General features: G+C 38.3%; 1 long non-coding RNA gene across 1 annotated transcript; it reads left to right on the top strand.

Moving 5' to 3' along the window:
• Window positions 1-19,289: 19,289 nt before the first annotated feature.
• Window positions 19,290-20,581, top strand: LOC127104754 (uncharacterized). Its single transcript, XR_007794856.1, has 2 exons — window positions 19,290-20,057; window positions 20,388-20,581. It is a non-coding gene; the product is annotated as an uncharacterized LOC127104754 (long non-coding RNA).
• The last annotated feature ends 123,598 nt before the right edge of the window (window positions 20,582-144,179 follow it).

The following is a 144,179-nucleotide window of genomic DNA, read 5'->3' as shown; positions in this document are numbered from 1 at the left end:
AGGATACCTGAACGGATCAACCATGAATCAAGGGTTTGTTGCAAGTCACGGGCATGGAGTTTAGGTTAAGAACCACCCAAAGGGAGTGTACTAAGGTTTAAACCTGCCAAACATGTTCTACAAAAGGTTCCCATAGTCATAATCCCATCTTTCGGATATTATCGGAGGAACGACTACTCGTATTCCAAAAATATTCTCAAGAGAGACTCTTATGAGTGTAGTATCGCGTAACAATCATATCAAATCTTACACTTGAACGACTTTTACACTACGTCCTACGAATAGGCCAAGATGGGTTTGGTAAACTAAGGTCCTTGGCTTCTAAGGTCTATATTGGAAAAAGTAATGTCTAACCACAACTTACTTGTGTGACATTATTGATCCCAACATGACCTCCACCAAGTGAATGGGCTTGCAAGTCAACTTGCTAAGGAGTAACTCCATACAAGTCAACAAGACTATGCCATTCTCCTATCCTAAGTGCACTCGAGTTCGGGTATAGAACTCATCTGACAAACAGAACCAGCAGATACGGCAGTCATATGTACACAATGCAATAAAGCAGGTAAATGCTGAAAGATAAATAATTGTACAAAAGAATAAACACCCAATAAACAAACAACCTACCAAAGCTAGGAGGGACTCGCTTAGGGAAACCGGGTCCCCAGCAGAGTCGCCAGCTGTCGCAACCTGAAAAATGGAATGCGAAAAAAAACAACCGGCGAAGAAAGACAGGAGAGTCGCCACCGTGCGTTATTTATCCCAAAGGAGGGAAAGGAAACACTCGAAGTAAACCTGGAAAAAGGAAAGGACAAGACAGGGTCTCGCAACCAAATCTTGGGTTCGGGAGTCGATTATGCGAAGGGAAGGTATTAGCACCCCTACGCATCCGTAGTACTCTACGGGATCCACTTTTGTAGTTCTTGTCTAAAGGGTGTGGGTTTATCTAATGTGTTACTTACTAAAAAAAAGGGGTCAAAAGAAAATGACTCGCACGGATGTCGCATCCACTGCATACGTATCTCATCTGAATATGAGAATCAGAGTCTTCGTATCTCGGCTACCTAGGGGTTAAGGGTAATTGTGCTCGCTAAGACATCGCGTCTTATGCCTACGTATCTCATCTGCAATGAGAATCAGAGCAAGCCGTAGTTCGGCTAACTACGGGATTATGGATTGGGTTTTGGACGAACGACGTTACTACGCAATCTACCGGATGCTCGACCTTTGGAGACTTACTCGCATGTAGTAGAAGGAGTTAACGTGTTCTTAGAAGAAGAAAAATCAATGAGTTGGTAGGGTTAGGGATGCTCATGCAAAAAGGCAGTCCTTGACGAAGGAACCGCGCTACTTGTGGGGATACGAACACATACAAAACAAACATGTATAAAGTAAACGTGCCAACAAGGCAATCAGAATAAATCTCCCAAATGGTATCCCACAAGCAAAGTGGAATATCCAACGAGCTATCCCTGCAAAAGTCATGTGAGCCTTCACAAAAACTCAACAAAAGGGTTAGTGAAACACGATAAGGATTAGGAGAAAACATGTTATGACAAACGTAAGTCAGATTAGAGCAAAACAGAAAAAAGAAAATGCTACTGTCGCGATCGCTACTGTCTCGCCTAGCGAAGGCTTGGCGAAGCGTCGCTGCGTGCTCGCCTAGCGAAGGTACTAGCGAGCGCCTGCGGGTTTTGGATTTTTCATGGATAACAGTATGGTTTCAGAAACCTCAAACCCTGTGGCATACACTTCAGAAATTAAACGATTAAGCATTCAAGGCATTATTTATACATTCATACATGATTATGAACCCGTGGGCAAAAACCTAATGAAATTCATCCATCATACCTCAAACATTCAGAGTATTCAACTTCAAAGCACAAAGGTAATGGGAATAAGGGCAAACCTGATTGGAGAGATCGGTTGAAATCAAATGGCACGGCTGGATTTGCAAACCAATGTTAGGGTTTGCTTGAGCTGAAAGTGTGTGAGTCAGAATGAACCTTTCAGAGTTGCCTGGAGGTTGCTGCAGATTAATTCTCACTCTCTCTGTCTAGGTTTCTCTCCAGGTTTTGTCCAGGGTTTTGTTTCAATGAAAACTCTAGTATTTATAGCCTAATATTGGTAGCTTAGTGGGCTTTTGAGAGAGGTCCAAGTCTGAGATTTTTTTTTGTTTTTTTTATTTTATTTTATTTATTTATTTAAAAAAAATATATTTTTTTTTCGTTTTTTTATTTTTTTTTGCATAACACGTGGGCTTCGCCTAGCGAGCATGACAGCTCATGAACAAACCTTTGCTCCTTCAAGATTAACGTTTTGACTGACGAATAGACCCCTGTTGGAAGTAACTCAAGTCTTTCCCTTGTGTTGACTGATCATCTAAATAGAACCCACAAAGTGTCCTGGATGATGTTCAAGCTTCTTGGAGCTAATCCCGATTGATATGATGAAATGCAATGTATCTAATGTTAAATGACCTAAAAATGAATGCGTGAATAAGGAGGGAAAATTTTGGGGTGTTACAGCAATCAAGGTCGATCCTGCTAATAAGCCCTGGTTCTATGACATAAAGACATTTCTGGAGAAACAGTAGTACCCCGAGGGTATATCCATTACTGATAAGAAGGCTCTGAGAAGACTCTCTTCCAAGTTTTTATTAAGCGGTACTATGTTATACAAGTGAAATTATGATTACGTACTGCTCAGATGCATGGATAGACACGAAGCTAGTACGATCATAAAATCCATACATGAAGGTTGCGAGGGTGTACATGTGAAAGGTTCTGCTATGGCCAAGAAGATTCTTCGGGTTGGATATTACTGGACGACGATGGAGGTTGGTTGTTACAACTTTGTTAGAAGATGTCACAAATGTGAGATATGTGGTGATAAGATCTTTGTGCCACCGACTCCTGTTGAACGTTTTGACGTCTCAGTGGCCTTTTTCTATGTGGGGTATCGATATGATTGGGATGATAGAGCCTAAAGATTCCAACGATCATCGATTCATCTTAGTTTCCATTGATTACTTCACGAAATGGGTCGAGGCTGCTTCATACACCAATGTCACCCGACAGGTGGTTACTCGGTTTATCAAGAAAGAGATAATATGCCGCTATGGAATTCGTAGAAAGATCATCACTGACAACGCCAATAATCTTAACAACAACATGATGAAAGAGTTGTGCGAAGAGTTTAAGATCGATCACCACAATTCCTAACCGTACCGGCCCAAGATGAATGGCGTCGTAGAAACAGCTAATAAGAACATCAAAAGAATCGTCCAGAAAATGGTCAAGACATACAAGGACTGGCACGAGATATTACCATTTGCTCTACATGGTTACAGAACCTCGGTCCATACATCCACTGGGGCAACTCCATACTCATTGGTGTTTGGGATGGAGGATGTCATGCCAATCGAAGTTGATATCCCTTCACTCATGGTCATCATGGAGGCTGACCTCGAAGAAGTTGAATGGGTTCAATCACGATATGACCAGTTGAATCTGATTGAAGAAAAGCATTTGACGGCTGTTTATCATGGTCAATTGTACCAAAGCCGCCTCAAACGAGCTTTTGATAAGAAAGTTCTTCCTCGTGAGTACTGTGCAGGGGAACTCGTGCTCAAAAGGTATTCTGTTATTCACTCAAATCCTCGGGGAAAATAGACTCCCAACTACGAAGGACCTTCCGTCATCAAGAAGGCCTTCTCAGGTGGAGCTCTAATCCTCACAACAATGGATGGGGAAGATTTGCCATCGCCGGTGAATGCAGACATAGTCAAAAAATATTATGCCTAAAAGGAAATGATAATAGAAGCCCGCTAGATTAATCCTCACAAAATTAATCTAGAAAAAAATGGCTATCTCGATGGACCAAAAAAAATGAATTGTCCATGCAAAGGTTAGGGATCAAATGAAATATAAAGCTCGCTAAGTCGAAAACCCGAAAGGGCGACTTAAGCAAAAAGGAGCATCCCGATGGACGAAAAGAATAGAAAATGTCTAGGAAAAAGTTAGGCATAAAGGCATTGACTATGATCCTTGAGCCCATTACTCTACTAGCTAGATATCAAACGGTCAAAGATCAATCCAATCATCGTCAGTCAAAGCAAGGTGTCGGAATTCAAATTCTCCAGTGGACAATGACCAATGTTATAATCAATGGAAAAATACAAAAAAAAATTATTTCCCATTTCCATTTCATTTATTTTTTCAATTTTTATGACATCCTCCTTAAGGGTGCTCGCATATTTGTACACACCATATGTACAGTTCTATATCAATAAAATTCAGTTTTCTTTTATCAGTTGTTTTTCTTCTTCTACATTCGGTTTGCAAAAAAATAATTGATTTACCTTACTCACATAATGCTTTAAAACCTCGGAGAATAATAAAAGCTACGCTAAAGGAAAACTTTGTGCATTACTATAAAATCCTGATAAACTTAAAAAGATGACCGGTAGTTTGAAAGTTTTGCTTGAACACCAGTGACATCTAAATGACTGCCCTGGTGGGTCATGTATCCCGGTATTCTTCAGTAGATAGATGGATCCTTGACAACAATGTTAACACCTGGACTTCACAATATTAGCCTTTTGATAATTGATGACGAGTCATAGTTCCCTCCATATCAGAGAACCATACCCCGCGAATAACATCCGTCTCACCGAATAAACCTTCATGCATCATGAAAATAAAGCATACACCATGCAACATGCCTACCATGCTCTCCATCCACGATATCAAAAGACATGTATGACCATCCTCAACAGGCACATTTTTGGATACGTTGGTATTTAATCCTCTTCTACCTTGAATGCTTGAAAAGCTTCCGCAATTCATGCATTCAGGTTCAAGAAGATTAAATAGGGGCAGTTGTTGTACCCTAAAATTTGTCCTCCTCTCTTTTCATCATTTCATTCAACCACCTCACTTAAGGACCATCTACATACCCTCATGCTTCATACATACGCATAAATCATTCATGACTGATTCAAAGTTGTCGGCTTGCAAGGTCAGGGTTTTGAGTTGATGAAACCCTAGGGGTTTAATTTTCCGATTTGACAATTGAAGTTGTGAGTTCAACAAGGATCCATCATTGATCTTAACTGCATTTGGATGATTCTAACTCCAACTGAACTTTGAAGCTGATTTGACCGAAATTTGGAATGATCTTAGTTAAATTTAATTTAATTTAAATTTTGGATTCGATTTTAGTTCAATTTCATCAGAATTAGGGAAGCAGTTGAGTGTTGAACTCGATTTTAAATTTTGAAATTGATCTTAATTAATTTTAATTCCAATTGAATGTTGGAATTTTGGTTCAACTTAATTCCATTTGAATTTTGAAAATGATTGAACTTTGAAATTGAGTTTAAACTTTGGAATCGATATTGATTAATTTTAATTCCAATTTAATTTTGGAATTTATTTTAATCAGTCCCGATTGAATTTTTAAAATTGGTTTGATTTTGAAATTTGATATTAATTGATCTGAATTTCAATTAATTTTGAAATTTGTTTGATTTTTATCTCAATTAATTTTGAAGATTGGTTTTTTATTAAATTTTGGAAAGTTAATTTTATTCGAGATCATTTGAATGTTGTAATTTCAATTGGAATTGGATTTTGCTAGTGAAATCTTAAAACTTTGTTTAGAAGCCCATTAACCCATTAAATCCAATGTCATACCCATTTCCAAACCAACCAATTCAAATACCCATTTCCAATCCAACCAATTCAAATATCCATTTCCAAAACCATATCCATAATTACATAATCATACCCATGTCAGCATTCAAATAAAACAAAAGAGAAATTGAAACGCAGTGCAGCAAGACCATGCGCAAGTGAAACGCAGAAGCGGAAATGAATTGAAACGCATTGCAAAACGTAAATCCAAAAGCAGCATGACTCAAAACGGCAAAGTGTAAACAGCAGCAACAAGCATAAACGACAGAAACAACTTGAAACGCAAACAACTTGAAACGCAAATAACCTTCACGACTTCCTCCTAATTCACTTCCTTTTAGCTCCAATAGATTCTAACCAAAGTTAACAGAAATTTGGATAACGATGCCCGGATTCGTAACTACCTGCCCGAATCCTACTGCCCGAATCGGTTACATTCTCACCCTATAAATCCTGCTTCACCCTAAACCAACATGATTTTTGGAGAGATCGAAAAATATTGATTCCTTTCGCTCATCCAGAACAGAAGTTGAGAAGAGAAGTGAGATTGCAGAAACACACACAGTTTGTAACAAGCAGAAGAAGGAGATTGGAGAAGAATCGTTACCACAGAAGATAACAATGAGCATACCGGAAGATCGAGGGAGAAGAGGAACATAACAACACCTTCTGCGTGCCGCGTCGGAGCCGGATTCGGTAAGCTACTCTTCATCTCATTCCACCCGTGATTGCACCACGTTTCTGCATTTCCCTTCGATACAAATGAACTGAAGGTTTCGACTTCGGTTAGGGATGAGGAATAGGATTTCTACGGTTAAACCGTATGTAGATTCGATTATGCTCAGGCGCTTTCGAAATGAAGCCATTAAATCGAATCAAAACGCCGTGTTCAATTGCCAAGAACCGCACATCTGAGCAATCAATCCCTCCATCAGGAGAAAAAGCTTTCCGGATGAAACATGACTTCTGAGGGATCTCTGTCAAATCTACGGTAATTCTTGGCTCATTTTATTGTCGATCTTGTTCTTTTCTATTTTTCCAAGTGTTGAACTGAGAAGGATGCGCATCCGTCAAAAGAGATTAGAAGAACGTGTTTCCAGAAATATTAATGGAGTTTGCGGTCGTGTTGTCGTTCATCGCGGCCGAGGATGGATTTGGATTTGGTAAGCCTTTGTTCGAACAAGTGGAGTTCATCGAGAGTGTGAAAGAAGGTGAGACACAGTGATGGAAGAATGCGATTCCAGGAGAGGATTGTTTTCACGTTTGTTATAGCTCAAAGTAATGACACTTGGGTGTTTGGGGTAGGAGCCGGTTTGGGCCAAAGGCCCAAACGTGTTGTATGCGTTACACCCCCAGTCTGGGTTATTTTTCTCCTCCTTTAGTTTTTCGGGCCTTAGAGCTCCGGGCCCAGGAACCTTCTCCTTTTCATTTGCTGTAAATCTACACCTCCCTGGAGTGACATAGGCCTTGGTCAAACCAGAGGCCCATTCTGGATCCCTCACTGAATCTCAGTTCAGGGCCTACACCCCCTGTTCTGTCCACAATTGCGACTGGGCCTCTCTTGAGGCCCATGAGGACCAAACCACTTGATTCATGGACCTATTTCCTGCACCCCACTGATTAAGCCCATATTCAGTTTTTTACTTTGCTTTGGTAAGTGGTTTTTTTAATTATAAATAATTGGAATTAGGGATTTAGATTTTAATTAGGCTTTAGAATATTTGTTTAATTAGGGTTTAATTAGGTTAATTCGATTAGGTTTTAGAATATTAAAATCTATTTAGGACTATAATAGAATTGATTAGAAATAATAGATTGTGGAATATTATATTCTAATTAGGTTTTAGAATAATTAGGATTTAATTAGTTTAATTAGAATAGATTTTAGAATAATAGAAATATTAGAAAAATTATATTTTTAGAACATTAGAATTTAATTAGAATATTAGAAATAACTAGAATTAGACTAGAATTTTAGAAATATTAACCTTTAGTTTTAATTAGGTTGTAAAATGGATTAAGTTTAGTTAGATCCTTGAGAATTAGATTTAATCAATTTGGTTTAGGATTTTGATTTAGCGTTTTAATTGATTGTTGCTTTGTTAGAAATTTGATATCAATATTTTGTGATGGACTATTTTACCCTTTAGGGGTTATTTGGCCATTTTTACCATACAATTGCATGTTTCCTTAGAATTTTTAATATAGAATTTTAATCAAATTGTACCACATATTAATATGCTCCCTTAGGTTAGTTTAATCATTTCTAACCCTTAGACTATAATTAACCTTAGTTGTTTCAGACCCACAATTCAAATTGATCAAAAGCAATTTTGATCAATTAAATCCTTTGAACTTGTATAATCTCACGGTCTAAATTTAGTGACCAAAAGACCATTGGTCACTTGATAAGACTTTTCTTTCTTCCAAGTTGTGGAGCTCAAGATTTCAAGTCAGATCTTCAATCATGGCATCCTCAGTCACACTAAGCAGCGGATTATACAAAACAAGTCAAAGGTCAACATTTGGTAAATACGATTCAAATTGTAAGAAACGGGCCTTAAGTAATAGGGAATGATGAGACAGAGTTTCTCCTATCCTTGTCTAGAGCAACTTTGCGTACGGTAGGGATATTCATGGTTCATAAACTGCACTGAACCAAACCACATTTATAGTTCAGTTCAGTTTATAATAACCATTTCAAAAAAAATGCAGTTAACTGCTAAAATGGTTTCAATTCAGTTTAAAACTAGTTTATAATCGGTTTCTATTTATAAACTAATTTATAATCAGTTTGCAATTATAAACCAATTTATAATTTGAACTCTTTTAAGATCAAGTTTTTTAATTTCATAAAAAATAATTAATTTAAAAAATATATATAATATTTGAAAATATTTATTGTTAAAAAAAACTTTTATTTATAAAAATTAAATTAAATTTTATATTTTTAAGAAAAAAAATATAAAAAATCTGAATAAATTTTTTTAAAATTTCATGCAAAAAATAATTAAAAAAAAATCATTTTAAGTTTAATTTTTTGGGAAGAAAATCCATAATAAATTTTTTTAGAATTTTTTTTTTTGGAAAAGTAAAAAATTTATATTTTTTTCTATATAAAAAGTTTTAGAATAATAAATTTTAAATATTTGTGGAAAAAATTCACTACAAAAAATTTTTTATTCTTAAATTTTTATTTTTCAAAAAAAAAATATTTTTTCAGAATTTTTTTATTTCAAAAAACAATAATTTTTTATTTTTCTAAAAAAATATTTTTTTTTATTTCAAATTAAATTATATTTTTAAAGGAATAAAAATATTTATTTTCAGAAAAAAAATATTTTTTATTTTATGGAATACAAAATATTTTATTTTTAGATTTTTTTTCTAAAAAATTATATATATTTTTTATAATTTTATTTTTAATTTTCAATAAAATATTTTTTATTTTTCATAATTATAAATATTTTTATTTTTTATTTTTTTTGTTTTCACTCTCAATAATTCTTCTTCTTTTTTTATAAAAAAAAAAATTATAATTAAAGCAGTTTATAAAAGAAAACTGGTTATGAACCGGTTTTAAACTGAATTATAATTGTTTAATTTAAATGGTTCAGTTCATTAACCATTCAAGTGGTTCAATTATTTTACGGTGCAATGCAATTCAGTTTAGTAATATAGTTTGGTTAACCATATTTTTGCACACCCCTAGCGTACGGGGCGTAGGCCCCAGTTATTCAAAGTGTTTTCCCTTATTCATAGGCTTTAGTACAATACGAATCGATTAAACTACCAAGTTTCTCCACACAATACAACATCGACACAAGGAGCAACAATGAAGATTCTCCTCCAACAACTTGTCAGTTAAGAGAAGTATCATGCCCCATGAGCCTTAAGTAGTAAGGAATGATGAGATGGAGTTTGTCTTATCCTTGTCTAGAGCGACTTTGCATACAGGGCATAGGCCCTAGCTTTTCAAAGTGTTCGCCCTTATTCATAGACTTTAGTGTAATTCCTATCAATCAACTATAAAGTCTCTTATTAATTCATCCTCCATTCTAAGCATTCCATTTAATCATTCGATCATTCTTTTGCCTCCTCAATCACATTGCTTTCAGCCGTAGTAGGCTGAACTATGAAAGCTCTGATTTCCTTATCGCACTATAAGGATACATAGGCAGGAGAATTCAGATTCTTCGTGAGCTACCCTATTTATTAATTAATCATTCTCCATTCATCAATCAATACCATTTTTTTGAGATCGAGTACTACTTTTCCTTGGTTTCCATGTTCATCCTTTTAGGACGCCTAATGAATAGTTTGCCTTGTGAACCAAGAGTTGTTTGGCTTGTACCTAGACATTTATTTCCTTTGTTTTTGGTTATTCCATTATAGTGATACCATGCATCGGGCCCCTCACTTGTTGGTTTACCTTTGCTCTTCGGTTCAGAGTTTACTCCTTCATAGATCCAAGATATCATTCTCTTTGATCTCGAATTGTCTATTCCCTAGCGAGTGATATATCTTACCCTTGTACCAATTGATACTTCCTTTTGGCCCCTCACTTGTCGGTCTGTCTGTTTACTCTTGGATTCAAATCCATTTGCCTTTCTGGATTCCCATGTTACCATGTTGTTGGTATAAGTTATAATTTTTATCACTATCAATCTTTCTCTTTGTTTTCTTAGTTCCACGAACTACGATTGCTCTGACTTTCTCCTTGCACAATGAGAATACGTAGGCACGAGGATATGAATCCTTGGTGAGCATACTCCTAATTATTCCTCCTCCACCTTAGGGCACCACCCATATCTTTCATGATCCATTACCTACCTTCTATCATAAACTTTTCACTCCCAGTGACATACTGTTTTCTTTGAAATCAGATACACTTTCTTTGGATACCCATATATACCCTTTTAGGACACCTAATGAAAAATCCACATTTGTGCCTAGAGTTGTTTGGATTGTCCCCAGACATTTAATTCCTTCTTTTTTGGCCAACCATATAGTGATACCATGTCTTAGACCCCTCACTTGTGGTTTGTGCCACCTTTGCCTCTGGCACAAATTCCATTTCTCCTATGGATTCCAAGACACCTTTACCTTTGGTTTCAAAGTATACCATTTCAATCACTATTACCAAATCCTTCGATTCTGTGACTTTGGTCACTTCATTCTATTCATCTTCATGATACATTCATTATTCTACCTTCATTCACTTCACGTGATATACCTACTCTCTGAGCCAAATACACTATCCTTTGTACTCTATCTTATACCCCTTTGTGAACCAAGAGATGTTTGTGTTGTGAAACTAAACACTTAATTCATTCTTTTTTCGGTTATTCCAATACAGTGATACCATGTCTTAGACCCCTAACTTGTTGGTTCATACTAGTTTTACTCTTGGGTTCATATGTCACCCCTTGTTGGAGTTCAAATCACATTATCCTTTGGTTCAGACCATACCTTGATCACACTTCTTTTCATCTCCCACCACTAGTTTCTTGAACTACGGAGCTCTGAATTCCTCATTGCACTATAAGGATACGTTGGCATGAGGGCCCCAATCCTCACCGAGCACCTTATCTATTTCTTTCCTTTCCCATTCTTTTGCGAGTAATCTTAGATATCACACCCATTCGAGCGAGAATAATCAAAACGGTTCCCATGGAGTACCATGGATGTTTAGGGTGATAATACCCTCCCCTTGGATAACCAACTTCCTTACCCAACATATCTCTTTTCCCTGGGTTTTATCGATGTTTTCTCTTTCCTTCGGAAATAAATAAAGTTCGATGGCGACTCTGTTGTATGTTCGAGCGTGCGATACCTTCGGGTATATTTTCGCTAGCTTTTGTCATCTTTTGACTTTGTGCTTTGGCCTTGCTCTTGGAAACCCTAATATCCAAACTTTGATCATGCATAAACCTTGTGAATTACTCCAAGACACCTCTTGTACCCCAAACCCTATTTTTGTTTGATCTTGACCTCTAAGAAACCATGTGACCCAAGAAACCCTAATTTGTTCCCCTTTGCTTATATGTCAGACCTTTCTTAACCACCTCATCATCCCTTTGTCCATTAACATGTAGTTAAATCAAATTTCAATCACAATCCATCAAATTTATATCCATTTCATCCATGGTACAGGTGAAGGTTTGGTTTTGAACTTTGAGCTTGTGAACCATTGATTTCATCCATGACCGTGACCTATAATCATCTCACCAAGCATCAAGACTTGTTTTCTATCAATATATAATCGTTTAAACTTCATTTAGTCATCATTGTGCCTTAAAACTCAAGAAACGCCAAAATTACATTTTTAGGGCATGTTGGTTGGTCATGTTTTGGCAAGTTTGGCCTACTATTTCGTCCAAACCCCATAACTTTTTCATCTTTCAACATTTTGAGGATATTCTTTGAGTTAAATGTCCTAATTGAATACCTTTATAACTTTGTTTCAAGGCCTAAGATCTAATTCATTGAGTAAGAACATCAAATTATGGATTGGCCAAGCTGGTCAAGTTGCCTAGTCAGGCCTAGAGACATATGTCCATGACCTCCACTTTACATCAATGTCATTTCCACAAAACAACTCCTTTTGACCTGGTTATTTTTGCAAATTTGTTAAGGATATGACAAAGTTAAATTGGCCTAAGTTTCATTCAAAAGGCATAAGCCAACTTTAATTGGCCCAAGTGCAAAGATAAGGTTTTATCATAATGCATACAACCAAACCACACCAGCCAGATTATGCATATTCATGTTTCAAGTCCCCAACCTTGTTTGTTTCAATCCCATTTTACCTAAGACACATGCTGTAATATATCAAGACATAGAAATGCAAGCCAATTGAAAGAAACAAGGTCACATGTTATAAAACCGAGCCAAAGTCAAAAAGTGAAAAATTCCCAAAATGGATAAAAGCCAAAACCACATCAGCATATGTTGGGACCACCATGGTCTCACCAAAAGAGTGCCAACTTCGGAGAAAAGGGGAAGGGAGTGGAATTACATGCTAAAAGGGGACAACACTTAGCAAGCAAGGTTTGGTTTTTGCCATTTTTCGGGCTCAACCATTTTCTGAATCCCCCCCTAAACCTTCAAGCAAACCACTCCATCACCTTCCCTATAAATAGGGGATTATGTTCCACTCATTCCCTAAACTTGAAAGCCAATGAGGCGCTGCTGTAAACTTACTCTTTTCTCTCTAGAAACAGAGTATCGAGTTTAAACTTTCAAGCAATCTCAACACCATTAGAACACTCAAACACCTTCACCCAACATCCCTGAAGCTACCTGAATCCCTGGAACCACCAGAAACCACCTCGCCTGAGCTCTCCATACTCATCAGAACCTCAATCTAAAACCGATTCCGACCAGGTAGTTAACACCTCTATTTCACTTCAAACAAGTTACCATCCCACTCCATTTCATTCACTGATGCTAAGCCCAATGGTTTGAGCTTCGATTACTCAGTAACCACCATTTAATTTTATTTGTAGGTTTACATTTTCGTCTAAGTTTATATGAAATACTCCATACTCAGAGCCAATCAATGGCTCATGAGTATGGAGAAGGCAACGAGTACCTTTGGTAGAGTAGAATCCATGGTTGATTTCACATGAATATGAGAGTTGCAGAGTTTCAATTTTTGAAGTTCCAAGGATGAAGACGATGTTTTGGTCATTGCTTCGCGTGTGTTCTTGTTGTTCAAATTTAAAAAATATTGATGGCGTGTTTTCATTGGTTGATAGGGGTGACATGTCTCTAGAGTGTGTGTGTGTGTGTGTGTGTGCTTCTTCTTAGTCAACGCGCGTTGGTGCGCCTCATGATCAGAGCCCTTCATTTGGTTTACTTTCAGTAAATGAATTGTTGACGCGTTTTATTTTTAATTAATTTTTATTATTTATTATATCAGCCGTGCTAGTTAACATCCAAGGGCGCTTGGCCCAGTGGAAAGGGGGTTGACCCATGACCCCAAGGTCAGGGGTCAATCCCTAGTGCCCTTTTCTTTCCTTTTCCATTTTAATGCCTTTTTTCTTCATTTTAATTTCACTTATTTTTCTTTTCTTTTCCATTTTATTTTTTGTCATTTATTTCTCTTTAATAAAATATTTTTGTAAATTACACTTGAATATTTCCCATCCATATGTTATCCTCACATTATTTATTTTTCCCATTTAATCATTTTATGTTTACCATTTACTTGACATTTATACCTTTGTTCTTAATGATGGTTGATGATATTCTATTTGGTCATCATCATTGGTTTTTTAGGGTTGATAAAATCTTCAATACTTCAAACATGTCAATGAATGATCAATGGATCATTCATGACACTTTGGGGTGTTGATAGATTGCCCATATTCAACCATGTTTAAACCATTTGATGCATAGATGAGACATCACTTGTTGATACTTACTTGGTGATTATATTTGACTATGTTGTATCCATTGACCATTAATCTTGACACTTGGACTTGAATTCTCAACTTTCATATTATTTAACCATTTAACTTGTAATTATTTGGGTGATATAATCTTCCATTTGTCAAATCATTGATAGGTGGACTTGGGATTGTATAACTTTCTTTGGTTTAAATCTATTTTGAGAAGATCATGTATCACCTTTAATACTTCACATTAATGATAAGTTATCCCTTGATGCATCATATTTTGAGTCCTTTGACTTATGGGTAGATAATCACTGGGTAGTTACCTTGTTTACTAACCACTAACTATTCATTGCTAACTATTGTTATTGTTGACCTAATTTGTTTATCTTGTGATTTATTTTCTTGTCAACTTATTATTATTGTGATTTACTTTCAAGCACCCATCATCACACATAATATCATTTTACATATACCTCTCATGCATATTTACCAATTGTCATTTATTTAATGTCATTACATAACCAAAACAACAAAAACATGATAAAATTAAAATACCAAAGAAAGAAGCATTCATCTTTGACAATTATGGACTTAGAGGATTTCATTAAGACCCTTGCATGTGGACCTTCCCCTAATCTCTTGATTGAAGGAGAATTGCGGTCCAAAATGCAGCGGAAATTAAAATTTTCTCCTTTAGAGATCCTTACGAATGGTCATGATCAGTGATAGAATATTTACCTCTTGTGACGATTGAAACCTTTGGTGCAGATCTCTTGTGACGATCAAAACCTTTGATGCAGATCCACGGAGCGATCACGAACGTTGAACGATGACAACGTCTCTACTCAGTCCACACGAACGGATTCCTTCAATCTCAGTGCTAGCTGGTACGAATGAAGGCTTTGAGTGAGAGAGAGAGAGAGAGAGAGAGAGAGAGAGAGAGAGAGAGAAAACGAAAATAATGCAACCGCAATGAATGCTTCTGCACAAGGGTTCTATTTATAGAACCACTTGTGTGGGCTTCAAGCTAAAAGCCCACTTAAGTGTATTTTGGCCCATATCTTATAATATGCCCAAAATCACTTAAGCCCATGGTACCTTACCATATTTCGTATTCTACTCAAGTACACCGTACCTTACGATGTTCTATAATTCACTTAAGGGCACCGTACCTTACGGTATTCCTTAGTTACTCTATCTCTCATCAATCCGTCCTTTGTGTGTGACCCTGTAGGTTTTCGCGGCATTGGCAATTATATTAAATCATGTATTTAACATAATAAACAGTGAGCGGTATCTAGCAACACATCACTGCTATCCAAGACACGAAAATGTCAAGTGATCTGACAATTCCTTCTATGATAATACTTATGCGTATAATTACCCTTTTGCCCTTATGTCTATATTGAACACAAGGCATAGACCGTGTCATCCTTGTCCAGTTCAATATTGGGCCCATAGATATTTATCCTGTTATGCAGGATGGGCAAATTCCATCTAGGTCACTCATGTCCCTCAACATGCTTCGTGGAGTACCCATCAACTGTCTTTATGGTTATCCAGTTACGGACAACGTTTGATCAGCAATAAAGCACTCGACTATACATCTAGGGTCCATAGTGGTTTCAGGTCGAAGAGTGGTATACACCATTATCACCATGAGAATAACTTATGACACTTTGCATAACTTTTTATATAGTATTCTCATAGCGGGTCAATCCGGTATAAATATTACTCCTAATATTCATACCTGTGTTTAAGACTTGATAACTCTTTATCCATGATCCATGAGATGTGATCATCAGTCTACGAACATAATAGTCTTAATGCTTTAATGTTATCCCACTTCACACTAAAGCTCGACTACAGATACTTTAAGAATAATGTCCTTATGTTTAATGTGATCTCATGATTAAGTCATACTTGATACATTAAACAGACTAGCTATTCTAGGGACTTTATTAAACAAACGTAATAAAGAAAAAGCCTTTTATTATTAATAAATAATTCGATACAAGTACCAAAAGTATTGGCCTCTAGGGCTTACACCAACATTGATCATATTCCCTAACTTGGATTTTCATTTGTAACTTGCAATCTTTTATTGTAAGAATGGAATGCATGCCACTACCCTAGGGAGACATGACCTTAAGACCACTATCCACTTGTTAGCATATATCACTTTGCACACACAAGACTTTCTCTTTGGATACCTTACTATGAGACTCTTTATTTCTTTCTTTGTTATCTTGTGTATATATCCATTGTATCACCATTTCATAATCAAAAGCAATAAAACCTTAATCCAACGTCAAGTGGCATTTTCTCAATCAAACTCAAAAATACCTTAAAAATACAATTAGAATTGTGCGCCACGAGCCTTAAGTGGTCGGGAATGAGTAAGGATGAAGCTTTCCTACTCTTACTCTGAGTATTTTGGACACAAGGCGCTTGACTTGATAGTCTGAAATATTCACCTCCGCCCATAGTCTTTAGTGCAATTCTAATCAGAAACATTCTTTTCAAAAACTATAAAAACAACATCAACTCATCAAACCATTTTTTGCGCCTTAGGGCATCACTCCGAAAACCCTTTTTCAAGGTAAAATCAACCAACACACAAACATTTTCTTCTCCAAACTACGGAGCTCTGACTCTTTCTTATCCGATGAAAGATACGTAGGCACAAGGGCCACAATCCTTGGCGAACACAATAATAAAAAAAACCCAAAATCTCATTCTTTTTCCCACTATTAATAATAAAGATAAAACTAAAATATAAATACCCACGCACGCTGACAACTTAAATGGTTACCATTGGAGTACCATGGACGTGAGGGATGTTAATACCTTCCCCTTGCATAATTTACTTCCGAACCCATTATTTGGTTGCGAGACCAATCCTCGTCTTTTTATCCTTATTTCTTGTAAGGAGAGTTTTATCGACTATTTTCCCTTTCCATCTTTAGGAACAAATAAAATTTGGTGGCGACTCTGTGTCATTTTCTTTTTTGACGCTTTCGGTCAGTCAACTCTTTTTTCGCGGTAGCGACTTTATCCACCATCCTTGGTGTCCTTAGTTTAACACCCAACAAGTGCAATTATTTCCCAATATTTTAATTGTTCAAAAATATATATAGAAAAAACAACAACACCAAGACTTGAACCTAAGACATCCACAATGTCACCTTCTATTTCAACCACTATGCCATTTTATTCCTCATTAATTAACTTATCAAAAAATATATAAATATATATTTAGGATATTTTGGAAATTCTTCAACAATCCCCCACAATTTTCAAAATATATCTAAATCCATTATTCGGGAAATTTTATGGTTTCAGATAAAGGTATCTTACGATTTAAACCATTACTTGGAAAATTAAGTTTTCCCTTATCCCCGAATAGATTGGTAGATAAGCTATGAACCAATTATTCATTAGAATGAATGTGCATAACTCACGTGTGAAATCTCTGTATCATTGATTGAATTATCAGTATGACATATTTAGTAAAGCCTTGTGTCTCATATCCTTTTCATGAGAATTAAGAGTCAAACCTTTGAACTCTATGAAGCGCCACCACTTCATTCTCTTATAGGTCGATTATATTAGAAATGCACCCATAATTATGCATTCCAGCAAACATATGTTATATGTCTATTAAGAGGAAAACCTCATTCTACCACACTTATTCTTATGGTCCAAGTACTTTTATCCTTTAGGATGAATCTATCGCCAAGTACTTCAATTACTCTAATAGTGTACTTTCATCATTGAACTCAAGACTTAATGTTAATTAAGTCTGAGTTGAGTTTCCACTATCGATGATTAATTAGATATGAGCTTATTCCACATCCCGAATTATGTCTTCATTGTCTTTAATTATATCCAAAGACTTCGAATATTTTTCATATCATTTGTCAAAGAATTGCAAGATTTTCAAACTTTAATAAATTTCTAATATTTAATTTTTCAACTAATCATACATATGATTACGTTATGTACTCTTGATAGTATTTATTATCTATCATCAAAGCATGACACTTTTGTCATATTATCATATACAAAATATATTTTATATTCTTGATAGTTTCGATAAACTATTATCATGATACTTTTGTCATTCATTTTATCACATACACAATTTTTTTTATCATTCTTCATTTGGTAACTTTTTTAATTTGAATTTTTACTTCCACTTAAATATACCTAAAATATATTTAATGCATTAAACATTTAAATCAATCAACAATCACGATCAAACAAATTTGTCATGACTAACTTTTATTTCATGAAGTGGGTTCAAACATGTAATTCATAATCTCCAAATAAATGCAACACCATAGAATTCATTTATATTAGTTTTAAATAAACAATTTTCTTGTATAACTAACATATATGTTACGGCTGAAAAAATTCAGAGTCGCCATCATTCTTTATTTGTTCCTAACAAATAGAGAAACAATGATAAAATTTAATGACTAAGGGTGAAAGACTAGGTTTGAGAGTCGGTCAAGTAAGGGAAATGTACTAGGCATCCCTTACCTCCATTGTATTAAATGGGATCCTCCTCCAAGTTCTAGGGTTACTTATGTTTGCTTAAAGAAAGTTTGCTTATTACTATTGGTTAATTGTTTATTTATTTATTGAAAATTATTTATTATTAACAAAAAGAAAATTTATTAAGAGGAAAAGACCTAAAAAAGTTTTTGATTATTGTACTCTATGCGTACATTTAATAAAGGATCAGAGTCTCGTAGTTCTGGTAGAAAAAATTTGTTGGTTTGTTATTTTTATCCCTTAAAAGTTCTCATGCACTGGGGGCAGAAAAGTAATTGATTTTGAAAAAATGTCTCAATGCACTAGGGCAAATGACTTATAGTTTGAGATGAGTTTAAGTTGATTTTTATCCATTGGTTGATTTGTAAAGATATAATGATTAATTTATTTAAGAAAATAAATTAATAATGATATTATATATTTATTCAATAAAAATATTAAAAGGTTAATTATATAAACCCAAGTATTATATCCCTTATCCCTGATTTTTTATCCCTGAAACCCTAAAATTTTCCTATAGAATTATCTCATGATTATTCTCATTATTGATCACAAAAAAACTACAATACTTAACTTATTTATGAAAAGAAATATTATATATTTATAAGACATATCCCTTATCCCGATTTCTATCCCTTGATTTATCCCTTGTTTTTATCCCTTAAAACTCTAGGATTTTATCTCATATTTATCCATACAAATTTATATTCAATTAACCATAATTCTTCATTTTATTAATCCCTAATTAATTAAATATGTGTTATTTTATATTAAACGAGAAACTTATTAAATCAATTAGTTATAAAGATTGATGATATATTTTATCCCTTAACCCTAATTATTATCCCTAATTAGATTAATCAACCTTAAGTTTATCCCAAGAAGTGATCCCACTATCCCAAAATTATCCCAAAGATCCAACTTAATTAATCCGAATTAATTAATTTTCACTAAATAATTATATATTTTTTTCATTTTTGAATATTTAATTATTTTGTGTTTTTTACTTGTTATGTTAATAATAAGATTAGTTAAAAATAATAAAAATCCATTAAAGTATAGGATAGCAAACAAAACATAAGGTTTATCTCCTCTTCCTGGTGTGACAGAAACTTTCAAACTCAGAAATCCAACTCAAGAACCATGCCTCTCTACCCTTAAATCAATATCGCCCAAATCAGGCTCAAACAATGCAGTCAAAGGGAACAACACAACATTGGTAAGGGATAGCAAAAGGCGTGTGAGTCTTTCAAAGAATATGGTGGTTTATCAGCCTCGGGGGCTCTTTTACGGTGGAGCGTGTTTGTGTTGCGTCAACGGCGGGGGTGTCGCAGTCGGTTTTTCGGCGGAGGGCGACGTGGTTCGGAGAGGGCACGACTATTGAACTCCGGTAAGGTTCGGTTTGAATTTCGATTCAATGTGTTTTTGGTTTTCGACTCGATTTGGATTGCGACTGTTTTTTAGATATCGATTTTGAGATGCATATGCCTGAGCTTCTCTTAATGCACTTGATTTTAGACTCTGTTCTATTCTAATTTTCAATTCATCTTTTCCTAGGTTTTCGATTTGTTTTCGGATTCAGTTCGGGTTCTATTTCAATTTCAACTTGTTATTATTTTAGATTTTTAGACAGGTTTTAAAGGGTTTCGATTCATTAAATGTTTCTGCTTGTGTTTTTTTATTACTTGAAGTTGATATATGGTTCACATGTGAATTGCAGGTTGTAAGGTGAAGTTTGGATAAGTTGGTTTTGTGAAGGAGATTGCGGACTTGGTTACGTTTTTTCTTAGAAAACATTTTACAAAGGCAATGTTTATAGACCTAAACTAAATTTAGTTTGAAATTGAAACAAGTTATGAATATTGATTTTAAAATAGGTTATGAGAATTTGATTATGCTATTGCTTTTTCGACATATGTTATGGTTCGTTAATTTAAAACAGTTTATGGTTTTTTTATTAAAAAAAAGTTGATTCCCTTATTGATTATAGCATGAGATAAAATATAGGGATAAATACGTGCGATTTATAGTTTTAAGAAACTAAGTTACAACACAATACAAAGGGTAAAACAAAGGATAAATATGTGCGATTTGTAAAAGTGAGGAAATTTGAATTTGAACTCATTTCTCACACTCATAACTCCTTGCCCATGCTTTACCATCCATTAGATCATTGCACTCGTTTAGAATAAAATGACACTTCTAAATAATTAAATAAAAACAAACAGTTTTATAATAATTTAATACTTGGATAACTAAAATATTTTCATAGCAAATAATAACTAAACTTTTTGCCTAATTTTTAATAATATAAAAGACCTTCTAAACTATTATTCTATAATTTCATCAAATAAGTAACACCCTAATATAATATTTATATTTAATTACCTTCTAAGTGATATAATCTAAGGAGATATAATATTCTAATTACTAATCCTATTTATTTTTTCTAAAAATTAATTTTAATAGTAATAAACCCCTTTTTAGCATAACTATACAAATTATGTTATTTCGAAAAGTCTAAATAATGCCTCTAAACTAAAATCAACTTCTAAGAGGGTCTAAGAAGTCAAATTTTGACCATAGAGTTAGAAGATTCTGGGATTATCAAGGATTGATCAACCCTTGACGCTCTGTTGGTATCCAAACCAACCTTTGGTGGAACCTTGATAGAACCCCATTGATTAGCTTCATCCTATCCTGGTGAAACTTGCATATTTTCTCCACGATTATCTGATCATGTTACTAGAATCAGGCAGGACTTTGACGATCCTCTAGTCGTTGTTTGATGAAACTATGGTAGAATCTCTTTGATAAAACCCTGGATAGAAACCTAATGAAATCCCTCTGATAAACTCTGATGAAAAACCTGAGTTAAACTCCTGAGAAGATCTCTTAATGGAACTCTCATTGGAACCCCTGGTGAAACCCCTGATGAACCCCTGATAATTAGTCTCAACCTCTCGGGGTGAGATTTGCATATGATTTTCATGGTTCAAAATCGTATAGGCCCCTAGTGATACCTTTATCACTCATGATGGAACCCCTTGATAAAATCCATTGAAAAATAATCTTGATAAACCCCTTTCTAAAATCCCTGAGAATCCCCTTGATAACATCCCTTGTCACAATCTCTTGATAGAACCCTTTACATTGATAAAACCCTGGTGTGTTGGAACGTATCCCACGTGTGGGATATATTAGTAAGCTGGGGGATGTGAGAGGTGAAGATATGCTCACTGGTTGATAACGATCATTTGGGATGACTGACTACTGGATAGATTCCTTTTAAAGACTCATAGTGAGTGAGCTTGTTAGGGGAGTCCTTTATTGAAAAGGTGTTTGTGTAAGTGTTACTTGCTAGGGAAGGCCAATGGGCATTCCTGCTTGGAGAAATGTATTAATATAGTTGGGAATTACACCTCTAAGAGTGGTCACGAATCCTATGCCATGCATTATTTATGCATGTTCATGTGTATGCATATTTTGAATTGATGTATGTTTTATGTATGATGCAGTTTTTGGGCTGACGCCTCTTTTATGATATGTGTATGCAATGTATGACTTTGTGGGAACCAATGTTTTCATGATGTTTCGACTCTCCGACTCTCAGAGATTTCGATATGCCCATGGAACATGCCATGATGCTCTTGATATATGAGAATATGCAATGTCCTTTTGAAAAGGAAGAAACTTTTGTGTTGGTTAAATTGTGACTGTTAATTTATGAACCTCGTGTTTTGCTTGAGAGGCAATGTTGGACGAATATGGTCCCTTTGGTGTTTTCAAAATCGAAGTAAAATGTTTTTTTTTCTTAAAAGCTTTTTTTATTATGCTCAATGTTTCCATTCATTATTCACAAATAATTGACACTTCATAATCAAGCGGAAAAATTGAAGAACAAAGAATTAGATTCGAAAAACAAATTTAATTTATCGAGATTTGGCCCGTAAAAGGGCAATAGTACATAAAGAAGTAATTCCCGTAAGGAGAGATTACCAAAAATCTAGGAAGATGTAAAATGGCAATGGAAAATATATTTATTCATGTCCATATTGAACTCAACACATGCTAATAGCCCTACGTCTTTGAGGTCACAATATTTTGCTTCTAAGGATGATGATTGAATTAATTGCTCCCATCTGAACTCCTATTGTAGTATGATTCAAGTGCTACAGTCATATGCCTTTTGGATATCCCTAATTTTTTCTTGGACCCATTCTTTTCGAGTCTTAGTCCATCAGGATGATATACCCTATTTTTCCCAAGTTGCCCTTTTGGGTTTTTGACTTATCGGGTTTTATTTTTTATACAAGTCCCTAATTTTTGTATGGATTTCTCTTTCAAGTTTTCAGTCCACCAGGATGCCCTAATATTTTCCTAAGACGCCCTTTAGGATTTTCGACTTAGTGGGCTTTTTATCCTCTTCTTCTAGGCATAGTATTTCTTGACTACGTCGGAGTTTATAGATCGTGGTAACTCCGCTCCATCATGGGTTGTGAGAATCAATGCTCCGATAGAGAAGGACTTCTTCACGACGTATGATCCTTCATAGTTATGGGTCCATTTGCCTCAGGGATCTTTATAGATGGGAAGAATTCTTCTGAGCACTATATTACCTTCTTAGAAATGCTGAGGACGAACTTTCTTATTGAATGCTTTCTTGAGCCTTCGCTGATATAGTTGCACGTGACATACTGCAACCATGCGTTTCTCTTCTATGAGGTTTAATTTATCGAACCTGGTTTAATTTGGTCTCCATCGGGACTCTTAAAGAGGGGATCTCGACTTCGATAGGGAGTACGGATTTGGTACCATCTACCAGAGAAAAAGGATTTGCTCCTGTTGAAGTCCGGATGGAAGTTCTATAGTCATGTAGTGCAAAGGTGAGCATCTTGTGCCAACATTTATAGGTTTTCACCATTTTCTGGATGAACTTTTTGATATTCTTGTTGGTCGCTTCTACTGCGTCGTTCATCTTTGGTAAATAAGGTGACGAGTTATGGTGTTCAATTTTAAAACTCTCGCATAACTCATCTGTTACTTTGTTATTTAGATTCAACCCATTATACGTGATAATTTTTTTAGGAACCCCGTAGCGACAAATGATCTCCTTTTTGAGGAATCGTGCGATGACTTGTCTTGTCACATTGGTGTAAGAAGTAGCTTCTACCCACTTGGTGAAGTAATTGATAATAACTAGAATGAATCAGTGTCCATTAATAACTTTTGGTTCAATCATCCTAGTTATGTCTATACCCCACATGGAGAACGACCATGAAGTAGTTAGGACATTTAAAGGAGTAGGTGGAACATGTACCTTATCCACATAAATCTGACACTTCTGGCATTTCTTGATGTATTTGAAAGAGTCAATCTCCAAAGTCAACCTGTAGTATCCCGCTCGAAGAATTTTCTTAGCCATGGAATTCCCATTAGCATGAGTGCCAAAGGATCCTTTGTAAATTTCTTTAATAAGCATGTCTGCCTCGTATCCGTCCAAGCATTTGAGTAAGACCATATCATGATTCCGCTTGTAAAGTACATCCCCATTGAGAAAGAATTAGGAGGTCAATCTTCTGAGTGTCTTCTTATCCTCACTTAAGGCATTTGCAGGATATTCTCGTTTCTAAAGAAATTGTTTGATGTCATGAAACCATGGTTTATTATCAAATTCTACCTTTATAGCCATGCAATAGGCAGGCTCATTCAAATAATGAATTCTTATAGCTAGCGCTTTGTTATACCACTTGACCTTGAGGAATATAATGGAAGGTAATCTCGTCAAAGTAAGTGATCATCTTTCGGACGTGGTCTCGGTACCGGATTAGCTTAGCATTATGGGTCCCCCACTCTCCCTTGATTTGATTAATGACGAGAGCTAAATCTCCATATACTTATAGGATCTTGACTCTTAAATCAATGGCTTTGTCAAACCCTATGATACACGCCTCATATTCTTCCATGTTATTTGTACAAGTAAAGCATAACCTACCCATGAAGGGAATATGGTACCCTGTTAGGGAGGTTATGACGGCTCCAGTTCCATGTTCGGTTACGTTTGAGGCATCATCAAATACCAGTTTCCATCGTGGTCCCGGTTCGGGTCCCTCAACGGGACATGGGGTCTCGCAATCCCTTATTACCATAATATCTTCGTCAGGGAAGTCAAGCGATCTAGTTTGATAATCTTCTATTGGGTGATGCGGGAGATAATCTGCTAGCACACACCCTTTTATAGCTTTTTGTGTGACATATTGGATGTCATATTCTGTTAGTAACATTTTCCATCGGGCTATTCTCCCAGTTACTGCATGTTTCTTGAAGATATACTTGATAGGATCCATTCGGGATATCAGTAGAATAGCATGACACACCATGTATTGCCTGAGTCGCCGAGAAGCCTAGACCAAGACACATCAAGTTTTCTCCAATAGTGAAAATCGGGATTCACAATCGGTAAATTTCTTGCTTAAGTAATAGATTGCATGTTCCTTTCTTCCGGTCTCATCTTGTTGCCCAATACACAACCCATAGAATTGTCGAGCACTATTAGGTACATTATAAGTGGTCTTCCTGGAACTGGTGGCACCAAGATAGGTGGTTCTTGCAGATATTCCTTGATTTTATCGAAGGCCTTTTGACAACCTTCATTCCACTCAATGGCTTGATTTTTCCCGAGTAACTTGAAGATTGGTTCACACATAGTCGTAAGATATGAGATGAACCTAACAATGTAATTCAATCTCGGACATCCTTGGAGCTGACATCTCTTGGATGGATTTCACTTTATCGGGATTGACTTTAATTCCCCTCTGGCTGACTATGAACCCTAATAAACTTCCTGATCTAACCTCGAAGGTTGTTAAAACAAGATTTGGTTTTGCATGTATTACCTTGAGTTTTGATGATAACAATGTTGTATTTGTATGAGAACAATTTTGGTACCCTAATGGTTTGTTATTGTGTAGCTTTAAGAGACACTTCTGATTCTCAATGTATGACATGGAACATCATATGTTTCTGAATCATATGTTCCAATTCCGCTTATGCGTCAATCATAAGAAGTTTTGAGAGATGTTGAAAGTTATTGTTACAATGATCTTTCTGCTTCTATATCGATTCACTCCTGAGAAGCTTTTGAGGAGACGCTATATTATTGTTGCATCGTTCTCTCAGCTTATGCTTCTAGACGTGACTCTGATCACTAAGCTTCTAAAGAATGGAAAGCTTTTAAAGGTGTTTTACTTAGCTGAAGATTCTGAAGATTTCAAGCCAGACATTGAGGTTATCAAGGTTCTGACTGTAGATTCTGAAGACTCTGAAGATTCTGAAGATCTCAAGCCAGACTACTGACGTTGTCAAGGTTTTGACCTAAGATTCTGAAGTTTCTGAATCCAGCTTTATGTTTCTTCATTTCATGCTTCATCTACTTTCATCAGAAGCCAATAAACTTGAAGATAAGATTAAATGGGCACGTTATCAAATAGTACATAATACAAATAAAATATCATATCCACTACCTGATATCATGGGCAATGACAGTACTATACATCACACCTGTCATTGAATTTGTGGGCGAAGGACAGTATGCAATATCACTCCTTTCACCATCTAATAGTGGACAATTGCTCTATGAGCTTTCCCCATTTTGACCTTCAACGATCTTCTTCTTATGCTATAAAAGTAAGACTTAGAGACCCTAATAATAGTCGGTGCTACAACAATTTTGACAAGTCTGTTTCTTTTTGAAAAGCTATCAATTCTTGTACAAAGTTTTTCTTTAGGTAATTGTTTATGATTTATGTAAAATTTGCTTGTGTAGAAGCAACTTGTAACACACAAAATAATATTCAAACTATTTGTTTTATTCCTTAAGGAGACTAGGGTATAGTTGGATCCTTGAGAAGACAAAGAAAGTTGTTCTTTGTGAGTCTTTAAGGAGACTAGGGTATAGTCAGATCCTTGAGAAGACAAAGAAGGTTATTCTTTGTGATTATTATAATAAGTTGATTATAATGGATTAAGTCCTTGTGTATAAGGAAAAATTTCCTTGGCAGGTGAGCTAGAGTAGCTTTGAATTTCAAGCGAACCAGAATAAAAATACTTGTGTTTTTATCTCTTTGTTATTAACATTTAAGTGGCGCTCGTAAGTTGGTAAAAAGCTTTTGTTTTTTAAAACCCAATTCAAATCCCCATTTCTTGTGTTTCTCACACCTTCAATTGGCATTAGAGCTCTGGTTCTGATTGTGATCAAAGTTTTATCAACACTTCACCATGTTCAGTTCCGATCCATGTTTGTGTGAGAAACAATGGTCGCTGCTAATGTTGTTAACAATGAGAGAGATCACTATAGTGCAAAACCACCAATCTTTGATGGTGAGAAATTTGATCATTGGAAAGATAGAATAGAATGTTTTTTCTTGGTTATGATGTTGATCTCTCGGATCTTGTAGTTGATGGCTATGTTCACCCAGTTACTGCTGAAGGAAATAATATAGCAATAAGTGCTATGACTGATCAACAAAAGAAAGATTTCAAAAATCATCATAAGACCATAACTATATTGCTAAATGCTATCTTTTATACTGAGTATGAGAAGATAACAAACACAGATTCTGCCAAATCTATTTTAGACTCTCTGAGGATGACTCATGAGGGGAATGCTCAAGTAAAGGAGACAAAGGCCTTGGCCTTAATGTAATGGATGCTGATGAAACAATTGAGACTATGTTCTGAAGGTTTTAGATGCTTGTTGTAGGACTGAAAGTTCTCTAAAAAGGATACTCTACACCTGATCATGTCAAGAAGATTATCAGAAGTCTTCCTAAAAAATGGATAACCATGGTAAAAACTTTAAAGCTAGCAAAGGATCTTAAAACCATTAGTCTTGAAGAACTTTTTAGTTCTTTAAAAATCCACAAGATTGCGCTCGAGGAAGATGAACCTTAGAAGTGAGGTAAATCTGTTGCTTTAAAGTCTAAGCCTGAGAAGACAAAAGCTTATCAAGATGAAGAAGAATCAGAAGGTTCTGATGAAGACTCAGAAGATGATGATGAGTTGTCTCTGATTCCAAAGAGAGTGAACAAACTCTGGAAGAACATGCACAATGGTCAAGGGAAGTTCAGAGGAGCCAGAAGGACTGTTGGTCGTTTTAATTCTTCGTTTGGACAAAAGAAGCAAGGTTCTGGAAAATAAGTTATCCACTTTGATGGCTACATGGATGACTCATAATCCGAAGAAGAATATTATGACGAAGAAAAAGCCAACGTTGCATTGATGGCAACCACAGATAATCTAGAAGGTTTTGAAGAACCAAAAGACCAGGTGTTGATAGAATCAGAATCAGACTCCGATTTTGAAGAGGTATTTTATAACCTATATCACTCTGATCTTGAATCTTGTCTCTCTGAAATGCTGGAAAAGTACCAGAGTCTTCATAGTAAGTACAAGGACCTTAGACAAGTCCAAGTAGTTGCTTCTGAAACTCACAATGAGCATGAGAAAGGCATCTCCTCTATAAATAAAAAAGTATTTTCTCTAGAAAGTAACAACTCTGCTTTGAAAAGTAAAATTTCAAAACTAGAGGAGGAAATAGTCTCAGAAGCTTCTAGTACTGATTGCATCATTAGATATGACAGAGCATTCCAATACTTTCTGGCTAAAAGCGTAGACAGAAGTAAAATGGATTCTTTGATCTATGGAGTTAGTAGAAATGGCAATAAAGCTTTAGGTTGTAAAGAAACTTTAAGACCTGACGAAAGTCAGAAGGTAAAACCAAAACCTCTCTATGAGCATTTCGTGCCTACTAGCACTGAGCTTGATGTTTCTGCATAGACACAAAAACATACAAAGGCTAAGAGCTCAGTTATGAAACCTAAGTATCATGCACAAATTCCTCATGATTATCCTTTTGCACAAAGACCCAAAGCTGTAAGAAACTATGGGAAAACTAACAAGAGAGGACCCAAAAATTGGGTACCTAAGGATAAAATAGTTTATGTTGTAGACATCCTTAGCAGCTCAGCTGAAACACCAGTTATGGTACCTGGATAGTGGAGGCTTACGACATATGACATGCATAAGGTCTATGCTCCAAGATTTGGAACTTAACCCTGGAGGCTTCGTTGGTTTCGGAGGAAACCAGAAGGGAAAGATCACTGGATCCGGAACTATTGGTAACTACAAACTTCCTTCTATTCCTAATGTTCTTTTGGTTGATGGTCTAATGCATAACCTTTTGTCTATTAGTCAACTTAGTGATAATGGTTATGATATCATTTTTAATCAAAAGTCCTGTAAGGTTGTTAGTCAGAAAGATGGTCCAGTCCTTTTTAACGGGAAGAGAAAGAACAACATTTATAAAATCAGACTTTATGATCTTGAAAATCAAAATGTAAAATGTCTAATGTCTGTTAATGAGGAGCAATGGGTATGGCACAAACGTTTGGGCCATCTTAGCATGAGAAGGATTTCTCACCTAAATAAGCTTGGATTAGGCAGATGCTTACCCAACTTGAAGTTCGCTTCAGATGCTCTTTGTGACACATGTCAGAAAGGCAAGTTTTCTAAAACATCATTCAATGCGAAAACTGTTCTTTCTACTTCTAGACCATTAGAACTTTGATCAGTCTCCAATTCTACTCGTTTTCTGACACTCATTCGACATAAGCTCACGAAGTCGGTAACACATTATTTTACCTATTTATGTTATTTTGTTTAGTAAATTAGATGTTTGCATTTCCATTGTGTTTCAATTATTATCTTCGGTTTTCGTCAATGTACTCCATTTTATGCCTCCTTGTGGTAGTTTGATTGGTTTCAGGTGTAAACAAGAATATCCAAAGACTCGCCAAGGGATTCGGGCGTTCCGGGCTCGTTGGAAGAAGAAGTTTTGAAGGTACAGTAGCCCTGACACGACCACCCGTGTTGCCTGACATGGCCCGTGTCAGGGGAAGGAAGCCAGTATGCAAAAGTAGGGAGCTGACACGGGTGCCCGTGTCAGCAGCCCCGATAGGGGCGTGTTGGAGAGTTTGATCAGTTAGCCAACACAGCTAGCCGTGTTTCCTGACACGACTAATGTTGGCTTGGACGCCTCATCTTCTATTTTGTTTCCAGTTTTTTGGCATTGCTGATCCCGGAGGGCACTTTGGACATTTGCTACATAAAATATTTGATACGTAACTATTTAGGGGACTTTTGGAGACAGGGAACGGGGACTTTTTACAAGATAAAGAATTGGTACGATTGAGTTTAGAACGATCAAGAGTTGTAGAGAACGGATGTCCTTCAAGAGCGGATGCGATTGAAGATCACCGAAATCTTCTTATTCTTGTAATGTCTAAATTATATGTTGTATCTTATTTGAATAATATGAGTGGCTAAACCCCCCAATGCCAGGGGGGTGTCCCTGATTTGATTGTGTAATGACTATGAATTGATAATTTCCCTAATATTGTGTTTGTTTGTCAATTTCATTGTGCAATGTTTTTAATGCTTTCATTATCAGAAAAGTAAGGATTGTTGTATGGTTAACCATTTGTGGGATTGCAACTGTTAAAGTTTTTGCATAGTGAAACTGTAGTAGATATCACCTAGGACTAGGGATACCCTATGATTACCAATTATATCTTGTTATTTCAAAAGGCTTGGTTTCATTTTAATCGCCTAAGGACTTAGAGATTAGAATGAACGACCAAAGGTTTCCCTCTAAGGTTTTAGGAAGAAACAATTGTAAGATCTGGTAATTGAAATTTTGAAATGTTTGAGGAGATATACATTCAAGGTCATTACAAGAGATATTCTTACACCTTCCTTGGCATAATATTATAAATTGCGTAAAAGATTCATTCTGTTTCATTTCTCATTCCATTACACAGTGACTTATCACAAACCCTCTTATTTGTTTTGTTCAATTGAGCCACAATTTAAAATCATATTGTTACGCAGTCCTCGAGATCGATATTTGGGAAACATCCCTATTATTACTACATTGACAAAATAGTACACTCTCTATTTTGCCGATCAAGTTTTTGGCGCCGTTGTCGGGGACTGGCAAATATAAAGTTTAAATTATTTCAATTGAAATTTTGTTGCTCTGCAACTAAAATTTATTTTTCGTTATTTTAATCATTTATTTCGATCGATATCAACTAATTTGTGTCTGATATTTGTATGCGAGGTAAGGCCTCAGCTGATTTTCCTTTTGACGTAGAAATCGAAAGAACTTTGTGGGTAAGACTCAAACAAGCTCGATTGGAAAGACTGGAATCAGAAGAAGAACAACCTTCCTTTCATCTAGGTTCAGATTCAGGTTCAGAGAGAGAGATCGAAATAATGGGAGAGAACCCGCCGCCACCAGAAAGACTGTTGGGTGACTATGGAGGCGCAAATGTACCAACCGACAGATTAACAATTGTTAACCAACCAGTGAATGTGGCTAATTTCCAGTTACATCCTATTACTATTAATCAACTTGAAAGGAAGCATTTCACTGAAAAGGTAAATGAAGATGCAAACAAGCATTTGCATAGGTTTTTGACCATGAGTAACACTCTAAATATTGATGGTCACACCGAAGAAGCTAAGAAGTTGAGAATGTTCCCGTTCACCTTAGCGGAAGAAGCCGAAGAATGGTTCTATTCTCTCCCAGCCGGTAGCATTACATCTTGGGAAGAGATGGAAAAAACCTTCTTGAACAAGTATTTTCCAGCGTCAGTTTTTCTGAGGAAGAGGTATGAAATTCTGAATTTTAAGCAGAAGGACGAGGAATCCTTGGGAGACGCCTATAAGAGATTCAAGAGAGTCCTGGTAGCCTGCCCAACTCATAATATGGATCCAATAGAACAAATGCAGATGTTTGTGAATGGTCTCAAAATAAAGACCAAATAGTTGATTGATACCGTAGCCGGTGGCTCTACTAATTTCTCAACAGCCACCGGTATCAAAAAGATCATTAAAGCTATTGCTGCTAATAAGCATTTGGAGTTGTACGACAGATGTGTAAGTAAACCGGAAGGGGTTATCGATTTAAAGCTGGAAACCAATAAAATCTGTATCGAAGATACTATAGCTGCTGAAGTTGAGAAGCCGAAGGCGATGAATATAGGTACCCAACAGGTGGTAAAAGTCCAACCTGCTCCTATTGTCTGTTGGGAGATTTGTAATGGTCTGCACCAAACGGTGTATTGTTTTGCAACTCCTCAACAAGTTGAGGAAATCAAAATTTTGAAGCAGAATAAATCCTATTCCAACATATACAATCCAGGTTGGAAGAATCATCCCAGTTTCTCATGGAAAGACCAGAAGGGGAACGCTCTTCAACAAGGTCAATACCAAACTCATTATCAACAACAGCGGCAACAACAAGCCCATAAGAAAGCTGATTGGGAGATTTCTATTGAAAGAATGGCGGCTCATAATGTTCAATTCCAAGAATAAATCCGAAATAATCAGAAAAACACCACCACATCCATAAAAAATCTTGAAGTCCAAATGGGTCAAATAACACAACAATTAGCCTCGAGTTCTCAAGCACAAGGTGCTCTACCTAGTGCAACTGTGACAAATCCTAGAGAGCATAATAATGTGAGTGTTGTGACAACAAGAAGAGGTAAATCTCATGAAGTACTTGAGGATACATCTGAAGAGGAAGATCAATTGAGCGAAGTGGATCTCGAGATCAAAGAAAATGAAGTTGTGAGGGAAGAATTGGTTGCACCGAAACAAGTGGTGAAAGAATAAGTCATTGAGCCTAATGTTGGTGTAAGCCCTAGAGGCCAATACTTTTGGTACTTGTATCGAATTATTTATTAATAATAAAAGGCTTTTTCTTTATTGCGTTTGTTTAATAAAGTCCCTAGAATAGCTAGTCTGTTTAATGTATTAAGTGTGACTTAATCATGAGAACACATTAAACATAAGGACACTATTCTTAAAGTATCCGTAGTCGAGCTTTAGTGTGAAGTGGGATAACATTAAAGCATTAAGACTATTATGTTTGTAGACTGATGATCACATCTCATGGATCATGGATAAAGAGTTATCAAATCTTAAACATAGGTATGAATATTAGGAGTAATACTTATACCGGATTGACCCGCTATGAGAATACTATATAGAAAGTTATGCAAAGTGTCATAAGTTATTCTCATGGTGATAATAGTGTATTCCACTCTTCGACCTGAAACCACTATGGATCCTAGATGTAGAGTCGAGTGCTTTATTGCTGATCCAACGTTGTCCGTAACTGGATAACCATAAAGACAGTTAATGGGTACTCCACAAAGCATGCTGAGGGACATGAGTGTCCTAGATGGAATTTGCCCATCCTGCGTAACAGGATAAATGTCTATGGGCCCAATATTGAACTGAACAAGGATGACACGGTCTATGCCTTGTGTTCAATATAGACATAAGGGCAAAAGGGTAATTATACACATAATTATTATCACAGAAGGAATTGTCAGATCACTTGACATTTTCGTGTCTTGGGTAGCAGTGATGTGTTGCTAGATACCGCTCACTGTTTATTATGTTAAATACGTGATTTAATATAATTGCCAACGTCACGAAAACCTACAGGGTCACACACAAAGGACGGATTGATGAGAGATAGAGTAACTAAGGAATACCGTAAGGTACGGTGCCCTTAAGTGAGTTATAGAACATCGTAAGGTACGGTGTACTTGAGTAGAATACGAAATATGGTAAGGTACCATGAGCTTAAGTGATTTTGGGCATATTATAAGATATGGGCCGAAATACACTTAAGTGGGCTTTTAGCTTGAAGCCCACACAAGTGGTTCTATGAATAGAACCCTTGTGCAGAAGCATTATTCGCGGTTGCATTATTTTCGTTTTCTATCACTCTCTCTCTCTCACTCAAAGCCTTCATTCGTACCAGCTAGCACTGAGATTGAAGGAACCCGTTCGTGTGGACTGAGTAGAGACGTTGTCATCGTTCAACGTTCGTGATCGCTTCGTGGATTTGCATCAAAGGTTTTGATCGTCACAAGAGATCTGCACCAAAGGTTTCAACCGTCACAAGAGGTAAATATTCTATCACTGACCATGACCATTCGTAAGGATCTCTAAAGGAGAAAAATTTTAATTTCCGCTGCGCTTTGGGTCGCAAATTCTCCTTCAGTGGTATCAGAGCCACTTACGAAACCATGACTCGGATAGCTGTTTATTTTCTGTATTAATATGATTAAAAGACAGAATGAATCAATTAATTAAACGAGTAATTAAATTTGGCATCATGAGTGTATAAGTTGGATGATTGATGTTGACTATGCTTCGGAATCCGACATTAGTATGGTGAAGCAGCGATACATCGATCGTCCATAGGTTACGCAATTGAGACCGATCAACTTATATATGATATAAGTAATCCTAATGCAAAGTACGGTATATGTGATATACTGTTTCTGTTTCATTCATTCGAACACTAAATGATTGTTTTCCTTTGAGCGATCAATGGTCATTTGCTTCGGAATCCGACATTAGTATGGTGAAGCAATGACCTGTTGATCAATCATACTGAATCAACAATCGAGGTGTGTTTGACGGTCTGAAATTGGCGCATTAGGGTTGATGACGGCGCAAGGGTTGTGCCGTCAAAGAGTTGTGAATTTAGGGCTTTTGGAACACGTCTGTTGACTGTTTCAAAGTTTGTTATTTTGGCTGCGTGAAGCTCGTGTGACGAGCGTGTTGACTGTTTCAAAGTCTGTTATTTTGGCCGCGTGAAGCTCGTGTGACGAGCGTAACAAGCGTAACAAACTGGATGTGTGACGGTCGTAACACGCCCATGACGGTCGTAACAAGGACGTGACGGTCGTCACATGCCTTGTGACGGTCGTCACACTCACAGAATTCTAGGCGTTTTTTGTTTTTGACCTGTGACGGTCGTAACGTGTCCTGTGACGGTCGTCACACTCACAGAGTCAAAAATTTTGGGGTCTCTGATTTTGTGCCTACGCAAGAGTTGTGTTGATGCAAAAACAATGTCCATTTCAAATGAATTAAAGGAATTAAAAGAAATTTTGGGGTCTCTGATTTTGTGCCTACGCAAGAGTTGTGCCCGGCTAACTCTGCGTAGAGTGATCGGTCGCCGAAATTTAATTTGGTTTTAATTAATTAAAGGAATTAAAATTTAATAATAACAATGTGTTTATTATTATTGCCTTGTGGTGATCAGTTATGGCCTTAGTCTTCCTTCATTTTGTTTTGGGTTTTAAAATACAACCTGCGTGTCGTGCCTCTCCTTGTAATCTCTTAATGTAACTTCTTTTCTCATCTCAATCCCTCGTATGTAAAACGAGTTTTCTGGAATGTAATGTTATGAAGAAAGAGAAGAAGACAATGTTATGAAGAAAGAGAAGATTTCAATATCAAAGGAGGATAACCTTGAAGATCAAAGGAGGACAACCTTGAAGATCAAAAGGGGACAACCTTGAAGATCAAAGGAGGGCAACCTTGAAGATCTTGCTTGGAGAAGCTTAGATCGTTGTAGGTTAGCTTAGCTTCTCTCATTGGCTTGGGAGAACAATTGCGCTAGGGGCCATAACTGTTTCATTTTGTTTGTATGTATGTTGATGCATGTGAATGTATGTTGATGCATGTGAGAGACGATTTATATGATAAACAAGCCGGTGAGATCATAACAATTGCAATTCCCTCAAACTAAAATATTAAGTTTATGCTTTCCAAGTTTTAGCACTCATCAAGACTAGTATCGGATAATGTAGGTTTCGCCAAAGCGAGGTGCATGTTCTATATTAGTAAGGTGCGATGGGATAATTTTAATATCCAACTGCTAAAACAATGGGTCAAACTTAACTAAACAAATTATGATGATATTATATGTGTTTGCTTTCCAAGTTTTAGCACTCATCAAGACTAGTATCGGATAATGTAGGTTTCGCCAAAGCGAGGTGCATGTTCTATATTAGTAAGGTGCGATGGGATAATTGTAATATCCAACTGCTAAGACAATGGGTCAAACTTAATTATAATAATATCATATATGTTTTAGAAGCAAGAGTTGGGAATAATCCATATGATGGATTGGAATAAGGAGTTATTCACCCAACTGAAATTTTCGAGAGTTGTATGAGATACAACTGGAAGGAGTTCCTACCTAAATAACCTAGTTTTGTGTAATCCGCCTACGCGGACTTAGAACGAAGTGAAATATGGATCTCGACCCACTAGAAAATCTTCCAACGGGATTTTCCGAATCAAATGATGAGGGTCATTTGTTTTGAGTAAAATAGTGGGAGCATATTTGATTAAAGGCCTAATTAAATATGTCAATGATACTTATATTTTCTTAATTCTTATGTAGATTACCATGACAACAAACACCTCTAACAACATCTTGCGATCAATCCTTGACAAGGAAAAATTGTCTGGGACAAATTTCCTGGATTGGCACCGAAACCTGAGGATTGTCCTCAAACATGATAAAAAGCTGTATGTCTTGGAGACTCCTGTTCCTGAAGAGGAACCTCCTAGTTCTGCACCTAAGGCAGAAAGAGATGCTTATAAAAAGCATGTCGATGATGCCAATGAAACTGCTTGTCTCATGCTAGCTACCATGAACTCAGAATTGCAAAAGCAACATGAGAACATGTCAGCGTTCGATATGATCGAACACCTGAAGTTGCTCTATCAAGAGCAAGCAAGGCATGAGAGGTTTGAAGTTTCAAAAGCCCTTTTTCAAAGCAAGTTAGCTGAGGGAGCCCCTGTAAGTCCCCATGTGCTCAAGATGATTGGGTATGTGGAAAACCTTGAAAGGTTGAGTTTTCCCCTCGGAAAGGAACTTGCGACTGATTTGATCTTGCAATCGTTGCCAGATAGATTCAGTCAATTTGTCCTAAATTTCAATATGAATGATATGGATAAATCTCTTCCTGGACTGCTAGGCATGTTAAGAACAGCTGAACAAAATCTGAAGACAAAAGGGAAGTCCATTCTGATGATCAGAAATGGAAAGAGACAGAACAAAAGGCCCACCAAGCAGGGTGATAAAGGGAAAGGCAAGGAAGTTGCCAAACCCAGACCCACTGTTGCTGCTTTGAAGCCTAGTGGAGGCATAGCAAAGGCAGGCACCTGCTTCCATTGCGGTAAGACCGGACACTGGAAGAGAAACTGCCCAAAGTACCTGGAAGATACGAAGAATGGAGTAGAGACTTCAACTTCAGGTATTTTTGTTATTGAAATAAATTTATCTACTTCTGCATCATGGATATTAGATACTGGATGCGGTTCTCACATTTGTACAAATGTGCAGGGGCTAAAAAGAAGTAGAGATTTGGCAAAAGGTGAAGTTGACCTACGAGTTGGCAATGGAGCAAAGGTTGCTGCTTTAGCCGTAGGAACTTATGTATTAACTTTACCTAGTGGTTTAATAATTCAGTTAGAGAACTGTTATTATGTACCTGCAATTAGCAGGAATATTATTTCCATTTCTTGTTTGGACAAGTTTGGTTTTTCATTTATAATAAAGAACAATTGTTGCTCAATTTATTTGAATGATATATTCTATGCTACTGCACAAATGAGCAATGGACTGTATGTCCTTGATCTCGAAATGCCTATATATAACATTAATACTAAAAGGATGAAACCTAACGAGTTAAATCCAACTTACCTTTGGCATTGTCGATTAGGCCACATAAATGAGAAACGCATTTCCAAACTCCATAAAGATGGACTCTTGGACTCTTTTGATTATGAATCATATGAGACATGCAGATCTTGTTTAATTGGAAAGATGACAAAGTCTCCATTCACAGGAAAAGGTGAAAGAGCTAATGATCTTTTGGCCCTCATACATACTGATGTATGTGGACCACTGAACATACCAGCCAGAGGAGGTTTTCAGTACTTCATCACATTCACTGATGATTTCAGTAGATATGGTTATGTGTATTTAATGAAACACAAATCAGAGTCCTTTGAAAAGTTCAAGGAATTCAAGAATGAAGTACAAAACCAACTAGGTAAGAATATTAAAACTCTTCGATCAGATCGAGGTGGTGAGTATTTAAGCCTAGAGTTTGATGACCATCTGAAAGAGTGTGGGATCCTATCCCAACTTACTCCTCCTGGAACACCCCAATGGAATGGTGTATCTGAGAGAAGAAATCGAACCCTGTTAGACATGGTCCGATCCATGATGAGTCACGCAGATCTTCCAAACTCCTTTTGGGGACATGCACTATTGACAGCAGCTTACACACTTAACCGTGTTCCATCCAAGAAGGTTGAAAAGACACCATATGAGATATGGAGTGGTAAGAAACCACATATGTCTTACATGAAGATTTGGGGTTGCGAGGTTTATGTGAAACGACAAATTTCAACTAAGCTTGAGCCCAAATCTGACAAATGCTTATTTGTGGGGTATCCTAAAGAAACAAAAGGGTATTACTTCTACAATCCTTCTGAGGGCAAAGTGTTTGTCGCTCGAACTGGAGTTTTCCTAGAAAAGGATTTTATTTCCAAAGGAACCAGTGGGAGGAAAGTAGAGCTTGAAGAAATTCAAGAATCACAAAGCATAGATACACCTATGGAGGAACTAGAGCAGGAAACACAAGAAGTTGTGGAAGAGCAACCTGCTCAAGTAGAACAAAACCAGCGTAGGTCAAGCAGGATACGTCAACTACCTGAGAGATATGGATATTGTAACACCCTTCTAAATACCCCAAATATTTAATTAAAATAATAAAAATATCAATCATCAAACTATCCTGTCATGCTCATTTATTTAATCAAAAATAAGACATTTTTGCATAATTCGCAGCGGATACAAAATAACAACATTCAAATCATGTACTGCATTACACGTAAAATGGTTCCACAACCAAAAGAAAATATAGTAAAACATCCCATCCCGATGTTACATCTACCAGAGCATGACCCACTAAGGACTACACTAGACTCCACGGACTAGCTCTATTCAATCACTGCTCGTTACCTGAAAAACAGTTGTAAGGGTGAGTTCCTCAATCAATATAATAGACATTATAAAACATCATGTCATGTTAAGTAATCTAACACATTAATCACCCTAATCACATAACACATTCAGTAACGGTACATCAACTCAAGCATCATATTCAATACCGATGCAAATCATACTCATACTCAATATCAACACAAACACACGTATAATATTGGAATACATCCATTCATATTATACGCCATACACATTTTATGCAATGAGACTCCATGCATGCGGTACCGACTATTCGTGAACATATAGTTCAACTTCACCGACCAAATCCAGGTACGGCTACCAAGCTCACTAGTCCCACTCATTTGAGACCTAGTGACTCACATCACTAATTCCTCACCATGGGAATTAGCTACCACCCCAAGGGCCATGCTATGCACGCTAAATCACCTAGCATGCAAACATCTACAACAGTCCAAAATGACTAACATCACTAATTCCTCACCATGGGAATTAGCTACCACCATAAAGGCCACAACATGCACGCTAATCACCTAGCAATGCAACATCAACAACAATTCAAGAATAGACATATGCTCACACTCTAAGCCATAAACAGTCTATTCACAATGCATACATCACTGATACATTCACAGCATTATGCATACCATTACACATTATCAACACATTTTATCATAAAAGCATATTACATCATGCCAAGCAACAATTCACAGTATTAGCACACTCTACTAATACTTATACTACTCAAAACAACGGGAAATGATCCCTACTACATCATACATCAGCTAAGTTACGTCACTCAGCCTAAACAACCAAAACTGCACCACAACAGCTCAGAAAAACCACACGTCTGTCCATACGCGTACTGCCTAGTGCCATACGCGTATGGCCCATTCCTCAGCCAAAACCCATACGCGTAACACCATTCCATACGCGTATGCTACGCGTACCACATCCTCATACGCGTACCAACAGAGACCAAAACACGTTCAAAACATCATCTTCCTCATCCACACGCGTATTGCCTAATGCCATACGCGTACCATGCCATCTCATACGCGTATTGCCTAGTGCCATACGCGTATGACCAGAAACTAGAACTTCCAGATCTGCAATGGCTTTCTCTGCTACGAGATCTATCCAATTCAACCTTCCACAGTCCAAATTTTACACACAATTCATTCATATCATCTAACACGAATCATACACTTTCGATTTCACAAATTGCTAACCTTTCTACCTCTAATTCCTACGAATTTCTTCAATTATAATCCAAATTTCGTTCATCCCAAAAATTCACAAATTCATCATACATCATTCGATTCAGAGGCAAATCAATGGTTTCTCACTACCCATCACATATTATCCCATAATACGCATTAATCGATGATAAACCCCCCTTACCTGAGTTAATTCGGCGAATTCCGTTAGCTTCAAGCTTTTCCTCTTCTCTTGCTCTGCCTCTTTGCCCTTTCCCACTTTCAGCCGCTTGTTCTGTTTTCCTTTTCACGTGAAAACCTTTTTCCAAAAATTGGGACTTTTTATTATTCCCACTTATATACTTCAATAATAAAATCCAATAATATTATTCCAAAATAATAATAATAATAATCCAATTATCTAATTAAATTAATAAATATATTATTAACTTAATTTAAATAATTACCATATTATTATCGGGATGTTACAACTCTCCCCCACTAAAAGAGTTTTCGTCCTCGAAAACATACCTCAAGCGAACAACTGAGGGTAAGACTCCTTCATCTGACTCTCAAGTTCCCAAGTCACATTGCCACCTGCTGGTCCTCCCCAAGCTACCTTTACCAAAGCAATCTCTTTACCCCACAACTGCTTCAACTCTCGATCCTCGATCCTCATAGGTGATGTTTCAACAGTCAGGTTATCTCTCACCTGCACATCATCTATTTGGACTACATGCGACGGATCATGAATGTACCTCCTCAACTGAGACACATGAAAAACCTCATGCAAATTCGCAAGTGACGGCGGTAAAGCGATACGGTAGGCTACCTCCCCTATCCTCTCCAAAATCTGATAAGGACCAATAAATCGAGGTGTCAACTTCTTCGACTTCAAAGCTCGACCAACTCCAGTTATCGGAGTGACACGAAGAAACACATGATCTCCCTCTTGAAACTCAAGTGACTTCCTCCTCTTATCATGATAACTCTTCTGACGACTCTGAGCAATCCTCATCTTCTCCTGAATCATCTTAATCTTTTCCGTAGTTTGTTGAACAATCTCCGGTCCAACCACCGCACTCTCACCGGACTCATACCAACATAAAGGTGTCCGACATCTCCTACCATACAAAGCTTCAAACGGTGCCATACCAATGCTCGAATGAAAACTATTGTTGTAGGTAAACTCAATCAAAGGTAAATGACAATCCCAAGCACCTCCCTTTTCCAAAACACAAGCTCTCAAAAGATCCTCTAATGACTGAATCGTCCTCTCAGTCTGACCATCAGTCTGCGGATGATATGCAGAACTCAATCTCAGCTTAGTTCCCAAAGCCTTCTGCAAACCTTCCCAAAACTTCGATGTAAATCTAGGATCTCTGTCCGAAACAATACTCGACGGAATACCATGCAAACTTACAATCTTCTCAATATACAACTCGGCTAATCTCTCTAACGGATAATCCATTCTGATCGGAATGAAATGAGCCGACTTCGTCAATCTATCCACAATCACCCAAATAGCTTCAAAATTCCTACTTGTCCTCGGTAAACCCGAAACAAAATCCATACTGATACTATCCCACTTCCACTCTGGGATAGCCAACGGTTGCATTAGCCCAGACGGCTTCTGATGCTCGATCTTCGACTTCTGACAAGTCAAACAGGAATAAACAAAACTCGCAATTTCTCTTTTCATTCCTGGCCACCAAAATAACTTTTTCAAATCATGATACATCTTCGTAGCTCCAGGATGAATACTCAAGCCACTACGATGTCCTTCCTCCAGAATACTCTTCTTAAGTTCGATAACATCCGGAATACACACCCGATTACCAAATTTCAAAACACCATTTTCATCAACTCTGAATTCACCACCTTGACCTTGATTCACTAAAGTCAACTTATCAACCAAAAGCATATCGGATTTCAGACCTTCTCTAATCTCATCCAGAATACCACTCGTTAACTTCAACATTCCCAATTTAACACTATTGTGAGTACTCTCACACACCAAACTCAAGTCTCTAAACTGCTCAATTAAATCCAATTCTCTAACCATTAACATAGACATATGCAATGATTTCCGACTCAATGCATCAGCTACTACATTTGCTTTACCCGGATGGTAATTCAACCCAAAGTCATAATCCTTCAGAAACTCCAACCATCTCCTCTGTCTCATATTCAGCTCTTTCTGATCAAACAAATACTTTAAACTTTTATGATCACTGAAAACCTCAAATCTTGACCCATACAAGTAATGCCTCCACAACTTCAGAACAAATACCACAGCTGCCAACTCTAAATCGTGTGTCGGGTAGTTCCTCTCATGAACCCTCAGTTGTCTCGAAGCATAAGCTATAACCTGCTTATTCTGCATCAACACACCACCCAAACCCAACAATGAAGCATCACAGAAAACCTCAAATAGTTCTGACGGACTCGGTAATATCAAAATAGGAGCAGTAGTTAACCTTCTCTTTAACTCTTGGAAACCTTCTTCACATTTTGAGTCCCAAACAAATGCTTGCCCCTTCCTAGTCAACATCGTCAACGGTAATGCCAACTTAGAAAATCCCTCAATGAACTTCCTATAATAACCAGCCAATCCAAGGAAACTTCGAATCTCAGCAACAGACTTCGGAGCTTCCCACTTAGACACCGCTTCTATCTTAGAAGGATCAACAGCAACACCACCTCTTGAAATCACATGACCAAGAAAACTCACTTCTTCTAACCAAAATTCACATTTGGACAGTTTAGCAAATAACTTCTTTTCTCTTAGAACTCCTAAAACCACTCTCAAATGCTCAGCATGCTCTTCTTCAGATTTCGAATACACCAAAATATCGTCAATAAACACCACAACAAACTGGTCTAGATACGGATGGAAAATCCTATTCATATACTCCATAAACACTCCAGGCGCATTAGTCACACCAAAAGGCATCACGGAATACTCATAATGTCCATACCTTGTTCTGAAAGCAGTCTTCTGAATATCCTCAGTTTTCACACGTATCTGATGATATCCCGACCTCAAATCTATCTTGCTGAACACACTCGCCCCAACCAACTGATCCATCAAATCATCAATCCTCGGCAAAGGATATCGATTCTTGATCGTCACTTTATTCAGTTGCCTGTAGTCCACACACAACCTCATAGTACCTTCTTTCTTCTTAACCAACAACACTGGTGCACCCCACGGTGACACACTCGGACGAATAAACTTCTTATCCAACAGATCTTCCAACTGACTTTTCAATTCAGTTAACTCAACAGCAGACATACGGTACGGAGCCATCGATATCGGCCTAGTACCAGGTACCAAATCAATCGAGAACTCAACTTCACGCTCTGGCGGTAATTCATTCACTTCTCCTGGAAACACATCAGGAAAATCACACACCACGGCTAGATCGCCAATCACCAGTTTATCTTTAGCCTCCAAAGTCGCTAACAGCATAAACAACTCCGCCCCATCTGCTACTTCCTCATTCACCTGCTTGGCTGATAGAAACAAACTCTTTCCTTCTTCAATCTCAGGAAATATCACAGTCTTATCAAAACAGTTGATAGAAACTCGGTTAAACACCAACCAGTTCATTCCCAAGATAACATCAATCTGCACTAGTGGAAGACACACAAGGTCTATCCCAAAGTCTCTACCAAAAATACTCAAAGGACAACTCAAACAAACTGAAGTAGTAGTCACTGAACCCTTCGCAGGAGTATCAATCACCATACTTCCAAGCATCTCAGATATCTCTAACTTAAGTTTCACAGCACAATCCAAAGATATAAAGGAATGAGTAGCACCGGTGTCAATAATAGCTACAAGAGGAAAGCCATTAATATAACACGTACCTCGGATCAAACGATCATCTGCAGCAGTCTCAGAACCTGATAAAGCAAAGACCTTGCCTCCCGACTGATTCTCTTTCTTCGGCTTAGGACACTGTGGGCTGATATGACCCACTTCTCCACAGTTGAAGCAAGTCAGAGTCTTCAACCGGCACTCTGCAGCCAAATGACCACCTTTACCACACTTGAAACACTTCTTCTCAGCACTGGTACACTCATGGAAACGATGTCCAGCCTGACCACATCTGTAACACTTAGCAGGGGCACTGGAGTCTCCCCCACTATGCCTCTTCATCCCACTCTGCTTCTGAAAACCTTTGCCCGCTGCATACGGTTTTCCACGATCATTCTGATTCTTGCCTTTCCTATCAACCCTTTGCTGATAGCTCTCTGCTCTGGCTTTGGAATCCTGTTCAAAAATCCTGCAACAGTCAACCAAATCAGAAAACACTCTAATCCGCTGATACCCAATAGCCTGTTTGATCTCGGGACGCAACCCGTTCTCAAACTTCACACATTTCGAAAATTCTCCAGCAGCCTCATTATAGGGAGTGTAATACTTTGACAGCTCTGTGAACTTAGCAGCATACTCAGTAACAGACCAATTGCCCTGCTTTAATTCCAAGAACTCTATCTCTTTCTTTCCTCTAACATCCTCTGGAAAGTACTTCCTCAGAAATCTCTCTCTGAACACAGCCCAAGTGATCTCAGCATTCCCAGCAGATTCCAACTCAGTGCGGGTAGCAACCCACCAATCATCTGCTTCCTCTGACAACATATGCGTACCGAACCTGACCTTCTGGTTATCGGCACACTCAGTCACTCGGAAGATCCTCTCGATCTCCTTCAACCACTTCTGAGCACCATCTGGATCGTACGCTCCCTTGAACATTAGAGGATTGTTCTTCTGGAACTCACTCAGTTGACGAGCAGCTCCCATTCCCACCACATTCGGATTCCCTCCAAGTACTCCAGCTAGCATACCCAGAGCCTCAGCAATTGCAGCATCATCTCTACCTCTTCCAGCCATCTCTATTCTGAAAACCCAAACAACCAAACAATAAGTACTGATAGGGTTACACAACACCTATCCCGTACAGGGGAACAGAATAATTACGACTCGACTCGACCGACTATGCTCTGATACCACTAATGTAACACCCTTCTAAATACCCCAAATATTTAATTAAAATAATAAAAATATCAATCATCAAACTATCCTGTCATGCTTATTTATTTAATCAAAAATAAGACATTTTTGCATAATTCGCAGCGGATACAAAATAACAACATTCAAATCATGTACTGCATTACACGTAAAATGGTTCCACAACCAAAAGAAAATATAGTAAAACATCCCATCCCGATGTTACATCTACCAGAGCATGACCCACTAAGGACTACACTAGACTCCACGGACTAGCTCTATTCAATCACTGCTCGTTACCTGAAAAACAGTTGTAAGGGTGAGTTCCTCAATCAATATAATAGACATTATAAAACATCATGTCATGTTAAGTAATCTAACACATTAATCACCCTAATCACATAACACATTCAGTAACGGTACATCAACTCAAGCATCATATTCAATACCGATGCAAATCATACTCATACTCAATATCAACACAAACACACGTATAATATTGGAATACATCCATTCATATTATACGCCATACACATTTTATGCAATGAGACTCCATGCATGCGGTACCGACTATTCGTGAACATATAGTTCAACTTCACCGACCAAATCCAGGTACGGCTACCAAGCTCACTAGTCCCACTCATTTGAGACCTAGTGACTCACATCACTAATTCCTCACCATGGGAATTAGCTACCACCCCAAGGGCCATGCTATGCACGCTAAATCACCTAGCATGCAAACATCTACAACAGTCCAAAATGACTAACATCACTAATTCCTCACCATGGGAATTAGCTACCACCATAAAGGCCACAACATGCACGCTAATCACCTAGCAATGCAACATCAACAACAATTCAAGAATAGACATATGCTCACACTCTAAGCCATAAACAGTCTATTCACAATGCATACATCACTGATACATTCACAGCATTATGCATACCATTACACATTATCAACACATTTTATCACAAAAGCATATTACATCATGCCAAGCAACAATTCACAGTATTAGCACACTCTACTAATACCTATACTACTCAAAACAACGGGAAATGATCCCTACTACATCATACATCAGCTAAGTTACGTCACTCAGCCTAAACAACCAAAACTGCACCACAACAGCTCAGAAAAACCACACGTCTGTCCATACGCGTACTGCCTAGTGCCATACGCGTATGGCCCATTCCTCAGCCAAAACCCATACGCGTAACACCATTCCATACGCGTATGCTACGCGTACCACATCCTCATACGCGTACCAACAGAGACCAAAACACGTTCAAAACATCATCTTCCTCATCCACACGCGTATTGCCTAATGCCATACGCGTACCATGCCATCTCATACGCGTATTGCCTAGTGCCATACGCGTATGACCAGAAACCAGAACTTCCAGATCTGCAATGGCTTTCTCTGCTACGAGATCTATCCAATTCAACCTTCCACAGTCCAAATTTTACACACAATTCATTCATATCATCTAACCCGAATCATACACTTTCGATTTCACAAATTGCTAACCTTTCTACCTCTAATTCCTACGAATTTCTTCAATTATAATCCAAATTTCGTTCATCCCAAAAATTCACAAATTCATCATACATCATTCGATTCAGAGGCAAATCAATGGTTTCTCACTACCCATCACATATTATCCCATAATACCCATTAATCGATGATAAACCCCCCTTACCTGAGTTAATCCGGCGAATTCCGTTAGCTTCAAGCTTTTCCTCTTCTCTTGCTCTGCCTCTTTGCCCTTTCCCACTTTCAGCCGCTTGTTCTGTTTTCCTTTTCACGTGAAAACCTTTTTCCAAAAATTGGGACTTTTTATTATTCCCACTTATATACTTCAATAATAAAATCCAATAATATTATTCCAAAATAATAATAATAATAATCCAATTATCTAATTAAATTAATAAATATATTATTAACTTAATTTAAATAATTACCATATTATTATCGGGGTGTTACAGATATCTCATAACTGATCAAGGTGATGTATTACTCATGGATCAAGATGAGCCTGTGACCTACCAAGAGGCCATAACTGGTCCCGAGTCTGAGAAGTGGCTAGAAGCCATGAAATCTGAAATGGATTCCATGTACACAAACCAAGTTTGGACCTTGGTAGAGCCTCCTGTAGGAGTTAACCCTATAGGATGCAAGTGGGTCTTCAAAAAGAAGACTGACATGGATGGTAAGGTACATACCTATAAGGCAAGACTGGTTGCAAAAGGATACAAACAAATTCATGGGATTGACTATGATGAAACCTTTTCACCAGTTGCAATGCTTAAATCTGTTCGGATTTTACTTGCTATCGCTGCATATCATGATTATGAAATATGGCAGATGGATGTCAAAACTGCTTTCCTTAATGGAAATCTTCTTGAGGATGTGTACATGACACAGCCTGAAGGATTTGACATACCAGAGGAAGCCCAAAAGATATGTAAGTTACAAAGATCAATCTATGGATTGAAGCAAGCTTCCAGAAGCTGGAATCTTCGTTTTGATGAAACAGTAAAACAATATGGATTCATCAAGAACGAAGATGAGCCTTGTGTCTACAAGAAGGTTAGTGGGAGCATGATCGTTTTCCTGGTATTATATGTAGATGACATATTACTCATTGGAAACGATATCCCTACCCTACAACAAGTGAAGTCTTGGTTGGGGAAATGCTTTTCTATGAAGGACCTAGGTGAAGCAGCCTATATATTAGGAATCAGAATCTATAGAGATAGATCACAAAAACTGCTTGGCCTAAGTCAGAGTACATACATAGACAAAGTGTTGAGACGCTTTAATATGCATGATTCCAAGAAAGGATTCATACCTATGCAACATGGCCTGTGTCTATCAAAAACACAATCCCCTTTAACTAAGGAAGAAAGGGATCGCATGAATAAGATTCCATATGCATCTGCAATAGGATCTATCATGTATGCCATGTTATGTACTCGACCAGATGTCTCGTATGCTTTGAGTGCAACGAGTAGGTACCAATCTGATCCTGGTGATGCTCACTGGGTAGCTGTCAAGAATATCCTTAAGTATTTAAGAAGGACTAAGGACTCATTCTTGATATATGGAGGTCAGGAAGAGTTGGCTGTAATTGGATACACCGATGCTAGCTTCCAGACAGATAAGGATGACTTTAGATCGCAATCTGGTTATGTGTTTTGCTTAAATGGTGGCGCTGTGAGCTGGAAAAGTTCAAAGCAAGATACAGTTGCTGATTCTACAACCGAGGCCGAGTATATTGCTGCCTCAAGTGCAGCAAAGGAAGCTGTTTGGATCAAAAAGTTCATTAGTGAACTTGGCATAGTTCCTAGCATTGTGGATCCCATTGGTCTCTACTGTGATAACAATGGTGCTATCGCACAAGCCAAGGAGCCTAGATCTCACCAACGATACAAACACATACTTAGGCGTTATCATCTCATTCGAGAGATAATAGATAGAGGAGATGTGAAAATATGCAGAGTACCTACACTTGACAATATTGCTGACCCACTGACAAAGCCTCTTGCGCAGCAGAAGCATGATGGCCATACTAGATCTATGGGTATTAAGGGTATGCCTGATTGGCTCTAGTGCTAGTGGGAGATTGTTGGTGTAAGCCCTAGAGGCCAATACTTTTGGTACTTGTATCGAATTATTTATTAATAATAAAAGGTTTTTTCTTTATTGCGTTTGTTTAATAAAGTCCCTAGAATAGCTAGTCTGTTTAATGTATTAAGTGTGACTTAATCATGAGAACACATTAAACATAAGGACACTATTCTTAAAGTATCCATAGTCGAGCTTTAGTGTGAAGTGGGATAACATTAAAGCATTAAGACTATTATGTTTGTAGACTGATGATCACATCTCATGGATCATGGATAAAGAGTTATCAAATCTTAAACATAGGTATGAATATTAGGAGTAATACTTATACCGGATTGACCCGCTATGAGAATACTATATAGAAAGTTATGCAAAGTGTCATAAGTTATTCTCATGGTGATAATAGTGTATTCCACTCTTCGACCTGAAACCACTATGGATCCTAGATGTAGAGTCGAGTGCTTTATTGCTGATCCAATGTTGTCCGTAACTGGATAACCATAAAGACAGTTAATGGGTACTCCACAAAGCATGCTGAGGGACATGAGTGTCCTAGATGGAATTTGCCCATCCTGCGTAACAGGATAAATATCTATGGGCCCAATATTGAACTGAACAAGGATGACACGGTCTATGCCTTGTGTTCAATATAGACATAAGGGCAAAAGGGTAATTATACACATAATTATTATCACAGAAGGAATTGTCAGATCACTTGACATTTTCGTGTCTTGGGTAGCAGTGATGTGTTGCTAGATACCGCTCACTGTTTATTATGTTAAATACGTGATTTAATATAATTGCCAACGTCACGAAAACCTACAGGGTCACACACAAAGGACGGATTGATGAGAGATAGAGTAACTAAGGAATACCGTAAGGTACGGTGCCCTTAAGTGAGTTATAGAACATCGTAAGGTACAGTGTACTTGAGTAGAATACGAAATATGGTAAGGTACCATGAGCTTAAGTGATTTTGGGCATATTATAAGATATGGGCCGAAATACACTTAAGTGGGCTTTTAGCTTGAAGCCCACACAAGTGGTTCTATGAATAGAACCCTTGTGCAGAAGCATTATTCGCGGTTGCATTATTTTCGTTTTCTATCACTCTCTCTCTCTCACTCAAAGCCTTCATTCGTACCAGCTAGCACTGAGATTGAAGGAACCCGTTCGTGTGGACTGAGTAGAGACGTTGTCATCGTTCAACGTTCGTGATCGCTTCGTGGATTTGCATCAAAGGTTTTGATCGTCACAAGAGATCTGCACCAAAGGTTTCAACCGTCACAAGAGGTAAATATTCTATCACTGACCATGACCATTCGTAAGGATCTCTAAAGGAGAAAAATTTTAATTTCCGCTGCGCTTTGGGTCGCAAATTCTCCTTCACCTAAGCCGGTCATTAAGCTTCCTTTTCCCACAAGAAACAAGAAAAAGGGGCAACATGAGAATTTTTTTGATAAGTTCCTAGAGTTGTTCAAGAAGCTAGAAATTAACATTCCTCTTTTGGAAGCACTTGAACAAATGCCTACGTATGCCAAGTTCATGAAGGACATCATTTCGAAAAGGCCTACCATCGACACCAACCTGATTATTCTAACCGAAAATTATAGTGTGATTTTGCAGGGTATGGAGATCCCAATGAAGAAGAAAGATCGAGGAGCTATCACTATTCCTTACACCATGGGATATAGGTCATTCAAAAAGGCTCTTATTAATCTAGGAGCCAGTGTGAGTCTAATGTTGTTATCCATTTACAAGAAGATGAGTATAGGGGATGTGCAAGATACCAGGATGACACTCCAATTCGTCGATCATTCGGTTAAGAAACCTTATGGTATTGTTGAAGATGTTATAGTGAAAATTAATAAGTTTGTATTCCCGGTGGATTTCGTGATTCTAGAAATGCCTGAAGATGAAGAGATTCCTCTCATTCTTGGGAGACCCTTTTTAGAGACGGGAAGATGATTGATCAACATAGAAGAATGGACTATGACTTTGAAGGTTTATGATGAGGAATTAAATATTGATGTTCGAAACACCATGAAATACAAAGATGATATTTGCGCGAGTCATACTATAGAGGTTCTGGATCAAGTGATTAGGTATGATAGTCCTTTGAATGCATCACAATTACCTTTGGAAAGAGTGTTGAGTTTGTCCATTTTCGGCGGTGATAAATAAGTGGACAACGGGGAATCTGAGGTGTTGGCCATGATGGACACACAACCCCCTTGGAAAGGATCTCGACCACACCGGTGGGATGATTTACTATTACCTCAAACTAGTGAGGAGAATAAAGAGTCCAAGAAGGGAACGGAGTTGAAACAACTTTCTGAGAATCTCAAATATGTCTTTCTTGATTCTGAAGGTAAATGCCCAACTATAATAAATTCGAGCCTCAAGAATATACAAGAGAAGCTCATCCAAGTCCTAAAAAAATACAAAAATGCTATTGGATGGGCAATTGAGGACTTGAAAGGTATTAGCCCTACGGTGTGCATGCATAAAATTCTCATGGAAGACGACCACAAACCGGTGGCCCAACCTCAAAGAAGACTCAACCCAACAATGAAAGATGTAGTTCAGAAAGAAATGGTGAAATTGTTAGACACAGGTTTTATCTATCCTATTCCTGACAGCTCGTGGGTGAGTCCGGTGCATGTGGTCCCAAAAAAGGGAGGGACCATCATTATAAGAAACGAGAAGAATGAGTTAATCCCTACAAGGACAGTTACAGGTTGGCGCGTGTGTATTGACTACAAGAGGTTAAACATGGCGACTAGAAAGGACCACTTCCCGTTGCCATTCATTGATCAAATGTTGGAAAGGCTAGCCGGTCATGATTACTACTGTTTTCTAGATGGATACTCCGGGTATAATCAGATTGCTGTTGCTCCGAAAGACGAAGAGAAGACAACATTCACATGCCCTTATGGTGTGTTTGCATACAGAAGAATGCCATTCGGGTTGTGTAATGCTCCAGCCACTTTCCAACGTTGCATGACTTCTATCTTTGCTGACATGCTTGAAAAGCATATGGAAGTGTTCATGGATGACTTTTCGGTCTTTGGATCCTCGTTTGATAACTGTTTAACTAACCTTTCTCTTGTTTTAGATAGGTTTCAGAAAACAAATTTAATTATGAACTGAGAGAAATGTCATTTCATGGTGCGAGAAGGAATAGTCTTGGGTCACAAAATTTCCTACAAAGGAATTGAAGTCGACCAAGCAAAAGTGGGAGTGATATCTAAACTCCCGCCTTCGATTAACGAGAAAGGTATCAGGAGTTTCTTAGGACACGTGGGTTTTTACCGCAGGTTCATAAGAGATTTCTCTAAAATCGCAAAACCGCTGACCACTCTATTGGTCAAGGATAAGGCTTTTATGTTCGATGAAATATGCACAACAACTTTTGAGACATTGAAAAAAAAATTAATTTCAGCACCAATTGTTACTGCCCCAAATTTGTCTCTTCCGTTTGAGATCATATGCGATGCTAGTGATATTGTTGTAGGGGCAATTCTCGGACAACAGAGACAGAAGTTGTTACATGTCATTTACTATGCTAGTCATGTGTTGAACCCTGGACAGATGAACTATGCAACTAATGAGAAGGATTTATTAGCCATGGTTTATGCATTTGACAAATTCCAATAATACCTGTTAGGATCGAAGGTTGTCGTTTATACTGACCATGCTGCTTTGAAATACTTGTATGCTTAACAGGATTCTAAGCCAAGGCTTCTAAGGTGGATCTTACTCCTCCAAGAATTTGATGTGGAGATTAGGGACAAAAGGGGATGTGAAAACACCGTAGCCGATCATTTGTCCCAAATGTCACCAATTGAAGAAACAGAAGACAAGAGGCTTATAAAAGATGAGTTTGCTGATGAACACATCCTAGCTGTCATCGATATCCCGTGGTTCATAGACTATGTGGATTATTTGGTAGGTGGTGTAATCCCTAACGATTTTGATTCTAACAAGAAGAAAAAATTTGTTCATGATTGCATGTTCTACTTGTGGGATGACCCATTCCTATACAAGAGAGGAGTAGATGGGCTAGTCTGAAGATGCGTCCCGAAGGAGGAACAAAGGGATGTGCTCAGAGCTTGTCATGACTCAGATTATGGAGGACACTTCAGTGGTGACAGAAAAGCAGCTAAATTCCTTTAGTCAGGTCTATATTGGGCCACACTGTTCAAAGATGCCCAAGACATAGTCAATGAGTGCGACAGATGTCAAAGAACGGGCAATATTTCTAAGAGAAATCAAATGTCGCAGAACGCTATGCTGGAAGTCGAATTATTTGATGTGTGGGGAATAGACTTCATGGGACCGTTTCCACCCTCATTTGGAAAGAATTACATCTTGGTAGTGTTGCACCCCAAAATTTGCCCTCTATTTTTAACTCTAACCAATTTTTTGTTTCACATTCATTTGCATCATCTTCATAGCATAACATTTTTTTCTGTCTTAATATTAGCCGGAATAATTTCTCGGAATTTACAAACAGACTGGTCAAATTAACTTTTTAACTGTGCCTAAAATTAGTCAACGAAAAAATGTCAAGTTTAAGTTTGCAAATGTCGGTAACATTAATCTGCGGTTCACGTGGTTTAATTTGACATGCTAAAAATATTTTTACGACTATTTTTGGTCATATGTTGATCAGTCTGAGCAGTTTAAACAGTCATAATTTTTATCTCAAAATCCGACCAAACGCTGTATTTTTCCGAGTCATTTATTTCGCGCTGATTATTTTGACGTGTTCATTTTATTTTTTCGAGCATTTTGGTGCCCGGCTTTTTTTTTTGAGTCTATTTATTTTTATATTGGGTCTAGAATAAATAAATAGGTTAATTAGTTTTTATTTTAATTTTAACTATTTTAATTATTTAACTTTATTCAGTTTTTAATTTAATATTGGGTTTCAAAATAAACTTAGGCCCATTATCATTAACCTAATTTGTTCCTATATATATTTACTAGCATGACTGATAGAGAGAGGCCAAAGAGACAGAACAAAAAAGAGAAACTGAGAGTGGCTGATCTATACTATCGTACACACAGTTTGGTAATAGTTTATATATGATATATACTTTATCTATTTTGTTGATATATTTGTTACTGTGTTTCAAATACATGTTCGTATGTGTGACTGTGTTATGTATTCCAGATACATGCGGTTTGGTTAAATATATCAGGATATCGCCGTTTTGCTTTTTTATGCACATAAGTATAACATGTATAATAATTTGGTTCATTGTATTATGTATTTGATGTGTTTGTTTTTATATCAGTTTTACATGTCTCATAATATATAATATAATATAATAATAATTTTGTTGTTAATAAAAATGCATATGGATCATATAATATATAATTTATAATATGTAACTAGTGTGTTAAATATATATATATTTCTATTTTATGTTATAATTTGATTATGTTTTCGGATCGGATCGTGTCAATACGCCGTTTTCACATATACGTGTATGAGGCGTGACATTTGTGTTATCCGATCCAGTTGCGATGATCGCAATTTTGCGCTAGCAACGCCGTTGTTTTTTTTTAATTCATATTTTTTTTTAAATACATATATTTAGATCTGCACATTTTTTTTCATAACTAAATACCCTGATTTTTCCTAAACCCTGACAATTTCGCCACAAACTCTAAATTTCAAACCTAAAACTTTAACCGTGTTATTTCCTCTAAACCATAAACCTTTTCTTAAACCTTAACAAACCTTATTATTATTTCTTATTTTCGTTCATATTTATGTTATTCATACACTGTAACTGCTTCGCCCTTGTAATATTTTAAGTTTTAACTTGTAATACTTTCAGTTTTACTTTTCGCCATCTTTATTATGTAACTACACCAAAGCGTTGTAATAATTAGGGTTTTATTTTCTGCCATTTATTTTCTGCCATTTTATTTTTCTGCCATTTATTTTTCTGCCATTTAAATTCCTGCCATTGATCCTATATTAACTGCGTGGTTTAGTAATGTAGGGCGTGAAAACCTACTAAATTAATTATTTAATATTTTTCTATAACCTTTATATTTTTTGGAAATAAATAATAAATACTAACTATTTTAATAACTTTTTTTATTACTTACTTATAATAATAAATCCTTATATATTTTGTAAATAAAATCTAATTGACCATTTTTCTAATTGAATAATAATAATAAACCTATTAATCTAATAATTTGATATTTTCTATAATCTTTATTTATTTTGTAAATAACTAACTTAATATTTTTCATATGACTCTTTTATTTTATAATTTGTACATTAATGTATGTTAAATTCTTTTATTATTACTAATTTATTTTAAACTCATATTTTTCTAATAACTTCTAAAAAATCTAACTTGTTTAACCTAAAATAATTTCTTTTAAACTTCTAACCTTTTTATTATCACTTTATTATTATTGTTATTTTATTATTGCTTTATTACCATTGTTTATTTATTATTTTATTATTATTTGCTTTTATCTATTCTATTTTTGCTTCATTATTTTCCTTATTTTAATTTTGTTTTATTTATAATATTAGGAACAAATGTATAGGTTGTAAATTTATTCTTTCTCGCCTGATTATTATGTATCTGTCCCATAGCCATGTAATAGTTTAGGAATTTATTTTTCTTGCTTTTATTTTTGTAAATATTTATTGCGTGGTTAGTAATTTAGGGAGTGCAAAAAACTAACTGTAAATAATTGAACTTAGAAAATTAAATTCAAGACAAATATCTGAAAAATAACACTCACACACGTAAGTCGATCTTTGATCGCCATTTGTACTTCGTAGGGTATTCCTCTTGGTTGCCTTCTTTAAATGGTTAAGTCCCTCGAAAATAGGGGTGTCTTAAGCAAAGTCCCTTCAAACAGAAAAATCATCAAGTCCCTATAAACTTAAAAGATCAAGTCCCTACGAGGTTGCTTACGATATAATGATCTTGTCCCTTCGGTAAATATGATGATAGTCCCTACGAGTTGCTAAAGACACCCCTTATGTTGCCTTCATTGACCATACGATGACCCTACGCCCGTCCCTTAAACACATCCAAGGTAATGACTACCTATTCCTTAATAATAGGGACAATCTTACCATTGAAAGAATATACGAGAACACGAAAGACTTAATCTAGGGTAGGTATCTCATAGTTACTTGCTCACACTCTTCGAAATTACTTTTACACCTCACAATTTCTAAATTAGGCTTTGTATACACCCATACGAGGGTCATTACAAAGTACTTAAAGAAATTTTTCTAATCACACACTACACTCTTGCAAACAAACAAAGTGAGCTAAGTAACTAAGAGCCCATGGATAATCATGGATATAAAGGGTGCTAATATCTTCCCTTTGTATAACCTACCCCCCGAACTCAAAATCTTTTTAAGGTCTTTCCTGTTCTTTTATGTCCTTTCCTTTTGGATAAAATAAAAGTCGGTGGCGACTCTTGCTATCCGCAACATTTAACTAAAGTCAGTTCTCCCACCGTGTTACAGAACTGGCGACTCTGCTGGGGAGTTAATAAAAGAGGGGTACCCTTAGGAATTAGATCACTTTAAAATTGTTTGCCTTGTTTGATTTATACTTATCTGTTGGGTGCTCTTATGTGTGAAAGACCCTAACCCGGATCTAGTGTACCTTAGGTAAATGGCAATAGACCAAGGAAACTGTACGGCGTATATCGATATGGTTGATCTGGTGGCCATAGTTAGTGTGACTTCTTGGTTGGTGCTTATGTTCCTTAAGCAAGTTGAGGATAATATGAGGCTGCCATATGTTGTCAATACACTAACTTACTTTTAGAACCCTAGTCATCCCATCTTGGCCTTTAGAAAGTAGTGAGATAACCGGCTTTGGTGAAGACTGAAGTTGGTTGATACTCGATACTACACTCATTGAGATCCTAAACTTGGAGGGTTTTGGTTGGCAAGTAAGTTGCCTACTGAACAACCACCCTTGTGAAGGATCAATGATTTTGAGATCCCTTAGAACCTGGTTACTTTTGTAGGACAGGATGAATCAACTAAACTTCAGGGGAGGGTACTTACCTTTAAACCTCATGCAAGCCTTCAAACCTAGGGCTATTGTGTGACTTGTTTGTGTGTGCCACATGTTTGTGATTGAGCATAACATCATAGCATCATCATGCATCATAAGCATAACATTTTCACTAACCATTTCAAGGACCAAAGGATTTATCTTTGTTCTTTGTTGCAGGTCATGGCTTCTGCTCGTAGGTATACTATCCGGATCAACTTTGTAGGAATACCTCCTAAGCTTAAGGAATTGGTCTCTCAAGTTTCTGAAAACTCCTAGTTCATCAAGAGGCATGGTCACCTACTAGATCTAGTCACTTCAGGGTTCAATGAAGACATGATGAGTGTCCTGTTTCAGTTCTTTGACCCTAAACATCATTGCTTCACATTTCCCGACTATCAGCTGGTTCCTACAATGGAAGAGTTCTCCAAGCTTCTGGGTATACCTATTCTTGATCAGAAACCCTTCACAGGCTTGGAAAAAGAGCCTAAACCTGAAGTCATTGCTGCAGCCTTACATTTAAAGAAATCAGACATTGTCCTAGAAACAAGGAGTGGAGTTAAGGGTATTCTTGCTAAGGTATTGGTGGAGAAAGCTCAAGTATTCCTGAAGGCTATGAGTTATGATGCTTTTGAGGAGACCTTAGCCCTATTGATTTATGGCTTAGTACTGTTCCCCAATCCAGACCAGTTCATAGACGTACACGCCATCAACATATTTCTGACTCGCAATCCAGTGCCTACATTACTTGGAGACATCTTACACTCTCTTCATACCCGTACTACGAAGGCACGAGGAACTCTGATGTGTTGCATACCTCTATTATCAAGGTGGTTTATTTCTCACCTTCCTCGATCAGTGATGAAGAATGAACAAGGGTTCAGGTGGTCCAAGAGGATTATGTCACTTTCTCATTCAGATATTCATTGGTGCTCTAGATCTATGGAGAATGTTACCATCATTGACCGTTGTGGGGAGTTCCCTAATGTGCCACTCCTTGGCATAAGAGGGGGCATTACCTACAACCCTTCTTTAGCTCTACGTCAGTTTGGTTATGCTCGGACTGATGGTCCTCATGACATGCTTATTCAGGGTATTGTGTTCGACTACGACAACGATCTTCAAGGTTACCGTCAAAGGTTCATATGAGCATGGGGTAAAGTGAACAAGGTTGACAGCAAGACTCTGGAACCCAAGTACACTATTCCTATGGAACCATATCTCAGATGGGTACGATCTCGTGCTCAGACTCTTATGATGCCATATCCTGCTATCCTGGCAGTTACCATGGAGCCTGTTGCTGAAGGAGATACTTCTTACATCATTCTTCATCCAGACATGCCCACTGACATGGAAGAGTTACAGAGGTCCTGGATCCAGTTGAAGGAGCAAAGAGATACTTTTGAGACTCATTACAAGGCAAGTCAGGAAAGAATCATGGAGCTAACAAAACAACTTCACGAGGAGCGGAATCTTAACTCATACCTCAACACAAAGAGTAAACGTCCATGGGAGACTTAAAACCCCATTTTTTGTATTCATTTCATTTTTATTGTAAGCCCAAGGGGCAAACAAGTTTATTACTAATAAAAGTTTACTTTTTGGTGGTTTAAACAAATTTAAATCCTACGGTCCTTGAAAACATTGCATAAGCATCTACATACCATATTATTGCATCACAGGTTTCCTATGAACAGGTATCTTATCTTCTCGCTGTTTATTTCAGCAGAAATGGCTCTTGAACAGACTGTCAAACATCTCCAGGCTCAGAATGCACAATTCCAAGAGTTGATTCTGAACTTGTCCAAGGGGCAAGATGAGTTGAAGACATTGCTGGCTAAGAAGAAGAAGAAGACTAGAGGATCAGGAGGCCTTACCAATCTGGGAAGAAGATTCAGAGGCCCTATCAAGACAAAGGAACAAGTTGATGATTATGAGTCTGAAAATTCTGAGAAAGAGGGAGGTAGTCCCCATGATACTGTGGGAGATTCTGATTCTGAAGAAAATTATTATCATGATCCTAATGAAGATAAGTACAAGATGCTGGTGGATAGAATGAATGCTATGGAGTTACAAAAATCTTCTGGGCTGGATTTTGAAGATCTGAGTTTAATATCTGGAGTGGTCATACCTATTGGTTTCAAGGTTCCTGCTTTTGTGGTGTATGATGGTGTCTCATGTCCCAAGCTGCATTTAAGATCCTATGTCCGGAGGATTCAACCACATACTGCTGATAAGAAGTTATGGATTCATTTCTTCCAAGAGAGCTTGTCTGGAGCTCAATTGGAATGATACTATCAATTGGAGAGTGTCAATATCCGTGATTGGAATGATCTTGCTGAGGCCTTCTACAGGCAATACCAATACAATGCTGATTTAGCACCTACTCGCATGCAGCTACAAAGCATGTCAATGGGTGCTAAGGAGAATTTCAAGGAGTATGCCCAGAAATGGAGAGACCTGGCTGGCAAAGTTCAACCTCCTCTGACTGACAGGGAGCTAGTGGATATGTTTATGAGTACGCTGAATAGTCCTTTCTATAGTCACCTCATTGGAAGCTCATCATCTGGTTTCACTGAGCTGATAATGACTGGAGAGCGTGTGGAAAGTGGCATAAGAAGTGGTAAGATACAGGTGGGTGCCTCTTCATCAAGCACTGCAAAGAAGCCCCCTAGTGGAAAGAAGGAGTCTAATGCTGTGTATGGTCAACCTGGCCGTAACAGAAGTCACCAATCCGTAGGAGCAGTTCACATTTCTAATCCTACTCCTGCAACACCAGAGCTACCACAGAGTAATCAATAGAAGCCTAGAAGACAATTCACCAAGATCAACATGTCACTGGCCCAAGCCTTGCAACACATGTTGAAAGGGGAACTCATTACTTTGAAGGACCCTCCTCAGAATCCTAATACTTCCTCTCCTCGGTACAATCCTAATGCACGATGTGCCTATCATTCTAATTGTCCGGGACATTACACCAACAATTGCTGGGTGCTGAAAAATAAGATTCAAGATATGATTGAAGTTGGGGAGATTGAATTTGACCCTCCTGGGACTCCAAATGTGATTACTGCTCCCATGCCCAATCATGAGAAGACTGTTAATGCTGTTGATGAAGTTTCATATGTTTCCTCAGTAGCAGATGTGACTACTCCCTTATCTATTATCAAGAAGAAGCTGGTGCAGGCTGGATTCTTTCCAGGTTGCAACGAAGACTATTTTTATTGTGCCTACAAACCTGATAGCTGTTGGAAGTTGAAAGATGGTATTCAACGCCTCATGGACAATTACACTATATTGTTTGAGAGAACTCCTTCTGTGGAAAGTATGTGTGAACACCTAACTCGAGGTAAGAAGTTTGAAGATGTGGATATGGTTGATAAAGTGCCAGTGAAGATTACCTCCAAAGGCCCTGTCAAGATCGCTTCCAAGGGTCCTATCAAAATTACTGCTGAAGGCCTGGTGAAGACTGTTGCTGAAGTTAGAGTGCCTCCCATGATTATTACCACTCCTGGCCCTATTCCTTATACTTCTGATAAAGCTATACCCTGGAATTACGGTTCTGATGTTTATATCCATGGTGTTAAGCAGGAACCTTTGACTGATACACCTGTTACTGATGATAACCTTGATGTTGATAATATTGCTGGATCTAGTAAGATCACCAGAAGTGGAAGAATTTTCTCTCCTCCAGCTACCTCAAAAAATACAGTTCTTCCAACTACTACCTCCACTTCTGAGCCAAGTACTGATGCTCGAGGCAAAGGTCCTGTGGTTGAACCTGTGCAAGCTGAAGCACCGACTGCTGAAAATCTTTCTAAACAGATGGAAGAAGTGCTGAAGATCATTCGTAAGAGTGATTATGATATTGTTGACCAGTTGGGGCATACTCCCTCCAAAATTTCCATGTTGTCTTTGTTGCTGTGTTCTGAGGCTCATGCTAAAGCCTTGATCAAATTCTTAAGGACTGCTCATGTACCAAATGAAATTTCTGTGGATCAATTTGAAAATTGTGTTGCACATCTGACTTATGATAATGGGTTAGGTTTTTCTGATGCTGACTTGACTCCTGCCAAAAGAAACCATAACAGAGCTTTACATATCTCCATTGAATGTAGGGGCACTACCTTGTCTCATGTGTTGATAGACAATGGCTCTTCATTGAATGTACTTCCCAAAGAGGTTCTGAACAAGCTCAGTCCTGAAGATGCTGTGTTAAGATCAAGTAATATAGTGGTGAGAGCCTTTGATGGTTCAAGAAGAGTGGTGCATGGAGAAATAGATCTCCCGATCAAAGTAGGCTCTCAAGTCTTCGATTCTACCTTCTATGTAATGGATATTCGTCCTGCGTACTCTTGTTTGCTTGGGCGCCCCTGGATCCACGGGGCAGGTGCTGTGACCTCCAATCTACATCAGAAGTTGAGATATCCAGTGAAGGGAAAGATCGTAACTGTTTATGGAGAGGAAGAATATATGGTCAGTCATGTGAATACATTTAAGTATGTTGAAGTGGAAGGTGAATATGTTGAGACTCCTTGCCAGACATTTGAAGTAGTTCCTTGGGTCGTTCCCGCTACTGAAGCTCCTCCTGTGGTTAAAAGAGTTCCTGTGGTTACCAGAGTACCTCCTACAATGGCTTCCCTCAAAGATGCTAGAGCTGTGGTTGAAGAAGGTGGTTGTACTATTTGGGGTCAGCTTCCCGACATTCCTTACAAGTCTGATAAGTTTGGTTTGGGTTTCACTGCAGAGTCCCAGAAGGCTGTTCGTCGTGCTCGTGCTGTTCGTATCACCAATCCAGGGAACATGAAAGATCAAATCAATGTTGTGGGTGACTATAATGAAGACTACAATCTGGATAACTGGATTTTTCCTACTGTGGGTGATGGGCTCAACAATTGGAAGACTGAAGACGTTATTCCTATCTCCTTTACTCAGGAGTAAATACTATTACTGTGTTGAACAATTAAACTTTTAAGCCTTGTGCCTTACCCGGGGCACAATGGTATGCTTGTTTCGGGATGTCATTTCATTTGCATACTTCATTCAATAAAAATCAATGGACGTTTCGTTTTCGTAAATATTGGGCTCTTTGTTTTTCTTTTATTTTATTTTCATCAGCTATGTGTTCTTACACACACCCACATCACTAAAATGTAGATCCTCATCCACTATGGATCCTGTTGATAACAGTTCTACTATTGCCAATTATAATTTCGAGAATCCGATCTATCAAGCTGAAGATGGAAAGGATGAAGATTGTGAAGTACCTGTAGAGCTTGCTAGGTTATTACAACAAGAAGTGAAAGCTATACAGCCACATGAAGAGCCAATCGAAGTTGTGAATCTGGGAACTGAAGAAAACAGGAAAGAGGTCAAGATAGGAGCTGAATTAGAAGATGGTGTCAAGAGAAGATTAATTCAAATGTTACGTGATTATGTGGAAATCTTTGCTTGGTCCTATGAAGATATGCCAGGGTTGGATACGAACATTGTGGTTCACCGTTTACCGGTAAAAGAAGATTGTCGTCCAAAGAAGCAGAAGGTTCGTCGCATGCGTCCTGAAATGTCAGAAAAGATTAAAGCAGAGGTAATGAAACAATTTGATGCAGGGTTCTTAGCTGTGACTTCTTATCCTCAATGGGTTGCAAATGTGGTACCGGTACCTAAGAAAGATGGTAAAGTACGTATGTGTGTAGACTACAGGGATTTGAATAAGGCCAGCCCCAAAGATGACTTTCCACTGCCTCATATTGATGTTCTGGTAGACAACACTGCTCAGCATAAAGTATTCTCTTTCATGGATGGTTTCTCTGGTTACAATCAAATCAAGATGGCACCTGAAGATATGGAGAAGACTACATTTGTTACACAGTGGGGTACCTTTTGCTATAAAGTGATGCCATTTGGTTTGAAGAATGCCGGGGCAACATATCAGCGTGCTATGGTGGCTTTGTTTCACGATATGATTCATCATGAGATAGAGGTATATGTGGATGATATGATAGCCAGGTCCCAGAATGAAGAGCAACACCTTGATCATCTGCATAAGTTGTTTGAAAGGTTGAAGAAATACAAATTGAGATTGAACCCAAACAAGTGTACTTTTGGAGTTAGGTCTGGTAAACTCCTAGGTTTCATTGTCAGTGGAAAAGGTCTTGAAGTAGACCCTGCAAAAGTGAAAGCTATACAAGAGATGCCAGCTCCCCGTACTGAGAAGGAAGTTAGAGGTTTCTTGGGACGATTGAATTACATTGCAAGATTTATTTCCCAATTAACTGCTACCTGTGAACCAATCTTCAAGTTGTTAAAGAAAGATCAGGTAATGGAGTGGAATGATGAGTGCCAGACAGCCTTTGATGAAATCAAGAGATATCTCCTAGAACCTCCAATTTTGATGCCACCAGTTGATGGAAGACCCTTGATTATGTACTTAACAGTATTAGATAACTCAATGGGGTGTGTGTTGGGGCAACATGACGAGTCTGGTCGAAAAGAACAGGCAATATACTACCTTAGCAAAAAGTTTACCGACTATGAAACAAGATACTCACTGCTCGAGAAAACTTGCTGCGCTTTGGCATGGGCTGCTCGCCGACTAAGACAGTATATGTTGACTCATACTACCTTATTGATTTCGAAGATGGATCCAATCAAGTACATATTTGAGAAACCTGCTCTCTCCGGACGAATAGCGAGATGGCAAATGATCTTAACAGAATATGATATACAGTACACTACTCAGAAGGCCATTAAAGGAAGTGTTGTAGCTGATCATTTGGCTCATCAGGCAGTAGATGATTATCAGTCAATGAGTTTTGAATTCCCCGATGAAGACATTATGATTATTACCAAAGAACCTGGACAATATGACGGACCTGAACAAGGATCCCGATGGACTATGGTTTTTGATGGAGCTTCTAATGCACTTGGTAATGGTGTTGGTGTTGTGATCATTTCCCCTGAAGGTGGTCATACCCCGATTACTGCAAGACTTTGTTTCTATTGTGCCAATAACATGGCTGAGTATGAGGCATGTATCCTGGGCATCAAAGCTGCCATTGATATGAAAATTCAGTTCCTGGACGTATATGGAGATTCAGCCCTGGTAGTGAGTCAGATTAAAGGAGATTGGGATACCAAGCATGAAAATCTTATTCCCTACAGAGAGCATGTGCTGTCTTTGATCCCACATTTTGAAGAGATTACCTTTGGTCACATTCCACGAGGAGAGAATCAGTTGGCAGATGCATTAGCCACCATGGCATCTATGTTTGAGATTAGCTGGGATGATGAAGCTCCCAAGATTACTACTGATAGATTCGAGAAGCCTGCATACTGCAATGAGATTGATACTGAAGGAGGAGAGGAAAAGCCTTGGTTCTATGAAGTAAAAAGATATCTTGAAACTCAGGAGTTCCCTGAAGGGGCATCTGTCAAAGATAAGAAGTTTCTGAGGAGGTTTTCTGCTAAGTTCTTCTTGAGTAATGGAATTTTGTACAAACGCAATCATGATTCAACTTTGCTTCTTGTGTGGATAAGAAGGAAGCAACAAAGATTATGGAAGACATGCATGATGGGATTTTTGGCACTCATTCTAGTGGTCATACTATGACAAAGAAGATATTGAGAGCAGGATACTATTGGTCTACCATGGAAGCTGACTGCTATCAACATTCCAGGACATGTCACAAGTGTCAAATCTATGCTGATAAAGTGCATATACCTCCGGCTCCATTAAATGTGTTGACTGCTCCTTGGCCTTTTGCCATGTGGGGCATTGATATGATTGGTGAGATCAAGCCTACTGCTTCTAATGGGCATCGTTTCATCCTAGTTGCTATTGATTACTTTACAAAGTGGGTAGAGGCAGCCTCATTCACGTCTGTTACCAAGAATGTTGTGGCTCGATTCATTAAGAATAATCTCATATGTAGGTATGGCATCCCTGAAAGGATTATCACAGACAATGGCTCTAATTTGAACAATACCATGATTTCTGATCTCTACATGCAGTTCAAGATTAAGTATCACAACTCTTCTCCATATCGTCCGAAGATGAATGGGGCAGTAGAAGCTGCTAATAAGAACATTAAGAAGATTCTACAGAAGATGACTATTACTTACAAGGATTGGCACGAGATGTTACCATTTGCTCTTCATGGTTATCGTACTACAATACGTACTTCAACAGGGGCAACCCCATTCTCCTTAGTCTATGGTATGGAAGCAGTTCTGCCCATTGAAGTTCAGATCCCTTCCTTAAGAATCATGAAGGATGCAGGCTTGGATGAAGATGAGTGGATTCAGACTCGACTCGACCAGATAAATTTGATTGATGAGAAGAGGTTGGCAGCTGTTTGTCATGGTCAGATGTACCAGAAACGGAAGATCAAAGCTTTCAATAAGAAGGTTAAGCCAAAGGTATATCAGGCTGGTGACCTGGTAATCAAGCGTATCATACTACTACAGGGTGATCCTAGGGGCAAGTGGACTCCTACATATGAAGGACCATTTGTGGTCAAAAGAGTATTCTCAGGAGGTGCCATGATGCTCACTACTATGGATGGTGAAGACTTTCCACAGCCTGTAAACGCAGACATAGTTAAAAAATACTACGCATAAAAAGAGACCCGCTAGGTTGACTGGCCTAGGCAAAAATAAGGGCATCCCGACAAACCAAAAGGGTTCGGGCAAAAATTAGGGATATATATAAAAAAAATGTGTACCCGGCAAGTCGAAAACCTGAAAAGGCGGCTTGGGCAAAAAAGGGTATCCCGGTGGATTGAAAACCTGAAAGAGCAATCCAGGCAAAAGTTAGGGATTAAAGCGTATGACTATGTCTCGTTTGGATCACTCATGTAACTTCAACTGATGGTGCTACCTAAATCAAGTTCAAACAGATAAAGATCAATCCAATCGTTTCTGTCTCAACAGCAGAAGATGAGATATTTGAAGATAATGGCAATAGTAGAATTGAAACTCAATAGGATCATTTTTCACATAGCTGTTTTCTTTGTTTTATAAAAAATTTACGACGAATTCCTCTTACTAGGATTTCTGTCTCCTTGTACAAACTTGCCTATGTATAGGTCACTTTGTGATATAAATAAAATTTCATCTTTGAATCCAGATTTACTTTTACTCTATTTACATAAGCGAAAACGTCCATTGGTTGTGTTTGAATGTATGTATGCTTTTGAATACGATTGATGTTTACCAGAAATGCATAAAATGCAGTAATAGTATTTACTAAGGACGAACGAGGGTAGTAGTTTAACGAAGCTTCGCCGGTTCATCCCCACTACAAATCCCCAGTAGAGCAAATCTATCTTTATAGATGCTTCGAATTACGTCTCCCCTTGAATTTATGTCCATCTCTTTTATCCTCAGTCGGGATACCCAGGAACTTATTCCTTCAATAGAAGTACGACGAACGAATACGGGAAGTGACAAATACTATACTATCAAACAAGACGGGAACGAGTTCCTCATATTCATCAGCAACGAATCGAGATTTATTTTCCCTAGCCAGCAGTTGTTATACAAAGATATCCGGACGCTTCAGGCCGCATGATTCATACATACATCATTTACATCATACCATGGCATATCCATAAGTGCATAATACATTTACTTAGATGCACCATGCCATGCATGCATACATATTGCATAAACTAACCTTTTCCTTGCAGGATGGTTATATACAGATAAAATACTATCAACAATTCACAACAGGTCAGAAACGATCTATACGAAGATCTAGTGCTGATACTTAATCATTACTCAAGGTGTCCTTGGATAGTAGGCAAACGGTCTATACGAAGATCTATTCCCTAGTCCATGATGTTTTCAGGAGAGTTAATCCTGATACTCTTTTGTTCTTGGATAGTAGGCAAACGGTCTATACGAAGATCTATTCCCTAGTCCAGGATATTTTCAGGAGATTTCATCCTAACACTCTTTTGTTCTTGGATATTAGGCAAACGGTCTATACGAAGATCTATTCCCTAATCCAGGATATTTCCAGAAGAGATAATCATCACGAAGATTTATTTCTACTGGTCTATTCAACAATTCAAAACAGTTCAGAGACGATCTATACGAAGGTCTAGTGCTGATACTTAATTCAGAAAGAAATCGCCACGAAGATTTGGTTCTGACACTTAAATTAAAAATATGTTCTTAGATACGATTCAGAGACGGCCTATACGAAGACCTAGTACTGATATCCAATATCAACATCAAGATATTATCACCTCCTGATATTATGGATGGCATCTATAAGCCCATCTCCAGTTCTTCCAAGTGGCATCTTCAAGCCCACTTAAGCATATACAACCAGTCATCAGTGTTACTTTACGCACCGGCGAGTGCAAATTTTTGGGCTTTTGTGTTCAATCCCCTTCAACCTTCCAAGTCACGAATGGCACACAGGACAATCTAACTCCTCAGGTTTCAGAAAATTGAACAGGGGCAGCTGTTGCACCCCAAAATTTGCCCTCTATTTTTAACTCTAACCAATTTTTTGTTTCACATTCATTTGCATCATCTTCATAGCATAACATTTTTTTCTGTCTTAATATTAGCCGGAATAATTCCTCGGAATTTACAAACAGACTGGTCAAATTAACTTTTTAACTGTGCCTAAAATTAGTCAACGAAAAAATGTCAAGTTTAAGTTTGCAAATGTCGGTAACATTAATCTGCGGTTCACGTGGTTTAATTTGACATGCTAAAAATATTTTTACGACTATTTTTGGTCATATGTTGATCAGTCTGAGCAGTTTAAACGGTCATAATTTTTATCTCAAAATTCGACCAAACGCTGTATTTTTCCGAGTCATTTATTTCGTACTGATTATTTTGACGTGTTCATTTTATTTTTTCGAGCATTTTGGTGCCCGACTTTTTTTTTTTGAGTCTATTTATTTTTATATTGGGTCTAGAATAAATAAATAGGTTAATTAATTTTTATTTTAATTTAAACTATTTTAATTATTTAACTTTATTCAGTTTTTAATTTAATAGTGGGTTTCAAAATAAACTTAGGCCCATTATCATTAACCTAATTTGTTCCTATATATATTTACTAGCATGACTGATAGAGAGAGGCCAAAGAGACAGAACAAAAAAGAGAAACTGAGAGTGGCTGATCTATACTATCGTACACACAGTTTGGTAATAGTTTATATATGATATATACTTTATCTATTTTGTTGATATATTTGTTACTGTGTTTCAAATACATGTTCGTATGTGTGACTGTGTTATGTATTCCAGATACATGCGGTTTGGTTAAATATATCAGGATATCGCCGTTTTGCTTTTTTATGCACATAAGTATAACATGTATAATAATTTGGTTCATTGTATTATGTATTTGATGTGTTTGTTTTTATATAAGTTTTACATGTCTCATAATATATAATATAATATAATATAATAATAATTTTGTTGTTAATAAAAATGCATATGGATCATATAATATATAATTTATAATATGTAACTAGTGTATTAAATATATATATATATATTTCTATTTTATGTTATAATTTGATTATGTTTTCGGATCGGATCGTGTCAATACGCCGTTTTCACATATACGTGTATGAGGCGTGACATTTGTGTTATCCGATCCAGATCGCAATTTTGCGCTAGCAACGCCGTTGTTTTTTTTTAATTCATATTTTTTTTAAATACATATATTTAGATCTGCACATTTTTTTTCATAACTAACTACCCTGATTTTTCCTAAACCCTGACAATTTCGCCACAAACTCTAAATTTCAAACCTAAAACTTTAACCGTGTTATTTCCTCTAAACCATAAACCTTTTCTTAAACCTTAACAAACCTTATTATTATTTCCTATTTTCGGTCATATTTATGTTATTCATACACTGTAACTGCTTCGCCTTTGTAATATTTTAAGTTTTAACTTGTAATATTTTCAGTTTTACTTTTCGCCATCTTTATTATGTAACTGCACCAAAGTGTTGTAATAATTAGGGTTTTATTTTCTGCCATTTATTTTCTGCCATTTTAATTTTCTGCCATTTATTTTTCTGCCATTTAAATTCCTGCCACTGATCCTATATTAACTGCGTGGTTTAGTAATGTAGGGCGTGAAAACCTACTAAATTAATTATTTAATATTTTTCTATAACCTTTATATTTTTTGTAAATAAATAATAAATACTAACTATTTTAATAACTTTTTTTATTACTTACTTATAATAATAAATCCTTATATATTTTGTAAATAAAATCTAATTGACCATTTTTCTAATTGAATAATAATAATAAACCTATTAATCTAATAATTTGATATTTTCTATAATCTTTATTTATTTTGTAAATAACTAACTTAATATTTTTCATATGACTCTTTTATTTTATAATTTGTACATTAATGTATGTTAAATTCTTTTATTATTACTAATTTATTTTAAACTCATATTTTTCTAATAACTTCTAAAAAATCTAACTTGTTTAACCTAAAATAATTTCTTTTAAAATTCTAACCTTTTTATTATCACTTTATTATTATTGTTATTTTATTATTGCTTTATTACCATTGTTTATTTATTATTTTATTATTATTTGCTTTTATCTATTCTATTTTTGCTTCATTATTTTCCTTATTTTAATTTTGTTTTATTTATAATATTAGGAACAAATGTATAGGTTGTAAATTTATTCTTTCTCGCTTGATTATTATGTATCTGTCCCATAGCCATGTAATAGTTTAGGAATTTATTTTTCTTGCTTTTATTTTTGTAAATATTTATTGCGTGGTTAGTAATTTAGGGAGTGCAAAAAACTAACTGTAAATAATTGAACTTAGAAAATTAAATTCAAGACAAATATCTGAAAAATAACACTCACACACGTAAGTCGATCTTTGATCGCCATTTGTACTTCCTAGGGTATTCCTCTTGGTTGCCTTCTTTAAATGGTCAAGTCCCTCGAAAATAGGGGTGTCTTAAGCAAAGTCCCTTCAAACAGAAAAATCATCAAGTCCCTATAAACTTAAAAGATCAAGTCCCTACGAGGTTGCTTATGATAGAATGATCTTGTCCCTTCGGTAAATATGATGATAGTCCCTACGAGTTGCTAAAGACACCCCTTATGTTGCCTTCATTGACCATACGATGACCCTACGCCCGTCCCTTAAACACATCCAAGGTAATGACTACCTATTCCTTAATAATAGGGACAGTCTTACCATTGAAAGAATATACGAGAACACGAAAGACTTAATCTAGGGTAGGTATCTCATAGTCACTTGCTCACACTCTTCGAAATTACTTTTACACCTCACAATTTCTAAACTAGGCTTTGTATACACCCATACGAGGGTCATTACAAAGTACTTAAAGAAATTTTTCTAATCACACACTACACTCTTGCAAACAAACAAAGTGAGCTAAGTAACTAAGAGCCCATGGATAACCATGGATATAAAGGGTGCTAATACCTTCCCTTTGTATAACCTACCCCCCGAACTCAAAATCTTTTTAAGGTCTTTCCTGTTCTTTTATGTCCTTTCCTTTTGGATAAAATAAAAGTCGGTGGCGACTCTTGCTATCCGCAACATTTAACTAAAGTCAGTTCTCCCACCGTGTTACAGGTAGCAGTGGACTATTTGTCAAAGTTGGTGGAAGCGGTGGCATTGCCCACCAATGATTCTAAAGTGGTAGTGACTTTTCTGAAGAATAATATTTTTTCGAGATTTGGAGTGCCGAGAGCACTTATCAATGACGAAGACCTAGTACTGATATCCATATCACCCTCAAACGAGTGGCCAGGTTGAAGTGTCCAACAGGAAAATAAATCAAATAATAGAAACGACTGTATGCGCATCTCGAAAAGACTAGGCAGTGAAGTTAGAAGATGCACTATTGGCGTACATAACGGAATTCAAAACTCCTATAGGTATGTCCCCCTATCAGTTAGTTTAGGGTAAAGCTTGTCACTTGCCACTCGAGTTGGAACACAAAGCGTTTTAGGCTTCCAATTTCTTAAATTATGATCTGGCCAAAGCTGGTGAATCTCGAATTCTTCAACTCCATGAGCTAGAAAAATTTAGTAATCAAGCCTATGAGAATGCCAAACTCTATAAGGAGAAGACAAAAAAATGGCATGATCAGAAGCTACAGAGAAAGGAGTTTGTGGAGGGGCAATTGGTACTCTTGTTCAATTCCAAGTTAAAACTCTTTCCGGGAAAGTTGAAATCCAGGTGGTCAGGTCCGTTCTTGGTTCAAGAGTATTTCCCCGTGGAGCAATAGAACTTAAAAATCCAAGTAACGAGGATACATTTAAGGTAAACAGACAAAGATTGAAACATTACTACAAAGGGAAGGAGAGTGGTTTGATTGAAAATGTTCGTCACAGAGGATAAAAGGGACGACCGTCGAGTCATGCGATGTTAAACACAGCGCTTCGTGGGAGGCAACCCACGATGTTTAACTCTAACGATTTCAGTTGTTTTGTTGTGGTTCAAAAGTTTTTGTTTGTAGGTTCGAAGAATAAATCGCACAAGACAGAAGGAGAGGTTTGAGCCCAACCTATAGAAGGCATTTTGCTAGAAGAGAAGGGAGAAATAGATGAAAAAATGGAAATTTCGGGTGGAAAACAGGGTCCTGACACGGGTGCCCGTGTCACCTGACACGGGTGCCCGTGTCACCTGACACGGGTGCCCGTGTCACCTGACACAGCCCATGTCAGGCAATGCCATCAGAGTCCAGGAATTTTCCAGTAGGCTGACACGGCCGCCCGTGTCAGCTGGCACGGCCCATGTCAGCTCTACTGTACAAGGAGGGGTTTTGCAGAGTCCTGACATGGCCGCCCGTGTCCGGCAATGCGGTGAAGATTTTTTGAAATTCAAATTTTGATTTTTTTGGTCCCCACTTAGATTTTTCACCAATTAAAACCCTTTTAACTCACATTGAATCCCATTAATCATATTTTTAATACTCCTCTCTCCCATTTTCACTAAACCCTCCTTCCTCCATTCACTTTCCATTTTTCTCCATAACCTCCTATACCAAAGCTCATTCATTTACCACCATACACCGTCCAAATTGCCGACTCACTTCACGAAAGTTACTCCATTCTCCGTCCTCTACAAATACACGGTAATCTTTTCTCCTTATTCCATACTTTATTTTTATTCGAAATTTTTTGCAGGAACCAATCATGCCACCTAAACGAATTGCTAAGGGAAAGAAAACGGAAGCTGAGCCATCAAGGCCTCGGAAAAGGACCATCCGTCATCCAAATTCTCACGACATAATTTTTGACAACCCGGAGCACGAAAGACGTTACTCATCTCACGTCAAGCATAAGATAACACCTACGAGGTATATATGTTCTGACACTTTAGCTAAATTGGGTCTGTCTGAGGAATTGGATAGGATGTTTCATATCTTAGGCATGCTTGAATTTGTCCATTATGAGGCACCTACATATGAGCGCATTACTTTAGAATTTTTGAGCACTATTGAGTTTAAGCTGAAGAAAGGAGGGACAAGTACCACAATGTACTATGGTGGGATTATGCATTTCAGGTTATATAATGTTGACCACGAGTTGACAGTTGAGGAGTAGGGTGAGATCCTCCGTTTACTCCTGTATGGCCCCAGAGTCGTTCCAGATAGCTTTGATGCTAAAACTTTTTGGTTGGCCATTACGGGTCGAACCGATTATGTGGCAAAAGGGGCTAAAGCATCTGGCATTTAGAACCCCTGTTTTAGGTATGCTCAGAAGATATTGGCTTTCACACTCTTCGGTAGGGGTGATAGTACATGTGTGGCTACCCAGAGGGAGCTTTTCTTTCTGTTTGCCACGGCAAATAGAGTTGTTGTGAGCGTTGCAGCATTTGGAGCGGACTACATCAGTAGAGTGGGCAGAGCGGCTCATGGGGGAATTTCTATTGGGGGAATAATCACACAAATTGCCCACCATTTCGGTTATGACCCTGCTGCATTAAATGAGACACCAGTTCCAGGTAAGAATAAGCTGGACATGAATGTGCTGGTTCAACAAGGTATGATATCCCAAATCTCTGATTATTATGTTTCGATGAGTTTTAGTCAGTTTATCATGACACTTCCTGACCCTGCAAGGATAAGCATTGCCAACACTGCTAATTGGCTATATGAGAGTGTCGTCCAGGACGATATGGACGAGCACAATGCTGACCCGTTTGTTGTAGGTGACCAACAAGAGGAAGATATGCAGGAGCAGGAGCAGGAGCAGTTTGTCCCTCCGCATGAGGACATCACGGATACAGGTATCGGGTCATCATCTATGATACCAGACGAATGGCCGTGGGTACAGACTGAGATCGACGATCTCCGAGCGGAACAAACACGCCAAGGAATAGAGTAAGCTCATCAAGGGACTGTTATGGATGAGATGCATGTGATGATGCAACAGATGATGTTGCAATTTCCTCCACCGTAGTGAGGCTGTGTGAGTCCCCTCTCTATCTTGGATTAAACATTGCAAACAATTTTTGGTTCAAGTGTGTGTGTGTGTGGGGGGGGGGGGGGGGGGGTTATTATTTGTTCTTATTATTTTCAGCATTATATTATTTTTGTTTAATTAATTAGTTGCGTGGTATTTTGTGTGTTACAGATAGAGGATACTCGTGACGGATGAATGATGAGGCTTGGAGCGATTGGATGAAAGACACACCCCTTTACTTGCTCTTCCGGAAACCCCTGAAAGTTGATGCTACTGAATTGAATAATCAGACGCAATTTTCTATCACTGGACTACACAAGAATACTCTGTACCGGGAGCGAAGATGAAGCTACATCACACTGAGAGGTATCTTGGAAACCTGTATGCTATACCAAACATGGTGAGAATCACAAAAAGCCAAACACTTATTATCATGAGAGCTTTTCAGGTATGTCTCTATCACTCTGAGTTTGCGTAAGTAGATATTGGAATTTCATAACACACATGTACACACTGAGGCATTTTTTTTGTTTAAACCCCGAGCCTTTCCATCCAATATGTCATTATTACCCTTCGTTTACCTAATTCGAGCCATATTCCCTTTTTGTTTGTTATAAACCGCTGTAAATAATCGTAAGCCCAAACACTGCCCTACCTTGCCCGGATAAGTGTTGTTGATTGCTGATCTGTGGAAAATCCTAAGTTTGGGGTTGGGACACCAGAGAGAACTAGATAAGTGCAGTTGAAACAAAAATAGATAAGTGTGAAACTTCAAAAAAAAAAGGAATGAAAAAAATTGTTTTTTTAGAAGTAAAATAAACCACTTATCTAGAAATATTGAGGTTGGCAAAAAGCGTGCTCAAAGGAGCGCATGAAAAAAAGAGAAATAAGAGCCAATGAATTCTAACAAGAATGGTGTTCAAAAGAAAAACCTCTGAGTTAAACGTTTGAACATAGTGATGAGAATAACAACACGCATTATGAGCCTAAACCACTAGTTTCCCTTTGTTTTTGTTTGTTTTGCCCATCTTGCACCTAAGCCCCATTACAACCTAAAAAGCCCTTGAATAATGTATGTGGTATGTTTTTGAAATGAAGATATCTGTTATTCAAACCTAAGAGTTGACTCTGCATGCTCTGATTTTTGAGTGAGAACACTTTTACCCTGAGAGATTTGGTGAGAGTGTGAAAAGCAACAGGTAAAAAGTGCTTCAATGTGAAAGTGTAGCAGAACGTCAGAAGTCGGGGAAGAGTAGAACAATGAATATAAAGTGAAAAGGGAGTCGCGAAAGATCACAGTAGTATTGCGGGAAATGAATTGGAAGAATTTGGGGGTGACCGTCCTGCTGTCCCGAGCGTCACTTGAGGACAAGCAATAAGATAAGTTTGGGGTTGTGATCAGTCTCCAATTTTACTTGTTTTCTAACACTCATTCGACATAAGTTCACGAAGTCGGTAACACATTATTTTACATGTTTATGTTATTTTGTTTAGTAAATTAGATATTTGCATTTCCATTCTGTTTTGATTATTATCTTCGGTTTTCGTCAATGTACTCCATTTTATGCCTCCTTGTGGTAGTTTGATTGGTTTCAGGTGTATACAAGAATACCCAAAGACTCGCCAAGGGAATCGGGCATTCCGGGCTCTTCGGAAGAAGAAGTTTTGAAGGTACAGTAGCCCTGACACGGCCACCCATGTTGCCTGACACGACCCGTGTCAGGGGAAGGAAGCCAGTATGCAAAAACAGGGAGCTCACACGGGTGCCCGTGTCAGCAGCCCTGGCAGGGGGCGTGTTAGAGAGTTTGATCAGTAAGCCAACATGGCCGGTTGTGCTGCCTGACACGGCCAGTGTTGGCTTGGACGCCTCATCTTCTATTTTTTTCCAGTTTTTTGGCATTGCTGATCCCGGAGGGCATTGTGGACATTTTCTACATCAAATATTTGAATAGTAACTATTTAGGGGACTTTTGGAGACAGAGAACGGGGACTTTTTACACGATAAAAAATTGGAACGATTGAGTTTGGAACGATCAAGTGTTGCGGAGAACGAAGGTCCTTCAAGAGAGGATGCGATTGAATATCAACAGAATCCTCTTATTCTTGTAACATCTAAATTATATGTTGTATCTTATTTGAATAATATGAGTGGCTAAACCCCCCAATTCCAGGGGGGTGTCCCTTATTTGATCGTGTAATGACTATGAATTGATAATTTCCTTAATATTATGTTTGTTTGTCAATTTCATTGTGAAATGTTTTTAGTGCTTTCATTATCAGAAAAATAAGGATTGTTGTATGGTTAATAATTTGCGGGATTGCAATTGTTAAGGTTTTTGCACAGTTAAACTGTAGTAGATATCACCTAGGACTAGGGATACCCTATGGTTACGAGTTATATCTTGTTATTTAAAAAGGCTTGGTTTCATTTTAATCGCCTAAGGACTTAGAGATTAAAATGAATTACCAAAGGTTTCCCTCTCAGGTTTTAGGAGGAAACAATTGTAAGATTTGGTAATTGAAATTTTGAACTGTTTAAGGAGATATACATTCAAGGTCATTACAGGAGATATTCATACACCTTCCTTGGTATAATATTATAAATTGCGTAAATGATTTATTATATTTCATTTCTCATTCCATTATACAGTGACTTATGACAAACCCTCAATTATTTGTTTTGTTCAATTGAATCACAATTTAAACTCATATTGTTGCGCAATCCTCGAGATCGATATTTGGGAAACGTCCCTATTATTACTACATTGGCAAAATAGTACACTTGATATTTTCCCGATCAAACTTCTTCACATTGATTTGTTTGGACCAGTGAAAATGTCCTCTATCAATGGAAAGAAGTATGGATTGGTCATCATTGTTGAGTATAAACGATGGACATGGGTAAAGTTCTTGAAACACAAGGATGAGTCACATTCTGTGTGTTTCTACTTTCTGCTCACTAGTGCAAACAAAAATGAACTGTAAAATAGTCAGAGTCAGAAGTGATCATGGTGGAAAATTTGAAAATAAACATTTTCAAAATATTTTTGATGCAAATGGAATTTCCCATGATTTCTCGTGTCCTAGAAATCCAAAACAAAACGGGGTTATAGAAAAGAAGAATAGGACTTTGCAAGAAATGGCTCGCACCATGATCCAAGAAACTTATATGGCTAAGCATTTCTGGGCAGAATCAGTTAGAACAACATGATATATTCAAAAGAAGATTTCTATTAGACCTATTTTGGGTAAGACTCCTTATGAATTGTGGAAGAGTAGAAATCCAAACATTTCTTACTTTCACCCTTTTGGCTGTGAGTGTTTTATGTTGAACACTAAAGAGATTCTTGACAAGTTTGATTCTAAAGCATAAAAGTGTTTATTGTTAGGATATTTTGAATGCTCTAAAGGCTACATAATCTTTAACACTAAAACAAGAATTATTGAAGAATCAATTCATGTTAGATTCAATGATAAGCTTAACCCTGAAAAGTCAAGCTACTTGAGAATTTTGCAGATTTAAAGATCAATATTTCAGAATCCAAGGATAATGATTCTGGAGAAAAATACTTAGAAGGCAAAGCTAAGGAAACTGAAGCAGAAGAGACTCAACCAGAAGCGACTCAAAAACCAAAAGGTTTCCATGTTATTGGAACCATATGGGTTTTTAGAAACAAGCTCGATGAGAAGGGCGAAGTTGTCAAAAACAAAGCTCGACTGGTTGCACAAGGTTATAGTCAGCAAGAAGTTATAGGCTATACATAAACCTTTTCCCTAGTTTCCAGGTTAGAGTCTATTCATATTTTAATTTCTTTTGCAATCAATCATAACATCATCCTTTATCAGATTAATGTTAAGAGTGCATTCTTAAATGGATATATTTCTGAAGAAGTATATGTGCACCAACCTCTTAGTTTTCAAAGCTCTCAAAATCCTGACTTTGTTTTTAAATTGAAAAAGTCGTTATATAGTCTGAAACAACCTCCCAGAGCTTGGTATGATATACTAAGTAACTTCCTTTTAGAAAATAATTTTACCAGAGGGAAAGTGGACACAACTCTCTTTTGCAAAAGCTTTAAGAATGATATTCTGGTTGTGCAAATTTATGTTAATGATATTATTTTTGGTTCTGCTAGTGCTTCATTGTGCAACGATTTTGCTTAGTCAATGCATGCATAATTTGAAATGAGTCTGATGGGAGAACTCAAGTTCTTTCTGTGAATTTAGATTGATCAACATTCAGAAGGAACGTATATTCATCAGAGTAAATATACAAAGGAACTTCTGAAGAAGTTCAACTTGTCAGAATACAAGCAAGCAAGGACTCCAATGCATCCTACATGTATTCTTGAGAAAGAAGAGGTAAGCAGTAAGGTAAATCATAATCTTTTTAGAGGTATGATATGCTCTCTCCTTTGTCTAACCACTTCTAGACCTGATATTCTATTCAATATCTGCTTATGTGCTCACTTCCAATCAGATCCTAGGGAGATTCACTTAACTATTGTTAAGAGAATCTTTAGGTATCTGAAAGGTACTACTAACCTTGGTTTGTTTTATAGAGAATCAAGTGAATATAAATTTGCAGGCTATTATGATGTTGAGTATGATGGATACAAAATAGAAAGGAAAAGTACTTCTAGAAGTTGTCAATTTTTGGGAGACAAACTGATCTTATGGTCCAACAAGAGACAATCAACAATTGCGCTCTCAACAACCAAAGCTGATTATATCGTAGCTTTTGGGTGCATCACTCAAATACTCTAGATGAAGAGTCAGTTGGAAGATTATCAGATATCTGAAAGTTATATTCCTATTCTATGTGATAATACTTATGATATATGTTCGTCTAAGAATCCTATCTTGCATTCTATGGCTAAGCATATTGAAATTAAACATCATTTTTTATGTGACTATGTTCAAAAGGGTATTTTTCACCTAAAATTTATAGATACTGGCCATTAATGGGCTGATATCTTTACAAAACCTCTTGCTGAAGAAGATTCGTTTTCATTTTGAAAAACTTATTTATGGCTTTATGTCCAAAGTGAAAAGATGTATTTCCGAATGTTTAAGTCTTTAGAACTCTAGATTAGATTCTGAGATTTTTTTTTAACTTTGAAACATGATCTTTCTAAATGAGGATGTTTCATGAATCAGAAAGGTTCCAATCATAAGCAATCTTATCGATTTGCATACCTAATTATAAGCAGTCATTACATTAAATGGTTATCATATCATTTGATATCACGTGGTTCTAAGTGGTGACAGTTGTCCCACTTTCTGAGCATTTGTGATGATAACGTAACACATTGGGTTTAGCATTTCTTGGAACTAGGTTTAAATCACTTACGTTTCCCCCTATGTCGGCGTAATTTTTAACTTGTCAGGATTGCAAACAAATTTATATATAAACCCACTCCACTCTCATTTCCACAGTACACACACAATATTCCCACACTTTCATCTTTCAAACCTAAAACACCTCTCTACAACTGTTCATCCTCTCCTTCAACTTCAAAATTGTATGATCCTCAACAATATTCTCCTAGTCGCTCCATGGCTGATCAAAATCATCTCATTATGAAATGGATTCTGGAGTTAACTCTCAATACTTCTGTTAATGAGTTAATGGTGCTTTGTGAAACGATTGTGGACTTCAAAAATCTGAAGAACAATGACTTCGATTTCTCTGAAACTTTGGAAGTACAAGGATGGAAGAGTTTCTTTGAAAGGTTAACTGGTCTAGTCTATCCACTATTGGTGAAGAAGTTTTGGGTGCATACTACCACGGAAAAGGAAACGATAACTTCTTACATTATGAACAGGAATATCATAATAACAAAAAAGTCCATTGATAATTTAATCTCGCACAATGGAAGAGGAAAAAGAATTCAAAGTGTCAAAACTAATGATATGAGAGAAGCAAAAATAACTTCGGTCATCTTCAAGGTTGGAACCAATATTGTTAATGATAAAGGTCCTAGTGCCAAGGATATGACTAACAATATAAGAGTTTGGTTCAAGATCATTTTGGGTTGCATTCATCATAGACCTAGCACCAATAGTCCTGACTATGTCAACACTCGTCAAAAGTTTATGCTGTTCTTTATGGAAAAGGGTCTCAAGCTGGCACTCCCTTCTACTTTGTTCGAATTTCTGAGGGATTCAATCAGAGAATCTAGAATTGATGGTTCTGCAAATAAAAGCAAAAGTAAGTTCATTCCTAATGGAATGCTTATTTCTAATATTCTTGTTGAGAATGGTCTGGTGGATGACCTTCTGGTCAGTGGTTTAACTGATGAACTAGTGAAGGATGCTGGAAAGATCTTATGGGGGAAGAATATCAAGAGTATAGGTCTCATATCTAAAGTAGTAAGGCCAAATTTCATTCCCTAAAAGGATGAAATCTGTGGAATGAGGATTCCAGTAGATAACTTCCCAATCTTTACCAAGATTGATCCTCTTGAAGTCCTGGCATACTATCTGGAAAGTTGTCTGAAGGATGGAATTGAACCATTGGTTGGTCCTTTCAATCTACCAGAAACTTATCCAGATGTTCATGGGAAAAGGAAGAAGGATTCAAGATAAGAAGGATCCTCAAGGCCTCAGAAGAAGTAGAAGAAAGTTGTTGTCCTTCTGGATGAAGATGAGGTGCCTCCCAGTGAGCGCCAGAAAGCAATGCTTCTGAAGGACACATCTGGTGTTGTCCAACAATCTTCTAAAGCTTTTGAAACTACTACTTATGGTAAGCTTCCTAAAGGTAGTAATCTTGTTGTTTCCGATTCTATAATTTTTGAAAGAATCTTACCAACACGACCACCTCCCACTTCTCAACCAATGTCATCCATCTCTTAACCAATTTCTTCCCAACCAATTTCCGATACTTTTTTACTTCCACCTCTCACAGAAATGCCCATCATAGAACCTGTTAAAAAACTCCTAAAGTTTCTGAAACTCAGTTTCAACAACAACAACAACAGATACCACCAACACCACCTCCTTCACAATTACAATTTCACCTGCTCCACCTCCATTTGTTTCTGCTCCCACATAGAAAATCCAAAGATAACAACCCCTAGAACATCTCCCTCGAGAGATTCTAGAAACCCAAGGTCTGAGGGTACTCCTGAAGGCATGTTCAACTTTGAACCTGAACTAGTAGTATCTTTTCCAGAAACACCTCTGATCATTTTCCCGACACTTTTAACTCTTTATGGTCCTGATCATGATGAAACCAGAATAGACCTTTCTGTCAGAATCCCCAAACCACCTAAACCTAGTCTCAATCTTGGTAAGACTCTGAGGAAGTTTAAGTTATATTCAAGAAGCCGTCTGCATGAAGCTATGATGACTAGTCGTTCTTCAGCTAATTCGGCTGAAAGTGATTATGCGTGGGAAGCCTACAGAGGGTGGATTAACTCCAAAATCTCCAAGCTCAAAGAATTTGGGTATCACTTATCTTAAATAAATTTTCGTTATGGGTTTGTTCCCTCAATAGAACTCTGGAAGTTAAGAATTGCTCCACTATGTCTTCTTGCTCCAGAGATAAGCAAGTTGTTCAGGAACCTGAGGTAGATTTTGGGCATCCAGAATGTGTTATGGAAGAAGTTGCTGCTAAGCTAGATGCTTCTGAGGACCAACAGTCTGAAGATAAACAAATTGAAGTTTCTCTTCATCAATAATTTGCTGGAACTTCTTCTGGAGAAATTCCCGATGCGCTTCGGTAGACCATTGAGGAAATCAAAGCTGATAATGCTCTTGTCAAAGAGCGCCTGGACAAACAAGATATGATGTTTCAGTTGACACTCTCCATACTTCTTCCCCCTCCACCTCAGAACCCTTAGCACTTTGTTTTAAATTTTTCTTTTAAGTGTTTTGCTGTTTCTGATTGTATCTTTTCAGCCTGTTGGCATTGCTCAATGAAAATCATGTTTATTTCTTTCCATTTATTTTATTATTTGTTATGTATTTTTGATTGATGACAAAGGGGGAGAAACATATATAAGGGGAAGAATCATTATTTTGACATACCTAAATTCCTGAATAAGAACCCAAACATTGTTTAATGTTTCTGCTAACAACTACTTTGAAGAATAGTTTGTTAACTATTTTGTAGGGTTAAGTTGAAAGGCTGGAATGGTTAATTTCAAACATTAAAAGCTCTTGGGATATTTCAAAGATAAGAATGTTACAAAAGTTCCTTTCAAAGAGATTCATTTTTCAAAGGTAATCTAGTTATGTGAGAGAATTTCATGAGAACCAGAATTCAAGTTTCTGAAGATAACCAGCTCTAAAGATTCTTCAAAAAGAATTCAACCAATATTTTGAACTGAAGCTCATCAGAATGTTTATGTTAACCAACCAGTGCTCTGGATAACATCAAGCAACTTCTGAAGATAAACCATTCTCTGATTGAAGATCAGTTTGGTACGTTAAAAAGGTTAATCAGGAAAATGTTCTTTCATTCTGATTTTATCTTTTTAGGCCTATACATCTCAGGGGGAGCTTTGTGCTTCTATAAGATGTACTCTTTGTGATTACCCTGTACAAAATTGTTCATCAAAATACATGTTTTGTCATCATCAAAACGGGGGAGATTGTTAGAACAAGTTTTGGTTCTGCATCTATACCTTAAGTTTTGATGATAACAATGTCGTATTTATGTGAGAACAATTTTGGTACCCTAATTGTTTGTTATTGTGTAGCTTTAACAGACAATTTTGATTCTAAATGTATGACATGCAACGTCATCAATTTCTGAATGATGTGTTTCAGTTCCACTTATGCGCCAATCATAAGAAGTTCTGAAAGATGTTCAAAGTTTCTACTGCAATGATCTTTCTGTTTCTGTATTGATTCACTCCTAAGAAGCTTTAGAGGAGACGTTATGTTGTTGTTGCAACATTCTCTTAGCTTGTGCTTCTGGACGTGACTCTGATCACTAAGCTTCTAAAGAATGACAAGCTTCTGAAGGTGTGTTACTTAGTTGAAGATTCTGAAGATCTAAAGCTAGATATTAAGGTTATCAAGGTTATGATTGTATATTCTGAAGACACTGAAGATCTCAATCCAGACTACTAACGCTATCAAGGTTTTGACCTAAGATTCTGAAGTTTCTGAATCCATCTTTATGTTTCTTCATTTCATGCTTCAACTACTTTCATCAAAAGCGAATGAACTTGAAGATAAGATCAAATGGGAATGTGATCAAATATTACATAGTACAAATCAAATATCCTCTTCACTACCTGATTTCATGGGCAAGGATAATACTATACATCACACTTGTCATTGAAGTTATGGGTGAAGGACAATACACAGTATAACTCCTTTCACCATCCAACAATGGACAACCGCTCTATGAGATTTCCCCATTTTACCCTCCAACGATCTTCTTCTTATGTTATATAAGTAAGACTTGGATACTTAAAGAATAGTCTGTGCTACAACAATTTTGACAAGTCTGTTTCTTTGTGAAAAGCTATCAATTCTTGTACACGGTTTTTCTTTAAGTAATTGTTTATCATTTGTGTAAAATTAGCTTGTGTAGAAGCAACTTATAACATACAAAATACTATTCAAACTATTTGTTTGATTCCTTAAGGAGACTAGGTTATAGTGAGATCCTTGAGAAGACAAAGAAAGTTGTTCTTTTTGAGTCCTTAAGTAGACTAGGGTATAGTCGGATCCTTGAGAAGACAAAGAAGGTTATTCTTTATGATTATTGTAATCAGTTGATTATAATGGATTAAGTCCTTGAGTATAAGGCAAAATCACCTTTGCGGGTGGAGTGGAGTAGCTTTGAGTTTCAAGTGAACCAGGATAAAAATAATTGTGTTTTTATCTCTTTGTTATTAACATTTAAGTGGTGTTCTTGAGTTGGTAAAAAGCTTTTGTTTGGAAAAACCCAATTCAAACCCCTCTTTCTTGTGTTTTTCATACCTTCAAAGGTGGACTTTTCTAGATTAAGCCGTAACTTGAACTTCCTCAGACGATCAAACAACTTTTACAGGTTGACTATGTGATCCTCTTTAGTAAGTGATTTGGCAATTATATCGTCAAGGTAGACCTTAATTTCTTTATGGATCATATCGTGGAACAGAGACACCATTTCCCTTTGATATGTTGCCCCAAATTTTTTCAATCTGAAAGGCATTACCTTATAACAGATGGTGCCCCAAGGAGTGATAAACTTGGTTTTCTCCATGTTTGCGGGATCCATTTTTATCTGGTTGTAACCAGAGAATCCATCCATGAAGGAGAAGACTGAGAACTGAGCGGTGTTGTCTACCAGTACATCAATGTGTAGTAGTGGAAAGTCGTGTTTAGGATTTACTATATTCAAATCCTGATAACCTACACACATTCTGACCTTATCGTCCTTCTTCAGAACTAGCACAATGTTAGCCATCCATTATGGATATTTTGCAACAGCTAAGAACCCTGCATCGAGCTGCTTTCTGTCGCATTACGCGAAAAAACCGGCGGGAAAAGACACAGAGCCGCCACCGTGCGTTATTTATCCCAAAGGAGGGAAAGGAAACGCTCAAAGTAAACCTGGAAAGGAAATGGTCTCGCGACCAGAGATTGATAGGATCGGGAGTCGGTTATGCGAAGGGAAGGTATTAGCACCCCTACGCATCCGTTGTACTCGACGGGATCCACGCTCAGAAAGAATAGAAGAAAGGTTGCTAGATAACTGCTCAAACACTACACACACGCTGGAAAGAAACACAGATGAAAGACGGAAGAAACGGGACTCGGCAGGATATCGCATCCTGGGCCTACGTAGTTTGTCAGACACAAACATCAGAGTCGACGTAGTTCGGGGATAGGGGAAACGTGCTCGATAGGACATCGCATCCTATGCATACGTATCTTCTCTAACCATAGAGGAATCAGAGCACTCGTAGCTCGGCTAACACACGCCAAACAAAACACAAACGGGAAACCAACTGCCAATCGCTGGACTTACGTCAGACTCCAAACAAACAAACACACACGGGAAACTGACTGCCAATCGCTGGACTTACGTTAGACTCCGAACAAACAACCACACACAGGAAACCGACTGCCAATCGCTGGACTTACGTCAGACTCCAAACAAACAACCACACATAGGAAACCGACTGCTAATCGCTGGACTTAAGTCAGACTCCAAGCAAACAACCACACACAGGAAACCGACTGCCAATCGCTGGACTTACGTCAGACTCCAAACACACACAAGAGGGTTGAAAAAGAAAAAGGGCGCCCGGAGAGATCAACTCATCTCCTGCCTACGTACCTCATCTGGTATAAGGATCAAGGCGACGTAGTTCCCCTTAACAGGGAAAGAACTTCTATCCTAACCAGAGACAAGGGAGATAACAAGCTACTAGGGAGACTACGACTCGAGCCTAGAAGTTGTCATGCATACGATCCATATATTGAAGTCTCTAACAAGATTTTGACTCACACAGGCAGTGAGTCAACTCAAGTCTATCTCTACGCACGTCAACTTCCTCAAAAGTTGATCATACAACTCCTACAGAAAGGAGATGAGAAGCTAAGCAGATAAACATCAAAAGCAAATAGCACACACTATACACAACCAAGGGGGCTCAAGCAAGGCTAGGCTTTAGTCAAGGGGTCAAATCAACCTCGACAAACAAGCCAACTGGAAAGGGGTGTTTTGAGCTCTTACCCCTAACATTGAGAGTTAGGGTGAAGCAGATGAAATGGAGATGAGGGTTATGCCTCATAGCTCTTATCCCTGGCCTGGGAGAGCTTTAAACAATAGAAAGTGTGGGAGTTCAGAATGTAGGAACTCTTCTCCATAAATGACTGACTCTGTGGACATGATTTTGGGTTTTTATTCACAATGCATCAACACATGGTGTGAGCAAAGCGAATGACACAACTGAATAGCAGGGGATGGATTGCACATCCCTTTTGTCTGCCAATTGCCTCTTAAGAGGACTTTACCTGCTTGGCACGAAATTAAACAACCACAAACATTGCCTCTTAAGGAGGGCTTCAGACAGGTGCCTGCCAAAGTAACATGACAGGTCTTCCAGACTACATGAAGATCAAGGAATTATACCTAAGTGGTATGCCAACCACAAGCAAAGCAAAGCAAAGTTCAAATGAACTTAAAGCAACTTAGGTACCTGTGGAAACAACTAAACCAATCAATACAGAATTCAGACAACAGTCAACAACAAACAGACAATCCCAATGTACAACATATAAGCCTACAAAACAAACAAATGTCAGCCAACAATAACAAATGACAAAGCTTAAATGAAGGAGCAACATCAATCATGGAGATGCATACTTGAACCTGAAATTCACAACTCAAAATGTAAGTCCAAACCACTAGGTCAAAACCTAGGGTCAAAAGTGAATCAAAAAGCCAAAACAGAACTTGATATTCAACACAAAGCATGTTTATTCAATCAAGAACAAGTCCTAAAAAGGACCAAACCAAAATCAATAAGCAAGTTCATTTCATGTGCAAAGGAAGTCAAAGACCAATTCAAGGCATACATTTGATCATTAAGAATGAAAATTCCCAATCAAAACAGAAATGATTCAAATAATTCTGGAAAAATTCATGAGCATTTAACATATCCACAACATCCATCACACAAAAAATCAGAAGCATTAGAGGTCATTTGATATGGAAATTAAATTGCACAAGTTGATCAATCTCATGTGTGACACAAATTGTCACACCATACAAACATGTGTGTAAAACAGAAATGGCACATGAGAAAAATACCAAACCAAACCTCAAACACCCATTAACATGTCAAGAAATATCATACAAAATTTCAATGCATTTGGATTAAAATCAAGCATTTCAAAATAGAAAGAGCAAGGCAAGGTCATAAAAGCACATGTGTTCAATCATTCTAACACAAACAGAAATCCAGCCATGCACAACTTCAAAATTCATCATCATAAAAAACTAGACAAACAGAGGATCACTTTGCAAAAAATTTGGAATCATTTGAGCCATTTTTCAATTTGTTATGATTTTTCTAAGTTAGCATAAAAAATGAAATTCAAATGAAGCATGGCATATGAAATAAGGAGGGAAATGATAAAATGAAGAAAACATTTGAAAATAGTCTTCGCCAGGAATCGAACTCGGTGGACATTTGAATGAGCGCGCGCCAGGCCTAAACGACACCGTTTTGCCTGAAAACCCTAGCCAGGCAAATTTGGACGATAAGCCGTCACTAATCCGTCGCTACCATGAAGATCTTCATCTTCCTCATGAAGATGAAGATGAACAGCATGAATGTTCATGAACGAATTTCCAGATTTTCCAGAAATCTCCAGAATTCAAATTTTTTTACATCATTGGAACGGTTACATCATGAGGATCACAGATCAAACAATATTTCATGCTAATTCATCATCGATCATGCAATACGAAGCAAAATCATTTTAACATTCAAAACTTCAATCAACCATATCTCACTCAATTTTTAACCAAATCATGTGAAATTTAGCTCAGAATCATCAGCAAGAAGAGATCTACATGAATATACACATGGATTTGAAAATTATGAAGGTCGAAAAACCTACCTCTTGAAGAGCAGATTCTGGTTTTGCACGATCCAAAGCTCCAAATGATCCAAATCTCCTTCTGAATACTTGTAGTGATGATTGATGAAGAAAAGGAAGCTTGAAACCGTGTAGATCTAGCTTAATTCTGAATTTCCATCTTTGAGTTTTTGAGCTTCAACTACTTGATTCTTGCGCGAATTCTTCAAACAAACACTTGATTCACACTCTATTCAACTCACTGATCATGAATCTTCAACAAAAACAAGGTCTTATGTTGAAGAAATTTGAATTTTGATTTGAAGAAAATCTTGGAGGGAGATGAAAACTAGATCTAGAAATGGTGAATTGTGATTAACCTTAGCAAATTCTATTAGATTAGAGTATTTATATGAAGTCCTAATCAACTTGCTAATCCATAATTAGTTTGGTTAATGAAAATAAGGTGTTTTGCAAAAAATCAAAATTGCATGGTGCATGTAGTAAACCCACGTGAACAGTACCACTTCCTTCATCAAAGTCACTTAAAATCATCTTTTAAATACAATGGCAATGGTAGAAAGTCCATACAATGCACCATTTTTGAAATTTGCAATTTCCCTCCAAAAAAGGCATGGATTAACAAATGATCATGTGATGACAATTCATGCAATGTGATGAGGTATTTGGAAAGTATGAGTCAAGAGGAGAACAATGCAAGAAGAGCCACTCAATTTGGAGTCTTGGTTCAAAAGATATGGCCATTTGAAGTTTCAAGCACACTTTGCATTGATTTGATCATAACTCTTTGACCATTCATCAGATGCTCATGATCTTGGACTTTTTGGAAATGGGAGAGAAAGATCTTCAACTTTCATGTTGGGCAAAATTTCATTTGAAGCTTCTTTGATGTTGGAAAGTTGAGTTGAAGTTGGTCCAAAAACTTGCCATTTTTGGAAACTTGAAAATTACAGGTCACTTTCCATTTTTGGAAACTTTTGATCTGGCTTCAAAACCTTCAAGGTAGATGTTTGACATAATGAATAAACCTCTTTTGGACATGAATGAAGTGTCTCAAACCATTTCTCCACCTCCTAGCCCTCAGTTGACTTGCAGTTGACTTTTATGGGCCCTAGATGACCTGAAACTGCACTGTGGACTTTGAGCCTCTAGCACTTGGCCAAATTGCATCAAAATGAACCTTGGGTTATGTAAGCTCTCTAGAACAACCATAGGGCCTTCATCTCATGGAAAAACCCTTGCTCTCTTGCACAGATGAATCCTCCTAACCAGTTTTGACTGATGAAATGCAATGTGATATGCAATGTTAATGCAATGTTAATGACCTAAAAATGAAATGAATGTACAAATGGGAGGTGCAAATTTGAGGTGCTACAGCTGCCCCTATTCAATCAACTGGGAACCTGAACGAATGAGAGCAACGACTGTCAGACCTTCAAGGTACACAGAGATTGAATACCACAGAACCGTAGAAATTTGCACTCTACGGGGGATGATCAAAGAAAAGAATGTTCACCAATGGCAGCTTCCACTGGGTATTTGGATTTTTATTACTGGACCAGACAAGACGTTCACCGACGACTCCACTGGGGATTTTGATTTTTTATCAAAAAAAGGAACCACGACCAGACATCGAAAGATGATGAATGGGAAGAGAAATCACGACTAGGCGCCAACGGACAACTAGGAAAGACTCGACCAGACATCAACGGATGAATGGGAGAAAGAGATACAACCAGACGTCAACGGACGAATGGGAAAAACTCGACGTTTACCGACACCAACGGAGAGGTGACCAGACATCAACGGATGACTGGGAAGACTCAACCATACATCAACGGACGAATGGGAGAAACTCGACGTTTACCGACACCAACGGAGAGGTGACCAGACATCAACGGATGAATGGGAAGACTCAACCATACGTCAACGGACGAATGGGAGAAACTCGACGTTTATCGACACCAACAGAGAGGTGACCAGACATCAACGGATGACTGGAAAAGGATACAACCAAACGTCAACGGACGAATGGGAAACAATCGACGTTTACCGACACCAACGGAGAGGTGACCAGACATCAATGGATGAATGGGAAGACTCAACCATATGTCAATGAACGAATAAGAGAAACTCGACGTTTACCGACACCAACGGAGAGGTGACCAGACATCAACGGATGACTGGAAAAGGATACAACCAAACGTCAACGGACGAATGGGAAAAACTCGACGTTTACCGACACCAACGGAGAGGTGACCAGACATCAACGGATGAATGGGAAGACTCAACCAGACGTAAACGGACGAATGGGAAAAACTCGACGTTTACCGACACCAACGGAGAGGTGACCAGACATCAACGGATGACTGGGAAGACTCAACCATACATCAACGGACGAATGGGAGAAACTCGACGTTTACCGACACCAACGGAGAGGTGACCAGACATCAACGGATGAATGGGAAGACTCAACCATACGTCAACGGACGAATGGGAAAAACTCGACGTTTACCGACACCAACGGAGAGGTGACCAGACACCAACGGATGAATGGGAAGACTCAACCATACGTCAACGGACGAATGGGAAAAACTCGACGTTTACTGACACCAACAGAGAGGTGACCAGACATCAACGGATGAATGGAAAAAGAAGCTGATGTTACGGACATCGAAAGATGATATCTACAAACACCAAAAAGGACCCGCATGGGGATCAACACGACACCCACTGGTATCGCAAGGACGACACCTACATACGTCGAGACAAGGCCAATCACTTGCCGGGGATTACTCCGGGGAGTCAAGCTTTCCTTTCACTGATGGGTGAGGAAATAACCCTCTCTGGGGATTACCAATCCTGAATGCTGTCAGGAGCCACCGTTACAAACATGCCATACAGACGTTGAACAAAGGTCTGCCTCCGATGGGGATATGGTCCAATTAGGTTTGACACATGTATGCGCATGTTTGAATTTTTCTATGGCGTAATGCTCCATATGGAATGGAAATGCTACGCGGTTTGAGGATGCAATGATTACTACATGCAAGATGCAAATGACGAACTCCCGCTGGGGAGAACTGGTTGCTCTGCTGAACACTCAATTCTGATTTGATCCTCCAACTCTGTGGGGAGACGCACTACTGGGGGTGCTTTGCTGATCTGATACTCTGGGGACGACAGAGAAACCAAGTCACCTGGGGAGACCCTGTCTAGGGAACACACCAACCTCTCAAACGTGCTGGGGAATAACACTGCTGCTGGAGAAAGGATAAATCCCACCGGGGACCATTTTCACTGAATCCAATCCACTTGGAGACTCCGCTAGGGAAAACAACCAATGTTCACATCCACTGAGGATAACTACCAACCCACGGGCCGGATTAACCTTACTGGGGAAATTTTTCACCGAACTCGATCCGCTTGGGGACTCCGCTAGGGGAAAAACCATCAATACAAACCTCCGCTGGGAAGACTATCCACTTCAGACTTACTGGGGCAAACATTCACAACCCTGCTGGGGAAAGGCGTTCACGACCCTGCTGAGGATTACAGTACTTCATACCTGACTGTTGAGGAACAAACTACCCACAGGCATCACTACTGGGGAACGACAACCTTCAGACTCAGTGGGGACTAACAGTCTTCAGACTAGCTGGGGATAGGGTAGCCTTTGAACCTGCTGCTGAGGGACATACTAACCACAAACGCCTCTGCCGGGGAAGAATAGTTCTAATAGCTTTCAGACTTGCTGGGGAAACGTCTTCAATTCTGCTGAGGAATTCCTGATCTCGAATACGCTGGGGGGACAAGTCCTGAACTTGCTTTAGACAACCCAACTCTTCACACCACCGGACAGCGTTGAAACATCTCTGAACAAACCGTGGCTTATCTGCTTCAGCCAGGAATCAAAGGTAATAACCTGCAAAACAGTAAGTCATACATGCCCTAGGGGATTGTATGGACAAGATACACCCAAGTGTACTCAACATTCAAAATGATTTTCAAATGTTTTATCTTTCTGCACGTTATTGTCTAGCCTTCATGTTTTTTATATGCAATGTTTATCAAAAATTCGGACGTTTTTGCAAACAAAACAGTAAAATAAAAACAAGAGAGCAATTTACCTGAATAACGACTTTTTATTGATTGAGAATGAGCCTATAAAGGCAAATACATCAGGAAGCAATTCCTAGAAAGAGGTAATTGCGCATAAAAGGAAATAAACTATCCTATTGGAAATGTGAACACGACATCCACTATTTTCCAATTCTGTTATGACTCACAGATCATCAAATTCCTCCCAAATCCCTTGCTTTCTGAGAAGAATGATTGGACCGATCATATCCTTCGAGATGGTAGACGCTGAAGCGCGACGAAGTACATATAACTCAGACTGTAGTCTTCGCTTTAATCCCTCTTTTGCCTGGATCCCCCTTTCGGGTTTTCAATCCACCGGGATACCCATTTTTGCTTAAGCCGCCCTTGCGGGTTTTCGACTTACCGGGTGTACAAATTCTTTTCATTCTTTATCCCTAACTTTTGCCCGAACCTTTTACTTTTTTCCTTGGTTCGCCGGGATGCCCCTTTTTGCCTGGACTCTTTTATTCTTTTCGTCCAACGGGTCGATTTATGCGAAGTATTTTTTGACTACATCTGAGTTCACAGGGGACGGAAAATCTTCACCATCCATAGTTGTTAACATCAAGGCTCCACCAGAGAAAACCTTTTTAACAACATATGGACCTTCATAACTCAGAGTCCATTTGCCCCTGTTATCTGTACCGGGAGGAAGGATCCTCTTCAAAACCAAATCACCTGTCTGATAGCTTCGAGGACGCACTTTCTGATCAAAGGCTTTCTTCATCCTTCTCTGATACAATTGCCCATGGCACACAGCTGCTAACCGCCTCTCCTCGATAAGGCTCAACTCGTTGAACCTTGTTTGAATCCACTCAGCTTCGTCAAGCTTGACATCCAACAGGACTCTCAGAGAAGGAATCTCCACTTCAACAGGCAGGACTGCTTCCATACCATACACAAGGGAGTAAGGGGTTGCTCCGGTCGACGTACGTACTGAAGTACGGTACCCATGCAAAGCGAAAGGCAACATCTCATGCCAATCCTTGTACGTCACGACCATCTTCTGCACAATCTTCTTGATATTCTTGTTTGCCGCCTCTACAGCACCATTCATCTTCGGTCTGTAAGGAGAAGAATTGTGATGTTCAATCTTGAAATCTTTATAAAGCTCTTTCATCATCTTGTTATTAAGGTTCAAACCATTATCAGTAATGATTCTCTCCGGAACCCCATACCGACAGATAATCTCCTTCTTGATGAATCGGGCAACCACTTGCTTGGTAACATTAGCATAGGAAGCTGCTTCCACCCAGTTGGTGAAGTAATCAATTGCAACCAGGATGAAGCGATGTCCATTAGAAGCAGTAGGTTCGATCTTCCCAATCATATCGATGCCCCACATCGTGAACGGCCACGGCGAATTCATGACATTCAGAGGGCTTGGTGGTACATGCACCTTATCTGCATAAATCTGACATTTATGGCACTTCCGAGCGTATTTGAAACAATCGGATTCCATAGTCATCCAGTAATAACCGGCTCTCAACAACTTCTTGGCCATTGCATGACCACCAGCATGGGTACCGAAAGATCCCTCGTGCACTTCCTGCATCAACATGTCTGCTTCGTGTCTATCCACGCATCTGAGCAGAACCATGTCGAAGTTCCTCTTGTACAACACATCATCCTGATTCAAATAAAAGCTTCCAGCTAGCCTTCTCAGGGTTTTCTTGTCATTCTTTGACGCTCCTTCAGAATACTCCTGGCTCTTGAGGAAATTCTTGATATCATAGTACCACGGCTTCTCATCAACGCCAAACTCGGCTGCAAACACATACGCAGGCCTCTCGAGTCGATTCACAGCAACATGTGGCACATGATTCCACCAATGAACTTTGATCATAGAAGACAAAGTAGCCAGGGCATCAGCCATCTGATTTTCATCTCGGGGGACATGATACAACTTCACTGTCTTGAAGAAAGTCAGGATCCTTCTGGTGTAATCTCGATAAGGAATCAAATGCGGCTGATGAGTATTTAAATCTCCATTGACTTGGTTAATCACTAGAGCGGAATCTCCATAGATGTCAAGAGTTTTGATCCTTAGATCGATGGCTTCTTCAATCCCCATGATACAAGCTTCATACTCAGCCTCGTTGTTGGTTACGTTAAAAGTCAATCTGGCAGAAAAAGGTATATGCGCACCTTTTGGATTGATAAGCACTGCCCTAACACCGTTGCCATTCACATTCACATCCCCATCAAACATCAGTGTCCACTTGTCATCAGGATCCGGTCCTTCCTCGACAAGAGGCTCTTCACAATCTTTCATCTTTAGATACATGATGTCTTCATCAGGGAATTCAAACATCATCGGCTGATAATCATCAATCGGTTGCTCGGCAAGGTAGTCAGACAGAATACTACCTTTGATGGCCTTCTGCGATGTATACTGGATATCATATTCAGTTAAAATCATCTGCCAACGAGCCACACGTCCAGTGAGAGCCGGCTTTTCAAAGATGTACTTCACTGGATCCATCTTAGAAATCAACAAGGTAGTATGGTTCAACATATACTGTCTCAGTCGGCGAGCAACCCAGGCCAAAGCACAACAAGTTTTCTCAAGCTGCGAATATCTTATTTCACAGTCGGTAAACTTTTTGCTAAGGTAGTATATAGCATGCTCTTTTCGGCCAGACTCGTCATGCTGTCCCAATACACACCCCATCGAGTTCTCAGTCACTGAAAGGTACATTATCAGAGGTCTCCCAGGAACTGGAGGTATAAGGATTGGAGGTTTCTGCAAATACTCTTTTATCTTATCAAAAGCTTTCTGACAATCATCGTTCCACCTGATTGCTTGATCTTTTCTTAGCAATTTGAATATCGGTTCACACGTGGCAGTTAGGTGAGATATGAACCGTGCAATGTAGTTCTTGAATATCTTTGACTTTCGCTGGATCAACCTCAATCCCTTTCTCACTGACAATGAAGCCTAACAGCTTCCCCGATCTCACCCCAAACGTACACTTGTTTGGATTCAGCCTCAGTTTGAATTTTCTCAGCCTTTCAAACAACTTCTGCAAGTTTACCAGGTGCTCCTCTTCTGTCTGAGACTTCGCAATCATATCATCCACATACACTTCAATCTCTTTGTGCATCATGTCATGAAAGAGAGTCGTCATAGCCCTCTGATAGGTAGCACCGGCATTCTTCAGCCCAAATGGCATCACTTTATAGCAGAACGTGCCCCAAGGTGTAATGAATGTCGTCTTTTCCATGTCTTCTGGCGCCATCTTGATCTGATTATAGCCAGAAAAACCATCCATGAAAGAGAAAACCGAGGATTGAGCAGTATTATCAACCAATACATCAATGTGAGGTAATGGGAAGTCATCTTTCAGACTGGCTCTGTTTAAATCTCGGTAATTGACACACATTCTGACTTTACCATCCTTCTTCGGCACGGGAACGATGTTGGCCACCCAAGGGGGATAATTGGTAACTGCCAGAAACCCCGCATCCAACTGCTTCTGAACCTCTTCTTTGATCTTTACAGCCATATCAGGACTGGTTCTGCGAAGCTTCTGCTTGACCGAAGGACAATCTTCTTTGAGAGGTAGCCTGTGCACCACAATATCTGTATCCAACCCAGGCATATCTTGATACGACCATGCGAATACCTCCACATACTCTCTCAACATCTCAATCAGCCCTCTCTTGACATCTTCCTCCAAAGCAGCCCCGATCTTGATCTCTTTCCTGGCGTCCTCAGTACCCAGGTTGATAACCTCCAACTCTTCCTGATGCGGTTGGATGACCCTTTCCTCCTGCTTCAATAATTGGACCAATTCTTTGGGGAGTTCCCAATCTTCCTCACTCTCCTCTTCAACTTGGTAAATGGGATTATCGAAATCACACTGAGCCATAACAGAACTGTTTATAGTGGAGTCCGTAAGATCAATTCTGCATGTTTAATGCTTTATTTTAGAAAAAAGAGTTCAAGAAAGTCACAAAAACAAAAAAACATTGCCATTTTTATTGTTTTGAAAAATGAAAAACAAAAACAGAAAGACAGTGAGCACAAATTTGTTTGCAAAACGTCCTTTATTAATGATATCATTAAAAAACATGATGAGGCCCTACAATGAACCACTACGCCTTGGGCAGAACGTAGGGTTTTTGGCAAAATGAAAAACAAAAGAAAATTACTCTGTTTGAAGAGTAACTTGGACCACTTCTTCAGTCGTCCAATTGTTGATTGACTCCCCTAGAGCACACGGGCACACCCAGTTGTCCACATCATAATCACTGTCACCATCTTCACTACCGGTTGCAAAGACGTCACCATGATTCATCAGCCCAGCGCTGGTGAAGGTACTCGGCCCCTTCTGATCTTGAACACCCTGCTCTGCCTGCAGAGGTTGATATCCAATACCAAATTTGTCCTCTTTAACGGGCAGGTCCACCATCTTGCCCCAGCCTTCTGTCTTGCCCGAGTTGACAACCTCCATAGCCTGCTTGTATGACGCAATTGAGGCACTTGGCTTCTTCTGCTTGACGAAAGCCACCTTCTCAATCTCAATGGTCTCGAACGCTTGGCACAGAGTTTCATGGATCTCGCCATCCACCTCCACATACTTGAAAGAGGATAAATGACTCACCAGAATGTCCTCCTCGCCGCACACAGTTACAATCTGACCATTCCATACATACTTCAGCTTCTGATGGAGAGTTGACGACACTGCTCCAGCCCCATGTATCCAGGGACGCCCCAATAAGCAACTATATGCTGGTTGGATATCCATCACATAGAAGATAATATCAAATACCTCCGGGCCAATCTTCACGGGCAATGTGACTTCACCAAAAACAGACCGTTTGGATCCATCAAACGCACGAACAATGAGATCACTCGAAGTGAAGACAACCCCTTCAACATCAATCTTGCTCAAAGTCTTCTTGGGCAACACATTCAACGAGGATCCAGTATCCACCAACACATGCGACAATACGGCGCCTTTGCACTCCATGGTGATATGCAGGGCTTTGTTATGGTTACGACCTTCAGGCGTCAGATCCAAGTCTGTGAACCCCACACCGTGCCTTGTGCTCACATTCGCAATAACACCCTCCAACTGGTTGACGGAAATCTCTTGAGGCACGTAAGCCAGATTCAACATCTTCAGCAAGGCATTACGGTGTGCCTCAGAGCACAATAGCAATGAGAGGATAGAAATCTTGGACGGAGTTTGATTCAGCTGATCTACAATCTTGTAGTCACTCTTCTTAATAATCTTCATAAACTCCTCCACATCTTTCTCAAATGACCCCTCAGGCGCCTCCTTCTGTACAGGTTCTTCATCAACCACAGCTTGCTTACCCTTTGCTTTGGCGAGAGCCTCAACATTGCTATCTCTCAAAGTCTGCGGTGCAAACAGACGACCGCTTCTTGTAAAACCTCCAGGTCCCCCACATTGTCCACAGCAGGACCAACAGTCACTGGGGCTCTACTTGGCAAACCAATAGTTACAGGAGTCTGATTTACCGGTCTGGTCTGACTTTCTGCCCTTCTGTTATTGCGGTAAGCGTTATCATACTTCCACGGAACGACCCTACTATTCTCAACATACCCTCTTCCAGAAGCAACAATAGTAGTGGGAGCACTGACAGTTACTGGTGCAGATATAGTCACAGGAGCACTGACAGTTACTGGTGCATTAGCAGTTATTGGCACACGTCTGGAACCCTCGGACGGCTTGAAATAAATGGTGACAGTTGACACCACCCCACGTTCTTTCTCAGCCCGAGTAAACTGCAGACAACCCTCGTCAATCAGTCTCTGGATACCATTCCTCAACTTGTCACAACCGTTCTCTGAATCCTCACAGTCTGCACAACCCTCATCACAGCCCGGGTACACTCCCTCTTTCAACAGACGCTCTTTCACAACCAGCAATGAGGTCTGAACCTCATCGACATCAACTATCAGATCCACAACTTCTCCACCTTCCACATTATTCACCCTGGGCCCACCATGTTGAGGCATAGGGTTGTTCACAACATTCGGGACATGAGCGAAGTTGATTGTTTTGGCGTCAATCAAATCCTGGACCTTATGATGAAAAGCCCGACAATTCTCAATATGGTGCCCCGGAGCACCGGAATGAAAGTCACAACGAACGTTGGCATCATACCCAGCAGGTATCTTCGTCAACGGAGCCATAGTATGCAATTCAAAAAAACCCAACCTGAGCAATTCGGGTAGCAACTCAGCATATGTCATTGGTAACGGGTCGAAACGACGATCCGACATTCTCTGTCTTGGCTGAAATGGACGTTGTTGTTGTGGATGTTGGTGTTGTCTCTGTGGTTGCTGAGGTTGATGTTGAGGTGCTGGAATGGTTACAGCAGCAACCTGACGATACTGTCCCCTGTTCATATTTCTCCGACTGTGCACAACATTAGTCTCACCCTCCCTTTTTCGGGGTGCCCCAGAAAATGGCTTCTTTGAACTGGAAGACGAGGAACCAGCGTCCTGAATCTTCCCTGCTTTAATAAGGCTCTCTGTTCTCTCTCCACAGATAACAACATCAGAAAAACTACCGAACGGGCAACTCCCCATACGGTCCATAAACACCCCCTGCAGCGTTCCAATAAACATATCGGTCAACTCCTTCTCCAGCATCGGAGGTTGTACCCTTGCGGCCAATTCACGCCATCTCTAGGCGTACTCCTTGAAACTCTCCCCAGATTTCTGACACAAGTTCTTTAACTGAGTTCGGCTCGGAGCCATATCCATATTATGCTTATATTGCCTCAAGAAGGCTTCACCCAAATCTCTCCAACTTCTAATGGATTCTCTCTTCAACTCCATGTACCAATCCAAGGAAGCTCCAGACAAGCTATCCTGGAAAAAGTACATCCACATCTTCTCATCGTCAGTATATGCGGAGATTTTTCTGTAGTAAGCCTGCACATGGGTGCGAGGACAAGAAGTGCCATTATATTTGTCAAAGGAAGGCGCTTTGAACTTGTAAGGAATTCTCAGCCCTTCAACCAAACCCATATTCGTCACGTCAAATCCCAAAGAGTTCTGACATTCCATGGCTCGGATCTTCTCAGCTAGGGCATCAACCTTTCTGTCTCTCTCTTCAATTCTTCCCACATCGTCTTCATCACTGAGAAGTGTAAACATATCTTCCTGCCGGTCAACTAGGGGAGCAGGATGGCGCACTGGAGCACGGGTTGCTCTGACATTAACAGTCTCTGCAGCAAGAGGTTGTCCATTGATTCTGATACCCCTCAACTCATCACCCACGGCATAATCATTGACGGGAATAGTAGCAGCAGCAACATTGTCATTAACAGGGACACCCACTGGTGAAGCACGGCCGGCAGGTGGAATCACAGCTTCCTGTCTCTGGGCTAAGGCACGCAGCTCCTCTTGCCCTTGAACAACTCCTTGCATCATGGTCATGAATTGGGCCATGTTAGCCCTCATCTCAGCCAATTTAGCCTGAACTTGATCCATACTTCTCTGTTGATTCAGTCTGGTAGCGTAGCGGTGCGGACGACGATCAACAATCCTGCCTGAACAGGAACCAGAGTGAGAAGTCTCGTTCAAGAACACCTGTAATGCAAGATGATATGTATATGATGCGCATGATGCGTATGCTGTTTATCATGAATGATCCTGAAAAGGATATACATATGCGGGTTAACTGTCTTTTTTTATTTTTAGCATTAATATTATTTTATATTTATTTATTTTTTGAAAATAAACATGCTATGATGCACAATGATGAAGCCATGGCAGGTTGGCTGAGTATCACACGGCACAGGATCAAAACTTCGGCATGAACTCGACACTGAACACCACCGATCAAAATCATCTGGAACCCAAGGTCATCTGGAACCCATAATTCAGAACCAAGTCACCATCTGAGCAAATATCCTCAAACTCAGCCCAGGGGTCCGAAATAAACGGAACCCTCTGATAAATACGAAGGTCAAACCTCCGGCGTCCAGAAATAAAGACCCGTAAATCCATCTGAACCATAGTCGCCATCACAGAATCACTGACGAAACCTGTACTTGCAAGAATCAAACCCTCCCCTCACAGGTGAATTCTAACAAGGTCATCCTAAGGCGGATAATGGTCTCGACAATCGGGCAAAGATACTCAACGGGTTTTCCCTTTCGGGTGTGCCGTTGCAGCTCTCTTGAGATCATCTAAACCAAAGATCCGGGAAAGAATGGTCACCGAAGTCAACAGCTCAAATGAGATAACCCAACCTAAGTGGAATAACTCCACCCGGAAGGACTCTCTCAGATGAACCTCGTCCGGATGTGGTATGTCACATCTCCGCATCATGTCGTACAACATGTGAAGAGACATGAGACCACGCTAATCCTAGGTGTATACTCGGGCCTGGGTATTGGGCCCCACTTAGAACACCCACCCCAAATCAGAGGAACCAACCTGTACAGAATCTAACATGATGATAATATGATGCATGCAAGTATCTATGCAAGTATATACAATCACAACATAATAATCATAAATGCAATAAATAAAGCAACAAAAGCAACCAAAACTATCCTAGAGAGCGCTAGGATTGACTCGCTTAGGGAAGATGGACCAGCAAGAGGTCAACTTCTCGGGATTTGCTCCCCAGCAGAGTCGCCAGCTGTCGCATTACGCGAAAAAACCGGCGGGAAAAGACACAGAGCCGCCACCGTGCATTATTTATCCCAAAGGAGGGAAAGGAAACGCTCGAAGTAAACCTGGAAAGGAAATGGTCTCGCGACCAGAGATTGATAGGATCGGGAGTCGGTTATGCGAAGGGAAGGTATTAGCACCCCTACGCATCCGTCGTACTCGACGGGATCCACGCTCAGAAAGAATAGAAGAAAGGTTGCTAGATAACTGCTCAAACACTGCACACACGCTGGAAAGAAACACAGATGAAAGACGGAAGAAACGGGACTCGGCAGGATATCGCATCCTGGGCCTACGTAGTTTGTCAGACACAAACATCAGAGTCGACGTAGTTCGGGGATAGGGGAAACGTGCTCGCTAGGACATCGCATCCTATGCATACGTATCTTCTCTAACCAGAGAGGAATCAGAGCACTCATAACTCGGCTAACACACGCCAAACAAAACACAAACTGGAAACCAATTGCCAATCGCTGGACTTACGTCAGACTCCAAACAAACAAACACACACGGGAAACTGACTGCCAATCGCTGGACTTACGTCAGACTCCGAACAAACAACCACACACAGGAAACCGACTGCCAATCGCTGGACTTACGTCAGACTCCAAGCAAACAACCACACACAGGAAACCGACTGCCAATCGCTGGACTTACGTCAGACTCCAAACACACACAAGAGGGTTGAAAAAGAAAAAGGGCGCCCGGAGAGATCAACTCATCTCCTGCCTACGTACCTCATCTGGTATGAGGATCAAGGCGACGTAGTTCCCCTTAACAGGGAAATAACTTCTATCCTAACCAGAGACAAGGGAGATAACAAGCTACTAGGGAGACTACGACTCGAGCCTAGAAGTTGTCATGCATACGATCCCTATATTGAAGTCTCTAACAAGAGTTTGACTCACACAGGCAGTGAGTCAACTCAAGTCTATCTCTACGTACATCAACTTCCTCAAAAGTTGATCACACAACTCCTACAGAAAGGAGATGAGAAGCTAAGCAGATAAACATCAAAAGCAAATATCACACACTATACACAACCAAGGGGGCTCAAGCAAGGCTAGGCTTTAGTCAAGGGGTCAAATCAACCTCGACAAACAAGCCAACTGGAAAGGGGTGTTTTGAGCTCTTAACCCTAACATTGAGAGTTAGGGTGAAGCAGATGAAATGGAGATGAGGGTTATGCCTCATAGCTCTTATCCCTGGCCTGGGAGAGCTTTAAACAATAAAAAGTGTGGGAGTTCAGAATGTAGGAACTCTTCTCCACAAATGACTGACTCTATGGACATGATTTTGGGTTTTTATTCACAATGCATCAACACATGGTGTGAGCAAAGCGAATGACACAACTGAATAGCAGGGGATGGATTGCACATCCCTTTTGTCTGCCAATTGCCTCTTAAGAGGACTTTACCTGCTTGGCACGAAATTAAACAACCACAAACATTGCCTCTTAAGGAGGGCTTCAGACAGGTGCCTGCCAAAGTAACATGACAGGTCTTCCAGACTACATGAAGATCAAGGAATTATACCTAAGTGGTATGCCAACCACAAGCAAAGCAAAGCAAAGTTCAAATGAACTTAAAGCAACTTAGGTACCTGTGGAAACAACTAAACCAATCAGTACAGAATTCAGACAACATTCAACAACAAACAGACAATCCCAATGTACAACATATAAGCCTACAAAACAAACAAATGTTAGCCAATAATAACAAATGACCAAGCTTAAATGAAGGAGCAACATCAATCATGGAGATGCATACTTGAACCTGAAATTCACAACTCAAAATGTAAGTCCAAACCACTAGGTCAAAGCCTAGGGTCAAAAGTGAATCAAAAAGCCAAAACAGAACTTGATATTCAACACAAAGCATGTTTATTCAATCAAGAACAAGTCCTAAAAAGGACCAAACCAAAATCAATAAGCAAGTTCATTTCATGTGCAAAGGAAGTCAAAGACCAATTCAAGGCATACATTTGATCATTATGAATGAAAATTCCCAATCAAAACAGAAATGATTCAAATAATTCTAGAAAAATTCATGAGCATTCAACACATCCACAACATCCATCATACAAAAAATCAGAAGCATTAGAGGTCATTTGATATGGAAATTAAATTGCACAAGTTGATCAATCTCATGTGTGACACAAATTGTCACACCATACAAACATGTGTGTAAAACAGAAATGGCACATGAGAAAAATACCAAACCAAACCTCAAACATCCATTAACATGTCAAGAAATATCATACAAAATTTCAATGCATTTGGATTAAAATCAAGCATTTCACAATAGAAAGAGCAAGGCAAGGTCATAAAAGCACATGTGTTCAATAATTCTAACACAAACAAAAATCCAGCCATGCATAACTTCAAAATTCATCATCAATAAAAACTAGACAAACAGAGGATCACTTTGCAAAAAATTTGGAATCATTTGAGCCATTTTTCAATTTGTTATGATTTTTCTAAGTTAGCATAAAAAATGAAATTCAAATGAAGCATGGCATATGAAATAAGGAGGGAAATGATAAAATGAAGAAAACATTTGAAAATAGTCTTCGCTAGGAATCGAACTCGGTGGACATTTGAATGAGCGCGCGCCAGGCCTAAACGACACCGTTTTGCCTGAAAACTCTAGCCAGGCAAATTTGGACGCTAAGCCGTCACTAATCCGTCGCTACCATGAAGATCTTCATCTTCCTCATGAAGATGAAGATGAACAGCATGAATGTTCATGAACGAATTTCCAGATTTTCCAGAAATCTCCAGAATTCAATTTTTTTTACATCATTGGAACGGTTACATCATGAGGATCACAGATCAAACAGAATTTCATGCTAATTCATCATCAATCATGCAACACGAAGCAAAATCATTTTAACATTCAAAACTTCAATCAACCATATCTCACTCAATTTTTAACCAAATCATGTGAAATTTAGCTCAGAATCATCAGCAAGAAGAGATCTACATGAATATACACATGGATTTGAAAATTATGAAGGTCGAAAAACCTACCTCTTGAAGAGCAGATTCTGGTTTTGCACGATCCAAAGCTCCAAATGATCCAAATCTCCTTCTGAATACTTGTAGTGATGATTGATGAAGAAAAGGAAGCTTGAAACCGTGTAGATCTAGCTTAATTCTGAATTTCCATCTTTGAGTTTTTGAGCTTCAACTACTTGATTCTTGCGCGAATTCTTCAAACAAACACTTGATTCACACTCTATTCAACTCACTGATCATGAATCTTCAACAAAAACAAGGTCTTATGTTGAAGAAATTTGAATTTTGATTTGAAGAAAATCTTGGAGGGAGATGAAAACTAGATCTAGAAATGGTGAATTGTGATTAACCTTAGCAAATTCTATTAGATTAGAGTATTTATATGAAGTCCTAATCAACTTGCTAATCCATAATTAGTTTGATTAATGAAAATAAGGTGTTTTGCAAAAAATCAAAATTGCATGGTGCATGTAGTAAACCCACGTGAACAGTACCACTTCCTTCATCAAAGTCACTTAAAATCATCTTTTAAACACAATGGCAATGGTAGAAAGTCCATACAATGCACCATTTTTGAATTTTGCAATTTCCCTCCAAAAAAGGCATGGATTAACAAATGATCATGTGATGATAATTCATGCAATGTGACGAGGTATTTGGAAAGTATGAGTCAAGAGGAGAACAATGCAAGAAGAGCCACTCAATTTGGAGTCTTGGTTCAAAAGATATGGCCATTTGAAGTTTCAAGCTCACTTTGCAATGATTTGATCATAACTCTTTGATCATTCATCATATTCTCATGATCTTGGACTTTTTGGAAATGGGAGAGAAAGATCTTCAACTTTCATGTTGGACAAAATTTCATTTGAAGCTTCTTTGATGTTGGAAAGTTGAGTTGAAGTTGGTCCAAAAACTTGCCATTTTTGGAAACTTGAAAATTACAGGTCACTTTCCATTTTTGGAAACTTTTGATCTGGCTTCAAAACCTTCAAGGTAGATGTTTGACATGATGAATAAACCTCTTTTGGACATGAATGAAGTGTCTCAAACCATTTCTCCACCTCCTAGCCCTCAGTTGACTTGTAGTTGACTTTTATGGCCCCCTAGATGACCTGAAACTGCACTGTGGACTTTGAGCCTCTAGCACTTGGCCAAATTGCATCAAAATGAACCTTGGGTCATGTAAGCTCTCTAGAACAACCATAGGGCCTTCATCTCATGGAAAAACCCTTGCTCTCTTGCACAGATGAATCCTCCTAACCAATTTTGACTGATGAAATGCAATGTGATATGCAATGTTAATGCAATGTTAATGACCTAAAAATGAAATGAATGTACAAATGGGAGGTGCAAATTTGAGGTGCTACACTTTCTGACCTCTTCCTTGATCTTGAGTGACATGATTGATCTGGTTCTTCTCAATTTTTTATTAACTGACGGATACTCTAGTTTGAGCGGTAGTTTGTGTACGACAATGTCCATGTCTAACCCTGGCATATCTTGGTATGACCAAGAAAACACATTTGTGTATCTATGTAATATCTTGATCAACCTTTTCTTGACTTCATATTTTAAGGAAGCTCTGACCTTAACCTCCTTCTTGTTTTCTTCAGTCCCTAGATTGATCACATCCACTGGTTCCTGATGAGGTTGAATTTCTTTGTCCTCTTACTTCAGCAGCCTGTCTAACTCTTCAAGCAGTTCACAATTGTCCTCATCACCTTCTTATGCTTGGTTAATTGGGAATTCGAAGTTATAAGGGATTATAGCAGTGTCATTTTCAACAGGTTTATTTATTAATCTGCATGAGGAAGATTTTTATTTATTATTATCTTTTGGATGATTTGATAGGAACGAAAGAATATGGAAGAGTATTGCCATTTTTGAAAAGAAAATTTAAAATGAAAGAAAATGATCTTAATTGAAAACAAAAATGCAATTCTATTCATAAATAATTTATTGAAACGAAGGGGGCCCTACAATGCTTGCCCATTTACTTTGGGCATAACAAAGGACTTTTTATTATTTAAAAAAAACATTAAATTACTTTGAACTGGAAATCATCTATGGGATTTCAATGTCCTTATAATTGTTGAGAGTTGTATTTGGTGAACACTGACACACCAAGTTGGGCATCCCTTCTTCTTCTTCTTCAACCACAACCACCTGATCTTTACCCCTATATCTCGCACTGTGAAAAGTTTCTTAAAGTATACAAAAATTCTTTAGGTTGGTCTTCTGAACTCCTTCATTGGCTGGTTTGTAACCCAACCCGAGCTGATCCTTCTTCTCAAGTATCTCCACCAGCTTTCCCTAACCCCATGTATCTCTACCCTTGATTAATTTTGACATCTTCTCTAATGTATACATTGGTTATTCTCTCCATCCACTAACTGCTGCAATCTCCAAAGCTTGAAAAGGTATTTCCAATGTTTCCCCATCCGCTTCCATGTATATGAAGGATGAAAGGTAACAGCGAACATGTCTTCCTCTCCGTCGACGATTATTAGCTTATCATTAGTTATGAATTTCAACCTCTGGTGCAAGGTTGAAGTGACGACTCTTATGGCATGGATCCAAGGTCGTCCTATAAGGAAACTATAAGATGGACCGATGTCCATCACTTGAAAGGTGACCATAAATGTATGAGGTTCCTACACTTATTGGTAAGTTAACTTCTCCAATTACCATCTTCTTCAAACTATCAAAAGCCTTGACCACCAAAGTACTAGACTTCATGTAAGTTCTTACATTATTCGACTTTCCCAGAGTATTCTTAGGCATGGCATTTAGAGATGAGCATGTGTCTAGTAATACCCTTGATTTAAGATTATCTTGGCATTTGAATGATTTATGTAAAGCCATATAAAGTTCTTCAAGACTGATATTGTTGAGATCCTTTGCCATCTTAAAGGAAGTTACCATAGGTCTTCATTTTTTGGGAAGACTTCTGATAATCTTCTTGACATGGTCATTTGTAGAGTATCCTTTGTCCAGAACTTTCAGTCCTGCAACAAGCATCTGAAACCTTGAGAACATAGTCTTAATTATTTCATCATCTTCCATTTTGAATTCCTCGTACTTCTGGATTAAGGCCAAAGCCTTTGTCTCCTTTACTTGAGCATTCCTCTCATGAGTCATCCTCAAAGAGTCGAAAGTGGATTTGGCAGAATCTCTGTGATGATTTTTGAAATCTTTCTTCTATTGATCAGTTATAACACTTCTTGCTATAATATTTCCTTCAGCATTCACTGGGTGAACATAGCCATCGACTACAAGATCCCAGAGATCAACATCATAACCAAGAAAGAAACTTTCTATTATATCTTTTCAATAGTCAAATTTCTCGCCATCAAAGATTGGTGGTTTTGCACTGTAGTGATCTCTTTCATTATTGTTAACAATGTTAGCAACGACCATTGTTTCTTACATAATCTGGATCTGTAATGAACACGGTGAGGTGTTGATAAGAATTTTATCGCAATCAGAATCGGAGCTCTGATTCCAATTCAAGGTGTGAAAAATACAAGAAAGGGGGGTTTGAATTGGTTTTTACAAGCAAACATTTTTTCGAAAACAAGAACACACCACTAACAAGTTAACAACAAAGAGATAAAAACATATGTATTGTTATCCTAGTTCACTTGAAACTTAAAGCTACTCTAGTCCACCCTCCAATGTGATTTTGCCTTATACACAAGGACTTAATCCATTATAATCAACAAATTAAAATAATCACAAAGAATAACCTTCTTTGTCTTCTCAAAGATCCAACTATACCTTAGTCTCCTTAAGGACTCACAAAGAACAACCTTCTTTTTCTTCTCAACGATAACCTCCTCAAGGATTCAAACAAACAATTTGATTAATATTTTGGGTGTTACAAAATGCTTCTATACAAGCAGATTTTACACAAATGAATAAACAACACTTAAAGAAAATAATTGTGTACAGACAAAATGATAGCTTTTCACACTATTGTGTCACCTCCGTTTTCTTCAAATCTCCAAGTCTCACTTATATAGCATAAGAAGAAGACTGTTGGAGGGAAGAAAGGGAAAAGCTCATAGAGCATCTGTCCACTATTGGATGGGAGAGGAGTGATACTGCATACTATCTTACTCCCACAAAATCAGTGACAAGTGTGATGTATAGTGTAAGACCCCAATTTTGACCCTGAGATCCCTCATGATATCTCATCATTTCCATTGGCTTTGGGATCACACCTTGGCATCCTCCTTACCCCTCAATCATTGGGTTTGCATTGGGAGAGATCACCAAGCATATTTGATTGTATCATACTTTTTTTTTCCTTTTGTTTACTAAACAAAATACCAAAAATATGTGTAATGTAGCTTTGTTTCTTTTGTAGGTAGTGTGTGCATCCATCTGTGCTCTATCAAGCTCACATCTAGGGTTTGAGACCCTCAATGCAAGGAAATCAATAAAGGAAAGGTTCACAATGGTTCTAAGCATCATATATAGATCCCCATGTTCTCTATTTGTTAATTTGATTAAGAATTCATCAAGAGTTTGAGGCTTGTTTTCCTTGGAAGCCGTAAGTCATCTGGGTATCTGGTGTGACTTCCTCAACAAGTTTCTTCACCAATTGGTCAAATATTTTGAGGAATACTTCATTATACATCATATAAAGCATATGTGATCTTCTATGAACCCCAAATATCAATAGAACTTCAAGTTTGCAAGTTGGTTCAAAGAGGTTTACCAGAGAAAGTCAACTAGTCAAAACTACGGTTCCCTAGAGCCTATCTCCTACAATTTTTGTCATATGAAAATGATTCAAAGTGTAAATTTAGTCTTTATGACATTACAAACAACTTTCATGTTTATATCAAATGCTAATTTTGCTTGTAAAGTAATTTTGTATAGTGAATGATTATAGGTCATTTTGTCTGTGACCTAGTTAGGAGGTCAACTTCCAAGAACCCTAATTTGCTCAATTTTTATGATATGAAAGCCATACAAGTTTCATGATAAATTTCAATATGACTTATCCAATTTTTATTCTTTGAGAAATGTCAAAATCTACATGCAAGGGCATGTTCCAAGAGGAAACATTATAGGTTATTTTGGGCCATCATCATTGAACAAGCAATTTTCCTCAACTTCTAAAATCCATAACTCCCTCATGCTAAATCTAAATGATGTCAAATTTGTGACCAAATTGAATAGGATTAGAAGATATACAACTTTGGTAAAAAAACCATTTTCATTTGAATCTCATATCAAAAGTTATTCAAGGTGGAAGAAGTTGTCATTTGACTTTGTACTTAGAAAATTTTCAACCATGTTTTATTTCTCCGACTTCCAACTCAAAATTCATCATAATCCAAGATCCAAATAGAAAAGTGTTCAACATCAAAGTTTTTCCCCTTGATTTCACCTATCCAAATCATGCAAGATCACTTCATTTGGATAATAATTGAGGGACTTGCGTATGGCTCCTTTGTTTGGTTTGTTTTGGCTACTTTTGCACTCAAGTGATTAATTCCTTTTGCATGCTTCCATGTAATGGCTTCAGCATCAATTACACACAAATTAGAAGTGGATTACATCATTGGTTGGGCCTAATTCCATGCCCATGCACCCATGCACAACATTGCTATTTTTGCCTCTATTTTCAAATGGTGCAAAACTGAATTCCATAGCCTATAAATACAAGTGCATTGCTCCAGAAATAGCACACCTTGCCCGAGCCTTGCCAAGCAAACTCAGAACCCCACTCCATAGAATTCCTTGAAGATTTCATTAAAATCGAGTTCTTGATTCAACTTTTGTTTGTAAACAAGAACTCCAAGGATTCATAGCCATTTTCATATCAATTGATCATTGCAAGCAAGAGGAGGAAGAACTAATTGGAATTGCATCAAGATCCAGCCAAATCAGTGCAACCCGAAGGTGATTTTTCCAAAATTTCCAGCCTTCGATTCTCTCTCAGTTATCCACTATTCTACTTGTTTATTGGTTGTCTGAAGTCTTACCAATGTTTGCAACAAGATTGAATTTCTTTGAGGCTAAATCGAAGCAACTCAGACCGTGTACCTCAAAATTTAATTCCTCATATCTCTCAATATATTTGGAATTAGGTAAAATTGAGTCAAGATTCGAGATCCTGAGCTTTTTCTCTTTAAAATAATGTCTTTACTTTTCATTTTCTTGATGGTTGGTGGTGGACCAGTCCGGTGAGGTCCACCAGAGAAGACAACCGGAGTAAGGGCTCCAGTGATGTGTTGTCATGTCTCCTGGCCATTTGATCTATTTGAAATGTTTTAATCTTAGTCATATGTTTTGATTACCAAGCCTACGCCGCCTTGACTAAGGCACATGGTGGAATGCTCACGATTGGCCATAAAATATGCCACCTCAATTAATGAGGAAGATCTGATGGCCCTGATTTTTTCTATTTTCTTTTTTTATTCTGATTTTTCATTTAATCAATTTATTTTGTTTAATTCATATAAATTTCATTTTTAATCCAAAAAATATGGGACTTTCACCAAAAATCTTTAAATATTTTCCTCTATCATATTTTGAATTAAAATCATTTTTTGGATTAATTTTGATATTTTTCATGAATTAAATGATTTTTGACTTGTTTTAAATATTTTTAAAATACTTTTCACTTTCCAAAAAATTTGATTTTTTTGTATAAGGTCCTTTGACCTTGTTTGACTTAAGGATAAATACATTGGCCATTTATTTGGTGTTTTGAAGGGATTTGAGGTTTTGTACATTTCAAAATGCATTTTAATTCATTTTTAATTTGATTTTTAATTGAATAATTGCTTCAAAATTGTGTTGAGCCATTTTTATGGTCTTGTGATGTTTAACTTTTTGTTTTCCCTTGGTCATTGTTGATTTGACTTTTGTTTGATCAATACTATTGGATTTAAGGGATTGATGAAATGTACATTTCATATCCTAAAAGAAATGAATAGTATTGATCATATAAAACTCCTCTTATGATCAATTTGGGTTTCTACTTTCCCTTCCCTCTTCATCTTTATTCCTATTCTTCCCCAATCTATCCTTGACCAATGATTTATTTAATGTCAAAATGCTAGTTGATTCATCAATGACCTTGTGTCAGATGAATCAACATAAGTCTGACTGAGATAGGTCTCTACCTTTTCTTTTAGTGTGTGGTACGTTTTTAGGAGTTTGATTATTTGTACCAAATCTATAACATGCATTAACACCTATATTTTTATTTTCCGACCTCATATAGTTGTGACTTATACATAAGTTCAATTACGATTGCTTCACATAGAGCTAAATTTGTCCCTTAAGGCATAACATTATAGTAAGTGAGATTGTATATCTCCCATTCTTCATGGCATTGTGTGGAAACTTGACCTTTTTCCCATTCATGAGAGCTAGTGGCATGCTTGTTAATTTATCAAAGTTGGAGTCCTTCTCATGGATGATGTCATGGTTCATGGATTCATACTTGTGAATGAATGGTTGAGTATTCTCCAAAGAATGACTTAATCAATTAATACTCTTCACTAACATTTGACTAACATTTGACTAACTTTTTATTAATGTTGTTTTACTTTCAAGTCATTTACTTAATGCAATTTAAGTTTCAGTACCTTTATCATTTATTTACATTTATATTTCATGCAACTGGTTTATGTTTTAAGTCCTTTTTCACTTTGCTCATTTGAGCCATATCTTGTGATTGTATATATTGTTTGCTTGCCTTTTTTTTGTTTATGGTATTAGGACTTTAAAATACCTAATAACAACCAAAAACCCTAAAAAACATCTTGGTGGACTGTTGGACTTGATCTGAACTTTTGGACTTAGAATTAGGAAACATTCCCTATGCTAAAGGACTTGGCCAATGCCACTATCTGAGATTGATATATCCTTGATAGCGCCTTTCATCTGATGCAAGACTGAAGTGTCATTCTGTTCATCTGTCCCTTTGTCTTTGTGCTTAATTATTATGTTGATTATGTTTCATGATTGTTTTTGCGAGTTTATCAAAGGAATATTTCATATGATGCATTGAAGACTGCTAGCTCTTGGATTGCTTACTTAGATATTATGGCTATCTTTATTTGATGTCTTGGCCTTCATATAATTCTTTGGATATTGCCTATGCTTGTAGCCTACTAAAGTCCAAAGGAAAATGGTTTCTATATGACATTCTTGTCTGTTGGATTGCATCCCATCGGTCAGAACTTTTTAACTCTTAACTTTTATTTTTTTATCTAGGATAGTCCCTTCATCTCCTCTCACTTCTTAAATTTCAAAATCTCTCACTCTTTTCAAAAACTTTCTTTGTTTGTGTTTTTCAACTTAAACATGTTTTAATGATTATAAACTTTGGCCTTATGTCGTTGAATTTTTAAAACTTTTTCTTAAATAAAACTTGTAAATGAACTTAACCATATTGAATTTAATTTAAAAAAAAAACAAAAAAGAACTAAAAACCACATTCAAATCTTTGGCCTTTTATGCCTTTTCATTTAAACTTTTGTTAAAACCAATTCACCAACTTCTTTGAAATTTTTACCACGAACTATGGGGTTTTGATCCCTCATTTTTATGGTGGTACGTAGGCATAAGACCGAAGGTCTTGTCAAACACAAAAATATAATAAATGAATTCTTTTCTCATCCCCACATTCATTTTTTAGAAAACATATTTTCAGCTAAAACACTTGCACACATAAAAAAGGCTCCCTAGGAGTACCTAGGACACTTTGGTTGCTAACACCTTACCTCTGTGTATCCAACCCCCATACTTGTAATATCTGACATTTTAGTTTTGATTTGAAAACTTCTTATCTTTGGATTTTGTTCGTTCTTTTCCCTTTTCCTTTGGAAACAATAAAAGTGCGGTGGCGACTCTAGTTTTACTAACGTAATGTTTATCCATAGCTTGATGGTCATGAATATTCCGCTACATAAGTTAAATGGCGACTCTTCTGGGAGTAGTACTCAGTGGGTTTAGCCTAATTTTGTGTGTGTATATATTTGCATATTTGATATTGTTTGTATATTGTTGTGTGATACTCTGTCTGTTGTGCTTGGTGATCTCTATGTGGTGAGATAAGTTCTAACCCGAACTTGAGTGCAATCTAAGATATGAGGGTGGTATAGTCATGTTGGCTTTGAAGGAGTAGTCCTGAAAGAGTTGACATGAGATCCCCCACACAGTGGAGACCTCTTTGGAGTTACTGATGTCACACGATTAAGTCGTGGATAGACATTACTCTCTCTAATTTGGGGGGTCCGAGAAGATGAGGACTGTAGAACATTTAACCCAACTTGCCGTATTTCAGACGTAGTGCGGAGACTGTTCAAGTGTAGACTTGATAACAATTGTTACGCAATACTACACTTAGATGAGTTTCTCTTGAGAATACTATGGGTTGACGAGTCAGTCATCCTAACCTATAGTATCCAATAGATGGGATCAAGACTCTGGGAACTTTTTAGAACATGATCTACAGGTTTTTTATCCTTAGTACACTCCTTTGGGATGGTTCTTAACCTGACTCCATGCTTGTGACTCACAATAAACCCTCTGATTCTTGGTTGATCCGATCAGTCTCATCAATATCAATGGAACTTGGTGTTGATAAGGTGAAAACCATAATCCACAAAAATGGATGATTAATCTTGATGATGACTTGATCCATCCCTTGACCTTTGTTGTGTTTGTCTTGTGTGTGGTTGTTGCATTCATGCATCCATGAACATCATAACATTCATCATAGAAAATAAATTTCAAGGAAACTAAGGTCTTGTTTGCAAATATTTCCAGACCGTGGATTGTGGACGAAGGAACACTAAGAAGTACAGTTTCATATGTCCTGATTTGAAAAAGTTAAGGAAATTGTCATCCTTTGTATTAGATCCCTTGGATTTCAAGCAACGTCATGGGAAGCTCTTGTTTGTATTGTCTACTAATGTGGTTGAGGGCCTTCTGAGTGTTTTGGTTCAGTTCTATGGCCCTCTTTATCGGTGCTTCACTTTTCTCGACTATCAGCTTGTGCCCATGTTGGAGGAGTATGCCCATCTCTTGGGTATACCCATATCTAACAAGGTACTTTTTAGTGGATTAGAGGAGATTCCGAGATCTCGCGTCATAGACGAAGCTCTTCATCTGAAGAAATCTGAGATTGATGCTAATTTGGTGAAAAAATGAGGTATTATTGGGTTGAATTCTTAGTTCCTCATTGGTAGAGCTACTATTTTTGCCTAGGCCGGTAGCATGGACGCTGTTGAAGCTATCTTTGTATTGATCATCTATGGTCTAGCTTTGTTCCCTAACATTGACGGTTTTATTGATGTTAACGCCATTAGAGTTTTCTTGATAGGGAATCTTGTTTCGACTCTGTTGGGTGACATGTACTTCTCTTTTCATTTGAGGAATTCTAAAGGTGGTGGGACTATTGTATGTTGTGTTCCTCTTTTGTACAAGTAGTTTATTTCACACTTGCCTTATACACCAACTTTTTTGGAGAACCGACAATGTCTACGGTGATCCTAGAGACTTATGTCTCTCACTAATGATGATATTGTTTGGTATGATTATGCATTGGGTAGTTTGGATATTATTGACAATTGTGCTGAGTTCTCTAATATGCCTCTTATTGGTACACAAGGCGGAATCAACTACAACCCAACATTGGCCCATCGTCAACCTGGCTTCCCCTTAAAAAATAAGCCTAATAACGTTCAGTTAGAGGGTCTATTTTATCAAGAGGTCAAAGATGCCCAACCTTTGAAGAGTAGAATGGTGCATGCTTGACACAATGTACATAGGAAAGGAAGATCCGAGCTTGGTCCATGCAACTGTGTAGCTTTGGAAGCTTACAATATTTGGGTGAAGAAGAGAGCGTTGGAGTTCAAGATGTTGTACGCTTGTGAAAGACCTATGTCTATGGTTGTGGCTGAGCCATCAACTCTCCCTAACCAAGATGTAGAGGAGTTGGAAGACACATTTGCCAAGATGAAGCAAGAGAAAGATAGATGGGAAGAGAGGTTCCATGCTTTGAGCCGAAAGCATGAGGAGTTGCAGCTTGAGTCGAAAGACAAAGATGCACTTATCGAGATTCTTGAAGAGCGTGCAGTAAAGAGACAAAGACAACCAGATGATTTATTTTTCTCTAGTATGCCTCAGCCTTTCGGTGCTTGGAAAAAGATTGTTGATCCGAAGGAAGTATGCTCCCATAGCTAGATCATTTGATACCGTTGCTAGGGATCCTTAGGATGATAGTTTCCTTTTCTCTTGTATTTGTATTTTGTTTCTGAAATTGTACTCAGTGTAATCCTTTCAAATTTTATGAATAAAAAGAGATTTTATGGTCAATTGAATTATTATTATTATTTATTTATTGTTATCACTAATTGAAAATATCTGCAAATGAGACTTCATATGTTCCTTGAAATTAAAAACAATAAAAAACATTGCATTTCATGCATCATTTGTATAACAGGTTTCTTCCGCCAGATGACTTATCAGTTCTTCTTCTGCGTATCAGTCAAGCTGAATCATCACTATAACATCCAAGCTAATCGACTGAAAAGAATGGAGCATCTAGAGAAAGAAAACAAAGACATGAAGGATGAGATCGCCAGACTCACAACATTGATGGCATATGTGATAGCTGTTCCGAACCAACCGTCTCCGATTCCTGCAACTTCTCCTCCTCAGAGGACTGTCATTTCAGAGATTGCTTTGTCATCTGTACCTGTCATTGCTAGCCAATCTGCACCTACTATGCCTGTTGGGTTCCCGTGGAGGATGCCACCAAATTTTGTTCCTGAAGGGTACGCGCCTACATTTTCTTCTCTCTCGGCATCTATCTCGGCCCTGTTTGTGCTTCCTCCTATTGTTCATACTCTTCCTCGTGTTGAGGAAACCATTTACCACTCTGAGCCGTCTGAAGGTCCAGATGTTTATGAGAAGATGGATGAGATGAAGGATCAATTTCTTGAGATGTGAAAGGAATTGAAGACTCTAAGAGAGAAGGATTTATTTCGCAAGAGTGCTATTGAACTATATTTAGTTCCCAATTTCAAAATTCCAGTGAAATTCAAGGTGCCAAACTTTGAAAAATACAAAGGGAATACCTGTCTGTTGAGTCATCTTGTCATGTATGCTAGAAAGATGTCTACTCAAACTAATAATGATTAGATACTTATTCGCTACTTCCAGGACAGTCTGACAGGCACTGCACTTAGATGGTACATGGGATTGGACAGTGCCAGTGTCCGTACTTTTAACAACTTGGGCGAGGCCTTTGTTAAGTAGTATAAGTACGATGTTGATATGGCGCAGAATAGAGGCCATTTGAGTTTAATGTCTCAGAAGGACAAAGAGACATTCAAAGAATATGCTCAAAGATGGAGGGAGTTGGCTGCTCAGATTAGTCCGCCTTTGGAAGAAAAGGAGATGACCAAGATATTCTTAAAGACGCTGTGTTCATTTTACTATGAACGTATGATCACAAGTGCCTCTAATGATTTTACTGAGATGGTAAACATGGGGATGAGATTGGAAGAAGGAGTCTATGAAGGACGTTTGTCCAAAGATGAACCATCAACAAGCAAGAAGTATGGTGGTAGCTTCTCCAAGAAGAAGGAAATAGAAACTAACGCAATATCAGCAGGGAGGCAGAGGCAGACTCATGTGAGGAGACGTTCCCAGTCCCGTCAACATCAGTACCAGGTATCATTAGTAATTCCAGTTTTTTCCAACAACTCAACCAATCAATCAATTCTAGTTCAACAACAACATCAACAACCGCAACAACAAACCAACTACAACCACAATAACAATCATCAGCAGAACTATGAGAGGAAGAAGGTCTCTTTTGACCCTATTCCTATGACATACGCATAGCTATATCTGTCCTTGGTAGTCAAGAATCTTATCCAGCCGAGGAACCCGCCACAAATTCCCGAGCCACTACCATGGTGGTTGAAACCTGATCTTCATTGTGCTTTTTCGCAGGGAGCTCCTGGTCATGACATTGAAAACTGTTATCACCTGAAGTATGAAGTTCAGAAGTTGGTTAAAAATGGTATGGTGTCCTTTGAATACAGAGCGCCAAATGTCAAAGCCAATTCCTTTCATGCTCATGGCAACGCTTCTGTAAACATGGTGGACGGATGTCCTAGGAATTTCAGGGTATTTGATGTGTGCCGTATCCGTAGGTCCTTAGTGGAGACTCACAAAGATTTGTGCCTGTTGAGCCATTATGAACATGACCATGACGGTTGTGTTATTTGCAGCACCAATCCTCGAGGATGTGTAATTGTTAAAAGAGATATTCAAAGGTTGATGGATGAGAATGTTATTCAGGTTCAACAATCAAGGTATATGGGAAATGATGTCAACGTCATTGTGCCAGGGTTCAAAACCCCTGAGCGGGTAGTTATTCAATTTGATAGCAGCAACAATAATAATGTCAACAAATCGGTATTGTTGTTGGTCATACGGTTAGCGGGCCCCATCCCCTACTCATCCGATAAAGCTATGCCATACAAGTATAATGCCACCATGATAGAGAATGGTCAAGAGGTTCCTCTTCAAATTGCAGATTCAGTCGTGATTATTGCGGATGTAGCGAAGGTGACTCGTAGTGATCGTGTGTTCAGTCTGGTGTTTCCAAAAGTTGTGGAAGATGTGTCAGAGGGTAAGGAGGCAGAGATCCTTGCAGTTGATCCAGTTAGTGCTCCAACGTGTCAGTCTGGTGAATCCAGCAAGTTTAAGACTAACGATGATGATGAGGTATTGTGCCTAATTAAAAGAAATATATTTAACATTATGGAGCAGCTGCTTCAAATGCCGTCAAAAATTTATGTGATGTCATTACTGATGAATTCTGAAGCACACACAAAAGCATTACAGAGAGTGTTGGAACAAGCTTATATGGAATATGATGTTACTATGGATCAATTTGACCACATTATTGCCAATATCACTTCTTATAACAATCTCAGCATTTATGATGAAGAACTTCCTAAGAAAGGTAGGAATCACAACTTGGCGCTTCATATTTCAATGAATCGCAAAGAGGATGCTTTGTCAAATGTTTTGGTTGACACTGGTCCATCATTGAATGTGTTGCCAAAGTCAACTCTAGCAAGACTCTCCTATCAAGGCGCCCCAATAAGGTTCAATGGCATAATTATTAAAGCATTGGATAGTTCTCGTAAAACTGTCATTGGAGAAGTAGACCTTTCGGTTAAGATAGGTCCGAGTTATTTCCAAATTACTTTTCAAGTAATGAACATCCACCCAGCCTACAACTGTTTATTGGGAAGCCCATGGATTCATGAAGTTGGCACTGTGACGTCTACTCTGCACCAGAAGCTAAAATTTGTGAAGAACGACAAGCTTGTCGTTGTTGGTGGAGAGAAGGCATTATTGGTAAGCCATTTGTCACCCTTTACTTATGTTGATGCTGAGGAGGAGGTTGGAACTTTGTTCCAAGATTTGTCTATTACTGATGAATTGAAGAAAGTTGGGGCACCCATGTCTTCTTTAAAGGATGCCAAGGAGATTGTTCAGGCTAGTAGCACCGACATATGGGGTTGCACTGTAGAAGTCATTCAAAACAAGAATAGAGTAGGGCTGGGATTTCGGAAAGGGACATTCAACGCCAATGTCAAGGTTATGCAACCAGTTTTCCACAGTGGAGGGTTTATTCATGAGGATGATCAACACTCAGTTGCCATTATTGAAGACAACAACAATGAAGATGAGGCTTGTGACAACTTTGTAACTCACTGCCAGACTTGCAACAATTGGGTTGTTATTGATATTCCTGTTGTTATGCACCATTCGAAGTAATTTGTTTTTATTATTTTAAGAAAAATCCCCCTCCTATGCCTAAGGGAGAAGCGAAACATTGTTGGGCATTTTCCTTTATTATCATCAATAAAATACAATTTTATTCATCCACATCTATGATGTTTTATTTTTACTTTTTGCTTTTTCTGAAAATGGTAATCATAAAAATCATAAATAAATAATAATCTTTCCATCTGCATAATATTTGTTTGCACTCCATTTCTCTAAAATTAAAATATCAAATCATTATGCAGGTTGGTTCTTAAACCTATTGAATGTAATGCTTCTATTCACTCTCCAAACTTTGATTTCCTTGTGTTTGAAGCTGAGGAAGAGAATGATGATGAAGAAGTGTCTGATGAGTTATCCCATTTGCTTGAGCACGAGGAAAAAGCCATTCAGCCATTTGAAGAGCAGATTAAATTAGTCAACTTGGGTTCTGAGGATGATGTGAAGGAAGTCAAGATTGAGTCTTAATTATGTCCAGAAGCTAAGAAGGGGTTGGTTGCTCTTCTTCATGAATATTATGATGTGTTTTCTTGGTCCTATCAAGATATGCCTGGTTTGGATTATGATATTGTGGAGCATAGATTGCCTTTGAAGCCAGAATGCCCGTCGGTCAAGTAGACGTTGAGGAGAACTCATCCTGATATGACAATAAAGATTAAGGAGGAAGTGCAAAAGCAGATTGGTACTGGTTTCCTTGTTACCTCCGAGTATCTGCAGTGGGCGGCCAACATTGTACCCGTTCCTAAGAAGGATTGAAAAGTCCACATGTGTGTTGATTATAGAGATTTGAATAAAGCCAATCCGAAAGATGATTTTCCTCTGCCACACATTGATATGTTGGTAGGCAATACAACTAAATTCAAAGTCTTTTCATTTATGGATGGATTTTCCGGTTATAATCAGATCAAAATAGCACCTGAAGATATGGAGAAGACCATATTCATTACACCTTAGGGAATATTCTATTATCGAGTGATGCCCTTCGGTTTGAAGAATGCTGGTGCAACATACCAGAGAGCTATGACCACTCTTTTTCATGATATGATGCATAAAGAGATTGAAGTTTATGTTGATGATATGATTGCTAAATCTAGTGATGAAGAAGAGCATGTTGAACATTTGTTGATGTTATTCTAGTGTTTGAGGAAGTATAAACTCCGCTTGAATCCCAATAAATGTACTTTTGGTGTTCACTCTGGTAAATTGTTGGGCTTTATCGTCAGTGAGAAAGGTATTGAAGTTGATCCTGCCAAGGTCAAAGCAATACAAGAGATGCTTGCGCCTAAAACTGAGAAGTAAGTCAGAGGTTCTCTCGGCCGCTTGAACTATATCTCAAGATTTATATTGCATATGACTGCCACATGTGCGCCTATATTCAACCTCCTTCGGAAAGATCAGCCTTGTGATTGGGCCGAGGATTGCCATAAATCTTTTGACAGTATCAAAGAGTATCTGCTTGAGCCTCTGATTTTGTCTTCTCGTGTGGAAGGAAAACCATTGATCATGTATTTGACTATGGTTGATGAGAGTATGGGATGTGTTTTGGGTCAGCAAGACAAATCTGGAAAGAAAGAATATGAAATTTACTACCTCATTAAGAAGTTCACCGACTGTGAGACTCGGTATTTCATGCTTGAGAAGACGTTTTGCGCGTTGACTTGGGTTGATAAGCGTCTACGCCAGTATATGTTGAATCATACTACTTGGTTGATATCCAAAAGGGATCCAATCAAGTACATTTTTGAGAAGGCTGCTTTAACTGGGAGCATTGCCCGTTGGCAGATGTCGTTATCAGAATATGATATTGAATACCGATCTCAGAAGACTATTAAAGGTAGTGTCTTGGATGACCATTTGGATCACCAACCAATTGAAGATTATCAGTCAGTGCGGTATGACTTTCTTGACAAAGAGATTTTATATTTGAAGATGAAAGATTGTGATGAACCATTGCTTGAAGAAGGGCCAGAACCTGGTTCTCATTGGGGCATGGTATTTGAAAGAGCTGTTAATTCGTATGGTAATGACATTGGGGAAGTGATTATTACTCCTCAAGGCACTCATTTTCCATTCACAGCTAGATTGACCTTCAAATGTACAAATGATATGGCTGAGTATGAAGCTTGCATTATGGGGCTTGAAGAGGCCATTGATCTCAAAATAAAATATCTTGACGTCTTTGGAGATTCAACTTTGCTGGTGAATCAGATCAAAGGAGAATGTGAGACGAATCAACCCGATTTGATACTATATAAAGATTATACAAGGAGGATATCGAATTTCTTTACAAAGGTTGAGTTTCATCATATCCCTCGAGATGAAAATTGGATGCCAGATGCTCTTGCAACATTAGCTTCCATGATCGTGGTGAATTTTTGGAATGAAGTTCCTAATTTGACCGTGATGCATCTTCATAGGCCAGCTCATGTGTTGTCTGTTGAAGAAGACAAGGATGAAAAGCCATGGTATTATGATATCAAATATTTCCTCCAAAGTCAGATCTACCCGTCTGGGGCATCTTTGAAAGATAAGAAGACTTTGAGAAGATTGGCTGGTAACTTCTAACTAAATGGTGATGTGTTGTATAAGAGAAATTTCGATATGGTTTTGCTCATATGCATGGATAGAAACAAAGTAGACATGTTGATGACTGAAGTCTATGAAGGTTCCTTTGATACTCATTCCAATGGACATGCTATGACAAAGAATATGTTGAGAGCACGTTACTATTGGTTGACAATGGAATATGACTGTTGCAAGTTTGTGAAGAAATGCCCCAAGTGTCAAGTTTATGCAAATAAGATTCATGTTCCTCCGACATTGTTAAATGTCATTTCCTCTCCATGGCCCTTCTCCATGTGTGGTATTGATATGATTGGCATGATCGAGCCTAAAGTATCAAACAGACAACGTTTCATTCTGGTGGCTATTGATTACTTCATAGAGTGGGTTGAAGCGGCATCATATGCAAATGTAACCAAGCAAGTTGTTGTAAGGTTTATCAAGAATCAAATTATATGTAGTTATGGTGTGCCAAGCAAGATCATTATTGATAATGGATCAAACTTGAACAATAATATGGTGGAAGCTCTTTGCAAAGACTTCAAGATTGCATATCATAATTCTTCCCCCTACAGACCCAAGATGAATGGGGATGTTGAAGCTGCAGACAAGAACATCAAGAATATCATTCAGAAGATGGTTGTGACATACAAAGATTGGCATGAGATACTCCCATTTGCTTTGCATGGGTACCTTACATCCATCATCACTTCAATAGGGGAAACCCCTTTCTATATCGTTTATGGCATGGAAGTTGTGCTCCCCGTAGAGGTTGAGATCCCATCATTACGTGTATTGATGGAAACCAAGTTGATTGAAGCTAATGGTGTCATACCCGATATGATCAGTTGAATTTGATTGAAGCGAAGATATTAATTGCCATGTGTCATGGTCAGTTGTATCAACAGAGAATGAAGAAAGCTTTTGATAAGAAGGTCAAGCCTCATGTATCCGAGAGGGTGACCTCGTACTCAAGAAGATTCTATCTTTCAAACCTAATACTAGGGGAAAATGGACTCCTAATTATGAAGACCCATATGTTGTGAAGAGAGCCTTTTTAGGTGGTGCTTTGATTCTTACAACTATGGATGGTGAAGAGTTCATTCGTCTTATGAATGTCGATGCATTCAAGAAATACTTCGCCTAAAAAAGAAAAGAACAACTCACTAAGTTGAAAATCCGGAAGGGCGACTTAGGCAAAAATGAGCATCTTGGTGGATTGAAAACCTAAAAAGGAGATCCAGGCAAAAGTTAGAGAGATAAAACAAAAAATTCATTTTGGTAGATTGAGTACCCCACCCTGGGGAAATCTAGGCAAAATAAGGGACTATGGCAAGTAATTTCATTCAGCTGGTTCTGACCTTTGAAGCAGTTTTGAGTAGTCATTTGGTTCCGACTCATCATTCTCAACCAAACACAAGCACAGTGGATTTTGAAGTTGGTAGAGAGTAGTGGTCATTATATCAATGTAGCCCTTTTCCATGTAAATTACCATTATTTGGTAGAGAGTAGTGGTCATTATATCTTGGAACCTCTATTTGTGTTGTATAGCCATGCCAGATTCCCTGCTGTGTGAATTGGCATATCCGATTGTTTATTTTAGTGCCTTGGAATTGGTTTATTTCACAATCTCCGAGAAGAATATGATGATATTTGGATAAGTTTTGTGGTCTTTAATTTGTTTTGGCAGGTCACAGTATCCCTAGTAGAGCGTCTGGTTCTCCTCACTCATAGTTTTTGTGATTGAAGATCCCATCAGATTTCCATTTTCTGATAGAAGCTCTTCTCTATTCCCAGGGGTGCTTAGTTCTGAGCAGTATTGATTGTATTCCCTACAAGTTTGTCTCCCATTTGATATGGTGTTGACTTAAAATTCCCCGCAGCATTGACTCGTTAGGATCCTCATCAGATCCCTCTTTATCCTCAACATGATTGGTTAATATTTTTTAGTGGTGCTTTCTTCCCCCGCGGAGACTGCCGTGTTTGATTGGATGCATGTTCTCCATGTCTTTCCCTAGCCAAAGTTGATTTATTCTGGGCTAGATGATTTATTTTCATCCCTAGCAGATTCTCCAGTGGTTGTTTCCATCTTGTTGAGATTAGATGAGTGTTTGGTAGTGATGATTCAAATCTTCGTCATTTGTATCCTTTTGTGCTGGTTTGTCAGCATAATCATAATCATATACATGCATATTCATGCATAAAACACAACATCAGATATTTCATTGTGCATTTTTCTCGCATTGATTTTTATTCTAATCCTCTGCTTTGGTGATATTACTTCCCCATGCAGAATTGGTGTGTCTGTCCTCCTTCAATTGTAGAGTGTCAGTCTCTTAACAAGAAAGACTTTATCCTTTCTCATTCCCCACTGAGTTATTTCCCCGTGGACGATTATTATTTTAGCATCCTCCCTAGTGATTTACCTGGATGGAACTGTTGGTGTAAGCCCTAGAGGCCAATACTTTTTGGTACTTGTATCGAATTAATAAAAGGCTTTTTCTTTATTATGATTGATTAATAAAGTCCCTGGAATAGATAGTCCGTTTAATGTATTAAGTGTGACTTAATCATGAGAACACATTAAACATAAGGACACTATTCCTAAAGTATCCGTAGTCGAGCTTTAGTGTGAAGTGGGATAACATTAAAGCATTAAGACTATTATGTTTGTAGACTGATGATCACATCTCATGGATCATGGATAAAGAGTTATCAAGTCTTAAACATAGGTATGAATATTAAGAGTAATATTTATACCGGATTGACCCGCTATGAGAATACTATATAGAAAGTTATGCAAAGTGTCATAAGTTATTCTCATGGTGATAATGGTGTATACCACTCTTCGACCTGAAACCACTATGGATCCTAGATGTGGAGTCGAGTGCTTTATTGCTGATCCAACGTTGTCCGTAACTGGATAACCATAAAGACAGTTGATGGGTACTCCACAAAGCATGCTGAGGGACATGAGTGTCCTAGATGGAATTTGCCCATCCTGCGTAACAGGATAAATGTCTATGGGCCCAATATTGAACTGGACAAGGATGACACGGTCTATACCTTGTGTTCAATATAGACATAAGGGCAAAAGGGGTAATTATACACATAATTATTATCACAGAAGGAATTGTCAGATCACATGACATTTTCGTGTCTTGGGTAGCAGTGATGTGTTGCTAGATACCGCTCACTGTTTATTATGTTAAATACGTGATTTAATATAATTGCCAACGCCGCGAAAACCTACAGGGTCACACACAAAGGACGGATTGATGGGAGATAGAGTAACTAAGGAATACCGTAAGGTACGGCGCCCTTAAGTGAATTATAGAACATCGTAAGGTACGGTGTACTTGAGTAGAATACGAAATATGGTAAGGTACCATGGGCTTAAGTGATTTTGGGCATATTATAAGATATGGGCCAAAATACACTTAAGTGGGCTTTTAGCTTGAAGCCCACACAAGTGGTTCTATAAATAGAACCCTTGTGCAGAAGCAAAAATTTACGGTTGCATTATTTTTCGTTTTCTCACTCTCTCTCTCTCACTCAAAGCCTTCATTCGTACCAGCTAGCACTGAGATTGAAGGAACCCGTTCGTGTGGACTGAGTAGAGAGGTTGTCATCGTTCAACGTTCGTGATCGTTTCGTGGATCTGCATCAAGGGTTTTGATCGTCACAAGAGATCTGCACCAAAGGTTTCAACCGTCATAAGAGGTAAATATTCTATCACTGATCATGACCATTCGTAAGGATCTCTAAAGGAGAAATCTTAATTTCCGCTGCGCTTTGGGTCGCAATTATCCTTTAGTGGTATCAGAGCCACTTACGAAACCATGAATCGGATAGGTGTTTAATTTCTGTATTAATATGATTAAAAGACAGAATGAATCAATTAATTAAACGGGCAATTAAATTTGGCATCATGAGTGTATAAGTTGGATGATTGATGTTGACTATGCTTCGGAATCCGACATTAGTATGGTGAAGCAGCGATACATCGATCGTCCATAGGTTACGCAATTGAGACCGATCAACTTATATATGATATAAGTAATCCTAATGCAAAGTACGGTATATGTGATATACTGTTTCTGTTTCATTCATTCAAACACTAAATGATTGTTTTCCTTTGAGCGATCAATGGTCATTTGCTTCGGAATCCGACATTAGTATGGTGAAGCAATGACCTGTTGATCAATCATACTGAATCAACAATCGAGGTGTGTTTGACGGTCTGAAATTGGCGCATTAGGGTTGGTGACGGCGCAAGGGTTGTGCCGTCAAGGAGTTGTGAATTTAGGGTTTTTTGGAAGAGGTCCGTAGACTGTTTCAAAGCCCTATTAGTTTGGCCGCGTAAAGCTCGTGTGACGAGCGCAACAGGCGTAACAAACAAGACGCGTGACGTTCGTAACAGACCCATGACGGTCGTAACAAGGGCGTGACGGTCGTCACGTGCTTTGTGACGGTCGTCACATTCACAAGTCCAGAAAACTAGGCATTTCTGCTTTGGCCCTGTGACGGGCGTAACATGCCTGTGACGGTCGTCACACTCACAAAGTCAGAATTCTCGGGGTTCCTGTTTTGTGACTACGCAAGGGTTGTGTTCATGCAAAACAATGTCCATTCCAAATGCACCGTCCGCTGACCGGGCAGCGGAACCCCCGGCTGACTCTGCGTAGTGTGGTCGGTCGCCGAAATTTAATTTGGTTTTAATTAATTAAAGGAATTAAAATTTAATAATAACAATGTGTTTATTATTATTGCCTTGTGGTGATCAGTAATGGCCTTAGTTGTCCTTTATTTTGTTTTGGGTTTTTTTTTTAAATACGACCTGCGTGTCGTGCCTCTCCTTTTGATCTCTTAATGTAACTTCTTTTCTCATCTCAAACCCTCGTATGTAAAACGAGTTTCTTCTGGAATTTAATACTGTGAAGAAAGAGAAGAAGACAATGTTATGAAGAAAGAGAAGAATTCAAGATCAAAGGAGGACAACCTTGAAGATCTTGCTTGGAGAAGCTTAGAGAAGAATTCAATACTAAAGGAGGACAACCTTAAAGATCTTGCTTGGAGAAGCTTAGATCGTTATTAGGTTAGCTTAGGTTCTCTCATTGGCTTGGGAGAACAATTGCGCTAGGGGCCATAACTGTTTCATTGTGTATGTATGTTGATGCATGTGAATGTATGTTGATGCATGTGAGAGACGATTTATATGATAAATAAGCCAGTGAGATCATAACAATTGCAATTCCCTCAAACTAAAATATTAAGTTTATGCTTTCCAAGTTTTAACACTCATCAAGACTAGTAATGGATAATGTAGGTTTCGCCTACGCGAGGTGCATGATCTATATATTAGTAAGGTGCGATGGGATAATTGTAATATCCAACTGTTAAAACAATGGGTCAAACTTAACTAAACAAATTATAATAAGATTATATATATGTTTAGAAGCAAGAGTTGGGAATAATCCATATGATGGATTGGAATAAGGAGTTATTCACCCAACTGAAATTTTCGAGAGTTGTATGAGATACAACTGGAAGGAGTTCCTACCTAAATAACCTAGTTTTGTGTAATCCGCCTACGCGGACTTAGAACGAAGTGAAATATGGATCTCGACCCACTAGAAAATCTTCCAACGGGATTTTCCGAATCAAATGATGAGGGTCATTTGTTTTGAGTAAAATAGTGGGAGCATATTTGATTAAAGGCCTAATTAAATATGTCAATGATACTTATATTTTCTTAATCCTTATGTAGATAACCATGACAGCAAACACCTCTAACAACATCTTGAGATCAATCCTTGATAAGGAAAAATTGTCTGGGACAAATTTTCTGGATTGACACCGAAACCTGAGGATTGTCCTCAAACATAATAGAAAGCTGTATGTCTTGGAGACACCTGTTCCTGAAGAGGAACCTCCTAGTTCTGCACCTAAGGCAGAAAGAGATGCTTATAAGAAGCATTTCGATGATGCCAATGAAACTGCTTGTCTCATGCTGGATGTCATGAACTCAGAGTTGCAAAAGCAACATGAGAACATGACAGCGTTCGATATGATCGAACACATGAAGATGCTCTATCAAGAGCAAGCAAGGCATGAGAGGTTTGAAGTTTCAAAAACCCTTTTTTTAAGGCAAGTTAGCTGAGGGAGCCCCTATAAGTCCCCATGTGCTCAAGATGATTGGGTATATGGAAAAGCTTGAAAGGTTGAGTTTTCCCCTCGGAAAGGAACTTGCGACTGATTTGGTCTTGCAATCGTTGCCAGATAGTTTCAGTCAATTTGTCCTAAATTTCAATATGATTGATATGGACAAATCTCTTCCTGAACTGCTCGCCATGTTAAGAACTGCCGAGCAGAATCTGAAGACAAAAGGGAAGTCCATTCTGATGATCGGAAATGGAAAGAGACAGAACAAAAAGGCCCACCAGGCAGGGTGATAAAGGGAAGGGCAAGGAAGTTGCCAAACCCAGACCCACTGTTACTGTTTTGAGGCCTAGTGGAGGCATAACAAAGGCAGGCACCTGCTTCCATTGCGGTAAGACCGGACACTGGAAGAGAAACTGCCCAAAGTACTTGGAAGATGACAAAATCTCCATTCACAGGAAAAGGTGAAAGAGCTAATGATCTTTTGGCCCTCATACATACTGATGTATGTGGACCACTGAACATTCCAGCCAGAGGAGGTTTTCAGTACTTCATTTATCGATGATTTCAGTAGATACGGTTGTGTGTATTTAATGAAACACAAATCAAAGTCCTTTGAAAAGTTCAAGGAATTCAAGAATGAAGTACAAAACCAACTAGGTAAGAATATTAAAACTCTTCGATCAGATCGAGGCGGTGAGTATTTAAGCCTAAAGTTTGATGACCATCTGAAAGAGTGTGGGATCCTATCCCAACTTACTCCTCCTGGAACACCCCAATGGAATGGTGTATCTGAGAGAAGAAATCGAACCCTGTTAGACATGGTCCGATCCATGATGAGTCACGCCGATCTTCCAAACTCCTTTTGGGGACATGCGCTATTGACAGCAACTTACACACTTAACCGTGTTCCATCCAAAAAGGTTGAGAAGACACCATATGAGATATGGAGTGGTAAAAAAACCACATATGTCTTACATAAAGATTTGGAGTTGCGAGGTTTATGTGAAATGACAAGTTTCAACTAAGCTTGAGCCCAAATTTGACAAATGCTTATTTGTGGGGTATCCTAAAGAAACAAGAGGATATTATTTCTACAATCCTTCTGAGGGCAAAATGTTTGTCGCTCGAACCTGAGTTTTCCTAGAGAGGGATTTTATTTCCAAAGGAATCAGTGGGAGGAAAGTAGAACTTGAAGAAATTCAAGAATCACAAATTATCGATACACCTATGGAGGAATTAGAGCAGGAAACACAAGTGGTTGTGTAAGAGCAACCTGCTCAAGTAGAACAAGACCAGCGTAGGTCAGGCAGGATACGTCACCTGACTAAGATATATGGATATCTGATCTAGGTGATGTATTCCTCATGGATCAAGATGAGCCTGTGACCTACTCATGGAATCTTCGTTTTGATGAAACAGTGAAACTGTATGGATTTGTTAAGAACGAAGATGAGCCTTGTGTCTACAAGAAGGTTAGTGAGAGCATGATCGTATTCCTGGTATTATATGTAGATGACATATTACTCATTGGAAACGATATCCCTGCCCTGCAACAAGTAAAGTCTTGGTTGGGGAAATGCTTTTCTATGAAGGACCTAGGTGAAGTGGCCTATATATTAGGAATCAGAATCTATAGAGATAGATCATAAAATGCTTGGCCTGAGTCAGAGTACATAGACAAGGTGCTGAGACGCTTTAATATGAATGATTCCAATGGTTATGTGTTTTGCTTAAATGGTGGCGCTGTGAGCTTGAAAAGTTCAAAGCAAGATACAGTTGCTGATTCTACTACTGAGGACGAGTATATTGCTGCCTTAAGTGCAGCAAAGGAAGTTGTTTGGATCAATAAACTTGGCATAGTCCCTAACATTGTGGATCCCATTGGTCTCTATTATGATAACAATGGTGTTATCGCACAAGCTAAGGAGCCTAGATCTCACCAACGATCCAAATACATACTTAGGCGTTGTGTGAAAATATGTAAAGTACCTACGCTTGACAATATAGCTGACCCACTGACAAAGCCTCTTGCGCAGCAGAAGCATGATGGCCATACTAGATCAATGGGCATAAGGGGTATGCCTGATTGGCTCTAGTGCTAGTGGGAGATTGTTGGTGTAAGCCCTAGAGGCCAATACTTTTTGGTACTTGTATCGAATTAATAAAAGGCTTTTTCTTTATTATGGTTGATTAATAAAGTCCCTGGAATAGATAGTCCGTTTAATGTATTAAGTGTGACTTAATCATGAGAACACATTAAACATAAGGACACTATTCCTAAAGTATCCGTAGTCGAGCTTTAGTGTGAAGTGGGATAACATTAAAGCATTAAGACTATTATGTTTGTAGACTGATGATCACATCTCATGGATCATGGATAAAGAGTTATCAAGTCTTAAACATAGGTATGAATATTAAGAGTAATATTTATACCGGATTGACCCGCTATGAGAATACTATATAGAAAGTTATGCAAAGTGTCATAAGTTATTCTCATGGTGATAATGGTGTATACCACTCTTCGACCTGAAACCACTATGGATCCTAGATGTGGAGTCGAGTGCTTTATTGCTGATCCAACGTTGTCCGTAACTGGATAACCATAAAGACAGTTGATGGGTACTCCACAAAGCATGCTGAGGGACATGAGTGTCCTAGATGGAATTTGCCCATCCTGCGTAACAGGATAAATGTCTATGGGCCCAATATTGAACTGGACAAGGATGACACGGTCTATACCTTGTGTTCAATATAGACATAAGGGCAAAAGGGGTAATTATACACATAATTATTATCACAGAAGGAATTGTCAGATCACATGACATTTTCGTGTCTTGGGTAGCAGTGATGTGTTGCTAGATATCGCTCACTGTTTATTATGTTGCTAGATCAGTAATGAACACAAATAGAGGCATGGCTATACAACACAAATATTTTTTAAATACTTCTGACTTTCCAATTTTGTGAAAAAAAAATTCTAAGATCCTTTGACCTTTTTTTACCTGGGATAAATCCCTTAGCCATTTATTTGGTGTTTTGAAGGAATTTGAGGTTTTATACATTTCAAAATGCATTTTAATTCATTTTTAATTTGATTTTTAATTGAATAATTGCTTGAAAATTGTGTTGAGCCATTTTTATGGTCTTGTGATGTTTGACTTTCTGTTTGGCCTTGGTCATCGTTGATTTGACTTTTGTGTGATCAATACCATTGGATTTAGGGGATTAATGAAATGTAAATTTCATCTCACAAAATAAATAAATAGTATTGATCAGATGGAATTCCTCCTATGATCAATTTCGGTTTCTACTTTTCCTTCCCTCTTCATCTTCATCCCTATTCTTCCCCAATCCATCCTTGACCAATGATTTCTCTAATGTCTAAATGTTAGTGGATTCATCAATGACCTTGTGTCAGATGAATCAACATAAGTCTGACTGAGATAGGTCTCTCTCTTTTCTTTTAGTGTGTGGTATGTTTTTAGGAGTTTGATTATTTGTACCAAATCTCTAACATGCATTAACACCTATATTTTTATTTTCCGACCTCATATAGTTGTGACTTATACATAAATTCAATTACGATTGCTTAACATAGAGCTAAATTTGTCCCTCAAGGCATATCATTCTAGTAAGTGAGATTGTAAGTCTTCCATTCTTCATGGCATTGTGTGGAAACTTGACCTTTTTTCCATTCATGAGAGCTAGTGGCATACATGTTGATTTATCCAAGTTAGAGCCATTCCCATTGATGATGTCCTGGTTCATGGATTCATACTTGTGAATGAATGGTTGAGTGTTCTCCAAAGAATGACTTAATCAATTAAAACACTTCACTAACATTTGACTAACTTTATATTAATGTTGCTTTACTTTTAAGTCATTTACTTAATGCAATTTAAGTTTCAGTAACTTTATCATTTATTTCCATTTACATTTCATGCAACTTGTTTATGTTTCAAGTGCTTTTCACTTTGCTCATTTGAGCCATATCTTATGATTGTGTATATTGTTTGCTTGCCTTTGTTTTTGTTTATGGTCGTAGGACTTTAAAACACCTAATAACAACCAAAAACCCTAAAAAAACATGGTGGACTGTTGGACTTGATCTGAAATTTTAGACTTAGAATTTGGTAACATTCCCTATGCTAAAGGACTTGGCCAATGCCACTATCTGAGACTGAGATATCCTTGACAATGCCTTTCATCTGATGCTAGCCTGACGTTCCATTCTGTTCATCTGTCACTTTGTCTCTGTGCTTAATTGTTATGTTGATTATGTTTGATGATTGTTTTTGTGAGTTTGTCAAAGGAATATTTCATTTGATGCATTGAAGACTGCTAGCTCTTGGATTGCTTACTTGGATATTATGGTTATCTTTATTTGATTCCTTGGCCTTTATATAATTGTTTGGATATTACCTATGCTTGTTGCATGCTAAAGTCCAAAGGAAAATGGGTTTCTATATGACATTCTTGTATGTTGGATTGCATCCCATCGATCAGATCTTTTCAACTCTTAACTTTAATATTTTTGTCTAGGATAGTCCCTTCATCTTCTCCCACTTCTTAAATATCAAAATCTTTCCATCTTTTCAAAAACTTTCTTTATTTGTGTTTTTGAACTTAGACATGTTTTAATGATTAGAAACTTTGACTTTATGCCATTGAATTTTTAAAACTTCTTCTTAAATCAAACATGTAGATGAACTTAGCAATATTAACTTTAATTTAAAAAAAAAACTAACAAACTCATTCAAATCTTTGGCCTTTTATACCTTTTCATTTAACTTTTGTTAAAGGAAATTCACCAACTTCTTTGAAATTTTTACCACGGACTACGGGGTTTTGATCCCTCATTTTTATGGTGGTACGTAGGCATAACACTGAAGGTCTTATCAAACACAAAAATATAATAAATGAATTCTTTTTTTCATCCCCACATTCATTTTTTATCAAACATCTTTTCATCTAAAACACTTGCGCACAAAAAAGGCTCCCTATGAGTACCTATGACACTTTGGGTGCTAACACCTCCCCCCTATGTAACCAACCCCCTTATCTATAATCTCTGACATTTTAGTTTTGATTTGAAAACTTCTTATCTTTGGGTTTTGTTCGTACTTTTACCTTTTCCTTTGGAAAAATAAAAGCGTGGTGGCGACTCTGATTTTACTAATGTCAAGTTTATCCATAACTTCATGGTCATGAATTTACCGCTACATATAGTATTGTCCTTACCCATGAAATCAGGTAGTGGAAAGGATGTTTGATTTGTACTATGTACTATTTGAACACATTTCCGTTTGATCTTATCTTCAAGTTCATTGGCTTCTGATGAAAGTTAATGAAGCATGAAATGAAGAAACATAAAGCTGGATTTAGAAACTTCAGAATCTTTGGTTAGAAACTTGACAACGTTAGTAGTCTGGCTTGAGATCTTCAGTATCTTCAGAATCTTCAGAGTCTTCAGAATCTATAGCCAAAACCTTGATAACTTCAATCATTTGGCTTGAGATATTTAGAATCTTCAGCTATATAACACAACTTCAGAAGCTTACCATTCTTCAAAAGCTTGCCATTCTTCAGAAGTTTGGTGATCAGAGTCACATTAAGAATCATGAACTGAGAGAACATTGTAGCAGCAACATAGTGTTTCCTCAGGAGTGAATCAGCACAGAAGCAGAAAGATCATTGCAACAACAATATTCAACATCTTTCCGAACTTTTAATAGTTCATGCAGAAGCGGATTTGGAACACATTGTTTAGAAACTGATGACGTTGCGCGTCATATAATCAGAATTAGAATTGGCTATTAAAGCTACACAATAATAAACTATTAGGGTACCAAAATTATTCTTACACAAATACAATATTATTATCATCAAAACTCAAGGTATAGATGCAGAACCAAATCTTGTTCTAACAATCTCCCCCTTTTTGGTGATGACAAAAAATGTATTTTGATGAACAGTTTTGTACAGGGTAATCATTGAAGAATACATCTTACAGAAGCACAAATCTCCCCCTGAGATGTATAATCCTACAAATATAAAATCAGAATGAAAGAACACTTTCCTGATTACCATTTTTGAAGTACGAGAGTAAATTTTCAGTCTGAATCTGATTTATCTTCAGAAGTTGATTGATGTTGTCCAGAGCAATGGTTTGTTAAGATCAACATTCTGATAAGCTTCACTTCAAAAGTTTTGTTGAGTTATTTTAAAGATGCTTTAGAGTTGGTTATCTTCTTTAAAGAAACTTAACTTTCAAGTCTGATTACTATAGAGGAAACTCTTCCTTATATCTGAATTCCAATGCCACGGTTTTTAGAAAGAACTTTCATAAGTACTTTGATTCCAAGTACTCAATGTTCTAGGTTCAGAAAATTGATTCCTTAAATATGATTCTCAATCATCAACATGAAGGTTGTACAGATTTAGAGAAATGACCATTTCATCAGAAACTGGTAACTTGTATTCTGATCTTTGAAACTTCATAAGAACTTTTGATGTTTGATTATAACCATTCTGATTCTTGAAATATAATCCTGCAAATCATTTAGCAAATGATTCTTCGAAGAGTTGTTAGTAGAAAACATTATTCAATGTTTGGTTTCTTACTTAAGGAATTTAGGTATATCAAAATAAATATGAATCTTCCCATTAGATATGTTTCTCCCCCTTTGTCATCAATCAAAAAGACATAGACAAAATAATAAAATAAGTAAAGAGAAACAAAAAAAATTTCATTGATAAGCCGAAAAGGCAGAGAAGATAAAACTATAATTAAAAAAAAAGGGCTAGGGGTTCTAAGAAGGAGGCGAAGGAAGTCTGGATATAATTATTTAAAACATTAAGTCCTGCTTGTCCATACGTTCTTTGACTATCGCATTATCAGACTTGATTTCCTCAATGGTCTTCAGAAGTTCAATAGGAATTTCTCCAGATGAAGTTCCAACAGAAGATTGAGAAACAGAAACTCCAACTTGTTGAGTTTCAGAAACAACAATCTGAGCAGCAGCTTCTTCCATTATGCAATACCGATGTCCATAAACAACTATAGGATCCTGAACAACCTCAGCTTCCTGAACAACTGCTTCTTCCAAAACTTTTGGAGTAATTTCTTTGACCTCTGGAGCAGGAAGACATAACTGGGAGTTATGTAACTTCCAGATTTCCATTAAGGGAATAAACCTAGAAAGGAAGTTTATTTCATAAACTTTGTACCCAAAATTCTCCGGCCTAGAGATCTTGGAAATTATCCATCTTATGTAAGCTTCCCAAGAAGAATCACTCTCAGCTGGATTTGCTAAAGAATGACTGATGGTCATTGCTTCATGCAGACAACTTCTGGATTCTGATTCAAACTTTCTCAAAATCTTACCAATATTGGGAGAGGGTTTTGGTGGTTTGGGGTAGCTAACAGTGAGGTCAATTTTTGATTCATCAAAGTCAAGACGAAAAACTAATGGAGTATTGATGAGAGGTGATTTAGGGTTGGAGACGACTGGTTCAGATTCGTAATTGAACATACCATCAGGAGTGCCTTCAGACACATGGCCGTCAGAAACTCTTGAGGGGGATGTTTTGGGATTTTTGAAATTTAGATTTGTTGGTTGGGGAGAAGAAACAACTGGTGGTGGAGTGGGTGAAATTTGTAACTGTGAAGGAGATGGTGGTGATGGTATCTGTTGTTATTGTTGTGACAAAGTTTCAGAAACTTGAGGAGTTTTTGTAACAGGTTTTATAGTGGGTGATTTAGGAGGTGGTGGAAGTAAAATAGGTTTAGAAATAATGGGAGTACTAGCTTCAGAGGTTTTAGAAATGACTGGAATAGGTTGAGAAGTAGGAGGAGGTTGGATTGGTAAGATCCTTTCAGAAATCATTATATCAGAAGTAATTGGAGTGCTAGCTTCAAGAAGCTTACCAGAAGCAGTATCATAAGCTTTTAAAGAGTGTTGGACAACTCCAAAAGTATCCTTCAGAAGCATAACTTTCTGGTGCTCACTAAGAGGCACCTCAGCTTCATCTAGAAAGACAATAAATGTATTCTTCTTCTTCCGAGGCCTTGAAGATCCTTCTCCTCTTGATTCCTTCTTCCTCTTCCCATGAACATCTGGATAGGTTTTAGGTAGATTGAAAGGATCCACCATTGGGTTAATTCCATCCTTCTGACAACTTTCTAGATAGTATTTTAGAACCTCTAAAGGATCAATCTTGGTGAAGATTCAGAAGTTTTATAATGGAGTCCTTATTCCATAGATATCATCCTTAGAAGGAATGAAATATGGACTTACAACTCTAGAAATGATACCCATGCTCTTGAGATTCTTCCCCCAGAAGATCTTTCTAGCATCCTTCACAAGTTCATCGGTCAAGCCACTGACTAGAAGGTCATCTACCAGACCCTTCTCAACAAGAGTGTCAGAAATCAGCCTTCCATTAGGGATGAACTTCCTTTTGTTCTTCTTAGAAGATCCACCATTTCGGGATTCTTGGATAGAATCCCTCATGAACTTGAACAAGAATGAGAGAAGCCTCAACTTGAGACCCTACTCCAGAAAGAACAACATGAATTTATGACGTGTGTTGACATAGTCAGAACTCTTGGTGTTAGGCCTGTGATGAATGCAACCAAAAATGATTTTGATCCAAACTATTAGGTTGTCTATCAAATTCTTAGCACTAGGACTTTGATCGTCCTCAAAGTTGGCTTCAGCTTTAAAGATGACTGGAGCAATAACGGATTCTCTTTTAGCATTGATCTTGGCACTATGAATTCTTTTTCCTTTTCCATTGTGAGACATTAAATCAACAATGGATTTCTCAGTTTTGACAATCTTTCTGTTCATGACGTAGGAAGTTATTGTTTCCTTTTCAGCAAGGGCATGCACCCAAAACTGCTTCACCAAAATTGGGTACACGGGGCTATTAAGTCTCTCAAAGAAGGTTTTCCAACCTTGAAGATCCAGGGTTTCAGAGAAATTGAAATTGTTGTCTTTCACGTTCTTAAAGTCTACAATAGTTTCATAGAGCACCATTAACTCGTTGACAGGAGTGTGTAGAGTTAATTTTGGTATTCCTTCCATGATGGGATTGTTTTCATCAGCCATTGAGCGACTGGGAGAGAGTTATTATTGAATCTGTTTTTGTTGAGCAACCATTGATGAAGATGAAGGAGATGAGGAATAGTTGCAGAGAGAAGTATTTTAGGTTTGAAATATGAAAGTGTGGGAGTATTGTGCGCGTAGTGTAAAAACGTGAGTGAAGTGGGTTTATATATAAAAAGTTTGCAATGATGAAAAGATGGAAATACGCAGTCATAGGGGGAAGCGTAAGAGTTTAACCTAATTCCAAGAATTGTGAAACCCAATGTGTCACGCTTTCATCACGCATGCTCAGAAAGTGGGACAATTGTCACCACTTAGAACAACATGAAATCAAATGATATGACAACCATTTAATGCAACGATTATTCAGAATCAGGAAGACAAATCGATAAGATTTCTTCTGATCAGAACCTTTATGATTCATGAAATCTTCCTTACTTCACTAAGCTTATGTTTCAGAGTCAACAAAAACATTCTCAGAATCTAATCTAGAGCTCTGAAGACTTAAACATTATGAAGTACATCTTTTCATTCTGGATATCAATCCATAAATAAATTTTTTAGAATGAACACGAATCTATCTTCAACAAGTTTTTTTAAAGATATCAACCCATTGATGGTCTATATCAACAAATTTAGATGAAAAATACCCTTCTGAACATAGTCACGTAAAAATTGATGTTTAATTTTAATATGATTAGCCCTAGAATGCAAGATAGGATTCTTAGATAAACATGTAACAAAGGTATTATCATAGAGAATAGGAATGTTACTCTCAGATATCTGATAATCTTCCAACTGACTCTTCAACCAGAGCATCTGAGTGTTGCATCCACAAGCTGCAATATATTCAGCTTCGGTTGTTGAAAGCGCAATTGTTAATTGTCTCTTACTAGACTATGAGATCAGTTTATCTCCCAGAAATTAGCAACTTCCAAAAGTACGTTTCCTTTCTATTCTGTCTCCAGCATAGCCAGCATCACAATAGCCTACTAATTTGTGTTCACTTGATTTTCTATAAAACAAACCAAGATTAGTAGTACCTTCCAGATACCTAAAGATTCTCTTAACATCAGTTAAGTGAGTTTCCCTAGGATCTGATTGGATGCGAGCACATAAGCAGACACTGAATAAGATATCAGGTCTAGAACCTTTCTCTTCAAGATAATATAATTGTGCATTTGTATGTTGCTTGATTCTAAAAGTCCAAGGGAATTCTGGGTTTCTATTGACATACTTGTCTATTGGATTGCTACCCATTTGGTCAGATCTTTTCAACTTTAAACTTTTAATTTTTGTGCATAGGATAGTCTCTTCATCTTCTCCCCATTTCTTTAATTTCAAAATCTTTCCCTCCATTTTCAAAATCTTCTTTGTGAGAACTATTTTTGTTCTAAACTTTGATTACTATTGCAAAAAGATAGAAACTTTGGCCTTATGCCATTGTCTTTTCAAACTTCTCTTCTTAAATCAAACTTGTAAACAAACTTAACTATATTTGACTTAAACTTTCAAAAAAAGCCAAAAAGAACTAACTCATTCAAACCATTTTTAGGCCTTTATGCCTTTCAAACTTAAATTTTGTTTAAATCAATGCATCCACTTTGAAATTTGTAGCACGAACTACGAGGTTTTGATCCCTTATTTTTATGTTGGTACGTAGGCACAAGATCGAAGGTCTTGTCAAACATAAAAATATAATTAATGAATTCTTTTCTCATCCCCCCATTCTATTTGTTTGTAAACATCACTTTGTACAAAATACATATGCACACAAAAATGGCTCCTTAGGAGTACCTAGGACACTTTGGGTGCTAACACCTTCCTCTGTGTAACCAACCCCCTTACCTGTGATCTCTGACTTTTATTAGTTTTTATTTGAAAACTTCTTACTTATTGGGTTTTGTTCGTACTTTTTTCCTTTTCCCTTGTAAACAATAAAAATGCGGTGGCGACTCTTGTTAATTGATCTCTAGCTTGTCAATAGCTTGATGATCATGAATTTCCCACTACAGAAATTAAGTGGCGACTCTGCTGGGGAGTAGTCTCCAGTGGGTTTAGCCTACTTTTTGTGTGAATATATTTGTATATATGTGATGTTTGTATATATGTATGTGTGATATAATCTTCTTGTTGTGCTTGGTGATCTCTGAGTGGTGAGATAAGTTCTAACCCGAACTTGAGTGCAATTAAGATATGAGGATGGTATAGTCATGTTCGACTTGTGTGGAGTAGTCCTTAACAAGTTGGCTTTAGATCCATCTGCTCAGTGGAGACTCCTTTGGATTTGGAAATGTCACACAAGTATTTGTGGTTAGGCATTACTATTTCTAATTGAGTCTGAGAAGCTGGGGGACCTTAGAACATTTAACCCATCTTGGCCTATTTAGGACGTAGTGCGAAAACTGTTCAAGAGTAGACTTGATAACAGGTGTTACGCGATACTACACTCAAACGAGTTTCTCTTGAGAATATTATGGGTCGATGAGTCAGTCATCTTAACCTGTAATATCCGATAGATGAAATTAAGACTCTGGGAACTTTTTAGAACATGATCTACAGGTTTTTATCCTTAGTTCACTCCTTTGGAATGGTTCTTACCCAGACTCCATGCTCGTGACTTGCAACAAACCCTTGATTCTTGGTTGATCCAATCAAGTCTTGTCAATATCAATGGAACTTGGATGTTGATAAGGTCTAAACCATAATCCACCAAAATGGATGATTGATCTTGACAATGACTTGATTCGTCCCTTGACCTTTGTTTGCCTTGTGTGTGATCCCTTATTTGTGATTGTTACATTCATGCATTCATGCGCATCATAACATTCATCACACAAAATTTCAAGGAACTAAGGTATCATTTGCAAATATTTTCAGACCATGGATTGTGGACGAAGGAACACTAAGAAGTACAGTTTCAGATGTCCCGACTTGAAAGAGTTAAGGAAGCTAGCATATTTTGTATTAGATCCCTAGGACTTCAAACAACGTCATGTGAAGCTTCTGTCCATCTTGTCCGCTGATGTGGTTGAAGGACTCTTGAGTGTGCTAGTGCAGTTCAATGATCCTCTCTACCATTGTTTCACTTTCCCAGATTTTCAGCTTGTGCCTACCTTGGAGGAGTATTCTCATCTTTTGGGGATACCTGTTTCTAGTAGAGTTCCTTTTAGTGGATTGAAGGAGATTCCCTGATCTAGTATTATTGTTGAAGCTCTTCACTTGAAGAAGTATGAGATAGAGGCTCATTGGGTAAAGAAAGGAGGACTATTTGGGTTGCCATCTGTTTTCCTCATCAAGGAAGCTACCACTTTTGCTCAAGCTGGTAGTGTGGATGCTTTTGAAGCTATCTTTGTGTTGCTTATTGTCGCAACCTGCGAAAAACACAACCGGCAAAAAAGGAAATGACAGAAGAGTCGCCACCGTGCGTTATTTATCCCAAAGGAGGGAAAGGAAACGCTCGAAGTAAACCTGGAAAAAGGAAAGGAAAAGACAAGGTCTCGCAACCAAATCTTGGGTTCGGGAGTCGATTATGCGAAGGGAAGGTATTAGCACCCCTACGCATCCGTAGTACTCTACGGGATCCACTTTTGTTGTTCTTGTCTAAAGGGTGTGGGTTTATCTAATGTACTATTTATTAAAAGGGGGGTTAAAAGAAAATGACTCGCACGGATGTCGCATCCACTGCATACGTATCTCATCTGAATATGAGAATCAGAGTCTTCGTAGCTCGGCTACCTATGGGTTAAGGGGAAGTGTGCTCGCTAAGACATCGCGTCTTATTCCTACGTATCTCATCTGGAATGAGAATCAGAGCAAGCCGTAGTTCGGCTAACTACGGGGTAAGGGTTGTGTTTTGGGGTGAACGACGTTACTACGCAATCTACCAGATGCTCGACCTTTGGAGACTTACTCACCTGTAGTAGAAGGAGTAAACGTGTTTTTAGGAGAAGAAAAATCAATGAGTTGTTTGTGTTTTAGGAATGTTCATGCAAAAAGGCAGTCTTAGACGAAGGAACCGCGCTACCTTAATTGACATGCAAACGGGAGACTATACGAAGCCTAGCAATCCTATGGGGAGACGATCACATCATACAAAACAAACATGCATAAAGTAAACAAACAAAAAGAAAACATTGCCTCCTATTGAGGTCTTCCAGCTAAGAAAGCGGTGAAAAGCGGGAAAAATAAAGGGATCAAGAACTCAACCGCACGGATAAAGATCCGAAGCTACAGCAAATAAGGAAATAAGAAACCCAGGGATCTCTCAAGCTAGCATCATCAAAGAAAGCAAGTCAATACAGGTAATCAGAATAAACCTCCAGATGGTATCCCACAAATAAAGTGGAATACCAAGCAAGTTATCCCTGCAAGAGTATGTGAGCCTTCACAAAAAACTCAACAAACAGGTTAGAGTAACAGGATGGAATCAGGAGAAAACAATGCCATGGCAAGCACAAAACAGATTGGAGCAAACAGAAAGAACAGCTACTGTTGCGATCGCTGCTGCGTCGCTTAGCGAAGGCTTAGCGAAGCCTCGCTACAGGCTCTCCTTGCGATGGTGCTAGCGAACGCCTGCGGGTTTTGGGTTCTTCATGGGTAACAGTATGATCTCAGAAACCCCAAACCCTATGGCACGCATTTTAGAAATTAAACCATTAAACATTCAAGGCATTATTTGCATATCTACCCGTGGGCAAAACCTCACGATAATACCTCATACATTCTGAGTATTCAAATTAAACATATAAGGTAATGGGAATGGGGTAAACCTGATTAGAGAGATCGAACGAAATTGAATTGCCCGGTTGGGTTTGCAAAGTAGTGTTAGGGTTTGCGTGAGATGGGGGCAAAAAAGTGTGTGAGTCAGAGTGAACTTTTCAGAGCTGTCTGGAGGCTGCTGCAGATTAGTTCCTAGGTCTATCCTTTTCTCTCTCTTCTTTCTCCCCTGGTTTTGTTTCACTGAAACTCTAGTATTTATAACCTGATTTTCGTGACTTTGTGGGCTCAAAATGAAGGCAACTCAAGCCCAAAACTTTCTGTTACATTCTGAAAACGCGTGGGCTTCGCCTAGCGAAGGACTTGCTCGCCTAGCGAGCATGACAGTTCCTTTCGCTAAGCGAACCACTCTGCTCGCCTAGCGAGCATGACAGCTCAGGAACAAATTTTTGCTCCTTCAAGATTAGCGCTTTGAATGATGAATAGACCCCATTTGAACCTGTTGGAAGTAACTCAAGTCTTTCCCTTATGTTGACTGATCATCTAGATAGAAACCACAAAGTGTCTTGGATGATGTTCAAGCTTCTTGGATCTGATTCTGATTGACATGATGAAATGCAATATGAAATGTTAAATGACCTAAATATGAATGCATGAATGAGGAGGGCAAATTTTGGGGTGTTACAGCTGCCCCTATTCAATCATCAGCTAACCCGAGCAGGATGAAAGCGAACAACTTATCAGACCAATAGGGTGAGCTGTGATTGAATACCAAAGACAGACCGAAAATTTGCGCTCTAAGTTCACCACAAAATGCTGAAATACACCGCGCTGTTTATTTTTCTTCCGATCCTCTGGCTGAATCTAAATCAGTCTTCTGACTTAAATCTGGAGTTTCGATCCTTTGGCTGAATCTATACTCAATTTAGTCCTCTGGTTGGATATTAATTTTGATCCTCGGGCTGGATACGATTTTGATCTTCTGGCTAGATCTACTTCGATCTTCTGGCTAGATCTTCTTTGTTGTGATTCTCTGGCTAGATCCATTCTCTTTGATTCTCTGGCTGAATCTATTTTCGGTCTTCGGGCTAGACCTGACTTCGATCTTCTGGCTAGATCTTCTTCGATCTTCTGGCTAGATCTACTTTGTTTCGATTCTCTGGCTGAATTATTCTCGGTCTTCGGGCTAGACCTGACTTCGATCTTCTGGCTAGATCTGGATTGTTTTGATGATTAAATTCCCATCATCAGGATCTCGCATCTGAGGCATGCGCTGGTTGACCCTCTTTCGAAATCTACACCCAATCTTTATGTCAGATATGCAGCTTCGAGAATATTCCACTTTTTAGGCTTCATACATATTCTTCAGGCTAGAACATGTTGTAACGACTCTTCAATTAGACTTTTTTTTTTTTGCGATCCGCGGGCTGGATCCTCTTGTAGGTTGATTTTCTGTTGAGCTGTCAATCTGCTCCTCTAGCTGGCTTGCTGGGGAAATAACGCTTGTAGGCAACTCTCTGGCTGAATCTTCAAGTTGAACCTCAGGTTGGCTCATTGGAAAACGATTCTCAGGCTGAATCTTCGAAATGATCCTCATGCTGGATCACACACACTTGATCCTCTGGCTGAATCTCATGACTTTGGTTGTGAAGTAATTCTTCAGTCTGCTTTGAAGAACCTGTTTATCAGCTTATGTGTATGCTTGATATGCATGCAAATGCAAATTGCAAATGTTATGCATGGTGCAAAAATGAAATCTGCTTGGGGAAGCAAACTCCGGTAGGGAACGGATCGTTGTATCAATCCTTGGATGCTCTGTGGGGAATGATCCGTCTGCCGGGACCGGGGAGCCACCGAAAATAAATCGGCTCTCCTTCTTTGAAAAGTTGACCTTGCTGGGGGGAGTATCAACTATGGGAACTTTGTTTGGCGAGGCTCTGTGAGGAGAGTCTGTGGGGAAAGCACTTCCTGGGGAAATGTCGTAGGAATCGACCTTTGCTGGGGATATGAACTTGTTGATCGTCCTCAAGCTGAGGATCGAAACAAATTTGTTAAAAATAATCTGCTGGGGAATGAGATGAACACTGGGGAAACCAACCTCTTGTCTGTTGGGTATGCAACTACTCCGCTGTTGCTGGGGATACAAGGTGAAACTCCACTGGGGCATGCTCTGCTGAGGAGAGACTTTGTCAACCGCTTGGGGATGAGGATTCATGACTTGGCATCCGGTTCCTGTGACCTGCAATCACACACGTATGTCCCAGGGGAATTACTCGGTTTGAATTCACCGTCAGGGATTAAGCACATTGAAAGCAATTTTAAATGTTTTCCTGTGCAAATAATCTGCAAAAGCCACCATTATGTTCAGATGCAATATGTTTAATCAAGAATTCAGACATCTTTTGCAAACAAACTGATAAATGAAAAATAAATAGGCTTTTTAACTGAGTTATTCGACTTTCATTGGTTGAAAAATTTGTGCCAGGAATAGGCGAGTACATCAGAAAGCTGATCCCTGAAAATAGGCGATCGCTATAAATTGAACAAAAGAAAACTATCCTAATGGCAATGTGGATACAGGTCCCACTGAGTTTCAACTCTGTTATGGCTCGTATGACCTCAAGACGCTATGCTCATCTTGCTTTCTGAAGTGGATGATTAGTCGATCTTTAACCTTCGAAGATCGCCGGATTGAATGAAACGGTGATATAACACGAATGAACTCAGACTGCAGTCATTCGCTTATTCCCTAACTTTTGCGTGGACCGCCCTTTTGGCTTTTCAATCCACCGGGATACCCTTTTTGCCTGAGCCTCCCTTTCGGGTTTTCGACTCACCGGGTGTACATTTTTTTTATTATTTTTTTTATATCCCTAATTTTTGCCCGAACCTCCTTGTATATATTTTTTTGGTTCGTCGGGATCCCCTTTTTGCCTGGACTCTTTTTCTTTTGTCCAGCGGGTCAATTATGCGAAGTATTTTTTTAACTGCGTCTGAGTTGACAGGGGATGGGAAGTCTTCGCCATCCATGGTTGTTAGCATCAAAGCTCCGCCAGAGAAAACCCTTTTAGCCACGTATGGACCCCCATAGTTCGGTGTCCATTTGCCCCTGTGATCTATGTTGGGAGGAAGAATTCCTTTGAGTACCAATTCACCGACTCGATACTCCCGAGGGCGCACTTTTTGATCAAATGCTCTCTTCATTCGTCTCTGATATAGTTGGCCATGGCATATAGCTGCTAGTCTCTTTTCCTCAACTAGGCTCAGCTGATTGTATCGGCTTCATTGTTGGTGCAGGGAAAAGTTATTTTGGCACAAAATGGCATATGAACCCTCTCCGGTGTGATCAACACTGCACCAACTCCGTGACCTTTGACGTTGACCGCCCCATCAAACATCATAATCCATTTGGATTCAGGGTCAGGCCCCTCCTCTAGGAGTGGTTCCTCGCAATCTTTTGATTTGAGAAACATGATGTCCTCATCAGGAAAGTCGAATCTCATAGGTTGGTAATCATCAATCGGTTGCTTTGCAAGATAGTCTGACAAGACACTTCCTTTGATGGCTTTTTGTGAAGTGTATTGGATGTCATACTCTGCCAGTATCATTTGCCACCTAGCAACCCTTCCGGTAAGCGCTGGCTTTTCAAAAATATACTTGACTGGATCCATCTTTGATATCAATAGAGTCGTGTGAGTCAACATATACTGTCTTAGTCGGCGAGCAGCCCATGCCAAAGCGCATCAAGTTTTCTCGAGCAGTGAGTATCTTTGTTCACAATCGGTAAACTTTTTGCTAAGGTAGTATATTGCATGCTCTTTTCGACCTGACTCGTCATGCTGACCGAGCACACAACCCATTGACCTTTCCCGGATGAGTTCGGCGTAACTTCTGCTTTACCGGCGGCATATCTTCATTCAACAGTAACATGTGCACAACAATGTCGGTATCCAAACCTGGCATATCTTGATAGGACCAAGCAAAGATGTCGACGTACTCACGAAGCAAACTGATCAACTGTTCTTTCACCTTGGCCTGTAGACTGGCCCCGATCTTGATCTCTTTCGTGTCGTCCTCGTTACCAATGTTGACGGTCTCAATCACTTCCTGATAAGGTGTAATAGCTTGGTCCTCCTGTTTCAACAACCTGGCTAACTCTTCAGGCAATTCACAATCTTCCTCAACCCCTTCTTCGGCTTGATAGATAGGATTGTCGAAGTCATACTTGGCCATAGCAGTGTCGTTAGCAGTGAGATCCGGGTGATCATCTCTGCTTGATGGAGGATCATGCTTTACGAGATTTTTGGAAAGAAAAA

Source organism: Lathyrus oleraceus, chromosome 7 (genome assembly GCF_024323335.1).
Source record: "Lathyrus oleraceus cultivar Zhongwan6 chromosome 7, CAAS_Psat_ZW6_1.0, whole genome shotgun sequence".
NCBI classification, from domain to species: Eukaryota; Viridiplantae; Streptophyta; class Magnoliopsida; order Fabales; family Fabaceae; genus Lathyrus; species Lathyrus oleraceus.
This window is presented reverse-complemented; position numbering and strand designations above follow the sequence as displayed.